The 144,179-nt window shown below is 45.7% G+C and overlaps 1 protein-coding gene and 1 long non-coding RNA gene across 2 annotated transcripts; both read right to left on the bottom strand.

The window, feature by feature from the left end:
• Positions 1 to 67,956: 67,956 nt before the first annotated feature.
• Positions 67,957 to 71,305, bottom strand: LOC147737141 (uncharacterized). The gene is made up of 2 exons (XM_086922948.1): positions 70,171 to 71,305; positions 67,957 to 68,219 (listed from the first exon to the last, which is right to left on the bottom strand). Exons 1-2 carry the CDS (start codon positions 71,303 to 71,305, stop codon positions 67,957 to 67,959), a joined length of 1,398 nt encoding a protein of 465 aa, XP_086779074.1.
• Positions 71,306 to 71,433: 128 nt separating this feature from the next.
• Positions 71,434 to 133,596, bottom strand: LOC147737140 (uncharacterized). Its single transcript, XR_015310138.1, has 4 exons — positions 133,562 to 133,596; positions 123,721 to 123,885; positions 122,252 to 122,371; positions 71,434 to 72,738 (listed from the first exon to the last, which is right to left on the bottom strand). It is a non-coding gene; the product is annotated as an uncharacterized LOC147737140 (long non-coding RNA).
• Between the last annotated feature and the right edge of the window lie 10,583 nt (positions 133,597 to 144,179).

Below are 144,179 nucleotides of genomic sequence, written 5' to 3'. Positions count from 1 at the left end.
TCCCTGTGACTGGGAGAATATTGATTCCTTCTAAATCGTCTTCATAAAGATCAACTTCCCTGACTTTTTTATGCTTGTTGCCCCATCTGCGGCTCTTTGAGACGCGACCTTTTCTCTGGGCAGTCTTTAACCTGTTTACTGCGGCACAAATTTAACCGTGGTGCGGGCATATTAATGATTGGGAGCTGTTCGAACGGCCCCCGGCCATCCTCCGCACATGCTCACTGTGACGTCGGATGGCCGGGGGACGTCCGACGCATGCAATGAGTTAAAGTTGGCCATATGGCCAGAGTTGCCACACTTGAAGCACTTCCCTTGAAAAATGTGTTAAAGGGCTTTGACGTGGTGCTCGATTTGGGTTTAACAAATCTATCCACCAGCACTTTGACATTAATGTTGCCACCTGAATTGTCTTTGCGTATATCAACACACGCTTTTGAATGCTCATGACTTTTGGCTATGGTCAGCACTTCTTGAAGCCATGGAGTGTCTTTTTGGCACAGGGCGTGTCTCGTTTTGTCGAGGGCACATCCCAACATGAACTGATCTCTTAAGCGCTCCTCTAAAGCTGCACCAACATTACACATGGAAGCCAATTTGAGCAAGGTAGTTATGTACTGTTCCACCAACTCATCCTGCCTTTGCATTCTTCTCCCGAATTGATAACGTTCAAGGACAGTACTCACTTTAGGGAGGTAGTGCAAGTCCAACTTTTTGAAGCAGATCTCGTATTCATTAAGAGTGGCAGAGTCACTATAAGAGATTTTAGGAAGATGTTAAAAGAAAGCTTGTCCCTCAGAGCCCAAACAATGCATTAAACATGAGGCTTTCCTCTCTGCACTTAAGGAAGTGACACAGACACGAGCATAATGTGTGTAAACTTTCTTCCACTTCAGCCACGAGAGAGGAGGAACTCCTGGAGATGTCAAAAAGAAGGGAGGAGCAGTGACATTTTTCATTATGTGTGTACTATGGGCCTCATTTATGAGAAGTGACACATTGCTGGTGAAAGCAGCGATGCGTCACTCTTCAGTGCGCCCTCCTTGTGACATGATTGATGTGTCATATTTACTGTATGACGCATCATGTCGCAAGGAGTTACAGATACGTGAGTATTTCTGACGTATCTGTATGGAGCAAAAGTGACGCATTGCTGGAGTGTGTCACAAAAGTAACGCAACTCCAGCAATGTTCCTTTCACATGGGGAAAGCCGCATGTGAAAGGGCCTGCGTCACCCTTACGTCTGCCTCGAGGCAGGCGTAAGGTTTTGACGCATTGGCGCCCTAGAAGTTGCGCACCAAAATCTCTAGGATTTTGCTGCGCCACTCCTACGACCCTTTCTTGCAGGGGTACGCCCACCATGCATACATTACATCTGGCGCAAGTATAATGTAGCGCAGGAGTTTATGACGTGACGCATCTACATAGATGCGTCACTTCGTAAATATGCTGCAACATTGCACATCTTTAACGCCACTGGTGCGTCACAAAAAGTGACGCACCCGTGGCGTAAAAGTGGCGCAGGGGCTCATAAAAGAACCCCTCTGTTTAGACCTAGTTACTACTTAAGGGTGATCTTCAGTGATCTGCTTACAGTACGCAATATCCAGAAATCTTATGAGCTGTGCGTATCAGCGAAACTGCGTGAAACTTCAGCAGTTAAAATTTAGGCCAATGCGCACAGTCCCAGAAACTTTATTTGCTGTGGGCATCAGTGGAACCATCAGCCCATCTTAAGAGTGAAAAAGTGGAATGTTGAAAAGCTGATGAATTACTCAATCCCTTCCAGTGGTGAATCCAGAAAAGTGTGTAACTCAGCAACATGGGCTTTTACTTGTCCACTTATGTCTGTATTAAATAGATGGATGCCAAATTCACTGCTGTAGCCTTTTCCCTGTCGCCTTTAACCTTACAGGCTGTATCCAGTCTGTCTATCTATCTATCGGTCTATCTACGCACACATGCAGATGTTTGTGTGTATGTGCACTCTTACACGTTTGAATTCTTTTATTGAACAACATGTGGTAGTCCAGTTACTATGAAATATGCATTTCATCATATTAATAACAGTCTCCAAACCACTCCGCACAGGTTTACAATTGTCAGGGCCACTAGGTGATCAGATTATCATAATGCAGCATATATTTTTGCTGTGGTATTTTAATCAACTTGAACTAAAACCAACCTGTGCAGCAAATGTCCACAGTCACAGAATCACATAATTTATCACTGTCTATTGTTTTGTCAACAATGTATACATAAAAAGTGAGCAAAATTTTAACATTATGATTTCCATCAGTTGCTATTGTTAGCTGCTTGTTCAAGAGAATATCTTCAGCAATGACTCTCTTCTATAGACAGAATTTTTTTTAAATAAAATAAAGGTTGACTTTTCCTAAAAATCATAAATTAATTACAACATTCGATATTCTTCTCTTGTTTTTACTGCATACAATCAAACAGTCTGGTCCATTATTTCAGTATTTTAAACTAACATTTTCCTCTTTGAAAATACACCTTTTTCATGCCCATTACCTTACAATAAATATGCAGTCTAAAAATAAAATAAAATGATGGATACCACTGTAATATGTTCCCATATTGTCATCGTGGGGTTCTGGAGATATTTGGGTTTCAGCAGTTCTGGTTCTGCCATGCACATCAGGGTTTGTGTGCGTACCCTTGCATGCATTCAGGCCAGTGACCCAATCATCCATGATGACCTACCGCTTAATCTTGACACTGGACTTAATGACTATGTGACCCCATCTGAGCTATGGGCCCATTTACTCTTACTTCTGGGCCCCCACAAGGTATTGTTCTACCACTGCCGATCTGCCAGAACTGTACTGCTTCTTAGCCCCCTGTTACTACCGCCCCCCCAATTCCCTCTATTGGGGACTTGCTTCTTCTATGTTTGACTATGCAACTGTAACTATTGTAACCTTGTTTTTCCCCGACCGTCGAGACCTGAGCAACGTGGCTGATGCCCGGTGGAGCTGCCAGACAGCTATAGAGGAGATCTGCCCTGGCTCACCACCTCGGCCGTCACCTACCCAGCCGGACATTGGGCACTGTTCTCCCGGTCTCGTCGATGAAGGCCGTAACTAATGTAACCTTATTTTTCCTTGAGACCTGAGCAACATAGCTGATGCCCGGTGCAGCTGCTAGACAGCTATAGAGGAGATCTGCCCTGGCTCACCACCTCAGCCGTCACCTCACCAGCCGGACATTGGGCACTGTTCGCCCCGTCTCCCCGCCCTGTCTCCCTCCTCCCCCTCCCTTCGACGAATTACTGTAACATTGTTATTTTGCCTATGTTTTACTATACTCTGGTAACGGATGTAATTTGTAACTTGTAATGCTACGATTTCTCACAGGGCCCACTCTCATGGACTATTCACCAGAATGTAACGTGGCCAAGTAATAACCTCTGGAAAAAAGTAGTTCTGATTTCATCAGAGTCAAACTGTTTAGAAGTAGGCAAATCCTACTCTTTCTGTGCCTCTGTCTACTGATCTGACAATGTATTCACCTCGAAGGAGGCAGGACTGAAGAAATAAACAGCAAAGGCACGTTCACAGCCCAAACCACCAGCATGGATATCATTCACTCGTTCAGAGCTGCTTAACTGCAGGTCTTCGCACTCCATATCAGCATCTCTAAAGGCAAACACTATCGAAGCAAAAGGAGCCCGTATGACCCTCTAGAGCCTAGGCCGCTCAGTAGAAAATGACGATGAAGGACAGGACAGGACAGGACAGGACTCTGATAGGATAAACTCATCCAACTCAAATATGAGGTAAACATAATCGATCAAGGAATCGTACTCATGGAAAGAAGGGTCTCCCAAGATCTTGCTTTTGCCAAAAGGTCGTCCCTGGGTCATATTAGTTCTGCACGTACTCCTGATACTTCTTTATGCATTATCCCTGTGCAGACCCGTGTTGATGCTCCAAATGTCACCAGTATTCAAGCTGGTTCTCGAGACTCATTATCCCTTGACCTCCAGGCTCATAACGGGGACCAGTGTAGAGTCTACCGCGGTAGACTCTCAGGTAGGGACTCCAAACAACCAAAAGAGGGGGAAGCGGGAGGGGGCCATTCCTAAATGTAAGTGTCCCAACATTACCATCCCTGGAGCTAGGAAAGTAAGTGTAGCAATAGCAGGGAACATCAGTACCAATCCTAGTGAGAGGGTCAGTACAGAAGAGTTGAGGGAATCTAGACGGGCAGAAAACGGAGGCGGAAGTAGCTCAACCAGAGATTGTACGATTAACCTTGAGCATCCTTGACGATACCATTTTGGACAACACCCTGGCCGATATCCTTGAAGACAGCCCCATAGCTGACAGGTCTGGAGCTGACAGTTTAGGAGCTACAGATGGGGAGGACGAGCCCATAGGCTGTCTTATAACAAAAATTATCAAAACATTGCTCGCTCCCTTAGAAACAAGGCTTTATGCTATAGAAAAAAAGCTTCAGGATATACACAAGGATATAAGATCTCAGGATATTCTTCAGACCAATAGGGAAACCCATGCAATCGCTCCTGTCCTGTGCAGAAGCGGTCGCTCCTCTCACCCCCTGATCTCCTGGGTATCGTAGTGCTACACCGCTGACTGCTGTTTGTGCTTTTAAAAGTATTCATAGCGCTGTAGTCACTCACTTTGCATTGCTCAATTTACATATTGTTTGTGCTTTGGAAATTTTCATAGCGCTCTGTTGCTCGCATTGGAGTCAGTGCCTGATTTTGTCGGTGCCACTGCCCATTGCGACGTTGCACGTTGTGCCCCAGTCTCACCCTGTTTGGCTTTGTTGTTGTTGCTGACATTTTGTTGTTGTGCCGTCCCAGCCAGGCTCTCCACCCCGCTCCCGCATCCCAGCTGCTCCTCCCTCGCTCCGCCCCCCCACTATCCACTTATGTGAGGAAATATAAATTTTATGGTCAAGATGTGTTCCCTAGCGCGTACCCCACCGTCTCCATGTACGAGTTAAAGTGCATGTAACTTCCCTCCTGTACCAGCTATGAAGACGCAAATGCATTTGCGTCCAACGTTAACATATCCTCTTTCAGACCCACCATGAATGGGTTGAATGGTCCGTTCCTAAGTATGCTATGCCAACGTCTTTTTGTAGTGTACTTCTACGTTTTTCAGCTCTAGCTGAGTAGGCCCCTGAATTTCTGCCACCGAGCCTCTTTTCTGGCTTCTGACTCCAAGGGCCTCTGCCCAGGCTGCCTCTGTACCCGTGAACTCTGACTTACTTTCAGCGCGGCCCCTCGCGCTCAGCTCAGCCTGCTGCCTGCCAAGATCGACTATAACCTTCGAGTTATCTGTTCCGCTCCCCGAAAATACATTCCTGCCTGCTAGTTTCAATAAACATTCCCCTCAGCTGCAGAGCCAAAGTGCCGGCCTGTCTCTGTGCAAGTAATTCAAGTAATTCATAGCCCTTGTTGCCATGCTCCCATGGAAGGCCCATGCCCCCACGCTTCTCATACAGACACTCAGGCGCTTATACACGCACTCACAGCAAGTATAGAATAGCTTCTGCCCTAGAGACCTTTCCGCCCAGATAGCTTCGTTCTTAAACACCAGATATCCGATATGATAGAAGCACAAGTTGATCTGACATGCCAGACTTCTGTCTCTTTCCGTCAGTGTAAATGTCAAGTCCCCTGCACCCTCCAGCTTCACGTCAATCACACGTCATGCAGCTGCGCGCGCATCCAAGCTTCCGATTTCTGCTGACATTGCAACATTTCTGTTAGTGCCACCCCTTTTGTGACACCTACCTGTGACGTTTCTAGCACACACCTCTAGTTCACGCCTCTTGATTACGCACTTGTACCACGTGTATACTGTTATCTTGTCTTCTCTCAGCTGTTACGCCTCCTACACTGTTGCTTATGGCATGAATTAAGTATATAAGCTATGTACTGTTAATAAAATGTAGCGCTCTATCCCTTCTGACACCCCTGTGGTGGTCAGAACATGATATCCTGGTCATGACCATTCCTTTTTAAGGAATAAAACCCCTAAGAACTCTAACACCACGGACTCTGTCTTTTTCTTCCGATCTGAATTATTATTGATTAAGTACTTACCTGCATAGAAATTAAGAGAGTAAATTAATTATTTACGTCATTTGGCGCCCGAATAGGGACCCCTCCCCCACCTCACGCGCCGGTTGGCGCATTGCAAGCTCTGTCCCCTGCCATCAGTTAGATGGAACCTACGCGTACCGGCAGGATTTCCTGCATCTCCCTCTGACCCACGGAGGTGACGAAGACTGCGATCAGTGCCCAGACGAGGCGGTGAGGAGTGCGGAGGATCCCGACCAGAGCCTAGCCGAAAGAAACAAGGTCCGAGGTGTCAAGAGGCCCACCAGGTTTCCGAAATTTTCCGAAGTTTCCCGAAGTTTTCCGAAGTTTCGAGTGGAGTCCAGTCGAGTTTTCCGAGGCCTTCTGTTTCCGTGCTTCCCGGTGAGTACCATTGCTGGGACGTATCTAGACGGGTTTGGGTACACAAGTCCGGTCTGCACTGTTTTTAGGCAGTGTATCTGTACTGTTTAGCAGTATATCTAGTATTCTGAATTTCTGAATTTCTGCACTGTTACAGCAGTGTATCTGTACTGTTTAGCAGTACATCCAGTATAGGGGGTAGTCATCTATGTCTCAAATGTCTTTTCATGTGATTAATGTCGTAGTATGAATGTGAATGTGACCGTTTTTATGTGCATTATTGTGTTTTCTTGTATAACTAGTTTTATTCAGAATTAAGTATCAAGGATCGAGCATTCAGTATTAAGTAAGCAAAATGCCGTTTTTCAACAAGTTAAAGCAGATAGGAACTAGGAAAGGGATACTAGAGGAAGAAATTCCTATCCCCCCTAGGGACACTCCAGGTAACTTTATGTATAACAAGCATGGCATAGATGCCCATATTGTATCTAGAATTATGGGCCGATTATACGAAACATCTAGACGAGAGACACAGGTGGCCAGTTAATGGAACATGGGATGCCGAGTGCATCATGAAGGTAGAAGAGGCATTATGGAAAAAGAAAGCCAGACAATCTCAGAAAGACGCCATAGAATTCTGGCGTAAGGAATCACATAAACGTACTGAAAAAGCACTCCGTAGAGAAGACAGACTTAAAGAATCAGATAAAGCTCAAGAAAACGAATTAGTTACTGAAGGAATCCGAGTAAAAACAGAACAAATAGATCGCATCCGAAATAGCCAAGTAAACGGCATGTATCTTATGGCCGAGGGTACACCTGACGCCATTTCAGAAATACCGAAAAATCTGCCGCCACCATTAGTTCCAACTAAAGTAATGCATAAAACTACTAAAGACATATTCCTAAATTCATATTTAGAGGATGTAGCACCAGCTTACACCAATCTGCCTGTTCGTGCCCTGCCTACTGACAGGGACGGGGGTGGCACCCCGCCCCCAGATCATGTTCTGCCAGTATCACGACAGACCTCCCCCGTTCCGCCAGCCCCGCCGCTTCCCACATCCAAAACAGACCTACCGAAACCACGTCTACCAGATCCTACTAAAAGACAAATTCAAATACAGACTCCACACAGAGATGATGCCCAAGCTTCCGCTTCAGGAGGTGCAACCGCGGGTCTTCGGACCCCGCCCTTAACGCACAGGTTATCCCTAGGGGACTTGCGGAGTCCCACCATGTACAAATCACCCCGCCTTGATATACTCAAAGGACAACTTACAGTTTGCAGATATGATCCAGTACCCGGAAAAGAGGATAGAATGATGATGGCATCATTGCGGTTACGAGCCGCTACTGATTTTCTGTTAATGTTTCCAGGAATGAAAGAGCACCTAGACAGAATCTACCGGTTTATACAGACTGGAAAAGATCCCGAAAGCATTAAAGACGCCTTGGAGCATCAGAAAGTTGACACTCAAGCATATATATTACGTTTCTTCATAAATTGCCTAATAAGAGAACGAGACAGGCCTGAGACAGATCAGGATGAAATAGAGGCACTCCACAAGTGGGGTAAAAATATATCGGAAGGAAAACACGATAGACAGAATTGCATAGCTAGCATGTACAAGAAAATAAGAAAGACAGTAATAGAGATACACGAAAAAGAGAAAGACAAAGCTTCCTCCGAGGAGGAAGAAGAATCTGAAGAACCAGAAAAAGCTGCAGATACTATAGCATATGTAGGTAAGGGAAATTACCTTAGGAAAGGCATCCGTCCAGAAAGCAAGAGAGTTTTCTTCTCTGCCTTGACAAATCCGAATTCTGCTGAGCATCAGTTCCAGGAAACTGATAAAAGGCTTCGAGATCGAGTTGGGTACCACGTACTCAATTCTATGGATGAACAAGAACTAGCCCGATCAGCTGTATCATGGGCCGAGAACGCAGACATATATAATGATGACACGGTAGCGCAGACATTTCTGAACCTCTCCCCCGACGAACAGAAATTAGCAGGTGTATACATGATTCAGCACCTTCTCATCAAATACAGAAAACATTATTCTGATCCAGGTCCCTTACACGAAACACTAGAAGCACTACTCATGGATAGATGGAGAGGCTTAAGTACCAAGTTAATACAAATAATTCTAGAACAACGCCGTAGATATGACACGTTCATCAGCTCCGAATATGTTCCCGCCCCGCCCCCAGAAAGGAAAATGTATCACATGCAACGCCTGAGTGGCGTTGAAAGTCAGAACCCCTTACGAGAAGTACACCCAGTTATGGGTACAGATAATATCTTGAAACGTGTATATGTACACACGCCATTGACCAAGCTAGAACTGTTAGAAATGAAGAAACTAGTCCCGTGTCATGATAAAGACCCTGCAGGTTTTCACAGAGAGCTTAAAGACATGTTACTGATGGGGGATTACACATATGATGACATCATGAAAATGTTAAAAGTACTGTTGCCCACGGGTATCTTCGAGAAATTGAAGGAAAAGGAATGGGAGGTGGGGGACACAAAGATTGCATGGGCAGAAATAGAGGACGAAGAAAGAAAACGGGTCCCAGGGGTAGGCCTTGGGGACAAAACTAAAGCATTACCAGGTTTGATAGTACAGGTCCTGCCAAGATTATTGACGACTAGAAAGGAAGATTGGGACGCCATCTCGTCCTGTAAACAGAAACATGATGAAGATACTAGTGACTTCTATTCAAGATTTGAGAAATGTTTCATTATTAATAGCGGCCTCAAACCAAGCAGCGAGTCATATCCGCATCTTTTTGTATCAAAACTAGTCGAAAATTCCCTGCCATTAGTTAAAAACCGAGTGTACAAGGTTGAAAGTACTTGGCAGGCAAACACGCCATCCCAGATGTTACAAATGCTCCAGTATCATCAGAACAGAATTAGAGAAGAGCAAGATCAGGAACAAAAACGCATGAAAGACACTAAGATGAAAATGTTAGTAGCTCAGACGGTCCCAGCTGATGGTCAGAGAAAAGGTGGGACCCAGACAAGTCACACTACAGCTCCCGTTAAAGGGACATGTAACTATTGTAAGCAGCCAGGTCATTACGTACATGAATGCCCGGTCCTGAAACATAATATAGCGACAGGTAAAACAAAAGAAAGACCGCATCCGCCTAGACAAGACCATAACCAGCATCAGTCTTCACAGAATACACAGAATACACAGCCTATGCATGCTTCTTCAACTCCAGCACAGACAGTAGCGGTACCACAGCCACAGCCCATTGCCGCGTCTCAGCAAGTTTCACAGCAGATGTACCAGTATGCCCAGTCCACGTATCCAGATTATCCCCGATATACATGAAACAGCCTAGAGAGGGAAGGTGGCTTGCCTCTTATTGAGATTCCTGTAGATCAAGAAGGTCCTTATGTACACAGTCAAGTATTGGGAAAAGACAGAAAGTTTTTAATTGACACAGGGGCAAGTCGCACTACGATCAGCCATGATGAAGTCCCAGGGGCACCCCTCTCAGGCTCACAAAATGTTTCCCTTGGTTTTTCAGGACAGCCCATTGTAAATGAGGTATCAGAACCAGTCCCCCTGGCTGTGGGTCCATTATCACGTGTTACAGACTTGTTACTTACAAAATCATGTCCAGAAAATCTGTTAGGAATTAAAACATTAAAAGCTCTAGGAGCTATAATATGCTGTTCCCCGGAGGGAGTTAGACTCTTTCTACGGGATTTCAAGGGTCATTATGTTTTGCGAGAATTCGATGTCAGATTAAAAAATGTACCAGATTACTTGTGGGCAAAAGGCCCAACTGATGTAGGTTGTATGCACATTACACCATACCGCGTTACACTCAAGGCAGGTGTGGTTCTACCACGAATCAGACAATACAAGTTACCACCCGATGCTGTAGTGGCTTTACTGAAAATCATTGAAGAGCTCATTGCCCAAGGAGTGGTCGTAGAGACCGACTCCAATGTCTGTAATTCACCCATCATTCCGATTCTTAAACGTACTGATCCCAATGCACCGCCAGTATATCGGCTGGTGATTGATCTTCGAGAATTAAATAAATGCATTGTACCACAATACCCTGTGGTCCCCGACATCTCTTCCTTATTGACTGCCATTGATTCAGAAGCAACGTTCTTTACTGTAATTGACCTCAAGAACGCCTTCTTCAGCGTGCCTATTGATCCAGAGAGCCAATATCTCTTCGGATTCAGTTTAAATGGACGCAGCTTCAAATTTTCACGCGCACCTCAAGGATTCACAGAAAGCCCCAGCATCTACAGTCAAGCACTGAAAAGACAACTAGATTGTATTCAAATGCCAGTTAACACCGCTTTACTGCAATACGTCGATGATCTACTGATCACCGCACGAAGTGAGCCCGAATGTGAACGAGCATCACTGACAGTTTTACATTTCCTGGCCGACAAGGGACACAAGGTGTCCCCTTCAAAGTTACAATTCTGTGTTCAGCAAGTTGTGTACTTGGGTCACTTGCTGTCCAAAGTGGGGAGACAGCTCACTCCCGATCGCATTCAGTTAATTGTAAATATGCCACAACCCCAGACACAAAAGGAAGTGCGGGCCTTCATAGGCCTCACCTCATACTGCAGACAATGGATTCCTCAATATGCATTTCTAGCTAAACCACTCATCCAGTTAACGACACAGGAGGCAGCGACTTCGACTGCCCTTCCTTGAAATCAGGAACACACACAAGCTTTTGAAGAATTAAAGAAAGCTTTATGCCAAGCACCAGTTTTAGCGACACCATGTTACAGCAAACCGTTTACACTTTTTGTTACAGAACGTGAGGGTACAGCTTTGTCTGTCCTCACCCAAGATCAAGCAGGTTCACATAAGCCTTGCGCTTATTTCTCAAGTACATTGGATTCAGTAGCCCAGGCACTCCCTGCGTGCTTGAAGTCAGTAGCAGCAACAGCATTAGCCATCAGACAAAGTGATTCAATTGTTTTAGGTCATCAGTTAACAGTACAAGTTCCACACTCTGTAGAGGTTCTGTTAAACAGAACCCAGACTCAACACTTGACTATAGCACGACTGACAGGTTATGAATTAACGCTGTTCCAGCCACACATAGAAATCAGACGCTGCAGTATTCTGAACCCCGCAACACTGTTACCTACAATTATGACAGATTCAGCCCCGCATGATTGTATAGAAATCATTAATGCAGTAACAAAGCCACGACGAGACTTAACAGATGTCCCACTGACAAATCCAGACCTGACACTTTATGTGGACGGTTCATGCATGAGAACAAATACAGGAGAATTAGTGGCCGCATATGCAGTGACCACTGAAACCGAAGTTAAAGAAACACATCGTATTGACACACTGTCTGCTCAAGCAGCAGAGCTCATCGCTCTGACCCGAGCTTGTATTCTAGCCAAGAACAGAAATGTTAACATATACACAGATTCCCGTTATGCATTCGGAGTTGTACACGAGTTCGGAGTCCTCTGGCAAGAACGAGGTTTCCTGACCTCCCATGGTGCCAAGATACAACACGGTCCCCTCATTCAAGCACTGTTAGAAGCAATACATTTGCCCTCGGGCATTTCAGTCATGAAGTGTAAAGCACATACTAAGGTCACAGATTCTGTTTCCCAGGGTAACGACCTGGCAGACCAGACAGCAAAACATACAGCACTGACTCACACCCAGACAACTGATGTGACAAAGACAATAGTACCGACAAAGTGTATGGCAGTCAAGGATCCCGCTCTAGATGTAATTGACATTCAGGCACATGCTACCCCAGATGAAATAAAGAAATGGATTGAACTAGGAGGGATCCAGACAGATCAAGGTTGGATGACGAAGGGAAAATCTACATGGTTTCTCCCTGACTCTATGGTTCAAGTCATGATTAATACAGCACATAGCCCAGCACATCTAGGAGAGAAAGCGATGTTAGACAGTTTACAAAATCTCTGGAGCAATAAACACTTACGAGCAGCAGCAAAACAGAAAGTGCGTACTTGCATGATCTGTTGTCAGTTCAATCCAGGTAAAAGCGTTCCTGTAGAGCAAGGTGGATTTCATCCTCCCGATCACCCTTTTGAAGTCCTCCAGATGGATTATATCCAGATGGACCGATGTCGAGGATTCAAGTATGTCCTTGTAGTTGTTTGTGCTTTGTCCCGTTGGACCGAAGCATACCCAGTTCCAGACTACACTGCTCCGACCACTGCCAGGCAGTTGGTTCGTGAATTCTTCCCATGATACGGTTTGCCTCGTGTCGTATACTCAGATAATGGACAACCCTTCTCGTCCGAGTTAATGAAGCAGGTTTCTTTACTGTTAGGTTACCAGTGGAAATTCCATTGTGTCCGACATCCTGAAGCCGCAGGCCTTGTAGAAAGGCATAACCAGACACTAAAAATCCGCCTTGCAAAGATATGTCAGGAGAAAGGGGTCGACTGGATAGTCGCCCTGCCCGTGGCACTATTCTACATGAGGATGGTCGCCCACTCGAGATCAGGGCTATCCCCGTACGAAGTGGTTTTTGGCAGACCACCGAATATGTGGGGGACGCCCATTCCGAAGAAAATCACTGATGTTGATTGTAATATGTTGACAGATTACCTTGCCTCCTTGATGTCTGCACTCCAATCATGTCGTTCACAGGTTGCCGCAGCCTTTCCTGACAACACTGATGTAAAGCCGCACGAGGTCCGTCCTGGGGACCTGGTATTGGTCCGAAATTTCGACAGGAAGAGTCCGCTGGAGCCCCGCTGGAAATCTCCGAAGACCGTCCTTCTCACCACGAGGACCGCCGTCAAGATTGAGGGGAGAAAGGGGTGGGTCCACACGAGTCATGTGAAGAAATTTTGTGGACTGAAACCTGATCGAGACTCGTCCACCCCCACCAAAGACTGTGTTGAGCAAAAAGACTTTACAGTATCCGAACGAGAAAAAACTCCCCAAGAAGAGTACCGTATGAAACTCCGATCTAGCAAGTCAGACAGTTTAATTGTTTAAGTCCTCCCCTAGGTGAATCGGTTAAATAGTTTCTGACATGTATCCCCTAGATCGAGATAGAGAGAGAGAGAGACAAGTCAAAAGAAATACATACTGCAAATCACTGCGTAGTCACTGTATAGTGACATTGTTAATAATGTTTTTTCTAAGTGTTCTAATTATTATTGCCAGTATACTGCTTCCTATATACTGTCCTATCTTCAAGCATGAACAATCTGTCTACAATGTCTCTGCTGAACACACTTTTAGTGAATTACCTGCACACGAACTCTCTTACAGACTTGCGCTGCGCAACAATACATTCATTAGTATGTTACACCACTCCCATCAGACGAACAATGCTACAGACTGCTGGATATGTGGCCGACTCCCTCCCTACCAGAACTACAAGGGAGCTCTGCCCCTCTTTCCGTACCCGTTCACTCACAATGGCTCCTGTGGGGCATGGTTTAAAATAATTAATTCCTTAGACCCTGATATTGCTGTTTTCGATGGGGGCTGGGTTTGGGGAAACTTGAACTTAGTCCTGCTCAATGTCTGTTACCCTGATAAGGAGGGACTCCCTACTCGAATAGGAACTGATCTAGAAAATGAAGTATATGGATTAGGTAACTACACAATTAGCCTCATGATCCTTACTGTTGAATCCGAAGCTGCACCAGTTCTGCCCCATATGCTAGTATTACCAGTCACTGGTGAATTATGTGTCCGAAAGAAAGGTTCAGTACACTTAGGTCATAGTAAATGCACTACTGTGGTCGAATTCAGTGACCATGGTAAATCGTCCTTTAAAGCTATCAATCATTCCTATTTTGTTTGTGGTCATACCGCATACATACGTTTGCCTCTAGATTGGGATGGTACCTGTTATATTGCATTCCTTCTGCCACCTGTTTTTCTAGCTCCCCCTGATTACCATAGAAATACAAATCTAGTAAAGAATAGACCCAGAAGAGATATCCCACTTGTTGACTACACAGAAACGGCATGGGAACAGTACACTGATTTTAATAAGGGATTCTTTTTCTTTCTAGGACCTGTCCAAAACAGTAAATTAATACGTAGATTAACTAGAACACTTGAAGCTGTAGTACATGAAACTGCCTCCGCCTTAGGTAACTTAACAGAGGAGCAATCTGCTATGCGGGTTGTTGTCCTTCAAAATCGTCTTGTTATTGACGTCATCTTGGCAGATAGAGGTGGAGCCTGTAAGGTCATCGGGTCAAGTTGCTGCGTTTTCATCCCACAAAATGCGCCATCTGTTTATCAAGCTATTACCCGTCTGCATAAAATTGCAAATCAGATACATCAGAATCCAGGCACCTGGACTTGGTCCGGTTGGTTCTGGACAACGTTAACTGCCTGGGGATGGAAGATCCTATCCTTCCTAGGTTTCGGCCTTGTCATAGTATTCAGCTGCTGCCTGTGCCTACATTGTGGGCCGGCGATATGTGGACTGTGTGCCACATCGTGCATTGAGCATTCCAGTTTCCTCTCAAATCGTCAAAGAAAGAAAGATGAGCAAATGATGTTGCAAGAACAAACTGATCAATTTATGATGATTAATATATCATGAAGGGTCCGTAGGGAACAAGGAGGGAATGAGGAAATATAAATGTTATGGTCAAGATGTGTTCCCTAGCGCGTACCCCACCGTCTCCATGTACGAGTTAAAGTGCATGTAACTTCCCTCCTGTACCAGCTATGAAGACGCAAATGCATTTGCGTCCAACATTAACATATCCTCTTTCAGACCCACCATGAATGGGTTGAATGGTCCGTTCCTAAGTATGCTATGCCAACGTCTTTTTGTAGTGTACTTCTACGTTTTTCAGCTCTAGCTGAGTAGGCCCCTGAATTTCTGCCACCGAGCCTCTTTTCTGGCTTCTGACTCCAAGGGCCTCTGCCCAGGCTGCCTCTGTACCCGTGAACTCTGACTTACTTTCAGCGCGGCCCCTCGCGCTCAGCTCAGCCTGCTGCCTGCCAAGATCGACTATAACCTTCGAGTTATCTGTTCCGCTCCCCGAAAATACATTCCTGCCTGCTAGTTTCAATAAACATTCCCCTCAGCTGCAGAGCCAAAGGGCCGGCCTGTCTCTGTGCAAGTAATTCAAGTAATTCATAGCCCTTGTTGCCATGCTCCCATGGAAGGCCCATGCCCCCACGCTTCTCATACAGACACTCAGGCGCTTATACACGCACTCACAGCAAGTATAGAATAGCTTCTGCCCTAGAGACCTTTCCGCCCAGATAGCTTCGTTCTTAAACACCAGATATCCGATATGATAGAAGCACAAGTTGATCTGACATGCCAGACTTCTGTCTCTTTCCGTCAGTGTAAATGTCAAGTCCCCTGCACCCTCCAGCTTCACGTCAATCACACGTCATGCAGCTGCGCGCGCATCCAAGCTTCCGATTTCTGCTGACATTGCAACATTTCTGTTAGTGCCACCCCTTTTGTGACACCTACCTGTGACGTTTCTAGCACACACCTCTAGTTCACGCCTCTTGATTACGCACTTGTACCACGTGTATACTGTTATCTTGTCTTCTCTCAGCTGTTACGCCTCCTACACTGTTGCTTATGGCATGAATTAAGTATATAAGCTATGTACTGTTAATAAAATGTAGCGCTCTATCCCTTCTGACACCCCTGTGGTGGTCAGAACATGATATCCTGGTCATGACCATTCCTTTTTAAGGAATAAAACCCCTAAGAACTCTAACACCACGGACTCTGTCTTTTTCTTCCGATCTGAGTTATTATTGATTAAGTACTTACCTGCATAGAAATTAAGAGAGTAAATTAATTATTTACGTCATATGTCAGAACAGTTCACGCGCTGCGGACGCGCCCCATGCGCGCCGAAGGTGCGCCAAAGGTAAGCCCATTTACGCCCGTCCGCACCTGCATCGCGCCCAGCGCCAGACCCCCTGGTCCTCGCAAAATCCACCCCACCCGCATAACATACGATGCCGCAACCCTCTCAGTACTTAACCCCGGCCGACTCCCAGACTGCTACCAAGCCGCCCCAGGACACACCCACGGACCCTTCACCTGCCACTCCTGCAAGTTCGACTGCATCAAGACGCGCACCAAATCCACAAACTCCAAACAGAGCTCCGACACTGACCACCTGAAGTGCATCCTGCTCAACACCCGCTCTGTCCACAGACACGCCATTGACCTTTGGAACCTACTCGACACCACATCGCCGGACGTCGCCTTTCTAACAGAAACCTGGATGAACGCCTCATCAGCACCCGACATCGCCATAGCCATCCCGGACGGCTACAAGATCATCCGAAAGGACCGCATCATCCAGACAGGAAGAGGCATCACCATCGTCCATAAGAACACCATCCGCATCACGACCAGTTCCGACGATAACCTCGCTGCCGCCGAACTCCTTCACTTCCAGATCCACACCGACCCCAAGACCACACTCAGAGGCACCCTCATCTACAGACCACCAGGACCCCGCACACAATTCAGCGAAGACATCACTGACTTCATCAGCCCACACGCCCTCCCCTCCGAGGACTACATTCTACTGGGAGACCTCAACTTCCACCTGGATAAGAACAACGACAGCAACACCACCACCCTTCTTGACAACCTCGCCAATCTCAGACTCAAACAACTTGTTAACACCCCCACCCATTATGCCGTACACACGCTCGACCCAATCTTCACCTCCAGCAAGCACATCTCCTTCAATCACACCACAGCTTTCCATTGGACAGACCACAGCTGCGTCCACTTCAACTACAAAAAGACTACGACCCACAACCACCCTCAACCAATTCCCCGCAGAAACTGGAACAAAATTACCACCGACCAACTCTTCACATCACTTCTCCAAAACCCTCCTGCAAAATCCTCGGACCCAAACCTTGCAGCCACCAAGCTCACACAATGGATCACCCACAGCGCTGAAGATTTAGCACCCTTGAAAAAACATCAAATCAAGCAAGGTATCAAAAAAGCCCCCTGGTTCAAGGATGACCTTAAGAAATCCAAGAAGATCTGTCGCACCCTCGAGAAAGCCTGGCGAAAAAACCCTACCACTGACAACCTGGCCACCTTCAAGAACGCCACCCGCAAACACCACCAACTGATCCGATCCACCAAGAAATCAGCATTCAAGGATCGACTCGACAACAACGCCCACAACAACAAGCAACTATTCAACATCGTCAAAGAATTTACCAACCCCACCGCCGGCACCAACGACATCACTCCCTCCCAAGACCTCTGCAACTCCCTAGCCTCATTCTTCCACAACAAAATCGCTGACATACATAACAGCTTTGAAAACCAGTCCAGAGACCAGTCCACCCCACCCACCTACGAACTAAAACCCCCCTCCAACAACCTTTGCGCCTGGAACCCAATCACCACTGAAGACACCATCCGCCTGATGAACTCCATCCACTTAGGATCGCCAACTGACCCATGTCCCCACCACATTTTCAAAAAAGAAGACTCCATTATCGCACCCCATCTCCGAGACGTCATCAACTGCTCCCTCAACTCCGCTACCTTCCCGGAAAGCTGGAAACATGCCGAACTCAGCGCCCTTCTGAAAAACCCCACAGCTGACCCCACTGAACTTAAGAACTACCGCCCCATCTCGCTCCTCCCATTCCCTGCCAAAGTCATTGAGAAAGCCGTCAACAATCAGCTCGCCACCTTCCTCGATTCCAACAAATCCCTCGACCCTTCACAGTCCGGTTTCCGAGCCAAACACAGCACTGAGACCGCCCTCATCGCAGCAACAGACGATATTCGAACTCTACTGGACAACGGAGAAACAGTTGCCCTCATCCTACTTGACCTCTCTGCAGCCTTCGACACAGTCTGTCATAACACCCTTATACAACGCCTCAGCAACGTCGGAATACAAGGAAAAGCATTGGACTGGATCATCTCGTTCCTCGCCGGAAGAACCCAGAGTGTCCGCCTCCCCCCTTTTAGATCAGAGGCCACCGAAGTCATCTGCGGCGTACCACAAGGATCATCACTCAGTCCCACCCTCTTCAACGTATACATGAGTCCCCTCGCATCCATCGCGCGCCAACACAACCTTAACATCATTTCCTACGCAGACGACACCCAGCTGATCCTCTCCCTCACCAAAGATCCAAACACGGCCAAAACTAACCTACACGAAGGGATGAAAGAAGTAGCCGATTGGATGAAGAACAGCCGTTTAAAACTGAACTCGGACAAAACGGAAGTCCTCATCTTAGGATCATCCCCCTCTGCCTGCGACGACTCATGGTGGCCACCGGCCTTGGGAAACGCACCCATACCAACGGACCACGCACGTAACCTGGGCTTCATCCTGGACTCCTCCCTCTCGATGACCAGACAAGTCAACGCCGTCTCATCATCATGCTTCAACATCCTACATATGCTTAATAAAATCTTCCGTTGGATACCCACCGAAACAAGAAAGACGGTCACCCACCCACTTGTCACAATCTGACTGGACTACGGAAACACCCTTTACGCCGGAACCACAGCCAAACTACAGAAAAAACTCCAACGCATCCAAAACGCCTCAGCCAGACTCATACTAGACATCCCCCGCCAAGCTCACATTTCCGGTCACCTGAAAGACCTCCACTGGCTCCCCGTTAACAAGAGAATAACGTTCCGTCTCCTCACCCACGCACACAAAGCCCTCTACGACCTAGGACCCGAATGCCTCAACACGCGCCTGTCCTTTTACACCCCCACCCGCCAACTACGATCGTCCAATCAAGCCCTCGCCGCAATTCCACGCATCCATAGATCGAACATGGGGGAAGATCCTTCTCCTACTTAGCGGCCAAAACCTGGAATTCTCTCCCCACCTACCTCCGCCTTACACAGAACCACCTCTCCTTCAGAAAACAACTAAAAACTTGGATATTCGAAAAGTAAAGGACCCCCTCCCTCAAGCGCCTTGAGACCCTCTGGGTGAGTAGCGCGCTATACAAATGCCAAACTTGAACTTGAACTACAGCCAGTGAGTAAACGCTCAGCAGTGGTGAAAAATAAGACACCTAAGACCCCGCTGGTGAACCCCCCTAATCCGGAGAGTAATAAAGTGAGTGTCGAACCTCCTATTTTAAATAAGCCCACCGACCAAACCAAACTAAAAGGACCTGCCACCTTTACTCCAAAGCCTGAGTCAGCCCCTCCTGAAAAGATTGAGACACAGCGAAACATTCACTTACCACCAGATGCTTGTCCCTATGTGATTGTTTTGACTGGGGTCACGGAACTAGCCCCTTCAAATTTAGAAACTTTCCAGGCGCTTAAAAATAAGGTATGCCACTGGCTAGCTAATAACCACCCTCTACCCCCAAATATCCATAGCAACATCTTAATTGTTGAGAGAACATCTTGGGTGGGATATAACAGGAAGAAAACGCAGGGGGGACTGCATAGTAGTGACTTTTGAAGATCCCCGAATTGTGGAGCATATTTGTCGGGGGATACCCCGAAATGATGGCACCTCAATTACGGCCAGGCCATTGTCCTATTTTTATATGCCCACAGTGCAACTGGACAATAGATGGAGTTGGTTAAGGGAACCCAATTATCTTAGAGGAGGGAGGAGGCAGGAGGTGCCTAGGGACACAAACTCCTATAGTTGGGGTGGGGGTGGGGAGGAGGGTTGGATCTTAGTACAGAGAAGAGGAGGTAGACACAACCATGGTAATGCACACTGGGTTGATAGTTTTAGGGGCGATGGTAGGTTTATTGGCCACTCAAATAACCGCCCCCAAGCCCTCTATCCACCAGATAACCTTTTTAATATCCCAATAGCAAACCAGTTTGATTGTCTGTCCGTTTTGGGTTGGGTGGATTGACAAATGGAGAGCACAGTGTTAGGCAATACTAAAGAAAATAGTATCATACCCTCTTCACCTGTAAAAGTCGTCCCGGAGATTAGGGTTTCTACTGTGAATACTAGGTTACCTGCTTCAGTTGCTCAGGAGCATGGTGAGGGCAGGGAATCAGTAATTAGTATTAATACTCAACTGGCTGGTAGGGATACCACATTAAGCAATAGAGATATAAAGGTGGTAACCTGGAACATCGCTGGGCTAAGGAATAAAGTCGACGATCCTATCTGGAGGGATTTCATACAGATGCAGACATTATTGGGCTACAGGAGACGTGGGACACAAAGAATATACTCACTTTGGCTGGCTATACCACCTACTTTCGTCCAGCAGTTGCTACTACCCGAGGAAGAGCAAGGGGGGGTTGGTTACCCTGGTGGCAGCTACCATCCTTGGAACACACACGGCGATTGCTACAGGTTCTCCTTACTGTTTGGCAGTTCAGATTGCCTGCAAAGGGGCATATCATGTTTTAATTGTAAATTTTTATAACTCTTTTGATAGAGCCACTTCGACCCGTAACTTGACAATGTTAAATTCCTTTCTTGCTGAATATAAGGAGTTGAATGAGACTCAATGTTTTATTATACTATTGGGGGACTTTAATATTCATGGCTGCTCAGACAAGTGTTTGTCCACTGATCTACTTGCCCCCCCTGAACAAGGTGATATTCATTTTGAGCATACGAACAGGGTACTCTGTTAGAAAACATCTTGGCTGAAAATGGTTTAATGTTACCCACGGGGGACGAGGAGGATATACCCACCTTCAAGGGAAATGGCAGCAGGTCAACTATAGACTTTATTTTTATAAGCCTAACCCTGGGGAGTAACATAGTAGGCTATTCGCCTGTCTGGTCACATTTTAGCGACCATAACCCTGTCTTTGTACGTGTTAGAGACGTGGTTAGCACGACAGAGAGCCCATTGAACAGGGTTGATAAACAAGATATTTGTTTAACAGACCAGGCACGCAGGATCATATGGTGTAAAATTGTTCCTGAAGACTTCCTATGTAACCTCTTTATTATCAGAGGGGAGGAGCTGCATACATGTATGGATGAGAAGGCTGGGGACAAAGAGGTAGTGGAGGCATATCAAAAGGTCTGTCTCCAGGTTATGTCTGATTTGATGCGCTCTGGTAAAGCCAAAGACCCCGGGGCAGCCGGCTGGTTTGATCAGAATTGTTCAGCAGCCAATCGTAAACTGAAGGAGGCTCTGAAATGCAAGCCAGTCGACAGACAATGTGTGGCTTTATTAAGGAAAGCCTAAAAAGCAGCAGTAGAACAGAGGAGACGGGAGATCAGGGAAGATGCCTGGGAGGAACTGACCTCCATAGATGTGCTCAAAAACAGTGCCAAATTCTGGGCTGTGGTCAATCAACCTTATTTTGTTGACTCTCGCAATAATGAGCTAGACTGCGGCATTCAGGAAGACAAGTGGCTCATTCATTTTAAGTCAGTCTACGAACAGGAGACTATAGGGGTTGACGCTTCAACTCCGTTTACTAGTCTCCCTTATACTTTAGCGGTGAATGAGGCTGAGGTGTCCAATGCCATCAGTAAAATGACAAGCAATAAGGCCCCTGGACCTGATGGCATGCCAGCCGATCTTTTTAAATCCAATATAGCAATATGGTCTAAAGTCTTATCTAATGTTTTTAATAGAATCTGTAAATTTGGTATTTCAGCGACCTGGTCGCAATCGGTCATTGTACAGATTTTTAAAAAAGGTAATAGAGATGACCCGGGCAATTACCGCCCAATTTCCCTTATAGATTCTGCGGTAAAGGTCCTAGGCAGAGTGGTTTTGTGCAAATTAACCGATTGGCTTGAGGAAACAAACTCTCTGTCAGTAATACAATATGGGTTGAGAAAGGGGCGCAGTACGATAGATCAAAGCCTCAACCTCCAATTGCTGATTGGGAAATACACCATAGCGAAGCAAGGCTGCTTGTACATAGCATTTATGGACCTGTCCTCGGCCTTCGACCGAGTGAACAGGTCCAAGCTATGGGGTCTGCTTCTAAAGATGGGTATCGATGAAAACATAGTATATTTCTTAGCCGATCTCCATAGGGACCTCACAGCCATAGTGAGATATGATTGTAAGGGGAACTGTACGGGCAAGATAGGTATAACCAACGGGGTCAGACAAGGCTGTATTTTAGTCCCCTTATTATTTACCTTATATATTAATGAGTTGGCTAGTGTTTTAGGAGCAGCTTGTAAGGACTTACCAAGGGCAGGTAAATTCTAAGCATGAGCGGATTTTGCGGATTCACAATCTGCTGATTTTGCGAATTCGCGGATTGCGAATCCGCAAAAATCTGCGGATCCGCGGATTTGCGGATTTTGTGGTGGGGGAGTCTTCTGTGCGAGTTAACGTGCCTCTTATGTGTATAATTGGTCAGAGACCGATCAGAGGAGCAGATTAGGAGAAAGAAGCTCCTGGTCATAGCAACTGCATGGGGATTGCGCTCGTGAAAGTCAAGGATGCAAGTGACTCTGCCCAGCATCACAGCTGATTTTCGAAGGTAGATGTGGGGAGAAAGCAGACCTGTGCCCAGCCTCGACAAAGCTCACTATTGTTTTTGGGCAGATAAATGTGTTACTGAATTTGAGGGGGGGGGGGTCTTCTGTGCCAGTTCACGTGCCTCTTATGTGTATACTGGTCAGAGACCGATCAGAGGAGCAGATTAGGAGAAAGAAGCTCCTGGTCATAGCAACTGCATGGGGATTGCGCTCGTGAAAGTCAAGGATGCAAGTGACTCTGACCAGCATCACAGCTGATTTTCGAAGGTAGATGTGGGGAGAAAGCAGACCTGTGCCCAGCCTTGACAAAGCTCACTATTGTTTTTGGGCAGATAAATGCATTACTGAATTTGAGGGGGGGGGGTCTTCTGTGCCAGTTCACGTGCCTCTTATGTGTATAATGGTCAGAGACCGATCAGAGGAGCAGATTAGGAGAAAGAAGCTCCTGGTCATAGCAACTGCATGGGGATTGCGCTCGTGAAAGGCAAGGATGCAAGTGACTCTGTCCAGCATCACAGCTGATTTTCGAAAGTAGATGAGGGGAGAAAGCAGACCTGTGCCCAGCCTCGATAAAGCTCACTATTGTTTTTGGGCAGATAAATGCGTTACTGAATTTGATACTCAACTCGAGTTCAGTGAAGTACCTGCTTTGTCTCCAGTGACCATGTGTGTGCAGGCAGGGGTCAAAAAGTTGAAGCCCCAGTCATTTAACTATTTTACAATGGCGCCAGCAAGCTGCCAGCGCCATTGTAAAATAGTTAAAGTTAGCTTGCACAGGAAGCACTTAGATAAAATAAAGCAGGTGCTCGAGCACCTGCTTCATTTTATCTAATAGTGGTTCCTGTGCAAGCTAACTTTGTAACTATTTTACCATGGCGCTGGCAGCTTGCTGGCGCCATTGTAAAATAGTTACAAGCATGTGGGTTCAACTATTGAACCCAATCTGTCGCACTCGCGGATTTTGCGGATTTCGCGGGAAATCCGCAAAATTCGCGGATCGCGGATTTCGCAAAAATCCGCAAAATCCGCGAGCGTAACGGATTTTCTGCCCATGCTTAGTAAATTCCCTATTCCCGCATTATTATATGCAGACGATGCCGCTCTTTTAGCGCGCACGTCGGTAGGGCTACAATGTCTTTTAAATTCATTTTATGAGTTTATGTCCTCTTTGGACCTTAGCGTTAATTATACCAAATCCCATGTTATGGCGGTGGGCACTAAGGGCAGGCAAAAGAAGAAGATGATGGCACTCCACTGTAATGGGAATAAGTTATCGCGGGTTACCAGATTCCCATATTTGGGGGTGGTTTTTGACGAAAGTTCCACCTGGCTTCCCCAATTGTCTGAGAAGAGAAATGCTTTTGTCCGGTCTATTTTTGCAGTAAATTGGGGGTAAAACCATTACAGGCAGTGTTAAAGGTTTATGCCGCCAAATGTGTTTCCATAGCCATGTAGATCTTTGGGGCTTTTAGAACGTGAAGATGTTACAGGTGGCAGAGGACAAGTTTTTGAAATCCATTTTATCAGTACCACAATCGACCTCAGGTTTTATAGTGCATCAAGAATGTGGGGTGGAATATCTAGAACACCGGATTGCCATTGCACCCCTATTAAAATGGATTGCGGTTTGGTTAAACCCGGAATTGGAGGTGAACCATGAGGTCCTGAGGGACTGTCTTACATTAGAACATTGGGACTCCATTCCATGGCTGAAATATGTTAAAAAACTTGCGGCCTCACTAGGTCGCCCAAAACTATTTGATGAGCCGGCCAAATTGGTTAAGAGTGACTTGAAATGGGTCAAGACCGCATTTAAGCTGCACAAAGGGATGGATAGAGAGGGCTATGAGCTGACTTAGTCAACCGTGAGAGCCCATCAGTTAGTCGTAATATCAGGGTATGAGCTAGAACTATATCTGAAGGTTGTTAACAACGCTAACCATAGATATTTACTAACCAAGTTCAGGTTGAATAAACTCCATCTCCTTCTCTCTGGGCGTCCATGTTGGACCAAGGCAACAGAATTAGAATTGTGTACCTGTGATGGACTTTCTATAATGGACACCGCACACTTTATGTTCTTCTGTGGCTATTTTAAGGATATCCGGAAACAATTCATTGTACCCCTACCAAAAGACAAAGGGTTTAGACAAGTGAAACCGGTCCTAATGTATCTCCAATTATTGTCCAATACGTGGGAAATTTTTAATGTCGCGACATTTTTAACTATAGCCATGAGATTAAGGAAAAAACGAAGTGGTTTTGGATAAAGGTTCTGCATGGTCTATTTTAAGAGTTTGTAAATAATGATTTTTTAGTAAATTTGATGACCTGTGTATGCTTCTTAAATTTGCATATGAATTCTGTATATATTCTGTACAGTTTTTATTCTTTTTATATTTCTTGTTGTTAACCATATTGTAATTTGGTATCTCTGCCTTATATAGTGGAATTTGTATACTTTTGTGGTTTTTGATATGAACCGAATAAAGTATTTCTGACTGACTGACTGACCTGGTGGGCAAGATTATTATCAATGTATAACCTGGAAATGGCTATTTATAAGACCAAGGGCAGGAGAAAAAGGGCAATGGGAGTTAAAATCTGGAGACCCATTATGGATGTTTTTAAAAGATATCTTTGTTTTATTACAGTTGTCTCTTTCCTTGCTTTTTCTTCAATCATTGTATTTGTGGCTTTGTCCTTTTTTATATTTAGGTTTCTGCTTTCTTTCTGATGTATATAACTGTATATAACTGTTGTTCTTGATTTTATTCTTGTATAGTTTTCTCTGTCAAGGAACTCTATTTTTATTTGTTCATATCTGATTGTTGATGTATTTATTCCTTGCAAAAAAAGGAAAAATTACCAATAATAATTTTTTTTTTAAAGGAATCTTGGGAATTACTATACAGAATTTGATGCGGGTGTGGGGATTAAGAAGTGTTCTTAGCGGAACAAACTGTGAGAGTGCTTTATGTGGATCACTCATATGCCAGGACATATTGCTGCACGGGGCTTGTTATGGTTCTGTAGCGAACCTGTCCTGCCATCTGAAGGGTTCCCCGGCTGCAGAGATTACTCCAGTATTCGGTCTACTTTCAAATGGGAGTTACCTGATGCTGAACGATCAAGGCTGCTGTGGAATGCTACCAGGCATTGCATATCTGGTAACCGTCGGCTCCAGGGTTACTTGTTGTATACAAGTATTGTTTCCACTGATACATACAGTCAGGGAGGCGCCGTTATGGCCTTCACTGAATGTTTCCTTCATACAATTTGATGCTCTTAGCAGAATGAAAGCCATGCTTATACGGCAAAATGTGCCCTTAACCTACACCAGAGAAACATTTGATCCTCAAATAGCAAGAACCTCAGTTGAGATACAGGCACTCATATGTACAAACTGCCCCATTCATCTTGCAGAAATTATGGGTCGTATCTTTAATATGTCTGATACGAGTGGTATTGTACACCTATTTAAGACAGTAGGGTCAGGACTGTTAAGCACCTTTCAGAGAGTCCTCTGAGTTATCCAATATTTTATACACTCAGTCTTTGGAAGCAATTCGGAGGTCTTCTGCTTATCCTGGCATTAATTGCAGGAATCCTGATTGTCCCATTACTGCTATGCAATGGACGGCCCAATCACCAAAGAGATGACGAAAGCGCTCCTGGAGCGGAAATACCGTGAACGCTTGGTGCAACATCTGGGCATACCTCGCCTGCGGGAACTGAGCGCCTCTTGGTTCGTGTTATTTAGACCAGTCTGGATGGACTGCATCTTACATGTTCTTTGATGCCTGTTCTGAGGAGAAGAATGTGTGTGGGATCTCTGACACTTTCATCAGCTACGCCTTCGGACATGGATGCTATGCTGGACCCCATAAAAGCCCATGCTCTGCGTTTTCCCCAGCGTATTCCTATACTGATGGCTGCATTCCTCGAGAACCCACAGGTGCCGTTTGCTCCTGCTGGGTTAGGTGTTGCCTCCTCCACAGGCACTCTGGTATCAACTACCGCACAAGCTGCCCTAGCACCGGCTGTTGGCAGTACGGAATATCATCTATGTGCGATTTACATACTCTGCAAGGTATTAGACTTGTCATCTGCAGTAGCAAACACCGATACTGTTGCATCTCCCAGCCAGGACACTTAATCTAAAATTGGCATCTTTTGCTGGGAAAGAATTTGGCTTCTTCTTTTTCTCATAAATAAACAAACAACATTTGGAACATTTCCTACATTGACACTTTCACTGAAAAAGACATGGCCTTCTTCTGCTTCTAGTAAAGCAACTTCTATGAATGGACAAATTGGACTTTTTGCCCGAGTGGCAATTCAAACATCAACCTTTTACATTTTTTAAAGACTAATTTAAAATTATTTAAATACTTTTTTTTATACATCATTTTATTAAACATACATCGGTTTCAATAAACAATACAGAGGTATCAATCAAATTATACATTGTAGAGAGGCACAGGAGGAGAATTTTCATATCATTGCATTGTATAAGAGGGGAATGCTACGGCATTAGGGAGTCATCTTGTTCAGCACATCGGGCGGCACACACATCTCTCCACGGTATGTATTCTAGGGACTCCATATACAGGACCACTTTTTGGGGCATCCCCTGGCCGAGTACAGTGTGTTCTCTCTATACATACACAAATCAAGATCTCTCTCCCAGGCTTCAAGTGTGGGCGATTGGGCTGCTCCCCATAATTGTGCGATGTTTTAGACGTCGGCTACCAGTTTGCTGCCGCCCGGCCGAATAAACAGAACCCCCTGATCGGATGGAGACATCGGTCGATGTTGAAGGACACACCGCCCGCACGCTACCTTTCCTGCTACCAATAATCGGCTCCTGAAACCCCAAATTGGATGGCGCTTCTTACCCGTCTTTAAGAGCTCCTACTGACACAAAAGCTTCCACCGGCACGTGTAAAGTGGACGCATCTGATCCAATCACAGAATACCTCTATTGGACAGCATCACGACCTATTTAGAAGCATAGCCACAGCGTTTTTAAATCACCCTAGTATCCAAGGGCATCGCGACTAACCAGAATCCTACTATCAGATCGCACTATTACTTCTAAAATGCAGGTATCCATGGCTTCCTGATGAAGGCTCACTGCCGAAACGCGCGTAGTTCCACCTATTAGATCAGCCATGCCGATAGATATGTATAATTATATGTAATTGTTTTTCTAATCTCAATGATGCTTTAAAATTTTGTAACATGTCCAATTATATATGTACATGATCTCTTCTTTTTTTAAATTTATCAATTTTGTACTTTAAAGCGAAAAAGTCATTTGATATCATTGGATCTATTCAGACCAATCTGTCTAAACAAAAATATCAATCCAAAAGTTTTCAGAATATTAACTTTAATAAAATATATCTAATAACTGAATGTCTGACAAAATATCGAAATCAAAAATATCGAAATACAAAAATATCGGAACAAAAATATCGAAGTCAAAAATATAGGAATCCTATCCCTAACAAGGTAAGTACAAAAATATTGAAAAAATAATATCGTAGTACAAAAATATCGAAATTAAAAATATCCTTTTTTTAAATGTATCAATAATAATGTAAAAATAATTATAAAATACATATAATGTTACAAATATTAAATAAAAATATTAAAACATAATTAAAAAATTAAAACTAATACATATACATTTAAAATAAATTAAAAACTTAATAATTTAATGTAATTTTATATTTTTTGATTTCATTTAATTGATTTAATTTAAATTTATTTTATTTTTACCCTGTACGACTGTACCCCAAAAACCCAAAACTGACCCTGAACCCTAAAAATACCCCTTTACCCAAAAACCCAAAACTGACCCTGAACCCTAAAAATATCCCTGTACCCCAAAAACCCAAAACTGACCCTAAACCCTAAAAATACCCCTTTACCCAAAAACTGAAAACTGACCCTGAACCCTAAAAATACCCCTTTACCCAAAAACTGAAAACTGACCCTAAACCCTAAAAATACCCCTTTACCCAAAAACTGAAAACTGACCCTGAACCCTAAAAATACCCCTTTACCCATGAACTGAAAACTGACCCTGAACCCTAAAAATACCCCTTTACCCAAAAACTGAAAACTGACCCTGAACCCTAAAAATACCCCTTTACCCATGAACTGAAAACTGACCCTGAACCCTAAAAATACCCCTGTACCCATGAACTGAAAACTGACCCTGAACCCTAAAAATACCCCTGTACCCAAAATTAATTAATATTATTTAATTACAATTAATTATTAATTAACAATAACAATAAAGTAAATATATTAGCACATTTGCTGTAATTAATTTAATTTAATAATTAATATTATTTTGCCCAATTAATTAATTAAGAATAACAATAAATTATATATAAAAAAATTACTATAATTAATGTAATAAAATAATTAATAATAATTAATTACCAACTAATTAATAATTATAAATATGTAAAAAAAATTATAATAATTAATTAACTAATTAATAGACATTAATTACCAATTAATTATTAATTAAAATATGTACAAACATATATCAATTAATTAATTATTATTAAATTACTTCCCACCCTATTCCCCTATAAACCCATAACCCGCTACAGAACATATTTATCAATTAATCAATTAATTAAAAATAATTAAAAATTAATTCTCAATTAATTAATTAATAATTCCTACTAATTAATAATTAATTTAACATAATTAAATTACTTCCCACCCTATTCCCCTATAAACCCACAACCCGCTACAGTAGTAAAAGACAATATTTAATTAAATTACATTAAAAATAAACAATAAAACATAATAAATACAATATAATATGCACTAAATTTATTTAAAAATTGATATTAGTAACATCAAAGTTATTAATTTCGATATTGTTAATATCGATATTTACAACTTCGATATTACTGATATCATACCAATATCGATATTTAGACTGTCGATATTACTTACCTTCGATATGTTTGTATATCGATATTTAAACTTCGATATTTTGGTATATCGATATTTAAAACTCGATATTTTGTCTGTGTACCCTAATAACTATCTGTTGTTTGGTAATATATGATACATTAAAGTCTTTCCAATGATAATCATCTTTTACACACCTTTTGTGTCAATGTGGTCCTAATATTTGTATAATTGTATATTTGAATTGCTGTTCCTAAATTACCCCCCTTACCCACACACATTGGTTTAGTGTCCCAATTTAGGAACTCTAGTGGGGGATACCCCTCTTTTCTAACATACAATGTTTCTTTTAGCAATCATGAACCCTAGTGTAACCCACTGAGTGTTCAGGTCCGTGGGTTTCCATATATTCAAGAGGCACCTACGCACCTCTGGGCGAAGTTGGACCTGTAGCCCCGCGTTGATTGTGTCATGGACCTAGCTCCAGTAGGAGCTGATATAGTTACACTCCCAGATGATATGCATGAATGTCCCCATATGGCCACAGCGCCACTTACATTCTCCTTTATCGGATCTTCCCATAAGCACCAATCGGGGCCCAGTGATATATAGTCTATGGAAGATTTTAAGCTGCACCAACCTGAAGCGCCCTGGAATGGCAACCACTCTAGGGGAGGACACAGCCTCTTGCCATTCCTCGTCATCTATTTCAACCCCATCTCGCCTCCACTTCTCCCCCAGTGATTGGAGGGGATCTGCCATTTATTAATTAGTTTCTTGTATATTAAGGAGATAGTTTTTTCAGGCAGGTGAGCATCTAAAATTCTGTAGTCTAAGGGTGAGGCTTTGGGAAGTGAGGTCCGCTTAAGAAGATGAGTCAGGAGTGAATGCTAGATCTGTGTATATCGGAAACATTTGGTGCCTGCCAGCTTGTATTCAGTCTGTAGTGTGTGGAAGGATTTGACCCCTCCCTCTCCCCAAATGTCTTTAATATGGGAAATGCCAATAAGGTCCTGTGAGAAGTTGGCCTGATATATGATGTCACTAGTTCTAGTGGCACCTTGTATCAGTCCAAGCAATCCCTTATGGTGATGGTTGTAAAGGCAACCTTATAGACCAGCTATCCTAGTGGTAGAATGGACAAAGCAGTCTAAAGGCTAAAACTTCAGAGGGCATGTGAAGCCAGCTGTTTTACCAAGTACAACCCCTTGAATACCAAATAAAAGACACCACACAAAGCATATATAAAAATTAGAATGTATTTATTCTAACACATACCCTCTGCACTCTTTATGAGGTCAGAGGTCTAAGCACAATACAAAAAACTTAAAGAGCATACGTTAAGTTGCACAAAATACAGTTATGGCCTAGGGGCCACGAAAACCAAATACTAAAATAGTGGTATAAGCACCACGTCACGAACAAGGAGTAGGCCTAGGACCTATGGAATCGCTGGGGCTACACTAGACTACCAGTAGTTAGGAAGTAGGAGGCCCATGGGAGGGGCGTGCAGTGTCTTTTCCACGTACGCGCGTTACCATAGAAGTTAATCGGAACTTAGAAATCAGAAGTAAGAAGATTTAGGACACTTCCGGAGAAGCTAGGAGGAAGCAACTAAAAACAGGGACACTTGGATAGTCAATACCCACAGGAGCACCGGAGTACTCGCGTTACCTCACCCACGGGATACGGGTGCATAGGTGTCAAGATGTGTCGCGTTTCGTAGCCGGATCCTATTGATACCTGGAGAAAGAGGCTGCAGGCGACTAGGAGGATGATGTCCGGGTGGATCCAAGGGTGGATCGAGGATGAAGAGTACCTGAAAGCAGAGGGGACAGAGTCTGGGTCACTAGCCAGTGACCGCGTGGAACCAGGAAGGAACCAGGCGATGTCGAGGAGCAATCAGGTGATGTCTTGAAGCTTGTCTCTGCAGCCACGTGGACCAGGAGGCGTCGAAGACAACCAGGAGCTGGATACGGACTGTCCCACGAAGGATCTCGCTGATGGAGGAGTCGACTTCCGGATTGGAGTCAAAAAGCCTTGGCAAAGGCAACCCACGCAGGAATTGAAGATGGCTTCTGATGCAGACCATCAAGGTCTGAGGGGCTTCTCTTTCACAGGGAAGCAGGGGTTGGTTGTCACAGAGGCTACTAGCCAGCGGGCCAGTAGCCAGACAACACGTCGAGCAGGCAAAATGCAGAAGGGCCCCACGCCGATCTTGTGGAGGGTGGAGGGCTGATCTTCAGTGCAGATGGTGCTCGGAGTTGGGGCTTCTCCATCCCCAATGCACAACTTCGAGGGTGCCTCAGAAGCTGCACATGTAGCAATTTGCAGGCTTTTCAAGAGGTCCGGTCCCACGTCTCTTGTCGCCCCCACGGGTCTCAGCTTTGCTGTGGTCGAGGATCAGGGTCGAAGAAGTCTGGAAGTCTGGGTCTTGTCAGGCTCTGTGCCAGGGTTCCGGTGGGAACATCGACAAAGCAAGCTGTTGATTGCTGATGGTGCCTGTTTGCACAGGGTGGTCACTCCTTGGCCACAAGGGAGATTCTTTAGTCTTCTATCTTCAAGTAGAACGTCGAAGGTCCAGAGTTTCGTTTCAGGTTTCAGTCAGGATTAATCTAAAGTCTCAGGACTCAGCTTCCACCTATATACTAATCTAGGGAGCTGGATTACCTGCTAGGTCCCTCCTATGGGTGAGACCAGGAAGGGGGGTAGTTACACCCCCTTTCCTTTGTCCAGTTTTGCGCCAGAGCTGGGGCTGGAGTGCCCCAGCAACTGCTTTGAACCGGGCTATGCATGGGACACCTTGTGTGCCCCAGGCAGTGTCTCTTTTTTTCAGTCCTCCCTGTCCCAATACACTAAGTCCTGTCTGGGGTGGTGCTAGCACCTCCAAAGGCAGGAAACCTATTGTCCAAGCCTATGTCGCTGGAAGGACTCCCAGCCGCAGGAGGTCGGACATGTGTCGGTGGCAGCAGCGTCCATTTTGTGAAGCTGGGGCTCTGGTTAACTTTAACCGGGTATCGTAAGTTTAACATGTCTTCTCCCTCTAGAAGGGTGGAATGCTACCCCCGTTGCCAGAAATGTCTAAGAACCTTCTTTCCCTCCCGTAATGGCAGTCGAGGGAAACATAATTAACCTCGAGGAGGATCCAACAACAGTGGATACAACGGTAAGCCCTGTTCTGTTATCACCTCTCTGTATGGGGGGGGAGGGGGGGGGGGGGGGGAGTTCCACCTTTTCGCGCACAAATGGGCAGAGATAACGGTGGATCAGTGGGTACTGAAGACCATCCAAGGGTACCACACAGAATTCTACGGAACCCGGTCACAAACAGAGAGACCCCACTTTCTGGCCTCTTCCACCCAGGAGATGTTCCTAATAGATCAAGAGGTACAGGACCTTCTGGCCAAGAGTGTGATATGCTTCTCCCACCTTCATCCCAGTGGCTTCCTCAGCAACTTGTTCCTGGTAGAGAAGAGGGACAGGGGGTTCCGCCCATTGATCAAACTCAGGTCTTTCAGCGAGTGGCTGGTTTATCGCCTCTTCAAGATGGAGGGTATTCACCTCCTCAGGGACTTGCTGCTTCAAGATAACTGTTTGATCTAAAAGACGCCTACCTGACGGTTCCCATCTTCCCACCTCACTGCAGATATCTCCAATTTGAACAGAGGGCAAATATTTGAGTTCCGGACTTTCCTGTTCGGCCTATCTTCGGCACACTGGTGCTTCACTAAGCTCCTTAAGCCAGTAGTTAAGTACCTCCGGACTCTGGACATCAGATTAATCATCTACCTGGACGACATTCTGCTGATGGAAAAATCACGGAACCACCTAATAGCCCACCCAAACACCACCATACATTTCCTGGAAGAACTGGGATTTGACATAAACCAATAGAAGTCGGATCTGACGCTTCAAAAGACCATGACCTTTCTAGGATTCTGTATAGACTCCAGGGTGGCGACCCTGAGCTTACCCAGCCAGAAGATAACCAAGATCAAAAAAGAACTGAGGAAGGTACTCCGGAGGGACAGGATTTCGCGGCATCAACTGGTGAGGATTGTTGGCTTATTATCATCCTCGATACAAGCTATCTTCCCGGGCCCATTACTTTACTGGGCTCTCCAGAGGCTGAAGGCAGCTCACCTTGGGAGGGGCCTTACCTACTCAGAGATGGTGACTTTGACGATGGAAGTCATTACGGAAATGCAGTGGTGGATAGACCACATGGAAGCCTGGAACAGGCAGGCAATCTTGGGATCATTTTCGGACCTGCTGAAAGAGTCGGACGCCCGTCGTCTGGGTTGGGGAACCAAATGCGGCTCGATCTCCATGGGAGGCAGATGAACGGAGGAGGAACTCAGCCTCCACAACAATTGCTTCGAGCTTCTTGCAGGCTCGTTTGGTATACAATACCTCACGAGGGACAGGATATCCTGCTGCGTACTGTTGAGGATGACAAATGTGAGGGAGGACTCCTTTACAAATCCTATAGGGACAAGGAGTAAGATAAGTACTTGAAGTTAGGGGGGTCCCTGATTTCCTCAAAGGAGGAGAGAGTTTTAAGGATACTGCGGTTGGTGAGACGGATACGCACTAGTGCCAAGCCCTATACAATCATTGATCTAGTGCACATAAGCAATACCAAAATAAATTGAAATTAGGAGCGGGGGTGACCATACAATTTTTAAAAAAAAGAAGAGTTTAGCAAATTATTCAAGTTATCATGAACGCAATTTATTACATATCCATGTCACAACATGTAAATACACAACATTAAATTAAAATACACCTATGATTTAGATAAAAACTGTGTTGGCGCACAGTGACATTATACAATTACAATATAAGAAGACAATATAAAAAGAACTAAGGTCGACGCAGCGTTTCGGTGAAGTTTCTTGGCCACCTTCTTCAGCCCAAGCCAGGCGTCAATGGGCCTCTCTGGTGCTGAACACTCTGATTTGGCGTGCACCAGCATGGTTCCCTTCCCTTCTGGAGCTTGCATGGGCCGCACCGGTACGTCTTCCAACCATTGCCAAGATCTTGACAAATCACCTGGTCCAGCCACACCCACTGGTCCTCGAGGTCCATCTTCATCTCATGGCATGGCGGATTTCAGGCGACACTGGCAGGACTTTGCAAATCAACAGGAGAGAGTAAGGGTTTTTCAACCAATAGGTGAGGTGGGAACTCCCCGTCCCCTGAACTCCCGGTCCCCTGCTTAAGTTTTCTACAACAAATGGAGGAGTACCCAGGTCAGTCACACTGGTCCTGAAGAAAACCAACAATCGCTAAATAGTTGAAACATGTAGACCAAACTTCTTTTTAAAAATCACATAGCACACTTTGCTATTTTTAAACACTACACGTCGTAGACACCGCAGCCTACCTAATTAGGCATAGGTGTCACATTCCTTTTTATGGGGGTTCAATCACTCGAGAATAAAGTCTTGTGGTGAGTAGTATTGGCCCCTTTTTAAATTACATATCACCTTAGAATTTCTGCACATATACAAAAAGAAAAACAAATACCCACTCCACTGTAGTCAGGTGTCGCAGCACACCCTGTTGGCACTCGGCCTTCGGGGTGGGACCCCGATGATGAAGCATGTCACCAACTAGGTTGGTGAGTGAGAGGTCTTCTAAAAGGACATGCTTTGTCCTGTGTAAGGTTGGGGCACGTTGTGCTTCACTGAGCTATACGCTCTAGGCACAGAGGTTTTCTCTGTGACACTATCAGGGGACACTGGCAGGACGTCAGACTTTCGCAAGGGGCTGAATTTCTCATCCAGCAGGCGTGGGCCCCAGGAACTACCAGGAGGTACTAAGTGGCTTGGAGATGATGGGTTCGTTGGTGTGTGGAGAAACACCTGGATCCCGTGGGCACCAGCGTTACCTGTGAACTTACTGGCAGAACTCTTGTAGTGCGGATACGGTTCGGCTTGCACACATTGCTATGTTAGCATAAGTGAGTTTGTTGCTCAAACGCCATTTTGCTGATTTTGCACACAGCACTAAATGTCTCAGTTTTTATAGACAAACTGCTTGCTTTCATTCACATGAGAACAGTCTGTTTTTCACATCTCTAGACTCACACTGCGACCTCAAGTCTGTACACTGCGTGCAGAAGTCTTCAAGGTCATAATAACAATGTATGCTGTTGATCCAGGTTGATCGGCCCACGCTCTAGACACAACACGCACACAGATGCAAATATCTGAAACTCAAGTGCCTTTAATATTACATTGCAGGCATGTTTTCAGGCACTTGGAAGAAACCCTTCCATCGACAAAGAGCTGTGCTGATCTGGAATGTGATTCACTTCACCTGATTTTGGAGGTATGGGGTTCCCTGTTTTAACCTAGAGATCTTCTATTATTAAAATACATAGCTCCTAGCCAAGGGATAGTGGTACACAATGCACTGTAGACCTGGTTCCACTATCATTATAATATGATTTTTCCCTTTGTATTTTATGGAATTGTAACAATGCTGATTGTATTGATTTTATGCATCTTTTTACTTATGTTGGGGAAGATACTGCTTCTTAGAGCACTTAGTTGAAATAAACATTTTAAACTATACCGTGTCTCTGATTACTCAAGTTGTGTACTTTTATGAGAATAAACACTGAAAGTTTTCTTGATTCCCACAATCCTGAGAGGTTCCTAAGTCGCTTGTTCTGGGTTGTCTAATCATTGGTAGCTTTGCTGTAGTACGGAGAACGAATAAGACACGGATGCAAGTCGGATTAGGGTTCTGGGCACTGAGGTGGGTTCTTGGAACACCATAATACACTGAGGTCCTGGTTTCCTGCGCATACTTCAGTGCACGAGCAGAATCCCAGCAACATGGCACACCTAACGTTTGGTCTTATATTCGAGACAATTGATTAGTGCTTGTATCTGTCCACAATACCCTCACTTCTGTTTCCGGTTAACAGGAGTGACGGATTAACCGACATATACGAATGTGTTATAGGTTCATTCAAGCTTCAGATTTATAAAAAGGTTCACGTTTTGAATTACTACCCTTTTTGTGCTCCAATTTATATAAATTGTTTTCCTTCTCGGTGATCTTATGGGAGACATTGATATAGCTCAGCATAGTCACGCAGCGCTCCGGCGTCATTTGACGCAGTTTAGTGTGCCTGACGATGATATGTCTGTCATCTCTGTGGTGAGTGCCGATGCAGCGTTCCCTTCTGACCTTTTCTACTCTTGGGTTATGTTTCCTACAGTAAATGCGGATGATCATACATTCCATACATACTCTCACACTGCGATACCTGTGAACTATACTCCATATAGGACATAAGAGATTCTGATTTAGGCATGGCAGCATCGTGTTTGGTTGAATGGAGCCCTCCCCCACACCGTAACTCCGGTTTGGTTAGGTCCCTTGTCAACTCCTGGGGCCACTTGGCCAGTCTTCCGGGTTCACACCACATCCACGTTATCTAAATGTCCAGATTGACGACTTGCGTCAACTTTATACCTCTTTGATTGGGGTACATAGGGCTTTAGTTCAATAAGTTTCTCGCAATGTCCAGGTGGGGGCACCTGGGGTTGCAGCGCAACCAGTTGGACCGGGCTGTCAATTAGTCCTGTCATGGTTAATTCGGTAAAGGGCAAGCGCCCCCAAACTAAGAACGATATGCCTTATTGGCTTGCTGAGAAACTTGACCAACTGGAAGCAATATTTCCTAATACCACTCCTGTGGAAAAACACAGGATCCTCACAATTAGTTTGCAGAAAGACTTAGTGCCAGAGGTAACAGATTGTGAGAATTGGGGTAAAGTATTTGCAGCAGTACATGCGAAGTGCTTCGGCACACCGTCTATGACTGTCCTCCCTCCGTGATCAAACGTGTTCAAGATGAGCACGGTCTGGAGGCGGGTGTCGTGTTGGGAATGAGGCTTGTTGGAGTGTTTGACGTAGTTGCTGATCTCATCCTTTCGAATGTAAAGGGAGCTGCGGTTAACTTTGAGGTGTCAAATGCTTTGCACCTTGTCCCAGACGTGGACAAACCCTGAGCGTTACCGAAAATTATTGTGGAGGCTTATAAGACCATTGGCCACAATAGTTTGGGTGTTTTACTAAATCAGCAGCACAACCGCAAACTCAGACGGCAAAGTCTACTAAAGACGACCGTCCAAATTTTCCAAAACAGAATTGGAAGAATAAAAAACAGGGGAAGCAGCAACAGAAACAAGGGTCACGTCCTGCGTCACCTATACCAGTGTCTACTGAGCACACTTATGATTTGCGCAACTGCGCGAGAATTAGGTCTGCTGATAGATTTCGGGTTCCTGATCAACGTTCTCCTCGTTCTTCACAGGAAACATCGGGCATGTAAGCCGGTGGAGGAGAACGCAGAAGAAGTTGGGGCGCCCAACAAGGACGTGAGCAGCCCCGCCCGACTGATGGTAAAGGCAAGCAGGACGACTTTCCATGTCAACGCCCTCAGTTTCAGAAAAAGAAAGTTGCTACGTTAACTGCAAGGTATGCCACAGATAGTGAGAACACAGCTTCGGAACCTGACATGGGCATTAAAAGACTATATGACATTGTTCTTTTGATAGAAGGTGACATACAACATGTAATAAAAGGGATTTTTTGGGAACATTTTACCTCTGCATATGACATTCTGTTAGCTGAGGCAGACTGGCACCCGCCTTTCATTTTGGCCCCTCCGAGAGGGGAGGAGTTGATCCTCCATAGTTTTTCGCACACAGCGCCCAAGGAACAGGTGCAGAACTTTGCAGCAGAGTGGGCTCTGGTGCTTGCACCAGCGTTGTATTGTACTCAATTTAATTAAAAAGAAACACTGGGAGTGCTAAAAGTCTTCTTGTAGCTCTTATTTAATTTCACAAATTAACATACAAAGACCCAAATTTGCTTCCAAACAAATAAACTTTACAACAATATACAAGATTAATTTTCTCCTTGTCCTTTTCTCTTCTGTTACAGCCAGTTGCCGACACGTTTCGTCCTATAGGAAGGACTTCATCAGGGCTGTAAATTTTGAAAACAAACAAAACAATATATATATTCTTAATATACAATCTTGTCCTCAACTTACAATTCAGTATCAAATGACAATTTTGTCCTCAGACAACAATACTGGTACCCAGGTAACTAGTGTCCACTGTGCACTTCGTTCTGTGTTTATTCACCACACGGCTGTACCTCTTAAAAAACATTCTCAAATCACACTTATAAAAGTTCCCAATTAACATAAGTACATTTGTTACTTGAACTATCAACCTTAGATATGCTGGGTTCAGTGAAGGGCAACGATGTTGGAAAGATATAAGTGATCTCAATAGAGTAGGTTCACTGGATATGTCACTAGATATGTCTGGTAAGTTCCCAAATATGTAATTACAGTAATAAGTCCGATATGCTCACCTAACTTCTTCCAAAGATATCTGGTCTTTGCTTCGCAGATTTATGACAAACTCTCTCTATCTTCTCCTTCTCGTGAACGAACTGAGTTCAAAGAGAAGAGCAATGATTAATGCTCCATACATTGTATTGTGATAGAAAGAGTGTCTATATCGTCATAACCTTTATTGAAGTGTTACCTTAAATTGCAACAAAATATCCCCGGCTGGTGATATCCCACCTGTCACCCCCGAACAGACTTCTTCCAATACTCTTTTAATGTTCTACGCTAGGTTGAATCTGCAAAGAGATTAAGAGACCTTATCTATCATAAAAACAAATGTATCCAAGTTCTTCACTGATCTCTATAAAACTTGTTCCTAACTTGGTAGCGTTAAATGACTTACCCTCAAATTTAAAACATTAGCATTTGTCTTCTTTAAGTCACAGTTTCTTACACAACCTGTGGATATTCAAACAGCGCACCTAGTCAGTAAGTTAGGTCCCTAATCCTTCCAGAGTACTATCTTAACCAATAGCAACTATTTCAAGGGTTTACCTCAGAAAATGTGGTTCACTTGGAAATCCTGGTCAGTAACAGGTAGTATCGCCCACTTATATCTTCAAAAAAAGGCCATTCAATCACAAATCAATCTAAAGGCAATGATAAAATCACACCAATTGTTACTTAGGCCCACTTATCCCGTCCTTAACTTAGAACCTACAGCTACTGATATTGTCAAAAATAAAAACTCACCCCAATAATCTTGTTCCTTCGTCTACCTTTCTTTTCTCATGGAGGACCTCCTATGTATAATGGAGCCTACAATGAGAACTTAATATAAATAAATATGGCCCAATAGTCAATCCTCTAATTCCTATTTCAAGTTAGCACATTCTACTCACCATGAGCAAAATCTCGTGATCGTCTCCTGTGTCCGGGTGCGATAAATCCCGCCACAAGGCAGACTTCTATGCTAGTCGTTTTTAAGTCGAACGCTAGCCAATAAGCGCTCAACAAACGACGCGGCACTCCAACTTGAACTGCATCACCTGCGCGATGCAGTTCTCTTTCACGTCCTCCTCGCATAGCCGGTTTTAGTTGGTTCTTTCTTAATACTCGTACGCATACTTCTCAAAATGTAAACAAAGTTCACCGCTCGACCGCATTGGTCTGACTAAGTATATCCGGTTACATGGTTGAATTTGCACTCCCCCATTGGCCGAACTAAGTCTTTCCGGCCCTGTCATCATACGACTGTATCTGCGGCAAGAAAAATGCCTGAGTTTGTGTCTTCGAAATATAAATATTACCTTTAATTTCCTATTGCGCAACTTTGAATAGCTCGTCAGTGAGACGCATTACTACAGGGATTGGAATGTTTGATCAATAAAAGCTATAGTCAAAAAACGTGTTTTGTGACCAAGTACAACCGATCACGTGGTTATATGTGCCACTTCTTAAGATGTAAACAAAGTTCACCGCTCGACCACATTGGTCTGACCAAGTATATCCGGTCACATGGTTTAATTCGCACTCCCCCATTGGCCGAACAAAGTATTTCCGGTCCTCTCATCATACAACTGTTTATATGGCAAGAAAAATGCCTAAATTCGTGTCTTCAAAATATTTCATTAGATATTATGTTGCGCAAATTTGAATAGCCATAGTTGAGACTTATTATTACAGGGATTGACACATTAGATCAGTACAACCAATAGTCAAAAAACGCGTATTGTGGTCAAGTACTACCAATCACGTGGTTATATATGCCATCCCTGCATTGGATTGTTGTTATGTCATTTAGTACACCCGTTATGTTTGTTGTTTGTATGGCAAGTAAAAAGGCATTTAATCATAACGTGAGTTACATCAAGATTTATACTTAAGATTAAAGGTAATATTTCAAAGACACGAACTCAGGCATTTTTCTTGCCGCAGATACAGTCGTATGATGACAGGACCGGAAAGACTTAGTTTGGCCAATGGGGGAGTGAAAATTCAACCATGTGACCGGATATACTTAGTCAGACCAATGCGGTCGAGCGGTGAACTTTGTTTACATTTTGAGAAGTATGCGTACGAGTATTAAGAAAGAACCAACTAAAACAGGCTATGCGAGGAGGACGTGAAAGAGAACTGCATCGCGCAGGTGATGCAGTTCAAGTTGGAGTGCCGCGTCGTTTGTTGAGCGCTTATTGGCTAGTGCTCGACTTAAAAACGACTAGCATAGAAGTCTGCCTTGTGGCGGGATTTATCGCACCCGGACACAGGAGACGATCACGAGATTTTGCTCATGGTGAGTAGAATGTGCTAACTTGAAATAGAAATTAGAGGATTGACTATTGGGCCATATTTATTTATATTAAGTTCTCATTGTAGGCTCCATTATACATAGGAGGTCCTCCATGAGAAAAGAAAGGTAGACGAAGGAACAAGATTATTGGGGGTGAGTTTTTTTTTGGGACAATATCAGTAGCTGTAGGTTCTAAATTAAGGACGGGATAAGTGGTCCTAAGTAACAATTGGTGTGATTTTATCATTGCCTTTAGATTGATTTGTGATTGAATGGCCTTTTTTTGAAGATATAAGTGGGCGATACTACCTGTTACTGACCAGGATTTCCAAGTGAACCACATTTTCTGAGGTAAACCCTTGAAATAATTGCTATTGGTTAAGATAGTATTCTGGAAGGATTAGGGACCTAACTTACTGACTAGGTGCGCTGTTTTTATATCCACAGGTTGTGTAAGAAACTGTGACTTAAAGAAGACAAATGCTAATGTTTTAAATTTGAGGGTAAGTCATTTAACGCTACCAAGTTAGGAACAAGTTTTATAGAGATCAGTGAAGAACTTGGATACTTTTGTTTTTATGATAGATAAGGTCTCCTAATCTCTTTTCAGATTCAACCTAGCGTAGAACATTAAAAGAGTATTGGAAGAAGTCTGTTCGGGTGTGACAGGTGGGATATCACCAGCCGGGGATATTTTGTTGCAATTTAAGGTAACACTGCAATAAAGGTTATGACGATATAGACACTCTTTCTATCACAATACAATGTATGGAGCATTATTCATTGCTCTTCTCTTTGAACTCAGTTCGTTCACGAGAAGGAGAAGATAGAGAGAGTTTGTCATAAATCTGCGAAGCAAAGACCAGATATCTTTGGAAGAAGTTAGGTGAGCATATCGGACTTATTACTGTAATTACATATTTGGGAACTTACCAGACATATCTAGTGACATATCCAGTGAACCTACTCTATTGAGCTCACTTATATCTTTCCAACATTGTTGCCCTTCGCTGAACCCAGCATATCTAAGGTTGATAGTTCAAGTAACAAATGTACTTATGTTAATTGGGAACTTTTATAAGTGTGATTTGATAATGTTTTTTAAGAGGTACAGCCTTGTGGTGAATAAACACAGAACGAAGTGCACAGTGGACACTAGTTACCTGGGTACCAGTATTGTTGTCTGAGGACAAAATTGTCATTTGATACTGAATTGTAAGTTGAGGACAAGATTGTATATTAAGAATATATATATTGTTTTGTTTGTTTTCAAAATTTACAGCCCTGACGAAGTCCTTCCTATAGGACGAAACGCGTCGGCAACTGGCTGTAACAGAAGAGAAAAGGACAAGGAGAAAATTAATCTTGTATATTGTTGTAAAGTTTATTTGTTTGGAAGCAAATTTGGGTCTTTGTATGTTAATTTGTGAAATTAAATAAGAGCTACAAGAAGACTTTTAGCACTCCCAGTGTTTCTTTTTGATGAAATTTTGGCCAGCATAGGTGTAGGACGATACCCTATTACTGGTGGAGTGCGATCCTTGATAACCGTATAGGTTCAGTAATTTTCCCTCTTGAGCGCCATCTGTTTGTGCCCTATATCGTCCCAATTTGTGAAAATTGTATTGTACTCAGGTCGGGTGGGATAAACTTTCTCCCAGCCACGAGATTCCATTGCGGTCTATGCCACAACCACAACCCGAATATCCCATGCGGGCGAGAGGCTAAAGCTCCCGTTGCAGAAATCCTTGAACAATTAGAATACCAACGTGTGATAGTCACACATGAATAATCCTCTTTTCACTGTTACTAAACCTGATGGGTCAAAACGCCTGGTTTTGGATTATTGACATTTAGATTCACAGTGTCGTACATGTGCGGTACAGAACACCCACAGTTCAGCTCTCGTTGACAGTCTGGTGCCAAAAAGATTTAAGACCACACTAGACATTTCCAACTGCCTTTTTAGTAATAACCTGTCCTCTGTTAGTAGTCAATGGACAGCGTTCACTTGTGGCGGCAAACACAAACAATTTAAAAGATTGGCCATGGGCTATAAAAACAGCCCAGGCATCTTTGCTGTGTGTGTCTTCTGTATGTTAGATCTTAACAACAAAACTACTGGGTTCGGGCTCCCAACAGCACTGCTTGCCACAAGCAATTTAAACAACAACTGAGATTGCATGTGCTGCCAATCCTTTCACTCACTTGTTTAAAGTTGGAACACCTGACCCTTAAACAAATGTTCCTGAGACCAAAAGATGTCTTTTTACTTCTATTTTATTTTGAAAAAAAGGCGATATTTTATTATTAGAATATCCACGAGATTTTTTAAGAATTTTCAAGAAGAAATTTTTGACCTTATGTACAATTGACAACTCATCATTATATAAACACAACAAAACTTTTTCAATAGAAATCTTTTTTAGACTTTATAAACAACATATAATACAACACACTCAGTCATACTACTCACAAACCACACTATTTACATATCAACACACAATACAAAAAAGAAACATATAAATTGTATCTGCAATGTAATCACTTGATTTACAAATGAAGCCTAGAACCTAATTATATATTTACAAAGCTATTTACAAGTAAATATCATCCATTTCTTGGTTTGTTAAAGGCTTGAAAAGTCTACGCGTTTCGAACTCATATGAGTGAAAGAGTTCTCATCAGGACCAAGGTCTGTGAAAATAGTGTGGTTTGTGAGTAGTATGACTGAGTGTTTTGTATTATATGTTGTTTATAAAGTCTAAAAAAGATTTCTATTGAAAAAGTTTTGTTGTGTTTATATAATGATGAGTTGTCAATTGTACATAAGGTCAAAAATTTCTTCTTGAAAATTCTTAAAAAATCTCGTGGATATTCTAATAATAAAATATCGCCTTTTTTTCAAAATAAAATAGAAGTAAAAAGACATCTTTTGGTCCCAGGAACATTTGTTTAAGGGTCAGGTGTTCCAACTTTAAACAAGTGAGTGAAAGGATTGGCAGCACATGCAATCTCAGTTATTCTGTATGTTAGATGGCATTGACCCTGATACATACTCATATGTTGATGATATTTATCTCACGGATGACGAATTATGGCCGCATCTGTGTCGTGTAGACCGCATCATAGTTATGTTCGCGGACTTCGGTTATAAATTTAACTTTGCAAAAATCACATATTGCAGAGTACACAGTGTTGTTCCTGGGCTATGAGCTCAACAATGAAGGTAGGGGTCTTGCACCTCACTTCCTGGAGAAATGTGCACGTTTGCAATCTCCTACAACACTGAAAAAGCTACAATCCTTGCTGGGATTTTTGAATTTGGGGGCGTACTTACATTCCCGATTATGCCCAGCGTATCAAGTCGCTAAAAGCTTTGATAAAAACAACATTTACCAAGTCATGCTGGCTTCATGAACATTCAGCTATTCTGCAATCTTTTCAGTCTGATCTTCAATCTAAGTACTTATTGACTTGTGATAACGACACTAACATGGTAATGGGAATTGTGCCAGGTGCTATGGGTTTCACGTACTTGACGTTTAATGAAGGAGACACAGTGTCTTTCGCATACAAGTCGCACTTGTACACCGGCTGAAATGCGATTTTCTTTTGTTGAAAAAGTCTTGACGGCTGTGAAGATGGCGATTCTAAAAGAGAGAGCGCTGTCACAAGGAAAACGCATGTTGGTTGTTACACCTTTCCTGCACTTGAAGCAGTCAGTGTACCAAATTCTAAAGCTTTACATACTCGTTGGATACAATGTGCCACCGCGCTGACATTTCGGGATATCACATTTATCTTAGACCCCTCAATGCAGACTCAGGAGTTCTTACAGTATGAGTTTGTTCATTCTGCTTCCTCTGCCCATGCGCCCGCTTGATGATTACCATTGTATCTTTCACACTGACGGTTCTTCGTAATCGGCGATAGCCTCTAAGCATTCTTATTCAGCGGCCTGCACAATAGTGGCTGGTACCATAGTGAATGGTGAATTAAAGTCCGATGTCGTGCACATGCAGACATTAGGTGACTGAACCGCCCAGTTGGCAGAGCTACGTGCTGTAGTGCTTGCACTGGAATTTGCTGACCATCCTGTGACTACTTTAATTGTGAGTGACTTCTACTACTGTGTTCAGTCTTTCAATGAAGATGTATTCTTTTGGACGGCACGCTGCCCTCGTGATGACATAGACTCTGCTGGGACCCTGTGCTGGTCATGGGATGAACAGCGCAAACGAGCGGGGATCCCGTTGCTATTTGCCCCTTTCATCCCATTATCTCAGAACCCAATGATGCTTTGCGTAAGGGACAGTAGAAGTAAGGCTTTAGCTCAGAAAACGATTCTTCAGACATTCGAAGACCTATAACCTGGAGATGAATTCTGACCTCCCCTGTGGCACCCGAGGGTCAACTGGTCCCGTTTACTGAGATCTTTTTGTATCATAGAATACGCACGGCATGTAGTGCCCTCTGTGAGGAATTCCTGAGGGTGCCGCCGACCCTGCCTGCATTAGAAAATCTGCTAAAATTCCCGTCTCCCCATACACTTATTACACACTCTATGTCCGCATGCAAGACACTGCTCCGATAGTAACGCCAAACTCTTTTAAGCATTGGAACGACGAACTAGAAACGCCACTGACTGAAGCCCATTGGGACTATTGCTGTGGCAGCTGTCTGAGCTTTCCCCGAATTATGAATTGAGGCTGATCCACTTTAAATATTTGCATAGATACTGCAGGATCCCAGTGGGCATTCACCAGATGGGCATTCGCGATGAGGATACCTGTTGGAGATGTGGCTGTGCTTCAGCTACGTTCTTACATGTTGCATGGCAATGTTCCAAGATAGCCGACTTCTGGGTGCAGATTTTTGAGTCGGTGAACAGCATATTGGGGGTGTCGCTGGCCCGTCTCCCATCCTTAGCCTATTAGGGTACATAAAGGACACTCCGCCAAAGTTGCGTTAACTGCACGCACTCCTCCTACTGTTTACTAAGAGACAGGTTGTAGTTAATTGGGACAGACAGCGAGTGCCTTCCCTTAAAGATTGGGTTAGAAACGTCACATATGGGCAAGTACAATTGAGCACATTTTGGGAATTGATGCCACCCTCATCCAGACCCCGCAATATATGGGAGCCGTTCTTAACGTGGAATGCTGGCTTACAAATAACGACTGAAGTGACAGACGCGGAGGGCACGCAAACTGCTCCCCAGACGTGATATATCCACACCCAATTTCAATGCTAGAGCACATGAAGAGATAGCTCCGGCCAGAGGTCACAATGTACAACTCTAGCAAAGGCCGTATCTGGGAAGATATATGTAACATCATTACATTTGTGTTAATAATTGTTGAAATGTGTGCAATATTCCTAGCTTGATTATTATCATGCCTGAGATTTGTTGTAGGTGGGTACGATGTGAGCTAATACTAGCATTTTGTACTGAAAAGTCAGACTGTAGACGCTCCTTTTCAATCCATTTCGTACTGGCTTGTTGGAATGTAACAGAATTGTTTTGTTGGAAATGGCAATAAATAAAATAAATTAAAAACTGTGTTAATAGGTCCAAGCTGTGGCAGTTGATGTCCTCCATTGGCATTGACAGTAACATCATTTTATTTCTGAGGGATCTTCACCGTGATTCAACTGCGGTTGTCCGCTATTCAAAGGACCTGAAAGTGTCCAGTCAGCTTGACATCAAGAGAGGGGTGCATTTTAGCACAATTTCTTTTGAACCTATATATTAATTCCTTAGAGAAGGCCCTTTTGGCCACAAATGCGGATTGTCCCCAGGTAGGCAAGCTTAGCCTGCCAGTCCTCCTATACACAGACAACGCAGTCCTCTTGGCGAAGACAGCTAGGGGCCTACAACTTCCTCTGAATTATTTTGCCCTTTTTATGGAGGACTTGGACCTTTTGTTTCATTATGCCAAGTCGTTCATTATGCAGGTGGGACCCCGTAAAGTTAAGCAGTTCACTTTTAAACTCTGACTTTCATCAATACCGAAGACCAATGTTTTCTACTATTTGGGAGTTGTTTTTGACGATTTCTTGAGTTGGTGCCCTTTGCTTACTTGGAAGAAAGGGGATCTAGTGAAAGCTTTTGCAGCTGTTTTTAACTTTGCCAGCAGAGTGGGAGGGAAGCCAATAGGGTCTCTTTTGAAGACATATGAAGACAAATATACCTCAAAGGTTAGTTATGGGCGTGAGATGTTGGGCCACATTGGGGTAGGAGCAGTGCAAAGTGCTGAAAACTCTTTCCTCCGAAGGGCTCTTTCTGTCCCACAAAGTATTTTGTTTTATGTCATGCACGAAGAGTTCGGAATGCCTTTCCTCTCAGATGTACTAGCTTTCCGTCCCCTGGCTTTGTGGCTTAATATTTGGGCTAAGCAAGAAAATACACTCAGCAAAGACATCCTACGGGAATGCCTTTCACTTGACCGTGTCTTACGCATCCGATGGCTCCAGTATATAAGAGTTGGCCTCTCCAGGGTAAGTAGGAACTATTCGCTAACCCTGAGTGCAGATGTAAGAGGGACCTTTCTCTGGTCAAAGAGTGTTTTTTAAGAATGAGCCACTGTGATAGAGGGAAATGAGCGGTGTAAGCCTAGTGTGCGTAAGTACACTGTGTTAAAAACTGTACCAACCAGCAAACCTTATCTTCTAGGGCTTAAAAGCAGCCAGTCATTTTCTATTGACCAGGTTTCGGCTCAACCTCATCCATTACCTAATGGCACACCCTCGCGGCTTCCACAGAGGCCAGTGCCTCCTGCCCTGTGGCTGCAACAGCGAGTCTCCTCAGGACATGATGCACTTTATAATGTTTTTATAGTTTTTATGCTGTCCCTAGAACGTTATTTATTATTCCCATTCTCAAACAAGCATTTACAATGCAATGGTCTCGGCATTGTTAAAGTTAGAGCTATTGACATTGCTTGTGACATTAGTTGTATTTATGTTTTTGTTTTTAAAACATAAATAAATGGCATTGTCATTTACAATGCCAATAGCTTAATCGCGCGCAAATGCAAGACCTATTGCTTTTGCACCCACACACAAAAAAGCCACCCACACACACATACAGAGCCACCCACACAGTCATTCACATAGAGCCACCCACACACACACACAGAGCCACCCACACACACAGAGCCACCCACACACACAGAGCCACCCACACACACACAGAACCACCCACACACAAAGAGCCACCCACACATAGAGCCACCTACAAAAAAAGCTAGCCACACAGACAGAGCCCAACACAGACAGAGCCACACACACACAGACAGAGCCCCACACACACAGACAGAGCCACATACACACAGAGCCACACACACAAGGCAAGAAACACGGCACAATCAGGGGCAGAAGGCAAGAAAAACGGCACAATCAGGGGAACATAGGCAAGAAAAGCGGCACAATCAGGGGGCAGAAGGCAAGAAAAACGGCACAATCAGGGGAACAGAGTCAAGAAAAACGGCACAATCAGGGGGCAGAAGGCAAGAAAAGCAGCACAATCAGGGGGCAGAAGGCAAGAAAAGCGGCACAATCAGGGGGCAGAAGGCAAGAAAAGCAGCACAATCAGGGGGCAGAAGGCAAGAAAAGCGGCACAATCAGGGGGCGGAAGGCAAGAAAAGCGGCACAATCAGGGGGCAGAAGGCAAGAAAAAAACGGCACAATCAGGGGGGCAGATGTGAGGAACAGCCTCAAAAATGAGTTTCACTTTACACCCTCATCAACATTAATTTATTTTTTCATTCAGTAAACAGCACTACTTTTCTTCTTTTCTGTGGTGTGTTAAATACATGGTCACTCGTACATTAATGATAATCTCTTCCGAATAATCATTGCAGTACATCAATCATGCTCTACAAAAAGAGTACAGACACCTATACTTGTTAAGGATTTAAAAGAAGGAGATATAAATGAAAAAAATAGTGAAAATGATCAAATAAGAAAGTAGAAGTGCACAAATGGCAAGTAATCACACTGCCTTAATAATGAAGACCCTGAGCCAGCCATAGCAAGCTTAAGGTTATCCTCATCATCTCACATTAGAATCACAAAAGGCTACAAAGTCATCAAAAAGCGGGCTCTCATTCCCTGTCGCCAAACCACTTCCCTGAAATATCTTCCCCATCACTTCTTAAAGGGTTCGTCACATGTCTACAGTAACAATACTGAAAAAGCCAGCACTTTTAACTTGGCTTCCAGCTAAATCCGAAAATTCGTAGAGACGTAAGAGTGAAATTGACTAATGAGAAAGCTCAGAGGGGACTCCACAGAAAAGCTCTCACCCAAAAGGAGTGAAGTGGCAATAGGTAAAGTTGAATGATAAAAACCCAAAGCAATGAATTCAAGCTGAACGGAATGAAGACCACAGGGAAAACAGAAAAGAAACAAATTTAAGATTCATCTTCTTCCGCCACTCTTTATCTTTTAATTCCATAAAAAGGTGCAATTTCCTCAACTGTGTGCTTTTCCTGCATTTGCATCTTTTACTTCACTATGCCTCACCTAACTGCCAGGTGCCACAGTATGCTCACTGAGATAACATTATGTTTGAAGAAAACAGGAGAAGGAAAGGAAAGTCCATGAATGAAACTAATTAGACAAACTCTGAGTCAATGTATTCATTTAGCAAGGAGGCATTACTGCAAAGAAAGAATGTGGCAAAATGAAAGCTCCACTAAATAGAGCTCCTCTTTTGTGGCTCCTTTTTTGAGCGGACGTTTAAGAAAAACTGGAGGCAAAAGAAACAAGGGGGCAGTCTGGACTCACCGGGGGCAGGTGCAGGGTGGGTGCCGCACGCCGGGCTGGGGGGCAGCTGCAGGAGACAGACAGCTGCGGGTCAAATCCAAAATCCAGCGGTGAGGGGGCCCAGGCAGAGACACCACCAGCAGCACACGGGGCGATCCCGGCAGCGCTCAGGGTGCAGATCCGGGGGGCGAGAAGGCAGGTCCCGGGGTAAAATGGCAGATTCTGGTTTAGCGCGTGTGCTGGAACAAACGGACAGTTTAAAGGGCCAGGCCAGATGATGGGGCAGTGGTAAGAGCGCTGAGGTAAAAGGGCAGAGGAGCAGCGCCGGGCTGGGTTTCTTCAGACGGAATGAAGCGGTTCCAATAAATCCACAAGTATAAAGTCGGAGAGGAGGAATAACAGGACCGAACCTGAACATCGGAGCTGTTCCTCACAAAAAAAAACAAGCATGACGAACGTGGGGGGGGGGGGGGCAGGACAGCAAGCACGAACAAGGGGGGGGGGCAGGACAGCAAGCACGAACAACGAGGGGGGGGGCAGGACAGCAAGCACTCACCTGAGGACGATTTCTTCCGGCGGCGGTCGGGGGAAATGGCAAAACAAAAGCGCCGCCAAAAAAAACAAACAAGTAAACGCCCACCTCTGAATGACGAAAAAAAGGGGCGAGCTTAAAAAAAAGCAAGAAACGCCGACGAATCTGCTCAAGCCGGGGACAGAACTAAGTGAAACACATCTCTTCCAATGGCTAGCCTTCATTTATGAAGAGAAGGCGGGTTCAAGCCCCAGTACTAGGGAAACAAGATCTCGGCTGTGCGACACTGCTGCGCAGTGTACGCTAGGCCGAGCCCTAAAAAGCGGGTTTTAGGCATGTGAGACGAGCTCTTATCTTTTTACAACTCCTCTCTTATGACACTGTTTTGCATATGCTATACTTTTTACGGGTCGCTGTTAGACTCAGGTCAAGCTGCGATTAACTTCTGTACTGTAATTCATGAATTTGTATTTTATGTTTTGATTAACTTGGACATATTATATTTGTCAATCTGCAACTTGGAAGATGTTTTATCATTTTATACATGACTTTTATGGTTTTCCTTTATAAAACCGAATAACGTTTGTTGATAATAATCACTAGGGGATTCATTTACAGGGTAGCATAGTATCCCTCACAATAACTTCAGGAGTCACAGTTCACACAATGTACATGCTTTGTTCCCCCTACTTCCAACCTTACATATACCCCTAATCACCTGCCCAAACCTCCCCCTGATGATGCCAATGTGGTCCTACGACAACCCACAGACCATATGTTTGGCCCCTTTGAAACTGCCCATACAATAAAAATGCTGCAGTTGTAAATACATATCAACTACCATTTGTTGTGTTTGAAACATTTTATTGAATAATAAAACCTAATAAACATAATCTGATTATTAAAGCAAAACAGAACATCAGTTGCCATACACATAAGAGACAAACATTGTACATAAAAATCAGCATACTGTAACACTGCAAAGTTATGTAGAGCACAATTCCTAATTTCGGGCAATCTTTAAAGTTCAACTATAGAAACGTTCATAAAGAACAGGAAAGAAAGGTGGTAGGATACAGAAATGTCATTAATGTAATGCTTTTACATATAGAAAAACAAAATTAATTATTGTGTAATTTGAATTCAATTTGAATATTTTAACCTCCTCAGCTTTATTTGACTCATGATTACAACCTGAATGCTTTCTGGAAAAGAACCGCCTCATGGGGTTCAAAAGCACATCTTTTCCAACAATAGGATTACAATGATAAACTTGAATTTCAATTCAATTAATTGATTTAGGCCTTTTTGGAGATCAGCAATTTTAAATATATACAAAATCCATACACTTTTGTAAAATTGTCACCTAAACTTGAATTCAATCCACCTTTTGATTAAACACTTCCCATTCCAGCAACCATCACAGGACCACTTGTTGTTATCTTCCCAATTAGTGATAATGTTTCAGATGGCAACAACAATAAATATGTTTAGAATTTTACCTCCGAAAGGAAAAACATGCCATTTCTGAATCATGGTGCACAATAAAATGTAGGAACAGAAGGGCGTCTTTAGGTATATCATTCATTAAGGTTTGACCAGGCTTGAAACTAGAGTTCATGAACTTTTGGACATTTAAATGTCATTTTAAAAGAGCTCAAACAGACCCAGCACGAGCTCCACGAAAAACTGAAGATGAGTGAATTGTACTTAGAGAAAATGTGCTGATTAGTAATCTATTGATGTAAAATGCAGTGGTCAGGCAATGCTTGTGGATCTAATCTATTCAGATTTTAACTCCATAGTTTGTTCAATAAATTGACTAGGCATAATACTTGAAAGTCCATCTCTCAGATCAGTTCTATTACAGTTTTATTTGCGATAACACTAAAAGAGATCAATGATAAATAGATTTTAAAAGCCATGGATAGAATTGATCCTTGGTCTAAATCTAGATTATTGTCGGCAATAGACACCAGTATACACAGATCAAATCTAAAATGATTGAATATGTTTATTATAGTGGTTTAGAGTAAACCCAGAAGACACACTTTGGTCCTAAAACTCAGAAAATGTATCTAAAGATTATGATTACATCCAATTTATGTCCAGAGACCGCTTTACATGCTTTCCTGTTTAAGTAACAACATTTGCAAATATACTTAGCAAAACATTAAAGCTGGATGTCAGAAATTCTGTCTTTAAGTATTGTGTAAGAGTTTTGTGTGATGATTATTATTTGATCTGAAGCAACACTATCACTAAATAGGCATGTGCACAGGTTATCATTCAACTAACATTATTAGCAAACTTAATTTGGAGAGAATTGAGAAGAATTGCCTCATGTACCAAGGGTTTTATTGTTCAAAAATCCACTGGTTCAGTAATTCACAAAGTTTGCAAATGCTAAACCCCTTTTTGAAATGTACTAAGCCCATTTAACAATCCATAATTTGGAAGGGGAATGTTAATAGTGTCCTTTCTGAATATGTTATACATCCTTAAGGTATGTATTAAGCTTTGAAACCGTATGTGGGCTGAAAAAGAGTAACAGGAGGTAGTAACCCAAGGGGACATTTGTGAATCTGAAAGTAAAATGGGGTGCATTAAAAATGCCTTTATTCAAAAGCAATCACAGACACAGTAGTGTGCTGACTCCACAAACAACCACTTTTACCAAATGGATTATTAATACGTGAACCTCAGTATTTCCTATATTGCTGAAATTTAGTCTCTAATATTTTTGTCATGTGGTGTAAATATTTGTTTGTGTTATTTTATTTCCCATTTCAATATTGTCATGAAATGTACCTATTTTTTTGTCAAACATATTGAAATATCTTTATCACAATTTTTGGGGCATTCTAAAAAATGTTTTCACTCTAACTTAAAGCTTCCTATGAAAAATACTGACGCGCAGTCCTAGTTTCTCCTGGATCACTTAGCTTTCTCACTAAACCAAGCACAATATTGATTTGAGAGCGGTGGTTATTGTAGTCATACGCACTGGGGTTCATTTTAAAAAGACACATATAGGCCTTCCTTTATCTTTAGAAATAATTCTTGCAAACATTTGTTAAATAATTTCAGATCATTTACTGATAAAGATATCAGATAAAGATCCCGTAATTTCTTATACCTTGTGGTATCAAAAATCTGCTAGAATTAACAGACTTCTCTTCTAGATAAATCCAGGTATGAGAAGGTATTAACTGCGATTATCAACTTTCCGTTATTTTAACAAATTTTCTCAGTGCACAGAGTATTTTTCCTACAATGATCACAACATTTCAAGCAATGGTATGTGCTTAAACGTACAATGAAGGGGTAAAAATGTATTTGTACCACAATCAAGAAACTCTTGGGTCTATGAGGATTACTGTTGCAAATTAAGACCTAACTAAAATGAAATATCCTTTTAAAAGGAAGATTTCCCTCACCCACCATAGTTGGCATGCTTCCTCATTCGGAAGCTCCTCGCTCAGTTATACCTAGTCACGGTACGGGGTACAACCCCCTCACTGAGAGGAAGGAGTTCAGGCATGTTTTGTTATAGAGAAAGGTATACTAAATACCACAATAATGAGCTCAGGGTAGTGGAGGCAGCAGAATGAAAGTTAAAACTAGGTAAAGGGTATATGGTTTCCATTATTTGTACTCCCTTGGGCCACGATTAAAAACAGGGCACTGTGGTAGAAAAATATATGCACTGTTAGTGTTAATAGGAGGTCAACATGTTTCAGCCTATTAACCCTTCAAAGAAGTGTTTGCGGCTTTCTTCAGGACCTAATCAAAAGTGCTGCTGCTCATTGTACTCAATCAATAACAAGCATTGGCATAGCCAATAGGTCTCGCCTTTGGGACCTTATAAGTGTTTAGCAATGCAGATCGAGTAACAATGTGAAATAATTTCTATTAAAAAAAGAAGACTTTATAACTGGTTAATCAAACGTTTCTGGAGGTTTAGTATATAACAACTCCTTTTTAGGTCTCGCCTGCCAATGCGCTTGCGCATTGCTGGCGAGAGATATAGGGGCTAAACCAGGGCTAAACCATCGGTGGATATCGTACAGTGCCTGTGGAGCAGTCAAGCAGAAAGCGCGTCCACATCAAAGGCATCTGAAGCTTCCCCCCAGCGTGCGCTCGGCCTCAGGCATTTCTCCTCCCCTAATTATTCACTGCCCATGGCCGGCCAGCAGTATTTTCACTTTCACGGCCGCCAGGCTGCGTCTCACATTTCTCCTCCCCCCTCAGCAATGCCAAGAGCTTGTTTTAATTTTTTTTATTATTGCAAACATAAGGCTGACACTTTAGCAGGCACTGCGTTTTCTTTTCTTCTTTTTTATTCAGTGGAATATGATTTCAAAATATAAAATAAATAAATATCGCACCAGCTTTCCAAGGACCGATTTATTATTTTTACCAATGCTCGATTCTTTTTTAGTCAGAGGAGGATGGTTTAATGTCAAGCAGTTACGCTATCTGTGGGAGTCTCATGGAGTCCTTACTCTATTCGCGTTATTTTGAGTACCGTATTTTCCGGCGTATAAGACGACTTTTTAACCCCTTAAAATTTTCTGGAAAGTCGGGGGTCGTCTTATACGCCGGGTACAAAATGTTATGGTATGTTTTCATGCGCTTTTTCATAGCGAGGACTTCACTCGAAGGTGTCAGACCGCTTCACAATAGGAAATAACAAGAAACAACACACCTTATGTTAAAAAATACAGCCACCGGCACTGGCAACGTCCACACCCAGCCCCCGCGCCATGAATTGTGCAAGTATCGAAAGCGAGCGTTTTTTTTTCATAGCGAGGACTTCACTCGAAGGTGTCAGACCGCTTCACAATAGGAAATACCGTATGTAACAAGAAACAACACACCTTATGTTAAAAAATACAGCCACCGGCCCTGGCAACGTCCACACCCAGGCCCCGCGCCATGAAGTATCGAAAGCGAGCGTTTTTTTCATAGCAAGGACTTCACTCGAAGGTGTCAAACCGCTTCACAAGCGAGCAAATGGCGCCATGAGTCTTACCTCGACTGCCGCTGCCGCTGTACACGCGCCTCCAACCGCTTGCACATCCCCAGGCAGACGAGGCAGCAGGACGAGGCAGCAGGACGTCCGAAATACGGTATATGGTAACGGGCAGCCAGCGCCGAAGATGGCAGCGCCCGGTGTGTTGACACGTTTGGCACGTTTGGCACGTTTTGGCACGCGCCCCTCTCTCCTTGACATGGGCGTGGGCATAGAAAGGGGACTGTAGAATGTTCCCGAATGTTACCGAAGGCAGTAGAGCACTTGCCGTGATTGGCTGGTTGTTGCGAAGAGGAAAGGCAGTCTGGTGAGCAGATACCGTATTTGCCGTACCGTACGTGTGGTGTTGAAGACAGTCTCTGCACCTGTTCATACTGTACAGCACTAGTACATCCAGTGCAAATGGCTGACAGTCAAGAACCCGGCAAGGCTCCAGCAGCACATCCAGTGCAAATGGCAGACAGTGAAGAACCCGGCAAGGCTCCAGCAGCGCATCCAGTGCAAATGGCTGGCAGTCAAGAACCCAGCAAGGCTCCAGGAGTGGCAAGAAGAAGGAAATATGAAGCCAGTTACAAACTTAAAGTTGTGGATTTTGCCACGGAACATAATAACTGTGCTGCTGCAAGACAATATGGAGTGACAGAAAAGATGGTTCGGGCCTGGAGAGCAAATGAGAAAGCATTACGGAGTATGCCAAGGGGCAAGTGTGCATTAAGAAGAGGCACCCCACATTGGCCAGAACTGGAAAAGCATGTAGCAGACATGGTGGCCGAGCATCGGCAAAGCGGTTATGTCGTGACCCGAAATAAAACCCGATTGGTTGCACTTCAGTGGGCCAAATCTAATCCAGATCTCAGCCACAGATTTAAGGCCACTGTATCCTGGTGTACCAGATTCATGGGAAGGCATAATCTGGTATTGCGGCAAAAGACAAAAATTGCCCAGAAATTACCTGCGGATCTTGATGCCAAAATGCATAGCTTCCATCGCTACGTTATTAGGCTGCGCAATGAACATGGCTATGCGCTAAGTAGCATCGGAAATATGGATGAAACTCCAATGAATTTCGATATGATTGCCAACAAAACTGTCCATCAAAAAGGCGAAAAGACAATTTTAATAAAAACAACAGGACATGAGAAGTCCAGTTTCACAGTGGTACTAGCATGCACAGCTGATGGCGCAAAGCTGAGACCAATGGTTATTTTCAAAAGAAAAACAATGCCGAAACTCAAGTTCCCTGTTGGTTGTTTTGTGCATGTGAATGAGAAAGGATGGATGGATGAAGAAGGGGTAAAGCTATGGCTTGATAATGTATGGAGCAGGCGACCAGGTGGACTTCTACAAAGACGTAGTCTACTGGTGTGGGATATGTTCAGGGCTCATTTAACTCCAAGCACCAAGTAAAGGCTGGCAAGAATAAAAACAGATGCTGCAGTTATACCTGGAGGATTGACATCGTCGGTGCAGCCACTGGATGTGTGCCTAAACAAGCCATTTAAAGATCGCATCCGAGAACAGTGGAATGAGTGGATGGTTAGCGGTGAAAAAACATTCACAAAAGGAGGAAACATGCGTGCTCCACAGTTGGATGTTTTGTGCACCTTTGTTATAAAGGCCTGGAACGACATTGATGCAGAAACTGTAATAAAGTCTTTCAAGAAGTGTGGCATATCAAATTCATTAGATGGTATGGAGGACGACTATTTGTGGGAAGGTGAAGAGGATGCCGAAGAAGAGACCACATCATCTGATACGGAATTGGTACCAGATCCATACGATGACTGCCTTACAGATGTACCACAAGATCTCATTGACTTACTTATGAGATCAGATGACGAAGAGGAGGATTTTGAAGGCTTTTAAAGGGAACGTTGTAAATCCTGTAGAAATCCCTTGGATTTATGGAAAGTTATGGGAAGTTTAATCCACTTGCACTGTTTCATGCACTAATTTATGTTTACCGTACCGTACCGGTATATTCAGAAGTGACAGTTTTTCATATGGTTCTAAATAAAAATATTGCGAGTAAAGCAAGATTGTTTATACAACCAATTTGTTTGAGTTCAGTCTTTGAGTTTGTAAAATAAACGCTTAGGTAACACTGTCCACTGATAAAGCCTTACTGCTCACCCACAGGGAGGAGGACTAGACTAATACAGTAAGTTCAAAATACCGGTACATTCTCGGAATGGCTATGCAGGTCTGCGTTGGACTGCGCTGGAAGTGGGGGTCGTCTTATACGGCGAGTATAGCACAAAACCTAAAAATTTTCAGGCAAAGTAGGGGGTCGTCTTATACGCCGGGTCGTCTTATACGCCGGAAAATACGGTAACACTTATCTGACAAGACCTTTTAATTGGACAGGATTAGTAGGAGAATAGCTCCGTAGCCTAGCCTTTGTGCCCGTAAGAATCAACACATTTCTCAATAGACAGACTGTTAAAAAGCTCTCTGATGCATTTTGAAGTAGGAACCGGAGGAAAAACAAATGACCAGCAGATGGTGGTGCTGAATCACATTTGTAAACCCCAGACGACCTTTCTTTACCGCTAACTCGCAGGACGTTCCTTACTGGCCATCCAGGCCTTTTTGGCAGCAAAATGGACCGGAATCCTGGTGAACTGTGCACATTTATTTTCCCAGTCAGCTTCTCTCCGATACTTTGTGCAAAAACGTTTTGACAAGAACTGGGAGTGACGGTAAGATTTTGCTGCCCTGAGCAAAGTGACAATTTGTCGTAACATTCACTCCTCACTTCAGTTCCTGAGCAGACGCCTAGTAACGTATATAGACAGCATAGGTGAGGCACAAGCTTTGATTCTGCCTGTTTATTAGAAGAGTAAAGTGTGAACAGGTCCGCCCCTCTGTTTGTGTTACATTTCACGTTTAACAGGCCAGTCTGGGAGTGAGTTTAATTAGCACATGAGGGAAAGTGGACTTTAAAGCCATGAAAATGAATCTGTGTCACCTGCAGGTCATGTGTTTAAATGCTGAATAGGTCAATTTAGATTTTCATCCTTACGAGGTTGATATATTGAATACTTTTAAGTTGGTTAACATTAGCATCACCATCTTAAAAAAGGAAAACTTTGATATCAAGTGCTATATTAAAGAACCAGTTATTATTTTAAATAAAGCCACCGGTCATATAGGGGTGTTCATGGGCTTGCTTGCAATGAATATTCAGAAATTACGTACTTTGCAGGCAGGGAAATCCACCACTTTGGAGTTGAGTGCTATGCTTAAAGTTGGGCTAATCGTCATGTTTCCACTGATGGAGCCTCTGTTTTCTTTACCGGTGGAAATCTTTGATTTTGACCAAGAAGCTTTCAGGGACCTTATGATGAAGGTCAAATCTGGCTCCCCTGAAGATTGCTGCCCCCGAGGATCCTAAAGGAAGCCTTTACGGCTTGCCCAGATCCACCCATGGCCTTATTAAACCTCTCACTATCTCAAGACTATGTTCCCAACACTTTAGAAGAGGCGTCAGTCATCCCTCTCCTGAAAAAACCAGGAGCAGACCCTGGGTCTCTCACAAATTACCGTCCCATCTCTTTGATCCCTTACATGGCCAAACTACTTGAAGCTCATGTAGCCAAAAACTTGTCGGCCTTTTTGGAGCAGTCAGACTACCTGGACACTCACCAAGCAGGGTTCCGCCTTGCACACTCTACAGAAGCAGTTATATTATCAGTCTTGGACCAATTACTAGCAAAAGCGGATGGAGGATCCCCCCAAGCACTTGTGCTTCTGGATCTCTCCGCCGCGTTTGACACGGTTGACCACAACACCTTGGTCGATCGGGTCATGGGCTGGAATCCAAGGACTAGCCCTCAAATGGATAAGCTCCTTCCTATACAACCGCTACCAAGCGGTCCGTCTGGGAAACTTCACAATCTCCAAGATTAAAAATACATGCAATGTCCCCAGGGCTCCTCCCTATCACCCCACTTATTCAATCTTTCCCACTCATCCATGCACTTAAGGAAGGAAAAATTCAAACCTTTAACTACGCGGATGATTTTCAGTTAATCTTCCCAATCAATAACTCCCCCACTACTGTCCACGAATTCCAGACAACAATGCTATTCATCCGTGACTGGATGAACAGCAATCACCTTAAGCTTGAATCCAATAACTCCCCCAGTACTGTCCACGAATTCCAGACAACAATGCTGTTCATCCGTGACTGGATGAACAGCAATCACCTTAAGCTTGAATCCAATAACTCCCCCACTACTGTCCACGAATTCCAGACAACAATGCTGTTCATCCGTGACTGGATGAACAGCAATCACCTTAAGCTTGAATCCGGACAAAACGGAAGTCATCCTCATAGGTAGCCTAACGAACCCCTAGAGCCCCCTTTTTTGGCCTAAAGATCAGGGACAATCCCCCACCCCCTCTACCTCTGCTAAAACCCTGGGGGTAATAATCAACAGCGATCTTACCATGAACAAACAAATTGGAGCTGTGGTCTCTACTTGCTGTTTCCAGCTAAGAAAAATAAGATAAAATAGTAGATTCCTTAGCCAGGAAGCATAGATTCAGGCAGTCCTTGCGATGGTAATATCCCACATCGACTACACCAACTCCCTTTATTTCGGCATCCCGACCTACCTCATCAACCGCCTTCAAATGGTTCAAAATCAGGCGGCCAGGCTGGTCCTTCAAGCAAATAGGAGCCAACACACCACCCCACTGCTAAAGAAGCTACACTGGCTCCCTATAACCCAGAGATGCGCCTTCAAAGTGGGATGTATCATTTTCAAATCCTTGAATAATAAAAATCCTAAATTCATCGATAATTTGATCAACAGATACATTCCCACTCGCAACCTGCGATCTGCCCATCTGCACCTTCTGGCCATACCCCCCTTCAGGCTAAAACGCGCTGGAGGGTCAAGATTCGCCACCCTAGGCCCAAAATTGTGGAACTCCTTAACTCTGGAAGCTAGAGCGTGCACACACCTCATGAGATTCCGGAAACTACTAAAAGAACAAGTTACTTACCTTCGGTAACACTTTTTCTGGTAGATACAGTATCTGCCTGTGGATTCCTCACCTTGTGAATATCCCTTTGCGTCAGCAACATCCGGAAACACTTTTTGTAGCTTCGCGCCGACGTGGACGACGTTACAGAGGCACGGCATCTCGCGTGACTCCGCTGACGTCACCGACACCATAATAGGCCCACGCCGGCGTGATGACATCAGTTCCACCCTTTTTCCGTGCTTTCGAGGCACACGGACGGAGCGATGACAGTAGATATATACACAGAATACACAGTACACAAATGTCAAGATAACACAAACAGTGTGAAGCCAATGCAGGAAAGCAATTGAAATAAAACATTTCCTTTGACAATAAAAAATATTTACATTACAGTAACTCAGGTATAGAAGAGTGGACAACGGGGAGGCGGGTGGGTCAGTGAGGAATCCACAGGCAGAAACTGTATCTACCAGAAAAAGCGTTACCGAAGGTAAGTAACTTGTTCTTCTGATAGATACATCTGCCAGTGGATTCCTCACCTTGTGAATAGAGTCCCACACCAGTCCCCACTCCCGGAGGAGGGTGTCCACTCTCTTATACCAGAAAATCCTGCAGGACAGAGTGAGCAAAGTGGCCGTCCCTCCTCACCTCAGCATCCAAGCAGTAATGCTTCGTAAAAGTGTGGAGGGAGGTCCAAGTTGCCGCCCTACTAATGTCCTCAACAGGTACACCTCTAGACAAAGCAGATGTTGATCACTTTGCTCTAGTAGAGTGAGCTCTTATGCCTTCTGGAGGTTCCTTACCAGCAAGAGCGTAGCATATCTTAATGCACAGGATAATCCATCTTGATGGCGTGCCCTTCCTTTCTTGCAGCCAGCAAAACCAACAAAGAGCTGGTCATCCACACGATAGTCTTTAGTCCTATCGAGATAAAAGCTCACCACCCTCTTAGGGTCCAGACGGTGTAGTCTCTCCTCCTCCTTGGAAGGGTGAGGGGGAGGATAGAAGGTAGGAAGGGTAATGGACTGTCCTAGATGGAAGGGAGTTACCACCTTAGGCAGAAAAGCAGCCCTGGTCCTGAGTACCATTCGTTCAGCGTGAATAGTCAAGAATGGGGGCTTAGAACTAAGAGCTTGAAGCTCACTTACCCTCCTTGCAGAGGTGATTGCTACAAGAAAAACAGTCTTAAAAGACAGAAGCCTCATGGGACACCTGTGTAATGGTTCAAAAGGTGAACCCATCAAATAGGTCAAAACAAGATTCAAGTCCCATTGAGGCACAATAAATGGAGTAGGAGGGAATTTGTTAGTCAGAACTTTTATAAAACGTAACACAATAGGTGATTTAAATAAAGACGGCTGGTCCGGCAAACAAAGGAATGCCGACAAGGCCGATAAATAAACTTTTACAGTTGAAACAGCAAAGCCCTGCTGGGCCAAATAAAGAGCAAACTGAAGTATGTTGGACAAAACGAGCCCTCAAGGGGTCAATAGATCTCTCTCCACACCAGGAAACAAATTTTGACCACCTATAAGAGTAGATAGACTTGTTGGAGTTACGCCTGGCTGATAAGATGACATCCACCACATTAGGTGGGAGAGAAAAGGAATTCAGGTTGCCCCATTCAATCTCCAGGCATGAATGTGTAAGGTCTGGAGGTGGGGGTGTAGAACCTGCCCCTCCATCTGAGAGAGGAGATCTGCCCTGAGAGGGAGACGGAGCGGCGAGCAAGAGGAGAGGCGGAGAAGATTTGTGTACCACACCCTTCTTGGCCAATCCAGGGCGACCAATATGACTTGGGCCTGGTCTTGGCGAATCTTCCTCAGAACCCGAGGAATCAAGGGTATGGGAGGAAACGCGTAAAGTAGTTTTGAGTCCCAACTCAACTGAAACGCGTCCCCCAAGGCTCCCTGTATCAGAAACTGGAGACTGCAGAATGATGGGCAGTGAGCATTCTCGAGAGTAGCGAACAGGTCCACCTGAGGAGTCCCCCACATATATTGATATTTTAATATTGTCCATTCGTATATAGATGGTTTTTATATTGCGCACTGAATATTTTTAAACACAGTTAGTATCGCCGTTTTAATAAGCTATTCCTCACGTTGCTGGGACTATTGTGGTATTAAATTACACTCACACACTAGGAAGTCTGTTCTCGATGGTGTAGCTTGACAGGAAAGAGACAGGCATTGACTCCACTTCCGCTAACACGAAGCGGGTGGCGGTCTAGTGTTACACAAGGAGGGGCTATTTAGCCCTCTCGTCGCTCGGAGCGCGCAGCGGTCGCGCGCAGGCGAGCGCCTGAGGACGCGCCTGAGACAAGCCAGAGAGAAGCCCATCTGCGCCCGTCCGCGACCGGACGAGGCCAGGGGCCATGGCGCCAACATCCACAGGAGGAAGTATGCCCTCTAAGGTTAGGGTGAGTTATTCTTCCCAGGCATTGATGCATTTAAGGGTAATACCACAGATTACTTGTGGGACAGAAGAGCGACCCCCTCCCGAGGGGCCGTCCTCATGTAGGCGCTGTCATTTCCAGACAGTAAGCGATCCCTCTTACAGGAATATGGATTACTCCCAAAATTACACCAAATGTACAGTCATCGAAACAACTTAGGGAGGGAGAAACCTGTTATGTAACATAAGGTCTATGCCCAAACATTACACTGAGGTGTGGGATCTTATTTCTATGCACAAACCTGATCTGTGTTTCCTTACTGAGACAAGGCTCAAACCCCATTCGGTCCCTGTTATCACCTATGGGATCCCAGAAGGGTATAAGATTATTAGATTGGATTGGCCTATTAAAGCAGGAGGGGGCATAGCGATTGTTCATAAATTCAGCATACCTGTCTCTATTCTAGATCAATGTTGTACCTCTGCTTTTGAAATGATGATTTTTAAAATTGGTACGTCTGCTAAATATTACAGGAAGGGAGCTTTAGTCTATCGCCCTCCAGGCCCTATGAAAAAAGTCTCCAGCTCTTTGGTGGAAGCACTGGCTCCCTATGTTAACACGGATAAAGACTTCTTACTGCTTGGAGACTTTAATATCCACAGTGAGCTAAAAGATAATATGGATGCCCAGTCATTCCTGAATGATGTTTCTCTGTTAGGGCTAAAGCAATGCAATAGTGGGCCTACCCATCGGGCGGGGCATACTTTAGACTTGATCTTTTCCAATTTTCCTGACATTGAGTGTTTTGCACCAAAACAGACTAACTGGATAGATCATTTTATTTTGGAGTTTTCAATGCCTAAAATTGATGTACCTCTCAGCCGCTCTTTACAGATTCCGGTACAGCGAAGACAATGGCATAAAATATCTCACGAAACTTTTAAGGAGATATATATTGCGCCAAAATTTCCACCCACGGAAAATATTGATTCCGCTTTACTTAAATATGAACTTGCGATACACACAGCAGTGGAACAGATTTCCCCACTTAAAACTTTAAAAAACCGTCCTGCCAAAAAACAGGAAGTCTGGTTTTCTGAAGAACTGCGGGTCCTTAAACGAACCGCTAGGAAACTAGAAAATGCTCCTAAAGTGCTATATCAAATTTTAAACACCTTCCTAAAACCAGTGGCGTGTGAAAGTACGGAAATGTCGTGTCAGCAATTATGCAACAACATTTCTGGTTTTTTCACTGATAAGATTGACATTATCTACCGAAAAATCAGGGCATCTATCTTATCCACAAGTGATCACATAACTTTTATACAGGCGAGAGTGGATGTCAATCCTGACCCATTACTCAAATTTTCTAATATCACCCTGTTAGAAGTAGAGGGGCTGATCGACAACATAAAAAGTGGGAGTCCTTCAGATCAGTTACCTGCGAGAACAATGGGAGTCGTGGGCAGGGTACTTGCTCCCGAAATCCAGAACCTTGTGAACCTCTCGCTTAATACGGGTTGTGTTCCACAAGATTGGAAAAAGGCTCTTGTAAGACCTATTTGGAAGAATACCTCTGTTCCATGGACCCGTATGTCCAACCTTAGACCTATCTCCCTGCTGCCATTCATGGGCAAAATCATCGAAAAGCATGTTAATAAGCATTTGTCTAACTTCCTGGAACAATCAGCCAGCCTAGATCCCTCTCAGTCCGGTGTTAGGCCGAAATATAGTACTGAAACGGCCTTGCTGTCGATAACTGATGACCTCCGCATGTACCAGGACAAAGGTATTTCAGCTGTCCTGGTACTGCTGGATTTATCAGCAGCGTTCGATACTATTTCCCATAAGATCCTGATCGAACGACTGGCTGAGAGTGGCTGGAGGGCATGGCACTGGCCTGGCTAAAGAGCTTTCTCTCCAACCGGACTAAATGTGTCACCAAGGGTGAGTTTTGGTCGGATGAGGTTAAGATCACCAAGGGGGTGCCACAGGGCTCTTGTTTGAGCCCTACTCTTTTCAACATCTACGTGGCCCCCTGGCAAACATTATGAGAGCCTTTGGTTTTTGTCCAGTGTCCTATGCTGACAATACCCAGCTGCTTTTTCCATTTAAATCTTTAACCCCGGACGTTAAACAATCTTTCTCCGAGGGGATGAAAGCAGTATCCCAGTGGATGTCTTACAACTGTCTTCAGTGTAACGTTGGTAAGACTGAGGTTATGCTTTTCGGTGAGGCCAAGATATTATGGGCCCCTGATTGGTGGCCATTAGATCTGGGGCCAGTTCCCGAACCAAAGCAAGTAATTAAGAACCTTGGGGTCCGCTTAGAACAGGAGTTGACTTTGAAACAGCATGGAAATACAGTGGGGTCCTGTTTTCATATGATAGGACTCCTCCGTAAGGTGATTCCGCTCCTTCCGGACTCCATCAGAAAGACTTTGGTTCAGGCTTTAGTGATCAGCCGACTTGATTACTGTAATGGCCTCCTGGCATCTGCTAATGAAGAGGTATTGGACCGACTTCAAGTGATACAGAATACCGCGGCCAGGTTGGTCCTCAACGCTCCCCCCAGATCTCCATCAAAACCTCTGCTAGAAAAACTTCATTGGCTATCTATTCGCCAAAGAGTGAAATTTAAGACATGCTGTATAGTACACAAGGGACTGCATGACCTAGGACCCTATTATCTGGCAAAGAAGTTTGTTCCTTACGTTCCCACACGTGCCCTTAGGTCAAGTGATCAGCTGCTTCTGAGGGTGCCTAAGATTAAAAGGGCCAGACAGGGTGGCAAGGCTCTGTCAGTGGTGGGCCCAATTTGTGGAATAGTCTTCCACTCCAACTTAGGCATTGTTCGGATCACTTGGTTTTTAGGAAAAAATGTAAAACTTTTTTATTTCAGGTTTGAATTAGCTTGGTCATGATTTAGTCATATATGATTCTTTGTTCTGGACTATCGCCCTTTGGTTGGCTACTGTCGTCTCTGGAGAGCGGAGATACTCCTTCAGGAGTTTATTCAAGCGTGTTACAAACCCGCTAATAATAATAATAATAATAATAATAATAATATCTCCACTACAAGGTCGGTGCATGATTTATACCCTGGCATTTGTTGTAGATGATCTAATTACTAGCTATCATTTACACACTCAAAGATGTAGTTGTTCTAAACCTCATCGGAAATTACCACTCCTAAGGCTGGGAGAGGCAGGAAATCAACTAATGGTGGGTCAATAGTGGGTACCCTGGACCAGTTTCTCGCGAGGGCATCTTCCGTTCTGGCCCACGAAATAGAGCTGACAGAAAGAAGATTGTCACTTGACCCTGCTTTCAACAAACGGGCATCAATGGGAAGTTTGGCCCAGGCATCTTCGCCAAACCCCCTACAAAATATTGATCTTACAAGTCCAGAAGGCAATGACGTGCGAAAGGGCAACCAACAATTGCAAATGGCTGGAGGCTTGCCTTGCAAACCAGTATGTGAAGCCGCCATGCTAAATACTAGAAATGCCCTTAACCATCACACTGTGCATCCTGGATCTCCAACATTAAGTGTCAAAAGAAAAGCTAAAATTCAGAAATCTGATAAAGTAGGGGGAAGTACAATACCACTGACTGACTGAACTGACTGAAAGTTTTTTTAAGCGCTCGAATGCTGCGGCGTCTTGGCGCTGTAGAATAGAAGACAAGAATGAGACAGATCAGGGCAGAGAGAACAGCCACGTTTTCAATGATTTTCTGAAACTTAAATTAGAAGGTTGTGACCGGAACACAGAGGGTAGTGTATTCCAAAGTTTGGAGGCCTGATTGGAAAAGGATTTTCCGCCCCAGCGCGCTCTCCAAATTCTAGGCACACAGATCAGGTCTTGATTGGCAGATCTTAGGGTTCGGTTAGGCACATAGCGTGGGAGGAGTTTGGCCAGGTCATCTGAACCTTTGCCATGAATGGACTTGTGGACCAGGCAGAGGGCTTTGAACTGTACTCTGCGTCTGATTGGGAGCCAGTATAACTCTCGTATGGCTTTAGAGGTGGGGTGGCGCCTTGGCAGGTTCAGCAGAGCTCTAGCAGCCGATTCTGGATAGCCTGCAGTTTGGTCATTTGTTTTTCTCCCGTACCCAGGTAGAGAGAATTACAATAGTCGACCTGAGACATTACTAGGGCAGCTCCGACGGTCTTCTTTAAGGTGGAGGGAATGTAAGGTAAGATTTTCTTGAGTACCTTCATAGTGTGGAAGCATGCTGAGGTGACCTGATTAACTTGTGCCGTGCAGGAGAGGTTTTTGTCCAGCAGAAAACCGAGATTTCTGACCTTCTCAGCTGGAGTCGGGCAAGAGCCAGCTTCCGTGGGCCACCATAAGTGACTCCAGATCGAAGGCTTCTGACCGAATTCTATAACTTCGGTCTTCTCTGTATTTAGTTTGAGAAAATTTTGACTCATCCAATTTTTCACGTCGAGAAGGCAGTCTCTGAAACGCCCTGCAGTAGCTTCAATAGATTCAGAGACAGACACAATAATTTGCGTGTCGTCGGCGTAAGACACTAATTTTAAACCATGGGATTTTATTAGGTCGGCCAAAGGTGTTACATACAGATTAAATAGAGTTGGTGATAATGCCGACCCTTGCGGGACACCTCCAGGGAGAGTAAATTCCTCAGATGAGTCCATCCCAATGTACTTGTTGGATTCTGCCAGTTAGAAATGATGCTAGTAGGGCCAAAGCGGCATCTGAAATGCCCAGTTTTTCCAATCGACTCAATAAGACCGAATGGTTGACGGTGTCGAACGCCGTGGTTAAGTCGAGTAGTATAAGGGCCGTTCTTCCACCGTCATCCATCGTCTTCCTAATGTCCTCCGTTGCCATAATGAGTGCTGACTCAGTTGAATGGCACGCTCGAAAGCCATGTTGTGTAGAATCTAGAAGGTTGTTATGCGTTAAAAAAGTTATTAATTCTAGATTCATAGCTTTCTGGAGGATTTTAGCTGGTAGAGGTAGGCAGGATATGGGCCGATAGTGTTTGGATTCTGTGGGATTAAGCGTTTCTTTCTTGAGAATCGGGCGGATGCAGGCTTTTTTCCAAGTTGAAGGAAATTTGCCCAGGCTGATAGCCTTATTTAATAAGGAGGTCAGAACTCCAGTTATCGCTTTTGGGATTGAGTGTAATATGTGAGGGGGACATGGATATAGAGGAGATCCTGACTTCATCTGTAGGAGAAGATCAGCGACCTGCGGCTCCTTTAGGGCGGGAAAGCTGGAGTAGGCAGGGAGGGTGAGTGAGGGTCCTTCCCTAGTGTCCGTGATCAGGGGCTGGGTTGGGATTGCGAGGGTGTTAGGGCCAGTGTTGAAATACGTGGCCACGATGTTGAGACCATCATATACTGCCTACCACCAACTCCGCATAGTCCTGCTACATGCCAGCCCATCACGGAAGAGCCCACATCGATATTGAGTCCTGGTGTTGTGTTTCCCGCTGAGTTGGGATTGGACTTTTGGACCAAACTTGAACACATTTTTAACACCTTCAATGCTGCAGCATTTCATCCCGGATGCTGCACTTGCAGATTCCCCATTGTTCATGACGAGCTCAGCTCGTCATGAGCATGGAAGGGGTTAAAAAGACATGTCTCCCCATTTATGACAGACTTAACTTGATAGAAAACAGGCTTGCAAGTCTCTAATTATCGTTTGCTTCGGCTCAGGCACGGGGTGGGAACCGGGATAAAGGGATAACAGAAAAACAAAAGAGATTATCTAAGCAAACTAATGAATCTGAAATTCCCTCTACCTCTCTGCCTACGAGTAATGCAGCTGATATCAGTGCCCCTGTTCTAATCCTACTTCATCTCATCTAATGATATTGCAGTGACTAACCAAATTGTGTTGAGTGGAAGGGCATTGATAGAAGATGGGAGCAGGGCTATAATTGAACAACGCCAAGCGAACAATAATATTTCTCATGTTCCATCAACAAATGGGTTACCACGTATAGATCTTCCCCTGGTATCCACACCGTATGTGTGGTTCTTGCGGGGGTCCCACCATTGAGCCAGGGTAGAAGGGAGGAGTATATGGAGCTTAAGAACAAATGTATCCATTGCCTTAATTACAACAGGCCTCTTCCCCCTATGGTATCTACTGAAATTTTATTTGCAAGGCGCGTGGAATGGATTGGGCCACAGAAAAAGTCTATCGAGGGAGACTGTATAATTATTAATTTTAGGGACAGAAGGGTTGCCTACTGGCATCAGGAGTCGACTCGACTCGAAAAAGATAGACAAAAATGTCCAAAATGTTAGTAAAAAAATGACAAAAGGTACGTGCTCTTCCCGGATCTGCTCTAGCTGGCGCGGAAAAAAGAAGAACTGACGTCAATACGCGAGGGTGGCGTCTAAGTACTCCAGCGACATCATTCCGGCGATCACGACGCCGACGACGGACACGGAGCCGCAGACGAGGCTTCCGGATCCAGTCTGACACCTGGGGGTAATTCTAAGGTGAGGAATCTAACACTAACGTGTTTCTTTCAGATTCTGTCTTTCAGATACAAGCTTTTCTGGCCTAAAGATTATCTCCAGTGTGGAGTTTCTCATGGTGAGATAGCATTTTTCTCTGCAGCTTTTCTGGCATTCAGAACACTCATAAGGTTTTTCATCAGTATGGAGAATCGCTTATGGTTAGTGAAGCTGTGCTTATCAAATAGGAATTTCTGGTATTCACAGCATTGGTAATGTTTTTTTCCCTGTGTGCGTCTGCTCATGTAAGATTGTGTTTTAAATTGATGCGTTTCTGGCATTCAGAGCACTAAAATATTTTGGTGTGTTTTCTTATGGCGCTTGAAATTATCTCTTCCGCTGAATCTTTTCTGACATTTAGAGCACTGATAATTTTCTTCCCCAGTGTGGATTCTCATATGTTTAGTGAGAGTACATTTAAGGCTGAAACATATCTGGCATTCAGAGCACCTATAAGGTTTTTCCCCAGTGTGGGTTCTTATATGGTGAGTGAGGCGGATTTTTTCACTGAAACATTTGTGGCATTCAGAGCACCGATAAGGATTTTCCCCAGTGTGGGTTCTTATGTGATTATCGAGACTGTTTTTTTGGCAGAAACATTTTTGGCATTCAGAGCACTGATAAGGTTTTTCCCCAGTGTGGGTTCTTATATGCTGAGTGAGATGGCTTTTTTGACTGAAACATTTGTCGCATTCAGAGCACTGATAAGGTTTTTCCCCAGTGTGGGTTCTTATATGCTGAGTGAGACTGAGTTTGTATATGAAACATTTTTGGCATTCAGAGCACTGATAAGGTTTTTCCCCAGTGTGGGTTCTTATATGCTGAGTGAGATGGCTTTTTTCAATGAAACATTTGTCGCATTCAGAGCACTGATAAGGTTTTTCCCCAGTGTGGGTTCTTATATGCTGAGTGAGACTGAGTTTGTCTCTGAAACATTTCTGACATTCAGAGCACTGATAAGGTTTTTCCCCAGTGTGGGTTATTGCATGTTGAGAAAGACTTCTTTTGTCAATGAAACATTTCTGGCATTCAGAGCACTGATAAGGTTTTTCCCCAGTGTGGATCTTTGTATGCCGTGTGAGAGTATGTTTTAAACTGAAACATTTCTGGCATTCAGAGCACTGATAAGGTTTTTCCCCAGTGTGGAATCTCACATGTGCAGTTAGAAGTGATTTAATTTTGAAATGTTTTGGGCATTCAGAGCATTGAAAAGGTTTCTCCCCAGTGTGGGTTCTTACATGAAGAGTGAGACTGTTTTTGTCAATGAAACATTTCTGGCATTCAGAGCACTGAAAAGGTTTCTCCCCAGTGTGGGTTCTTATATGAAGAGTGAGACTTCTTTTCTCAATGAAACATTTCTGGCAATCCGTGCACTGATAAGGTTTATCCCCAGTGTGGGTTCTTATATGCCGAGTGAGACTGTTTTGGTCACTGAGACATTTCTGGCATTCAGGGCACTGGTAAGGTTTTTCCCCAGAGTGGATTCTCATATGTTCAGTGAGATAAGATTTACTTCTGAAACTTTTTTGGCATACTGAGCACTGAGAGAGGTTTTTCCCAGTGTGCATTCTCTCAAATTCAGTGAGATGAGATTGATGGCTGAATTTTTTTTGGTACAGGTAACTTATTTCCCTAACTTGGGTTATTTTGCTTTGATTGAGGCGGGTTTGAACACTGAATTTGTTCTCACAGCCTGTGTTTTTATAAGGTGTATTTCTAGAGTTACATTTAGTTTTCTCTTGCTTATATGACACCGTAAGATTGAACTAGATTTTAGAGTCTGGCTTGTTTAGATAATGTTCAGTATTTATCTCTAAAAGAAATTGTGTGTAATCTGCTTAACATTTGAATTAAGCAAAATATGTCTCGAAGCAGCCCTGTAAAACCTGTTGAAATGTTTCTAGCAGATAAAAGTCTTTTGGTTATAGCCTCTCCGGCAGCAACTTATTTTGTGACTGAAGTTTTTCTCAAATCTATTTGTATAGGTTCTTAGCAATGCAGTGATAAGGTGTTAGTCTGATATTTAATGATTAAACTGAGAAGTACCTTTTTGCACTGACGTAATGGCAGTAACTGAGAACATTAGAACATGCACAGTACTATTGTGGCTCACCAGTCGCAGAACATCAGTTAATTTTACCCTTTCTATGTTTGGTGTAAGGTGTAGTTCTGAAGACGAGGATTTATTTACATTAGCTATAGCGCAACGGTGCTCATTTAATCCATTTTTATATTTAACAGTTTTACATATCACTCCTGCACAACAGAATGTTGAGGCGATTTACATAGAATTACAGAACAGTACACATTAAAAAGGAAACAATCTGAGATGGTCATTAAAACAATAAAGTTGTGAATTTTTAAGGTTTTCGCCAGAGTGAGCAGAGTGGGTCGAGGTGTTACATCCAGAGGCAGATAGTCTCAAATTTGTGTAACTGGTTAAAAACGGTTGTTGAACAAAGGTGATTTTCCAATCTTTTGGTTGTTAACGTGTCAGCTTCTGGGTCTTCTTGGAGCGTCTTTTCTTTGATGGTATGCAGAAGAAACCTTTTGTTGTAACTTTCTTTAATGCAGTGTGTTCTTCCTCTCTAGAATTACATGATGCTTTAGATGAACGTTATTCTGTCATGCTGAGGCAATTTGTCTTTCTGATAATATTTCAGATGAGGATGCTGAAGTGGTCTTTCTACATTATTTCTGATGCTGTGTGCACAGATATGGCTTTGCTCTGGATTAATGAAATGCAAAATTAGAGACTTCACTTACAGGTAGAGTACTTTCCTCGCCACACTTAGATTTTTGGAAATTATTTAAACGTAGAATGCTGGATGTCCTTCAGTTTTTCAAAATAATCCTTCTTATGGCACTGACATTTAGTGGCTTAGTGCTAAATCTTGCTTTCTTCGTCCGTAATTTCAATCACCTACAGTATTAAAATTAAATAGTTAATACATGTACATTTCCAAAAATAATAATTCACAAGCCACATCAATGCAGGATTTTTAAAATGTTGAGCTGTTTTTCAGACAGAGCAGAGTGTAGAATGGTAGCCTGAGAGTACTTGGATGTAGGAGTGAGGATTTGTAGAATTTTCAGCATTTTATTAAGCTCACAAAGGATACCCTATGGAGTTGTAACATAGAATCCCAAAGGCAGGTATTAAAGTCATATGGACTGGCACCAAACTGATATTAAAATAATATACACTATTAATTAATTTGTAATGCAGATTTCTGGGACGGGAAGGACTCCGCCACGGACAACAGGCATTCTCCCCTGCCCTGAGTTACCGCCTACTTGTATCTGGTATCCTGACTTTTGAGTTTTGGCCTCTGCCTCAAACAAATCTATTATGTGCTGCGAGGACTATGCCTAGACCTATCCCTCGACTATGGTCCAGAGTATGAATCAAGGGCAATAAAATGAAGGCGTACTTTCATGTGTTCATTTTATTCCACCTGATTATCAGTTGTTAGGTTTTTCTGCGCCTGGAATTACTGGGTGCAGAAAATCAGGACACAATTATTTTCCAGACAGAAAAATTAGACTGAAAAGACGCATAAGACTCTGGGGGTGCAGCAGAAGCAGCCAAGACTTATGTTGTTTTCTTTACTAACTGGGGGAAAACCACAATTCTTCCCTCTGTTGGTGTTCACAGTCGTTGTCGGCCTATGATTCGGCATTGAGTGCAGAGCGTATCGAGTAGAGCCGAGGGGCGGAGCCGAGGAGGAGTTAACGAGCAAGAGGAGCGGAGCCTGGGACGACTGCCCGGGTTTGTTTTGTGACCAGTTCCCGCTCCCAAAGGTTTCTCCTGCTTCACCCGCGTCCTGTTATATGGGCGCTTTAAGTTCGACGGATCTGTTTTGGGGGCAGGAACGGCCACTGCCGGCACCGCAGTGCTAAGGCACTGCTGGTGCTGCTGGTGCTGCTCGTGCGGCGGACGCTGCAGGGGTCAAAGGAGCCTTGGCCTGCGGTGCTGCTGGTGCGGCGGCTGTGACGAGGGACATGATTTTCAAGGACCACAAAAAGAGGAGTATAAGGACCTATCATTCATAAATGGGCAACACCATAGCCCAGGTACTCAGGTACCTGGAAGTGGGAACGCGGGAGCAATTTGGGATTTATTCTTCAAACCTCGCAATTAAATCTGGACGCTTTAACATATCAGTCCAACAAAATGGAGGTCCAAATAGATCTCTTGACGGCTATGGCATCCTCTGTTGCCAGAATTGAGCAGAAGATAACAACGCCAAATAATTTAATAGTAAGGGCACAATCTCAGCCAATATCTACGTATGCAGAGTGTAGTTGTGCCCCGCTAATTAACAAACTTGCTACCATTCCGGATATTTTAAAAACGATAATTGACAATGTAAAAGGGAATTTTCCTAATGTGGGATTTCAACCCATCAAGACCGACTGCCCCTCTAAAGATACAATAAAATGTAAAGACAATACTGTTGTTGTTAAAGAAAAAATAGATGATAAAACAAAAGATCAAGAAGTGATACACCTATGCTGGACACAATCAACATTGACAAACGCAGCTCCAGAAGTTCATCTATCAAAAAGACAGAGGAAAAAACAACAGAAAGCAAGAAATAAAGCTTCTAAAAGTATAAAAAATACAAATTCATCAGATATAGTGAGATTGAACACTGGAAACAACCATGACCAAATATCATATTGTGAAGGTGAGGGTAAACAAATGTTACCAACAAAACCCTTTTACCCTCTATTTAATAAGGATATATTGGAGGTAAAAGCAGTTATGAAAAATAAATGCTTAACACCTTGGCTGCTAGGTGTTTTCCCCTCCTGTGCTGCACCTGCTTGAATACTATGGTTTCATGACAAGCTCAGCTCGTCATCAGCACAGCTCAACTGTGCCTCATGATGAGCTGAGCTCGTCATGAGCATCGAAGGGGTTAAACAAGCAAGCTGATAGTATGGAAATAGTAGAGAATGGAAAATTCAGTCCTTAGAAATGCTGCAAGTGGAGGAGAGTAATAAGCAGGTGGAGAATAAGCCATCACAATTGGAAACAAATAGAGCAAAGAGTGAGAGTATTAGAGAAGATGAAACAAATAGAGATTTGTTAAAAACCTGGAAGGATATTAAATTACCACAAGATCTGGGAACCAAAACGAAGCAGTTACATAAACATCGACACTCATGGTCTCAAACTGTTAGTAATCATAATGGAAGGTTAATTGAGCATGCTCAAGGTGAAAATAGCCTGCAACAAGTTAAATTAAATAACCCAGATAAAAAAAGGAGTGGTGCAGGTAATTTTTACGCCAGAATATCAATCTAGGGGTAATAATGATATCTTGACTCGTGGGAACATATTAAAATTGTGTAATGCAGTACCCTCATTAAAGAAAATTAAATGTACCTGCATAGAATCAATTGAATTAGACACATCAAGAATAATAATCGTGAATCAACATTAGTAATTTGGACATCTTCTACTGCCGCCAGCCATATTATGCAAGAACATAATCTCTTTCAGAACTGGGGATTAAAAATAACTCCCCTGCAAACTTCCTATCCTAGCCCTTTTGTTTCAACAAAATTACAAAATCATAACCAAATGAGAACCGAGAATAATAAGAAATACTCCATATTAAAAAACCCCATAGGTATGACCAACAGGCATCTTTTAAAATAATTAGAGGGAAAAAATAGGAGAATTATTATTTGACACTGTCAAATTAGGTTGGCTAACAGCAGCCCTCCATAATGTCAGGCAGGATTGACATCCACAATCTGAAGTTTCTTTAAGGGGGCCAACAATTATGAATGAAAGGGTCCGATTATGTTCGTGGCATATAAATGGCGTTCAAGCAAAGATTCAGAATAACCAATTAGCTACTTTGTGCTGTTTTCAAATCATTTGTTTACAAGACACTTGGGCTTTAGTTCCTTTTAGATTGGAAGGGTATAGGGTTATTACTCATTAGCTAAGAGAACAAGTAACTATGGCAGACCTTGTGGGGGTTTGGCTATTTTTTATATCAACTGAGCTAAAAATGGTAAGTGAAATGGACGTCCCAAGTCAAAAGGATGATCTAATTGTCAAAATACGATACAAGGAGCAAAATATAATTAAATCTAGTGTAGTAATCAACGTATATAATCACGAAGAACAATGGCGACCAATTTGATAATTATGATAACGCAGCAACTGGACAATGACACCCAAACTGAGATTATTATTACCGGGAAATATAACATGAACATGCTATGGTCTTACGATAGAGATGTTGAAATACAATGGCAAAATTACTTATGGTCAATTCCAAGATTATCATCAACAATGGGTATGAGGGAACAAAAGAATGAAAAAATCGGCAAGACTCGTGTAAAAGAATTATACATCATAGGTCTAAGGGTGCTAAATGAGCAATTTCCCCAAGATTCGCCATCAGCATGGACTTTTCAAGAAGGGAATCATAGGTCTAGAATAGATTATACCATAGCATTGTTGCATCTATTTCATACATTTCTGTCTTATCAGATAGTGGGAATAGATATAAGCGACCACGATCAACAAATAATGGAGTTAAACCTAAATGGCCTAAGATTTGAAAACTATATGACACTTCCGGGAGAAATAACGACAGTAAATTATAAGAAACTTTATTGGTCAGATAACACCAAAGATTCTATTACAAACACTGCGCAGGCAATTGTTGATTTTCACTTCGAAGGAGATTATTCGAATGCTGTCGAAAAATGGTCTTTCTGCACACAGCAATTAATTACCAGTCAATCTCAATAATATGCTAATAAAGGTTAGTGGAGGAAAAAAACAGCATGTTCATTGGTGAAAATTTAGTTTGAAAGCCATCAATTAAAAAAAATACGTAACAGAATCCTGAGATTGGTAAAAAAGTTCCCAGTTAATTTAATTTACAGAGTAAAACTTAAAAAGATAAATACAGTAGTAAGGAAAATGGTCTGGAAGGACAAAATGCAAGAAAAGCAATTGTTGTGGGCAAAAGCTCTATATGCTTGCAAAAGGAGTAATTCAAGAGCCTTCTGGATTCTAGTAAACAAACTGAGTAGATCTAGTAGGAAATCTACTTCATCAACATTAACTGAATCTGAATGGGTATCATTCATAGACATGCATTTGAATCCTACTCCTAAAATGGCTGCGAATTCTACTGATTGGGCTATGAATTGGAGGAGAAAAGAAAGATAACTCAAAACCAAGTATGTATATTAACAAAGAATCAGAGATCCAATGGCGCCCCAGGCCCAAGTGGGATTCCCGCTGTGTTGTATAAGGAGAAAGCATCATATTAGTCGAGCTATCTAACACCAGTATTTAATCATGCTCTCCAATCAAGAACAGTCCCCGAGGCATGGAAGGGATCTATAATTTCTCCTATATATAAAAGTGGGCATTGGTCCCTCCCGTCCAATTACAGATTAATTACGCTCCAAGATACTGAAGCTAAATTAGTTGCATCAGTTCTACTTAAGGAGTTAATTGATTGGGCTAATGAAAACCATTTAATTCCACCGAACCAATCGGGTTTGTACACGGTCAAGGTACAACAACAAATGTGTTAACACTGGGAATTTTAATGGAAAAATATCAAACAAAAAAATAGCCATTATATTTAGTCTAGTCTAGTCTGGATATTTGTATTGCGCAAACATATCACATCCCGTGAGGGAGTCTCATGGCGCATGCGGACAGTCCCAGAAAAAGGATGGTGAATGATCCTAAAGATGAAGGCCTAGCTAAAAAGCCATGTTTTCAACAACTTTCGGAAACTCATGTGTTCGATAGTTGTACGGATGTTTAGAGGAAGTTTGTTCCATAGGAGTGGTGCCATATAGGAAAAAGCGCGTCCACCATTTCTAGCTGTTTGAACTCTAGATGGCGTGAGTTGGAACTTAGAGCTAGATCTCAGTTCTCGACCAGGCTGGTACCATGTCAATTTTCGGTTCCAGTATTTTGGTCCTGTGCCGTACATATGTTTATGAACCAGACATATGGTTTTAAAAATTGCTCTTTTTTTTACAGGGAGCTAGTGTAGACTTTTTAGGCATGGCAGGGAGGGGGATCGTTTTGGTAGTCCCAGAATCAGACGAGCAGAAGTGTTTTGAACAACTTGTAATTTCTTGATATGGCACTCATTTATGGCAAGCAAAAGGGAGTTACCATAATCTAACCTATTTATTATGAGGCCCTGAACTAGGACTCTGCGTGCTTCTTTTGGTATCCATTTAAAAGCTCTGCGTAGGCTTCGCATGATTCCAAAACAGGTCCCAACAGTGTGGTCTACATGATCCTTCATGGATAATTTATTATCCATGTGGATTCCAAGGTTGCGGACGGATTCTTTTGGGACAGGGCATTCCCCCATTTCCGGGGGCCACCAATCCTGGGTCCAGTGTACACTGGCTTGGCCAAATGTCATTATTTCAGATTTAGCACCATTCAGTTGTAGGTGATTCAGACTCATCCAATTTTTTACCTCTACCAGGCATTTTTTGAAGCGCTTTTTGGTATAATTTATATCATGGCCAAGGGTGACTAGTATTTGCGTGTCATCAGCATATGATAACACGTCAAATCCATATGCCCTAATGAGGTTGGCCAACGGGGCCATATAAACATTAAAAAGCGAGGGGCTGAGGATAGAGCCCTGAGGCACACCCCTTGTAACTGGCCGTGTGCTGGCTAAGGTTTCATCTGTTTGCAGTGTGGTTGTTCGATCTGACAGATAGCTGATAAACCACCTTAAAACCTGCCCTTTGACACCACACTCCCATAGCCTTCTGACCAAGATGTGATGGAAGATGGTGTCAAAGGCAGCCGATAGGTCTAAAAGTACCAGAATGCACGATTGACGTTTGTCAAGGGCAAATCTGATATTATCAGTGACCTCGATCAGGGCTGTCTCCGTGCTGTGGGCAGCACGGAAACCTGACTGAGAGGAGTCGAGTAGATTGTTCCTCTCGAGATAGCCTATCAGCTGCTCATTAACAAATGCCTCCAATACTTTCCCTGAGAAGGGTAGCAAGGAAATGGGCCGGTAGTTTGAGAAAGTGTTTACATCAGCACCGGGCTTTTTTAATAGTGGTTTTACTCTAGCCGCTTTCCAGATTTTAGGGAATTCCGCTTCTGTCAGGGATGTGTTTAGAAGGCAGGAGAGAGGATGAACCAACACTGGAGCAAGAGTGGAAAATAGTTTAGAGGTTAGGTGATCGCAAGGAGAGCCTGATTTAATTTTCCGTCCTAGACGCATGGTTTTTTCGTTGTCCAACAACTCGAAAGTGGACCAGTTAGAGGAAGAGACATTTCTGTGTATGTCTTGATTCATGTGTAACTCCTGTTCCAGGTGTTGGAGAGATATATTTTCTATTTTAAAAGATTGACATATTTTTTTAATTTTCTCGTCTAAGAACATAGAAAGGTCTTCCGTCCATTCATTTGTTTTTGGGGTTTCTTGCAAACTTTTAAAGGAATTAAGTTCTTTCAGAATGTGATGGAGCTCTTTGGACGAGTTTTCAGCTTTATTTATTCGTTCAGCTATATGAGTTCTTTTTGCTGCTTTGATTTCCCTCATATATTTGGTGTGTAGGGTTTGGTAGATTTTACGATCGTTGGGGGTCTTTAGTTTTTCGCCAGGTTTTTTCGGCATTTCTTGTTTGGGTTTTAAGATGTTTTAGTTGGTCAGTAAAACATGGTGAGGTTTTTTCCCTACAGTACACCTTTCGAATAGGGGCTATCTTGTCCAGTGTCTTATGGATAGCAGACTCCAGGTGTATAGCTCCAAGATGTACATTTTCCCTAAGGTTTATATGGTCTGTCGTGAAGTTCTGAAAAAAGGAGGCCAAAGTAATTTTTTTCATGTTTCTGCATGCTTTTTGTTTTTTATTTATTATGGTTTTAGATCTATGGCTGCTTATAGAGAATTTCACAAGAAAATGGTCAGTCCATAATAATGGAATGGGAGTCATTAGCATGACATTCGGCAAATTTGTAAATAAAAGATCAAGCGTGTGACCTGCTTGATGGGTGGGGCCGGTAACCTTTTGTATCAGGTTCAGGGTGTTCATTGCAGAGATCAATTTTCCTGTGTCAATATTGGACTGATCGTCCACGTGGTAGTTAAAATCACCTAATAATAGATTTTTTGTTGATTATAAAGCTGCCTTTGACTGTGTAAATAGGCAGATTTTATGGAGGAAACAGGATTGTTATGGCATTAGCTTCAGCCTTGTAAATGCAATACAATTGTTATATACCAATACTTGGACAAGAGTCCGGCTAGGGAATGGCTCAAAACTTTCGAGGAAAATTAAAAAAACTTTAGGCTTAAAGCAAGGGTGTGTTTTAGCTCCATATTTATTTAATCTATCTTTATCAGACTTTACCCTTGCAATAAACAATAAGTTAGCAGACTCACCAAAGCTGGCTGAGAAACAAATATCAAACTTATTATACGCTGATGATGTCGTCCTGCTAAGCCAAACAAGGATAGGACTGCAGCAATTAATAAACAAAACATCAATGTATTCAATTGAGAACAAAATGACAATAAACAAAACAAAAACAAAAGTAATGGAAGTCAGTACCAAGAAACGGAAGGGCAGTCAATTCAAGTGGTACCACCAAAAGAGGTAGCTAGATACAAAGTTAAATGTATTAAATATCTTGGGATACTGTTTGACGAGAAAGGATCTTTTTCATGCCATAAAATGGAGATGAAGAAAAGAGCCAAAAGTCTACAAGGGGCTTTTCACCTACTTTATAGCTCCTTGGGAGGCCCAACTTATACCCCATTAATAAAAGTAATAAAAGCAAAATTGCTCCCGAGCCTTATATGGAAGTGAAATACTCTGTGTTTTGGATTCGGCATTATTAAATAATGCTATCACAAATACATTTAAACATCTGATTCGGCATCCACTTAATGTATCACCTGCTCAGATAAGGCTAGAATTTGGCTTTTGTAATCAACAATATGCAAGAATGGGTCAGTATGTTAAGACCTGGAGACAAATCGAAACTAATATCAATAACCCAATGTGCACATTTTTGTGGAAAGGAATCAACAAAATGAAAAAAATTGTCCTTTAAATATCTGAAAAAAGCTCTTGAAGAATTGTCAATTGCTGAGATCTGGGAAATGTCTTTAACAGTACATAGTTTAAGAAAATAATTAACAAATCAGTTAAATATTTGTCACTTTTAAAAGACAAAGAACTGTTTATTAAGAGATCCCACGCAGTCTTAAGGTCCAAGTATATTTATAAATACCATGGTCTCTACAAACCAAAAACACCTTTATGAAAGCACGATTCCGCAACTTACCTGGCTTAAAACATGTAGTGCCCTGGTTGAGACCATCTAAGCTGACTATGGGCAGACTATGCAACCTATGGGACTAAAGTATTTTGCATTTTGTTTGTATATGTGCAGTAATGATGGCAGAAAGAAAACGATATTTGAAACACTGCTTCATTGACAGAGGTGTTCGTACCTGCAGACATGTCATGGTAGTTTGTTTTAGACCAACGGTTATTAAGATGAACGCCAATTTTACAACATTTTTAATACTTGTTAAAAAGAAGTGGGATACTTGTGAGGTGCCCACAGGAAATCTGGAAGTCTAAGATAATTAAGGACAACATTTAGGACAATTTTTATGATATCACACATAAATTACGAAATATTAATTGACACTATTTATATTAAGTCCTGGAAAGATGACGGTCTGATGTAATGTCTATAAATTGTGTTTATGTTAATCAAACTAATTTGGATTTTTTGAAATGTTAAAATTATTGTTCTGTATTTTAAAGTGGTGTGTTTTCTTTAAGAATGTAAATGTAAATGTGTGTAAATGTGTTGTATTTGTATAGCGCTAACAGTCACCCGTAAGTATCCCGGCGCTTGTACTCCTACCACAAGGGAACCCCTCCTGGCTTTTCCTTGTGGGGTGTCCACTCCTGGGCATCCCATGGTGAAACCAGGCATCCCTTGTGCATCGGGGGCCGTTGTGGAGACTAAGCAAGCTATTGCCCAGAGTTGCAGCGTGGGGCCCATGCTTAGATTCGGCACTGAGGCGAGAATATCCGGTCAGAGGAATTTAAGCCTGATCCCGCCGATGCGGGAATCGAACCCTGGTCCCTGGCCAGCGTTCTGCATCAAGGTCTGCCGCTCTAACCATTGAGCCACACTTCTCCACTGTAGAATGTAGTAATTGTAAGATTTTTGTTAATCATGTAAATACAATTTACCTTACTCCCTCTGTTAGAAAATGCTTTCCCCTTCCCTCCCCTGCTTCACCTATCTCCCCCCAACCAACCACATGCATATATCTACCACCTGCTTAAAACAAGTGGTAAATAAAAGCAGAAAAACACTATGAAATAGTGAATGGCATGTGGTTTGACAGGCAGAAGAATCTGTTCCTCGTGGCAACTCTTCAGTCCATTGCGTCAAACTTGCAACTGGACGTTACTGGGGTAAATTTACCACAAAGTTAAAAAAAACAATTACATGAGATCTTTCTGCCACTCCAGTACTGTGCAACTTCTAACAAGGGGCTATGAGAGGTCTAGGACGGGTCCTGTGACCTGGAGGGTCACACCAAGTGTGCCCTTATTTAAGGCAGAGGACTGTCATGGGTTTAACAGATAGAGCGGTGGTGGCAATGCACCCTGTTGTAAGGATCAATAGCCTGATGAGATCTTTGCATCATGGTCATTGGAGTGGCGTCCTACTGACACACCCATGTAATGCTCAATTTCTATGCCTGTGCCCAGACTTTGCGCCAACATCAAGTGCATGTTTAGGGTGTTGGTGTGCGTAGGATAAATGCAATGTGTGAGTGCGACAGAGTAAACCGCTAGTCTGAGGGACACCCCCACCCCCAAGACGCTCACAACAGTTCAAGGCAGAATCTAATACTCTACAACAACGTGATTGTTGAGGCCCAGTTGGACGATTGTGTGCTGCCAACCGGCCCGTTCAAGGTTGCATTTGCCAAATTCCTAACACAACTGGGTCTGAATCTATTGGCTTACTGGAAAGCCTGTGTTGGGATTTTAGCGGCTGAATTCCTGACTACTCTGTGTCAGAGGCCCATGAGGGACTACAACTACCCCAGTGTTGAGCACCCTGTCTGAGCCGGCCACAGTGTGGGCTCAATTGCTGACAGTCAGGCCTCCATAGGGGCTGCACTTACCGACAGGCCAGGTGTGACTGCTACTTTGGGACTGCTGATCTTCAGGCAACCGCAAAGAAAAGACAGAGTGAGTGCCCTACTGAATGCAGCCCTACATCCAGGACAAAAGTGCTCCACAAAAGCCTGCTGGTGGGTCTCTGCTCTCTCGAGTGTTCGGGCGTGCCATTCAAGTGCCGGGAAACAGGAAAGAGACCCAAGCAAGACTGACTCATCCTGTGAAAGAGTAAGACATTTACGACAGAGCATACACACATTAGGGCGTCTGGAGTGACAGAACTGCACCTATACTATATTCATGATACTCCTAAATACCCCTAGAAGGGAAGAGGGGATCAGAACCGGACGCACCTGCCTGCAGCACATGGTAGTCTGGTGTGCCTGCACTATCTTTTCACCCAGACTGTCCATAAAGTTGATTTTAGTGCCGCTACACACATAGCAGGGGGAATCTCAGACCATTCGCTGGTGGAGGTGCTACTCGATGGTCCGGTTGTAGACTTCATGCTACCCCCAAGGGTTGATCTGTGATATTTATAAGACAAGATGTTCAAAGCTCGTATGAGAGATGGAGCAGACTTCTATTTTATGGAGACCGGGCGGCCTGTTGAATCGTCTTGCGTGCTATAGGATGAATTCAAGGCAGTAATTCAAGCCAAGCAACAAACCTTGATTGGGGGAATGCCGAAGGAACGTAAATTGAAGTGTGAGGCTCAGGACAGGGAAGGTGCTTTCCTGGAGGCACGCTTTGTAAGTGGGGAATGAGATTCTTTCCCATTACACCATTAACTGAAGCAGCACACATTAAGAGCACTAATGGAAAATAGTGTGCACTCATGCGCTGGCTACCCAGAATGGTCTCTATGATGTTGGTGATAAAGCCAATGAGTTGCTTGCATGGTTAGAGAGACAAGACAAAGGACGGAACTGGATCCTTGAGGACACTGACAACAATGGGACGGTAATACTGGGAGAGACTTCCTGAAAGACCTGACCTGCCAATGCTAACGAATGAGGACTGAGACGCACTAGACCAAGACCTGCCAGTAGACTAAATAAATAAGACAATAGGAACCTTGCAAACAGGGCAAGCGACAGGGCCTGATGAGCTCCCCTTACAAATATATAAAAGCAGAGAGTGCCTCCAGAGGAGGTTTAAGACTGCCTGAAAATAAGGGTGTCTCCCAGAGGAACAAAGAACGTCTGAGGTGGTGGTCATCCCAGAAAAGGTCGAACCAGCAACTGAGTGTGGGTCTTATAGACCTATCTACCTGCTTAATTTTGAGGCTAAGGTCCTTGCGTACACCCTGGCGATCTGCGTCCGGACAGTAATTGCAACAGTGGTTCATCCTGATCAATCGGGCTTTATGCCACACCAGGGAACGTGCTTAAATCTCCAACACCTTAATGGAGTACCATATGCAACAGGGGATTCCTTTGCTAAAACCAGTGGCGTTGCTGTCAAGCTCTTGTAATGTGGCCCCTCTAGTGCGCATGAGCGTCAATAATACAGTCTCCCGAGTCTTTTCCCTCCGAAAGGGATGTTCCTTGTCTTCTATGCTTTTCTCAGGTGCGTGGGTTAGCCAGGACCTCTCAGATGGGGTATTCCAGTTTATCAGGAGTGGGATGAGAGAATCTCCCTCTACACTGATGTTTTGCTATATGACACACAACCAGCTTTCTCGAGTGAACAAATCTTACAAATTTTTCACATATTTGGAGATCATTTAGGATGGAGGATCAATTGGAAGATGTTCTTAATATTCCTGCTGGAGGCAATGGACCATGCGGCTACACTCTAGGTGCACAGTTCGGGTGGCACTACATGGCTTTAAATATTTGGGCGTAATCTGTCTTTCCTACTACCTTTTCTCTTTCCGACACTTTTCTGTCCACTCATAACTGCTCACTTCTTATGGGCTTCTTGCCTGTGTTCTTAGTGCTGTTGTTTTTAAAGGGTCCTGCGACTTCCCACAATAGACCAATATTGCTATACATAATGTGGCACAAAGGTTGTAGGCGACATGCTGTGTTCAAGCTACTTTGCTACTGCTTCTCTATACTCTTGGAGACTCTCTCACAGTACGCTGCCGGCCCTAAATAGGGTTGTGAGCTTAACGCTGTGTATATCTGGACCTGTGTTCTATTCTTTACCTACCAAATAAAAATGTATTTCAAACAAAATATTTGGGTGTGTTCATTACAAGAGAGCCACAGGCAGGAATATACTCCCGAAATTAGACCGGTGTCGCAGGGATACCCCAAACTGGCACGCTGTACATCGTGCAAAAAACGTCCTTTAAGATCCCACCAGGCATTTTCTTTCAAAAGGTAGTCTGAGAACTTCGGCTCCTGTTGTGGGATGGTGGCACTTCGCGCTGAGTAAGTTACAGAGGGGAGTTTAAGGTGGACCGGCGGTCCGGAGCATTCTCAAGTATTACTGGGCCACGCAGCTGGTCGCAGTCAACAACTGGATTTTTGCGGACCGTGAAGAACCTGTTACCGGGTAGATGGATAGGCCATGGGCAAGAGAGGTTACCCCACCCCGGTGCTATATCGAAGAAAGTATGAGTGCACCCTACCTACTCATACACAAACATTGGTAAGGGTGTGGAGAGAGGCTACCAAGCATTTAGGCTGGGAAGGTAAGCTGACTGAAATTACTCCACTGTATGGTGGTGATCTCGTAAGTGCAGCGGGAGGATTGCAGGGCTTCACAAAATGGGGATTGTTAGCTTAGAGCGGCCGGGCGATGTGTGGAGGGGACAGGCACTTGTGTCCTTCACAAACCTACCACAAAAGTATAAATTAGGTGACTAAAAACGGTTCTGACATTTGCAGGTGGGTCACGCTCTGCAAGGTCACATTAGGGAAGGGGAGCAGTTGCCTGAAGCAACCCACCTGGAGGACCAGCTGCTAACCAATCCCCTGACCGAAAAAGCAATCTCAACCACCTATAGGAAGTTGATCTACAATTCCCTGGATCCCTTGGGGACGCGGAGGGATGTGTGGGAGAGGGATCTAGGCACTCTTGTCTACGGCGATTGGGTTGAGGCAATTCAGGGTGCCAGGGAGGTGGCAATTAGAACTCGTTTTGGTCTAATTTAACTACAGATCCTACATAGGACCTACTACTCCAGAACTTTGTTGCACCGAATAGGGAGGGCGGCCACCTCTCTTCGTAAGGGAATGTGGGGGGGGGGGGCTTGTTGTAATGTGGGGTGGAGTTGACCGGTAATTCAATGCTACTGGGTAGAGCTCATGCGAATAAAGTCCCAGGTCATGGGACTAGCGATCCCCATGGGGGCCAAATGGCACCTCATGGATATCACGAGTGAGGTGACATGGCATAGTTTTCGCAGAATATGACTGGCCCTGGCTTCAGCGGTTGGCAAGCGTAATATTGCACGGGGTTGGGGAGACAGCTCTCCCCCAGAGTGGAGGATTGGGAAGCAGATCTCGATTGGTGTCAACGGGTGGACACAGGGTGTATCTCAGCAGGGGCTGCCCTTGTAAATGGGAAAAGATATGGGAGGGCTGGTAGAGCTACCGGGCCATGTGATGCGCCATGAAGTAGTGAAAGTTAAATATGTACCATCCTTGCGAACTAGTTTTATGTAATGGGATTTGGCCAGGGAGTATCAGGACAAGCCAAGCTATGTTACTCACTCCATATTTGCAGACTTTTTGGTCTAATCACTCTCACTAATGTGCACCGCATTTTCGTTGTCAACACCATCGATTCAGCACTAGTTCAATAAAAAGAGTTTTTAAAAGTACCTGTGTCTTGGCAAGATAATCAGTGTGCTGGTCATTTATTAAATCGAGTCTGTTGATCTATTGGTGAGCTCTGAGTTCTGAGTTCAAGCTGGTCGACATTACAAAGCTGTGAATATTGTGACTGCTCGCCCTCGCTAACTTGAGAGTCAAGTACAAAAAAGGGTTTACTTGGTCAGTTTGCGCAGCATTACTAGGACAGGTCACATGACATCAAAGGAAGGTGACCTCAACCCAGTAGCCGCTGCCTATCCCATGGCCCCAGAAATGGACGAAGGTGCGGCCGGTCATCGGGCCTCGCACCGAAACGCGCGTTGGCGTTACTACATCTTGTCCTGAGTTTCCAGTTCTGGGTCCCCTGCCGATGGCTGAGAGGACCTACTCAGGATGTTCTCAGAGCACTATTGATTAAAGCTGTGTTGTGTGTTATGAGGAATAGTGAATGCGAATGTGTGAGGTTTGCTGCGGAATGGGATGCATGAATGTATGAACTAGAGGGGAAGTGTGCTATTTATAATTTCTTTGTCGAATCTGATTAACCAATGTACTGTTTTACAAATAATATATGGAAAAAACTACAATAAAAATAAAAAGTATATTTTTGGAATGAATGAATTCTCTGATTAATTAATGTGGCACTAAAAAGGTAGAGAGCTCAAAGTTGTGACTGATTGTAAATGCTGGACTCCTGATGAGCCGCTAGTTGATGAAATACAGGGTATGTCCCTCCCTTGCTTAGAATCTTGACTTTTCCCCTGCTGACCTGCCCTACATCCTCCCCAGGGGACCCCTTTGACCTATTAGAGGCCCCAGAAGTGGACTAACATAGAGACAGGACTGAAACTCCCTTTCTTTGTCAAGCTGAAGCATTTGGTCCTTGTATGTTTTCTAGACCGCAATCCAGCATGACATAATTTAACATAACCAGTACATGGTATTCATCGACTTGCCCGCAGCATTCGACTGCGTTGTGCATACGAGGCTGTGGACAACCCTACTAGAAATGGGAATTGACCCCCCCTATTGTCAATTTATTACGGGAACTGTATTCTGGGGCTACCGGGAGAGTCAGATTTGGAACCAAGGGGCAACTGACGGATAGTTTTGTGGTGGAGATGGGGGTCAGGCAAGGGTGCGTCCTGGCCCCCTTCCTATTTACCCTATACACCAACAGCCTAGAGGCCGCCCTTCTTGAGGGCGCAGTTGATCTCCCTGTCATTGGTCGTCGGCAGATACCAGCATTATTATATGCCGACGACGTGGTTATCCTGGCCCGAACCCCAGTCCAGCTACAACGGGTTCTGAACAAGTACTGCTCGTTTATGAATAGTCTGAATCTAAAAGTAAATATAAAGAAAACTTTTGTGATGCACGTTGGCCCAAAGACTAGAAACCTCAGGAAAATCTTCGTGAACACGGCCCTTCTCGAATGCACAGCTACATATCCCTATTTGGGAATCTTATTCGATGAGGCACTCAAATGGAAGGAAGCCATCAAATCACGCAAACTAGTCTTCCTAAGGGCGTTTGCCGCATTGAAATCTTTTGCCCAAAAACTGGGGAAAAGACCCCCTGCAGAAATGCTCACAATATATAGGGCAAAGTGTGTCAGTGCTGCAACTTATGGGGCAGGGATTTGGGGTGGGGCGAACGTAGACCAGCTCAAGCTAATTGAAAACTCTTTCCTTAGGTATTTTCTGGCAGTCCCGAAAAGTTCGACAACATATGGGTGCCACATTGAACTGGGAGTGGATTATCTAACAGACATTATAAAAATCCAACCAGTTATGTTGTGGAGACGAATTTGGGTCACGGACCAGTGTCATCTAACGAGGTCAATTGTGAAGGATTGTATGAAGTTAGACAATACTGGAAAAATAGGATGGCTAGCATATGTAAAGTCATTCTTAACAGACATAGGTCTTGCAAGGTTTTATTTGGATATTACAAGGAAGGAGTTAAAAATGGTTTGTTTGTCACACTTGAATGTACTCCGGCTGTTGAGTGAGATAGGGAAACCTTCTGTCCAGCATTGTCTGTTAATGCAAACAGCCCCTACTATTCAGCCATACCTGAACTACAACATAAACCAATATGGTAAATTTCTGTTGACCCGTTTCAGATTCAATGTATTTCATTGTCTGATTTCTTTCCCTTCCCAGAATGATTGGACCTCAAATCTATCCCCCTGTCCCTGTGATCTAAGTTCGTCACAATCTACCATACATGTTTTGTTTTTCTGCAAATTGTATTCAATTCCACGGAGGCGATGGATTGTTCCCATTTTAAAGGCATGGAACTTGAGGCAGTGTCGCCCAGCCTTTTTGGCCTTCCAATGCCTGGAAAACGAACTTATAGCCAAACCTGTAGCCTACTTTCTTAAATTTTGTATTAGGCACCGTGCAAATCTGTGAAAAATGTACAGCTAGTGTGAATGGAGCTGACTCGCTCCAGATTGGCCAACATGTGATACAAGTCGGTACCATTAATTTTAACTGCTTTCGTTTTGTACAATAAGCATCCCTAAAGCAAGCTTTTAATTAACTGTACATTTATGTGTATTTTGTCTTAATCCTCGGACAATCTAAATAGTCCCGTTCTAATGTTTTTAAATAATCATGTAAACAATGTATTTTATGAACTTTTATGGTGTATCAATGATTGTCGAAACCCGAATAAAGACAATTTGATTTGAACATAACCAGTAACTTGTTCAGCTGACATTGCAGAGATAAACCCAGACACATAGATAGCAGGTTTTTAAAAAAAGGCTGCGTTAAGGTAAGGAACACCGCAGCGTCTTGTCATTTACTTATTCACATAAAAGAAATAACATATAGGCAGCATTCTAATTAACTCTCTCTTTTCTCCACTCCTCTATTTGTCAATTATCAAGACTATGGGTCTGATTTTAAGTTCAATGGGTAACCCGACTTGTTAGCGATCTCTGCTGGCCCTGTGGCGCTCTCTGGCCCTTCAGAGGAGCAGCAGCCACGGTGGCTCCTCTGAAGGCACTGCAGGGGTGGTGAGCGGCTGCCATGTTTCAGGCGCCCATTCACCAATATTTGTGTTTATCAAAAACAAACTTCCAAAGCTGGAGTTTGTTTTTAATAACAAATAACTAATCACTCTCACACCCATGGAACTTTCTCCCTGATTAATTTTCTCCCAGGAAGTGGGGTTCATTTAAAAAGAAATTCTCATCACGACTGCCAGGTATTCCCTGGTGGTCCTGAATAAGAGAAAAATACATCAGACAGCCTGAACTAGAGAGGAAGGGCCATCCGATGTATTCACACTGATGCCACTCAAGCAAGGCTGGACACATGACAATCCTGCTGACTTGCACTAGATCAGGCAGACCATTCGTTAGTTGGACAGGGTACTCAACCACATTTGTGGTGGAGTACCCTGCTCACCAAACTCTAAATCAAGACCTTTATATTTTCTTTGTTATGCATATATCTCTAGGTCTGCTTCATTATGTCCATCAGTCTTTCTATGATGTACCTATTGTACGAGTTACTTACCTTCGGTAACGATGTATCTGGTAGAGACGATTCTAGCCGCAGATTCCTTAACGTAGAATTATCCCCAGGCGTGAGACTGGATCCGGAAAACTTTTTGCCACAGCATCCCTGCGCACCGGGGGGACAGCATTACGCGACTCCGCCCAGGCGTCGTCTGCGTACGTGACGTCAGCGAGGTTCCATAAGTCCCACCCCGGCGCGCCTACGTCAGTTTTGTTAGGAGAACTTTTCCGCACCACAACACAGAGCCAGCAGAGAAGCTGTGGGAGCATGGGAACAGTGTGCGAAACAGCAGAAAAATGGAAAAGAAGGAATGGTGTCGAAGAACACCATAAGGACCAGTGCCAACACTGCAGTACCCAAAACAGGGAAAGAAGAAAGAACAGAGCACAGCCCTGAGCAGCCACCCTGCCAGTATGAAAATAGTACCCCCTTAAGACAAGGAACATATGCAAAATGTCAATGACAACATGCAGCAGGACTACAACCCCCGACCAAGACCCATCAAGGGGAGCCAGTTCCAAGACAAACAGGGAACGACAGACCTCCAAGACAACCCCCCCAAGGAAGCCAGGGCACAGCCAAATGACCCAAACCCAGAGGGTAGCAGAGGGGCCAGGACCCTCAGGAACAAGAGGGATGAAAGAACACCAGCCTCAATCCTGGAGCAACCAGAGTAGAGGGGCACAGGAGTACCTATAGACCCAGCCTCTACATTGCCACGGAAGAGGAAGGAACAAAGCAAGACAACATCTTGGCGAGAGAGCGAAAGAATGCACTCACTCATCATAGTCATCCGCCGGCGAGTGCAGAAGGGAAAGCCAAAGGGTCCTCGCAGAACGGGGAGGAAGGGCGGGCCGTGAAGGAATCTGCGGCTAGAATCGTCTCTAAAAGATACATTGTTACCGAAGGGAAGTAACTCGTACATCTGATAGAGACTACTAGCCGCAGATTCCTTAACGTAGCATAGATACCCTAGCCATACCCATGGGGAAGGAGGGTCTGCGGAAGGACCCCACCAGCCTGGACATGGCAGAGGGTCCCACAGGAGACTAGTCCAATGGACAGGGTGAAGAGCCCCGCCCTCCCAGGCATGAGGGGGAACCCCCACAAGCAGAAAAACACCAACCCCAAGAAGGGTGTGGGAAGAAGAAGAAAGCCCGTTCACTCTCAACAGAGGAACCAAGGGAAAGGCCAGGGAGGCTGAAGCACCCCATGCCCCTAAAAGGCAACAGAGCTTCTATCCAATGTCAGGGCAAGGAAGAGGTAGAAGAAAAGCCTAGAGGGCCCAAGGAAACGAGGAAAAAGAAGGCGAGCCCACCATACACTCGAGGCAACAGACGAGACAGAGCGGCGCCGGCAGTAATGAGCCACCGAAAGCAGGAAGAACAGCTCGGGCCCCAGGAAGACCGGGCAGGCTATGCCTGACGAAGGGAGAAACACAGAACCAACCCAGCCTCCAGGACAGGAGCATGAAGGCGAGGAAATGCCCAGACACACTACTACGAGGGGTCCGCGCACACGACAAAAAGAAGCATCAGCAACATACATAAACGCCATGGAGAGCAGAGACCCAAAGGCGACCAGAACTCCCTAGCAGAGCGCAAGCTGTATAACAGCTACGACTACCCCACATAGTGTACGTTAAGTCCCAAGACAAGGGAACCCTCTTTGGAAGAAACTTCCGCAGCAGAGGAAAAAACAAAAGAGCCACGGGGGAAAAACCCACAGAAGACTTGTTAAGCAGCCCAAAACAAAAACAGAAGGCCTAATCTCAGGGCCATTTATGTGCAGATAACTCAAGCAAACACACACACAGTCAACAAAGGGCCGTCCAGCAGCCAACAATGCCACAGTCTCAGCAAGGAGGACTCGAGTGGCCATAAAACACACCTCACAGCCAGGGCAGCCTGCCCAAAAGAAGGTCCAAGAACCAGATAAACTCAGCAGTAACTGAGGGGGAGAAGGTGGAGGAGGAGAAAGAGGAGGAGGACTGAGCCCTGCCAAGAACCTCTGGATGGCGGAATCTGCTGGGGCATGGAATAACAGAGTGCTATTGAATGGAAGATCAACCAGCCACTTCTGAACATTTTCAGGGAACACACCATCTCGAAGCTAAGCATGCCGACCAAGGGTGACCGAGGAAGCCATGGCATGGCCCAGCACCTCCGAGATGTCCAGAGCGGAGCGGAGAATAAACGCCGCTAGCTCCCGGCCATCCAACGCATGATGGCGTAAGTTGACCTGAACAGTCTCCTGTGAAGCAGTGGATCCCATGGACTCAGCAGAGTCCCACAGAGAAGAGGCGGCCCTAGCCAACACTCATAAGGTGTTAAGGGCCCGCAAAGCGTCGCTGGTCGAGGCAAACATGTTGTGCCCTCAAGTCCAGCCAGCGTACCTACCGGGACGGCGGAGACAACAGTGGTGGCAGGGAGGGAAAAACAGCCCGCAAAAGTGGACTGGAGGCAGAGGGGTGGAGGGAAAGACACGCCGAGTCACTTGGCGTTGGAAGGTGCCATTGCAGGAGGTGTTGGGGCACCGGATCGCCTGTGGCGGGACGCCCCCAGGTCCCCATCAGGGAAGAAAGGAGCGAACCCTCAAAGGGTAGCAATAGCTTCCTCCCACCAGAGCCCTGGGGGAGAACCTCCAAAAGGTGGTCTGCCGGGAAATGAGCAAGCGGGTCACCAATGCGCAGAATACCCACAGCCGTGGACACTGCGTGAGCGAAGGCCGCACCCGCCTTCTTAGGGCCCTGCAGTGGAGAAGCAGCTCCTCCGTGGGATACGGCTGTAAACTAAGACGCCTGTCCCCGAAGCCAAGCGGGGAGGGGCGGGCAAAGACCAGACCTGGAAGTTCGAAGGAGGAACCGAAGAGTGGGGGACCTGTTGCACCCCCGGAAAACGCAGCGGCATTAGTAATGGTGGGGAGCTGCCCATTGATGACGCCGGTGAAAAAGCCACCATGCGGCGGCCTGCCTCCGGTGAGGATGACGCCAGCAGGCACCCAACCTCCGGAGAAGAGGGAGCACCCTGAGACCTACTTTGGTGATTTGCGCGCTTAATAAGAATGTCTGACTATGACTATGACTATCCGAAGCCGAATCCGCAACTCAATGTCTGTCCGGTGTCGTAGAGTCTGCAGCCCGAGGCAGGACGTCATCACCATCCGGCGCCGAAGGAGACGTCGGACAGGGCTCCTCCAAATCACGCAGCGCCGGAGACCGGAGCCGAAGTGGCCAAGGGGCGGCGCCGGATCGGCACCGACTCGACCTCTGACGAGGCAGCCGCCTGCGTGGAGGGATGAGAGGGACCAGGGGAGTGACAAGAAGCCCTCTGCCAGCCTCGGCCCAGAATGTGACGTAGGTGGTCCGCCGACGCATGCAGCGCCGCCAGGGCCGATTCAATCTCCGACTCGACCTCCGATGAGGCAGCTTCCTGCGTGGCGGGACGAGAGGGGCCCGGAGGGGGACAAAGGGCCCCGTCCAGCCACGACCCAGAGCAGGATGAGCGGGTCTACCGACCCCTGTGGCGCCGCCAGGTCAGCAGTAGCGGCGTCAGCTCAGCCGTGGTAAAGGTTGTCGCCTGTCTAGAGGGCGGAGTGGGGCTGTGCGACCCGAGCCCCGGTGACCTCCCGCGTCACCACAGGGACTTGCGCAGGAGTTTGCGTGATCCGAAGGAGGGACCCCCGAAGGTCCGCACCCCAACAGCATCACATCCTCCAATCCTGGAGCCGAGCCAGTCGGTGCCAGAGCCGCCGGCGACGCCGCAGAGGGCCCGGGCAATGCAAGGGATCCGCCGACGTCCCAGCATGGGAAGGAGCAGGAGACACCAGCGAGGCCTGCAAAATCGCCACATATGTCTCCATCTGGGCTCTCAACGCCCCCTCACTGGGAAACCGTAGATAGGAGGACGACACGCATGGCCGCATCACCTGCGGAGAGCTCACACCCCCGGCAGGCTGAACACCAGCACCCGGGGACAAGCTGCAACACTTACTCACTGGGGAGCGGCGCTCGTGCGACATCGGAGAGGGATGAGGACGCCGACGAGTACGGCCGTTTCTGAAACAGTCTGCCAAGGCTGATCGAGGGGAAGAAGCCGATCTTGAGCGACGTGCCGAGAGTAGTTTCTTCCGGCGCTCCCGTCTTGACTTCGGCTTCAACTGTTGGCACGCCTCACAATCAGTGGTGCCGTGATCTTCCCCTAACACCACATGCAAATGAGGTGAGGGTCCATTGCCGACATAAGGCGCACACACGATGTGCAAGTCTTAAAGCCCGAAGGCATTCACACACTGTTCCACCAAAAAATATCACAATGATGAAAGAAAAAGGGCCCAAACAGGGACCGGATCCAAAGAAAAAACTGACATAGGCGCACCGGGGTGGGACTTATGTGAACTCGCTTACACGGACAACGCCTGGGCGGAGTCGCGTGATGCCGTCTCCCTGGCGCACAGGGATGCTGTGGCAAAACGTTTTCCGGATCCAGTCCCACGCCTGGGGATAATTCTACGTTAAGGAATCTGCTGCTAGTAGTCTCTGTCAGATACTGAGGCTTGTGTGTTTAGTACAGGTTTAATCTTATGGTGTGTGTGTGGGTTTATTTGAACCCTGTGGTTTACTCTGCACTTGTTGTTTATGTGGTGTTGTCACACCCTTGTAATTATAAAAGGTATGTTACAGGTGACCAGGTGTCTCTTGCTCGCGACTTCTGAAGAAGTAATAGTGCACAGTTAACAGCAGCAACATGCAAAGTGTCAAGAGCCTGATTTAGAGTTCGCTGGCCTTGGTTACTCAGACACAAACGTGACAGATATCCTGGCCGTCGTGTTACAAGCACTACTGAATATGATATAGGGGAGCCTTGTTTCTTTCTTTCATACTTTCTATTTCTCTTGTTTTCATTATCTTTATTACTCTTTTTTTTCTCTTTCTTATTGCTTTGTCTGTTTCTCTCTATTCCTGGTTTATATTTCTTTCATTTCTTAATTTAAGAGTGCTCAGCCTGGGGGTGCGGCTTGGCGTGAGGCAAGATGGCAGCGCTGTAGTGCTGCTCCACAGGCCACCGTGCAATATCCTGAAATATCCTGCCCTATCGGAGACAGATGCTTGCCTGTTTGGAACGGAGCAGACTGTGTTCATAAACTGCTACCAAGCGTGGGGTCTACGGAGACTGAGGTGAGCCGCGGTGCTTAGTTAAGTGGCACCGGACATCGCCCCCGGCTCCGGGCACAGTACGGAGTGTGGCTGCAGTGAGGCCCATCGGACGCTGCTGGGGAACACTACAGGTCCACGCAACCACCGAAACAGCGGAGGAGACTGTGCCCAGTGTACAGGACGCGAAGGACCGCCGCGAGCGGACCTCGAGATTCATGCAGCCGGGGTGAGTGAACCACTGCGGGGAGGCGGCCGGCTCCCATAGTAGGCCACTGTGAAGCTGCTTACTCCACCTCCCGACTCCCGGCATGGACGATTAGTTGCCAGTTAGAGTCCGCAATTGAAGTGACTGTTGCCCCTGTGTTGTACCGTCCCCCCTTTTAGATCACAGTGGCGGAACATCTAAGAACTGCTGTGGGCGGCCCTCGAGTTTCGCGCTGGTGAGCGGGGCTCCAGAGAGCCGGGCACCATCACCAGGTCAGCGCCCTGCTCTTGAGGGTGCACTAGGCCGCGGATAGGCCGCGACCCTCGAGGCTGGGACTTTGGTATTGACCGATTGGGCAACAGTGGAAGGGTCATTAGCCATCACTGGGACCTCACCCCTGCCCGTATGGACATGTGTGTGGAGCCACTCCGTTGGGATCCACCGGATGGGAGATTGTGAGTGTCCTTATACACTGTGGTCTCCGTCGATACTCCCATGACCGGAGGACGCCACTGGGCTCGTGGAGTGCCTGTGCCTTTTACTGAGGTTTTGTGAAGCCTGGCGGTGATTACACAAGAGGTGGGAAGGAGGTGCGCCTAACCGACGACCGCCCCTACCGCAACACTTATTCAAGTCTCCCGGGGTGAGGTTGGTCGCCATTGACGTTGTGCAGGGGAGCCGCCCCAGGTTAGCGTGCAGGGTGAGGTGCGAAGAGTGTAAGGAGGCGGTGACAGTACCCCTAAAAAAAACGTCGGTGAGTGACGGGGACAGTAAGGTCTGAAGGGCGCCAACTACGTGGTTGTGCCGAGTGACCAGCCAGCTCGAGACTGCAACATGAGCAAGCCAGACAGGGCCCAACCGAAGCTCACATTCGAACTCAGAAAAAATGGCAAACCACCACAATCTGAAACGTTGGACCCAGACATGGAGACCGCGTCTCAGGGTGCCCCCAGTCTGCTGAAAGCGCTGGCAGCCATCCAACATAGCCTCCAGGCCATAGATGGGAAGATTGAAGCCCTCAATGGTCGCATGGATCTGTTCTCCGCCAAACTCGACAAGCAAGCGGCGCGCATTGGCGAGGCGGAACAAAGGATCTCCGACGCAGAGGATGGACTCCTCCAACAAGTGGCGGAAAAAACGTCAGACCTCACCAAGCTGCTTGCGGTCATACAAGCGAAGAACGAGGACATCGAAGCCCGCTCGAGGCGCAACAATATTCGCGTGCTGGGGCTGCCGGAGTCGACGAATGTGGGCCGGATGGAGGACTATATGGAGACCATGCTACGAGAGGTGTGCGGCCTGGAGGAACTGTCCCCCATGTTTGTGGTGGAGAGGGCACATCGGTCTTTGGCGGTGCGTCCACCCCCGGGTACCCCGCCAAGGCCTATCATTGTTCGCCTGCTCAACTACCGGGACAGAGACACTGTTCTGCGTATTACTAGGCGGAAGGGCAAAGTAGTATACCAGAACACTCCGTTATCATTCTACCCGGACTTTACGGCTCAAGTACAGGCAGCGCGGAAAGAATTCCAGAATGTGAAAAAACTGCTCCTGCAAGAAAACATCCCCTATGCCATGCTGTATCCTGCGCGACGGCGGATCGGCGAGTATGAAGGAGGGAAAATCTTTGCGACGCCGAAACAGGCCATGGCATATGCTAAATCCTTGCAGAAAAAGCGCAAATCTGATGGCTCCACTTCTGAGGTTGATGACTGAGAATGACAATGCTTGAGATATGTATCTTTGTTTTCTGAATGCCAGTATTGTGTTCCTTCCTTTGTTTTTTCAATACTGCTGGAACTTTGGGGATGATGAGTGGGACGGGCGGTTGCACAAGCGGTGTTTCTCCTCGAATGGCGGAAATGTTGTTGGCTTTAACAATGTAATGTACTTACAGACTATCCTAGAGACGGGAGGGATTATTGACAGTTCCCAATGTCCGTATGGTATATGGAATGCTGATTGCTCCTACGTAGTCACTTATGTCACTAATGTCAGCGGTCTCTGAGGTGTGGGTAAAGTAGACTGCGGTGGCCCACTTCCACCTAGCGCCGGGAGTGTATGTCGCCACCACGGCCCTCAATGGGAATGCCCCAAAAAGTATATTGGCTCTTGTTGGGTATGTTGGGGCAAGGGGGGTGGGTGTATTGTGTCTTTGGCGGGTTGGGGGTGCCAAAGTGGGTGGTAGGGGGGGGGGGTCTGAGTCTGCTCACTGCTTAGTTACTGTACTGGTGATATTTGCATAAACTGAGGCGTGTTATTTCTCGTTGTGGGGAGATGCTGGCTCGAGATTGGCTACAAGGGGGAAGTCTGAAGGGTGAGAAGTACGGGTGTATTACTTGGAATGTACGTGGGCTGAATACGCCTAAGAAGACCAGGCAGCGGCTCGCGCACTTGGATAGGCATGGCGTCAGAATAGCCGTATTACAGGAAACCCATCTAACTAAACATACGGAGGGGTCTATAGCAAGGCGTTGGGCCACCTTTCGTTTGGCCTCTTCATACTCTAGCTATGCCAGAGGTGCCTTAATCCTTGTGAAGAAGGGGACCCCGTTTCAGCCACTGGATACCAGGGTAGATGGAGAGGGGAGATGGGCTGTGGTGCGGGGTAAATTGGGGAAGGTGTTGGTGACAATAGCCAATATTTACGGCCCGGTGGTTGATGAGCCAGCATCTTTTCTATCTCTATTTCAGGTACTGCGCGAGTGGCCGGAATCGGCCTTGTTGCTGGGGGGGCGATTTAAACACCTGTTTAGATCCACACATGGACAAGTCTCCCTCATCTAGTCAACGTATGATCAAGGTTGTCCAATGTGTGTGGGATTTCATGGAGGAGAGGGGGTTATCGGACATCTGGCGCTCCCGACATGCTGGAGCTAGAGAGGGCACGCATATCACACCTGCTTACAATACATGGTCACGGCTAGATTACTGGCTGTTGGGTGGTGAGGCGAATGGCTGGGTCACTGAGGTTAGCGCCCTCCCGAGGATCCTTTCGGATCACAATCCGGTTATATTACAACTCCTAGTGCCACAGAACATACACAGGCCATTTACTTGGCGGTTTCGGGCAGACTCTCTCCTAAACCCTGTATATGAGGATACCATTAGGAAAGCCATAGTACAGTATTTTGATCTGAATGTGGGCTCGGTTGATAGCGCGGCCACCCTGTGGAAGGCCTTCAAGGTCACAATAAGGGGAGTATGCATAGGTACGCCGGCAGTCATATTGCAGGACTTAAGGGGGCAATTGCGGCGCACCAAGGATCAATTGCGAGAATTGGAATCCTCTGATGACGCAACGCCCTCGCCTGAGACACTTACACTCATTTGAGAATACATTGACGAATACAACACATTAGCTGCCTCTGAGGTGAAGTACTTGTCTAAGAGGTTTGTGGCAAGAGCGTATGGGGAGGGTGGCCGGCCGGGCCGAGTGCTGGCTAACCGTCTTCGTGACCGTATGGATGCCCCCCAGATAGAGCGCATTGTGGATGACGGGGGGGGGGCGAACACTTCACCCCTGGGGACATCCTAGGTCAATTTTGTAGCTTCTATGAGACACTTTATACCTCTCGAGGTGACCTACCAGGAATCCGCCTTAACAGACTACCTTTCGGATACAGCTTGCGCATCGTTATCTGATGTACATAGAAAATTCTTAAGCTTGCCCATCGATGTGCAAGACGTCAAGGACGCTATACTATCAATGTCCAACAAGAAGGCTCCTGGGCCCGATAGGCTGTCAGCAGAATTTTATAAGCAATATGTCGACTTGCTTGCGCCTCACCTCTTGGCAGTGTATGCGGAGGGGCATGAGGTTGGCCATCTCCCTCCATCCCTCCGGCAGGCACTTATTATTACCCTGATGAAGAAAGATAAAGACGCATCACGGTGCGAATCGTATCGCCCCTTATCCTTGATTAACATTGACGCCAAAGTCCTCGCTAAAATATACATCCTTTAATGCCCCTACTGGTTTTACCAGACCAGTCTGGCTTCATACCGGACCGCTCCACGTCTTGGAATCTCAGGACGATTTTTGCCATGTTCCATGTGCTGAACCCCGAGTTGCCTGTTGTGGCTGTGCTACTGGATGCAGCCAAGGCGTTCGACTCCATCGAATGGAAATACATGCTTTCCATGTTGTACAGGATGGGATTCCCCCCTGTGTTTGTCCGGTGGGTTAAAATCTTGTATACAGTCTCCTTGGCAAGGGTGCGAGTGGGTGGCTTTACATCTGCTCTGTTCACTATACAAGGGGGCACTTGACAGGGGTGCCCCTTATCCCCTTTCCTTTTTGCCATCGTGCTAGAAACCCTTGCCTGTAGAATTCGCCAAACACACAGGGCGGTGGCTTTGAACTTTAATAATAGGCCAGTGGGCATATCTGCGTTTGCAGACGACATGGTTCTATACATTTGTGAACCATAGCTATATCTATCGCAGGTCATCCGTGAATATGTCCGTTATGGGCTGTACTCTGGTCTCACCATTAATTGGGAGAAATCTGTCAAGGTTCCCCTCACACCTGCCACTAAATCGCCCCAGGTTGACTATCCCTTGCTGTGGTCAGAGGATCCTGTGAAATATCTGGGCATCTGGATCCATAGTGACCCCGTGACGGTTGTCCGCGAAAATTATGGGAGGGCTTACACTGACCTGGTACACCTAATTGATAGATGGGTGGGGTTACCTTTATCACTAGCGGACCGCATAGCTGTCATCAAAATGGTGATACTGCCTAAATTACTGTATCTGTTCAGTAATATTCCTATCCGCTTAAACAAGCAATTTTTTTAAACGGTGCAAACACAATTGCTCCGCTTGGCGTGGGGTGCGAAGCCACCCAGAATTGGCTGGTCCACACTTACATTGCCTTTTGATACAGAGGGGTTCTGTGCTCCTGACTTCTTTGTATACTACCTACGCGGACTGGCCCAATACGCATATTTTTGGTTTCGGCCGCATGATTTTATTCCTCATGTGCCGGTTGAGGAGGGGGATGCCGGCGAGATACCTTTGCATGGCATTATTACACAAGTGCATAGATTGACGCCCAAATCGGAAATAAATACCATTGATGCCACGGTCTCTGCATGGCAAGCTATAGGCCGGAGGACACATAAATTCCCGCTGTATGCTCCTAACATGCCTATTGAGGGGCATAGTGCCCTATCGGTTGCGCGAGAGCGCGGGGCGCTTCGTGCACTCAAAGAGGCAGGCATTTCGATGATGGGTGATCTTTATAGAGATGGGACATATATTACTGGGGAAGATTTGAGCTTTATATCCAATCCTACACCGTTGTTTACTTATACCTGCTATCGTCTGCGCAGAGCTGTCAGGGATTACTATACTACATTTCCAAGTAGCTGCAATTGGTTGTGACGGCAGCCTCCAGGAAACATCTACTCACTAAACTTTATCGGGTGGTGCAGGAAGAATTGGTGCTCCCGGAAGACAAGAGTCTGGCAAGATGGAACAGGGTTTTAGATACACAGGTCACGTTGGAAATGTGGGGACAGATTTGTGGTCTGACGGGAAAGCTGTCAGCTAATAGTAATTTACGCATTATACACCTTAAATTCCTCCATCAAACATACCACACACCCGCACGCTTACACAAAATAGGACTTAGAGATACTAGTTGTTGCAGACGATACTAGTTGTTGCAGACGATGTGGACAGGAGGAGGCAGATTTCGTTCATTTAGCATGGCACTGCCAGGGTGTGCACAGATACCGGATAGAGGTGCTGGAGATGGTTTACACGATGACTGGTCAAGTGCTGGACTGCACCCCACTGCTCTGCTTATTGGGATATGTACCTTCAGTGCAGGATGTGATGGGACGCTTTGTGAGAATTGCTATATTGCTGGCAAAGAGAAGGGTTCTGTTCACGTGGGATGGGAAGCGAGGCCCGGCAGCTGCCAAATGGTTAACTGATATGGTGTATTGTCTGGCGCAATTGTCCCTCTATGAAGAAGAACTTCCAATGAGATCACGACCTAAAGACATCTGGGCCCCGTTACGAGAATACTTGTTGACCCGTAGTGAGCAGACTGAAGATGCGGTCAATGCTCCTTCAGACTGACGGGAGAACTGTTTCAGTCAAAGACTGTAGCCACTGAACTGCAAGCCCACAGGGCAAGGATGTGCTCTAGTCCTGATATACGTATCCATCAGCGAGATGTATGTGTATGTATGTATGTGTGGTTTCTTATATAGCGCACTTATCACCTTACAGGTATCAAGGCGCTTGCTTTGGGAACCCGTCCTGGATTTTCCCTGTGAGATAGCCCCTACTGGGCACCCCCAAGGCATCCCGCTGCGGGGGCCGTTGTGGAGATTGAGCAAACTATTGCCCAGAGTTGCAGAGTGTGAACCCCTGATTTGAGTAGGCACCGAAGCGAGAATTATCGAGTCTGTGGACATTTGAGCTCAAGACCCTGCCGCGTCGGGAATTGAACCCTGGTCCCGGGTCTGACCTCTGCTTCGGGGTCTGCCTCCTCTAACCCGTGAGCCACACTTCTCCACCCAGATGGGTCAAATCATGCTAATGTGTGGTCAACAATGCAGAACTAGGCCCGGGCTGGGGGTGGGAATTGGGGGATGCTATTCAGTTGTTGGTTTCTGTATTGATTATGACTATGTATGCCGACTGTAATTCTCAGGTACGTATCTGACATGTCAGTTTTTTTTTCTTTTTGTTTTTGCATTAAAATCAATTAAAAAAAAGTCTAAATAAATAAATTCATAAAAGAGTGCTCAGCCTCCTAAAGCATTTTATTCATTGATTTGTATTTCTTCTTTCCTGTCATGGGGATGACTGCTCAGATATCCTTACAAGTAGGATCTTTTGAATTCTGCATGAACCTATTTACTAATGGTCCTAATTGAAGGTGTCATTTAGAAGTTAAATATATGTTTCTTATGTGAGGTAGGGTGGGTATGTGTGAGAGAGATAGAGAGAGAGAGACAGAGAGAGTGTCTGTGTCTGTCTGTCTATGTCTGAGTGTGTGCGAGTACTTGAGCGTGGGGAGCCGGCTCAAAAAGAGGTATAGCGTGCAGAGAGTCCAGCGGATCCCCAGAGGTAAACAGAGGCTAAAGTAGATAATACTAATGCTCTTTGTGGTAGTGTGGGGGAGCAGTTAGACGTATACGAGGGATTGTTTTAAGCATTTGTTGTACACACAGTGGCAATAAATGACACACACTGTTGTACACACAGTGGTAATAAATGACACACACTCAATGAATACATCTGAGACCAATTTATAAAATGACACTTGGTTAGATTTATTTTGCGGAACCACAGAATTTCATCTTCGGCAAATACGTTTTGCAATAGAAATTCTGTTCAATATAAAAAGTGGACAATTAGTGCATTTTCCAGACTTTGTAATGTTAACCTATGGGGTGAAGAAAACATTCATCATACGTATAGGCAACATCTCCTTACAAGACCATTCTTCGGAAGTTAAAGTTAGTATTGGACAAGGTTCAGCTCAGAACCAACAGTGCACCACCAGCGGCACGTGGGCGCCCGGGTGCAGGTGCAAGTTCAAGGTTGGAAATCCAATCCAAATTAAGGGGGACTAGGGCAATCGGACAGAGGCTGCTTACAGGTAAGTAACAGCGGCTTGGGGGAACTAGTCTCTGGGGGTTGAGGCCAACACTGGACATGGCCCAAGGCAGCACCATGACTACACCACACCACCAGCGGCACAGGGTGCAAGATGCCAACACAGCATCAAAGACCGGCCAAGTTGGAAAAGGTCTGCAGGCTCAGGGCAGGAGGCCGGTCGAAGGAAACCAAAAGCTGTAATGGTAAGTTTCGATTCTCGGGAACGTAGCAACACCTTTGTCCTCTTCACCAAAGCCCAGGACGGATGGTTGCAAGGGTGCCTTTTGGTGTCAGAAAAGGCATACCAGAGCAGGTCACGGTTGAGGGGGTCTCCTTGCAGAGGCTGCAGGTAACGTCGAGGAGTCCAGACGAGGTCAGCTCATGGTGGACTCTCGCTCTAGACTGCTTGGGATCGATCCTCTAGAAAGGAGCTAATCTAACTAAGGGCTGAGCCCTGAATGCCAGCCTCCTTGACACGGTCCACGGTACCATGGTCGGCCGTGTCAAAGGCAACCGAGAGATCCAACAGCACCAGGGCCTGAGGTGTCCCTCTGTCAGCCCTCTCTCAAGTCCAATACCGCCAGTATTACGGTCTCCATTGAGTGGGCAGGCCGAAAACCAGCTTGGTGTGAGTCGATATAGTTGGACTGTTCAATAAAATTGGACAGGCACTTCACCACAGGAACAGGAGCAAAGAGATTGGGCGGTAATTCAACAGGATCTGGGGGTCTGCCCCTGATTTCTTTAGAAGGGGAGCCACAATTGCATCTTTAAAGGCCTTAGGGACACAACTCTAGAATGGGGACTCATTCAGAAGAGAGAGGGCTGGTCCTGGGAGACCGGTGAAGGCTTCTTTTAGGATGTGTGGTGGGCAGCAGTCCGTAGGGGATACAGATTTTACTTTAGACAAAAGGTCCTGGAACACCTGTGTACAGTAGTTCTCTGCAATCTTCTCTGCTGGTGCACATCGGTAGTGCCGGCTCTTCTTAGTTCATCAGGAACTGAAGTTCAGAGTCTGGGGATGCCACCTGAAAACTAGATTTAAGGGTGTTACAAGGGAGTGACAGGTAGTGTCCAATGGGCCCTTTGCCTGGCGGGTCTACGCCCTCTAACATGCCCACCTTCTGTGAGAGGAGGACACAGTCCTAGCCCTAACTGGATAAGTCCCATCATCTTCAAGATGGTGGGCACTGAAAAGTGAACTTGACCTAGCCTCCATCACCCGAGGGGTATAGTTGGCAGAGGGGGGCACATCTCCTCTTCTATCAAAGGTTTCCCACCTGTCCTGCTGCCAAAAAGGGGGTGAGGACAGGATGGAGACCAGCTCCTTCAAACAGGAGAGGCTGGGGTTGCCTTACAAAGGCGGCAAGACCTTTGAGGCTCCCCACCACGGATGTCTCTTCCTGTGCAGGGGGAGACGTGAACACCTCCACCCAGGAAAGGCATTGTTCTCAGTCTCAGAGTGCGCAGGCACTCTCCCCTGAGGTCAGAACACACTCTGGTGGTAGCAGGCAGGCTCAGGCCAGTCAATTACCACACTAAGGATTGGTAGGTTTCAGGGGACCACGCTAACGGGCCCTATGTGTGTAATTTTTAATAAAAATTTACACTGGAATCGGTGCAAGTTTATTATGTTGAGATGCTTGGGGCCAAACATCACATATTTCAGTGAAGCCATCATGGAGCTGCGAACTCATAATGACGAGTGTCCAGCCTATGTACTTGCTATGGGGAGAGGATGTGGTGCAGCAGCCAGAGCTGCCGACTTGGGCACCCATCAATGACGAGGCAACCTTCGACGAGGCATCTGTCGACGAAGCAGGTAGAGCCTTGAGAGCCATCGACCGTCTAGTCGGCGAGGAGGCATCCAACGACGACCGACCGGAGACAGTACTATTTTTCATTGACCACGAAGTGAGGGAGGTGGCAGACAAGCGAGGCTTCACCGACACCATGACAAACATCGACGGAGAGGACGCGAATTAAATAATCATTGTAGGTTGAGGAGAAGAGAAGGTGGAAGTCGTCGTTGTAGCAGTGGCGACGGAAGTCTTCGTCAACGAGGAACACATTTTTTAGGCAAATTTGACTCAGGAAGAGACTTAGAAGCCTGAGACTTAGTGGCAAATCTCGGAGGCGTAGAGGTCATAAGTAGTCCCTTAGAAGGAGCAGGAGCCCTTTTTGGGGAAGAAGTCTGGCCTTCATGAGTAGAGGTATGGTCTTTCTTGAGCACCTTAGCCTTAGCTCCCAGGACACCCCCGCACCGCACGGCCACCAGCTGCTGTGTGTGCCCCTCCTTCCCGCTGCTGCACTCAGCCTCGCTGAGCCTGCAGCCACGACCCCGCCCCCTTCTGCCCTAGCGGGATCGCATTGTCTACCTTGTGCTTAACTTGTTTTTCCTCCCGTGTAACACTGTTTTTTGTATCCCCCTGAGCTTCTGACTTTGTGCTATTTTCCTCCGTGCTGTTATTTGCCCTTGTGCCCCTGTGATTTTGTACTTTTCCTAGGTGTTGTTGTCTCCCCTTGTGCCCCTGTGCCCCCCCGCCCCGCTCCCCGCTTCCCGCCGCCGTGCTCGCGGCCACGCCCCCTTTTCTTCTGTACCCTCCCCACTCCCGCCTCCCAGCTCCTCCCTTCCTCCCACTTGGCCATAAATGGCGACCGTGCGGCGCAGGTGAGTGTGACCTGCTCCCAGGACACCCCCGCACCGCACGACCACCAGCTGCTATGTGTGCCCCTCCTTCCCGCTGCTGCACTCAGCCTCGCTGAGCCTGCAGCCACGACCCCGCCCCCCGCTGCCCCAGCGGGATCGCATTGTCTACCTTGTGCTTAACTTGTTTTTCCTCCCATGTAACACTGTTTCTTGTATCCCCCTGAGCTTCTGACTTTGTGCTATTTTCCTCCGTGCTGTTATTTGCCCTTGTGCCCCTGTGATTTTGTACTTTTCCTCCGTGTTGTTGTCTCCACTTGTGCCCCCCGCCCCGCTCCCCGCTTCCCGCCGCCGTGCTCGCGGCCACGCCCCCTTTTCTTCTGTACCCTCCCTGCTCCCGCCTCCCAGCTCCTCCCTCCCTCCCACTTCGCCATAAATGGCGACCGGGCGGTCGCACGTCTGCGCCCGTCCGCGCCTGGACCGCGCCCAGCGCCAGGTCCCCTGTCCCCCGCAGACCCCAGCCCACCCGCCGGACGTACGACGCCGCCACCCTCAACGCACACAACACCGGCCGAATCCCGGGATGCCACCGAGCCACCCCGAGACGCGCCCACGGACCCTTCAGCTGTCACTCCTGCAAGTTCACCTGCATCCGGACCTGCACTACACCAGCACCCACCAAACCGAACACCAGCAGCAACCACCTGAAGTGCATCCTGCTCAACAACCGCTCCGTCCACAGACACGCCATCGAACTCTGGAACCTCCTCGACACCACATCGCCAGACGTTGCCTTCCTCACGGAAACCTGGATGAACGCCTCCTCAGCGCCTGACATCGCCATCGCCATCCCGGAGGGCTACAAGATCACCCGGAGAGACCGCGCCAACCAGACGGGAGGAGGTATCGCCATCATCCACAGGAACACCATCCGCATCACGACCAACACCGACGACACCCTGACAACCGCCGAACACCTGCACTTCCAGATCCACACCGACCCCAAGACCATTCTCAGAGGCACCCTCATCTACAGACCCCCCGGACCATGCACACAATTCAGCGATGACATAGCCGACTTCATCAGCCCGCACGCCCTCCCCTCCGCTGACTACATCCTCCTCGGGGACCTCAACTTCCACCTGGAGAACAACAACAACCGCAACACCACCACCCTGCTCGACAACCTCGGACTCAAGCAGCTGGTGACCACCCCCACCCACTGCGCCGGACACACACTCGACGCCGTCTTCTCATCCAGCAAGGATATCGCCTTCAGCCACGCCACCGGACTCCACTGGACGGACCACAGCTGCGAGCACTTCAGCTTCAGAAGAACCACGATCCACCACCACCAGCAACAGGTTGCACGAAGAAGCTGGAACAAGATCACGGCCGACCAACTCGACGCATCCCTGAGCCAGCATCCTCCCGCCAGCTCAGCGAACCCCAGCCAGGCCGCCGACAGCCTAACGAAGTGGATCAGCATCTGCGCAGACGACCTCGCCCCACTGAGGACTCCGCCCAGCAGACCCGGCAGCAAGAAGGCCCCATGGTTCACCGACGAACTCAAGAGCTCCAGGAAGATCTGCCGAGCCCTCGAGAGAGCCTGGAGAAGAGACCCAACACCGGACAACATGACCACCCTCAAGCTCGCCACCCGAAAGCACCATCAACTGATCCACGCCACCAAGAAAACAGCATTCAAGGAGCGGCTGGACAACAACGCACACAACAGCAAGGAACTCTTCAACATCGTGAAAGAGCTCTCCAACCCCAACGCCGGAAACAACGACATCACACCATCGTAGGACCTCTGCAACTCCCTCGCCTCCTACTTCCACAACAAGATCGCTGCCATACACAACAGCTTCAGCACACAAACAACGCTCCCCACGACCGCACCAACGCCCCCGACCACCACCCTCAGCGCCTGGACCCCGATCAGCACCGAAGACACCATCCGCACGATGAACTCCATCCACTCTGGATCCCCCACCGACCCCTGCCCTCACCACGTCTTCAACAAGGCCGACGCCGTCATCGCACCCCACCTGCGGGACATCATCAACACCTCCTTCGACACCGCCACCTTCCCTGAGAGCTGGAAGCACGCCGAACTCAGCACTCTACTAAAGAAACCAACAGCGGACCCCACCGAACTCAAAAACTACCGTCCAATCTCGCTCCTCCCGTTTCCAGCCAAAGTCATCGAGAAGACCGTCAACAAGCAACTGGCCGCCTTCCTCGAGACAAATGGATCCCTCGACCCCTCACAGTCGGGCTTCAGGGCCAACCACAGCACCGAGACCGCCCTCATCGCTGCCACCGATGACATCCGAGCCCTGCTCGACAACGGAGAAACAGCGGCCCTCATCCTCCTAGACCTCTCCGCAGCATTCAACACTGTCTGTCACCGCACCCTAGTGCAGCGCCTCAGCAACGTCGGAATCCAGGAGAAGGCACTAGAATGGATCATCTCCTTCCTCGCCGGAAGGACACAGAGAGTCCGCCTACCCCCGTTGAGGTCAGAGGCCACCGAAGTCATCTGCGGCGTTCCTCAGGGCTCCTCGCTCAGCCCCACCCTCTTCAATATCTACATGAGCCCCCTTGCGGCCATCGCACGCCAACACAACCTCAACATCATCTCCTACGCCGACGACACACAGCTGATCCTCTCCCTCACCAACGACCCCACCACCGCCACAACCAACCTTCACGAAGGGATGCAAGACGTAGCCGAGTGGCCCGAGATACCTCAACAACCGCCTCAACTTCTACACTCCCACACGCCAGCTCCGATCGACCAGCCACGCCCTGGCCGCCGTCCCCCGCATCCAAAGAGCCACAATAGGAGGAAGGTCCTTCTCCTACCTGGCCGCCAAGACCTGGAACTCCCTCCCGACCCCCCTCCGCCTGACCCAAGACCACATCACCTTCAGGAAGCTGCTCAAGACCTGGCTGTTCGAGCAGTAGCGGACCCCCCCTCCCCAAGCGCCTTGAGACCCTCCGGGTGAGTAGTGCGCGATATAAATGTCTTTGATTAATTGATTGATTAGCAGATACCAAACCCCCACTCACTAGCCCTTTCTTCGAGATGACAGTCCTGAGAGAGGAATCACTCTCAACATCTGATAAGGGATTATCCGTGGTCTTGAGTTTCTGTAACCACAGAAGTAGACTTCCCTCTCTGTCTCTTAAAGTCTTTTGAAGAAAAGTCCAGCAGATTTTACAATCTCTCGCCTGATGTTCAGGGTGGAGGCAGTAGATACATTTTTTGTGGGGGTCTTTGGAATGAAGCCGGAGTTTCCCACAAGACTCACAGTGTCTGATGAGTGACCTCTTTCTATAGACAAAGCAGTGAAGACGGGTTTCTGAAGAGAAAAGGTAGAGGGACTGAGCAGCGCTCAGGGAGACTCCCTTCACAAGACGTGCGGTAGAACATCTGAGAGCCTGAGCCTCTGAGGAGAAGGTTCCAGAGGGTGCGGTCGCCTGATTGGCTGGAGTTTGTACCATATCTAAGGACTTGGACAAGTTAGTAAAGTGACACGTTTTTTTCCTATTACCGTCCATGTTACAATACTTCCTATTGCTCTTTTAGCTGTGCTTTAGCTATGCTGTTGCTATACTGCTATTCTATGTACCGTGGGGATCTCACTTCGATGACGGGGAATGATTCAAGCATGTGAATCTATGAAAGTTACCCCATTACTGGAGAACAACAGATTTCTCACTACTGAAGCTCTTACCCAAGTTGCTTTAGCCTTAGTTATCTCTCACATTGACTACACTAACTCTTTACTTTGGCATTCCGGCATATCAATCGAAAAGACTGCAACTAGTGCCAAACCAGGCTGCTAGAGTAATCTATCGCCAGCCAAGAATGCAGTATGTCACCCCTCTTATGAAAAAGTTACATTGGCTTCTGGTAGTTGAACGCAGTGCATTCAAGTTGGAATGCCTCCTCTTTAAAGCGCTCCATGGCAACTGCCCATTGTCTGTATCTACTCGGGTCCAGAAATATATCTACATTCAGGATCTTAGGTCTTCCCATTTGAATCCCCTAGCTACTCCGTCCTTTAAACGCTAGAAATCGCGGGGAATAAGATTTGCGGTCCTGGCCCCTCAATTTTGGAATTCTCTCCCTCGGGACATTAGATCGATGATATCATATCCTCAATTTTGGAAACTATTAAAGACCTGGTTTTTTTCGCCAGGCTTATGAATGAAATACTTAGCGGCAGGACTCCCTTGTCCGCAGCACCATGAAACCTTGTGGTGTGCGCGCGCTTTATAAGTCTTTATTAGACAGCTCACAGTCCAGTTCACTATTTGTGGCATTCTTTTGGAAGTCAGTCTGTGAGGGGTGCCACAATGGTGCCATAATCCCTCACAAACATCCTACAGTACCAGGGAAGCCAAGGAAGGCTCTCACTTGACTCTGGGTAGTTGGAGCCACCCAGTCCAGAATCGTCTAGATCTTGGGGTGTAAGGGTTGAACCTGGCCTCCACTAACAAGGTGACCCAAGTATGCAAACTTTCCCTGCCCTATCTGATTGATAACGAGGCCTGCACTTCTCAGAGCCCACAGTACTTTCCTAAGGTGGTTCAGGTGATCCTGCCAGGTGGAGCTAAAGACAGCAATAGTGTGTAGAAATGCTGCATTCAAGGATTCCAACCCAGCAAGGGCTTAGTTCACCAACCTTTGAAAAGTGGCAGATGCATTTTTCAAACCAAAGGGCATTACAGTGAACTGATAATACCCATCTGGGGTTGAAAATGCAGATATTTATTTTGCTCCTGGAGTCGTCAGACCTATATGCCAGTACTCTGATGTGAGATCAAACATACTCAGATACTTGGCTGCTCCCAACCTGTCAATAAGTTAATCTGCCCATGGAATTTGGCATGCATCAGTTTTGATCACAGCATTCACGCCCCAATAGTCCACACAAAGCCTCATTTCTTTCTTACCATCCTGGCTATGAAGCTTGGGGATTAAGACAACTGGGCAGGTCCAGGGGCTCTCAGAAGGCTATAGAACTCCCAATTCCAGCATCATGCTTACTTCAGCTTTGATGCTCTCTTTCACATGTTCGGTCGGCCTGTATGTTTTATTCTCGAAAGGTAGCCTTTCATCAGCGTCTACAGCATGGATACACCAGCTAGTCTGGCGACAGGTCAAAAAGAAGAGCTCAGCAAACTGATTTAGGACTTGCCTGCAATCAGTCTCCTGATGGGCAGGTAGGGTGTCTGACAAGACCACACCTTCCACTGACCCATCTTTTGATTGCTGGACAGGTCAGGGACAGGTTCACTCTTTGCTTCCCGATCCTCATCTGTAACCATGAGCATGGTCAGATCTGCCATGTCATAGTAGGGTGGGAGGCAGTTGACATGTATGACCCTCTTATGACTCCTGTCAGAGCCAGGGTCTACCAGGTAGGTGACCGCCCCTTTTCTTTCTAGGATAGGGTAGGGTCCACTTTACTTACCTTGCAGAGCCCTAGGAGCCAAAGGCCCCAAACCCCACACCATCTGCCCTGGCTGGAACTCAACCATAGCAGCCTTTTGGTCTTACCAGAGCTTCTGGAGCTCTAGGCTGGCCTCAACGTTTTTGCTTGCTTTTTCCACGTACTCATACATCCTGGAGCAAAAGCCAAACACATAGTCCACTATATCTGCTAAGGTTCAACAAGAGGTTTCTCCAATCCCTCTTTCGCAAGGCACAGTGGTACCGACAGGAAACCCAAACAGAAGTTAAGATAAGGAGGACCCTACTCCTTTCTGTGGCCCTTCCCAATAGGCAAAAAGCAGACAGGGAAGTAAGACATCCCTTCTTCTTTTGAGTTTTTCAGGAAGTCCACCGATCATGCCCTTCATTGTCTTGTTAAATCTTTCAACAAGGCCATTACACATAGCAGAGTGGCTTAGGCCACACTGACCAGGACGTATGCAGCGGGGGATTTGGACCCCTAATATTATGCCGTTCATTTTCAACACGCAGCTCGATGGCTCAACACAGTCCCTAGTTGGGAAATTCGGCTCTCGGCGGGAATGGTGGATGCTGGTTGTCTTCCGGAGCTGTTAATGGAAGAATCGGGAACACCAAGAGATAATCCATATATTGTGCGACAAACGGCCAGAGTATGGCATTGGTTTGTAGTGAGAGTACTTAAGCGCGCACCATTCCATAGGGAGCTCCTAATCTAGATATTAAAACCAATCAGGCAGATGGCACTCAGTATGTCCTTCAAGGCATGGAGTGAGGGGGATGCGAGCAATAAGGTGAATTGTACCCAGATGAGACTTATCCCCTTTAAACATGCCCGCAAAGAGTTTGGTCTAAGCCAGGGGCAATTTTTACAACATGCGTGCTTGGCAGACACAACTAAGCACAACTGGCCATGCTGTCCGACAGCTCCGCCGCATACTCCAACCCTTGAGATACTGCTAACCTATGGTGCGTGTAGACACCTAATTATGCATCTTTACAGAACAATGCGATCAGATACAGTAGGCACTACACACGGGCCCGAGAGGCCTGGGATTTAGACTTTGACATTCCAATGGAAGATCAAGACTGGCAGCAGGCCTGTGAACTAATACGCATGGTTTCTAGTAATGCCCATTTTCGACTGATACATTATAATTTTCTGCGAAGAACCTACTAAACGGCACAAGACCTTCATCGAATGGTCGGGTCTTGGCCAGATATATGCTTGCGCTGCAACATTGTGGGGGCTGATTTCGTACATTAACCATGGTCCTGCGATGCAATACACTCCTTCTAGCAACAAGCTGTCGAAGAAATGGTGCATGCCACAAAACTAAGTATTGAGCTGACACCCAAATGCTGTTTATTAGGCCTGTTTAGATGTCAGAAGGGCGCAAGATAACCTATACATTTGGTCTGTCGCCTATGGTACTGGCATGACGTAGAATTGCAATCACATGACTGCCCCAGCATGGCCGAGCGATTGTGCTCTGGCATCGAGATGAGCTTCTTCTCATGCTGAACGCTTTGATGCTGCCTCTCTTGTCATCGAAAGAAACAACAGGAGAGAAAGGGTATTGTTGGGACCCCTCTTTTACCCCTTCCGAAATAAATGTATTGTAATCAACATAAGAGTGTCAAACAAACTCAAACAACTAGTAAAGGATGAAACACAAAACCAGTTAGCGAAAGTAGACAGGGTAGAAAATTGTACCGGCTAAGAGTTCTGAAATTTAGAAAACAGGTAGGGTGCACGTGCTTAGTGTAGAAAAAGGACCCTCAGGCACCAACTGTAAAAGTCGGTAGCCAGTTGTCTTCATTGGGTCCCCAAGAGTAGAAAAAGGTAGCTCTAACTCTAGTAAAAACAGTGAAAAAACAATGGACTAGTGATTGGTTGGGTTAGCTTGAACCAATAAGTCCTCACAAAGGTGACAAATAAACAAAGATGATCAACATGTTTCTGCTAAGGAGCCCAAGGTCAGCTCAGCTTTTTTTTCTTCTACAAGCCACCATTTGCTTTCTGTTTTTCTACTGCTTCTAATTTAACAGAAACGCATAAAAATGCAATTGATCAATTGTTGGGGTTAGGTTGAAAAAGCGCCTAATTGTTTTGCCATCCTAAATTAAAATTATTACTCCCTGGATGTGTCCTGACTTCCCTATATTCCGTGATCATATTAGTGTAATATGCCATCTTTATAAACATAGTGTCAATGATACATAGCATTTTTCCAAAATGATGGGATCTCTTGGTTTTGCTATGCCGATAATTTGGGAACACGGCACAACGAACTAAGAAACAGCGAGGTCCCTTTAAGTGATATGAGTAGTCATAGGAACACGTGACCGCTGACAACGCGAGCCGCGCCCTTCCCGAACTTCCGCGTTTTCCAACAAAAACAAATCCGCGACCGCATTGCCCCTCGGTTGTTGCGGTAGTTACAATGGCAATGGTCAGAGTCTATTGATTCATTAGAACAATAAATGTAAAACAAGCAATTGATCAAGTATGGAACAAAACAATGTTATATCCAGAGTGTGCTTATACTATTTATTCATTAATTCAGCACAATATTACTCAGGTACCTGTATCAATTCAATGGGTACCTAGACACAAGAGGTATCATTGTATGCAGACATAAGAAATACATTATCCAATTACGTCATTGAATCATATATACGCCAGTGGGCATTAGTCTCATATGAATATACCACTTAAGAGCTTCACATAGAGGAACAAGACAAAACATTTTACGCCAATTATTTACATGAACATCGCGCTCAAAGTGATAGAAATAGGGAAGCAGTTAGGTGGGATAGGTGTGGTGGGGAACACGTGAGGACTGGGTAAAGGTGGTTGTGACTAGGAACAATCACAGTGGGATAAAATAAACCCTTTACAGTCTGTAATTAGATCTGAAGTTCCAATATACACATATACATAGGATTCGTGTTACTCCGTTGATTGATCCTATGATTGGAAATTGGTTGTGATCTGGTCTACGTTTCGACCCCCTGGTTAAAGGGTAGGTTTGATCCTCATATCGGGGTCTTCATCAGGACAGGAAAGAACAGGAGCGCCTATGAATAATAATTCTGAATGAGTTTATCATGTTTTAAAATGGCTGAGGAGCACACTAGGGGAACATATCAAAGTAAGAAATGGCTTACTTTAGCAGAGGCCCTTACGTGGCCATTGGGGTGGGACCATCAAGGGTTCCTTTCCTTAGGAGTGGTTATCCCGCCTTTATCTGAAAGGGGAATATTAATTACTAGCAGGGATAATTATAGGCGTAAACTACGCATTAATTATCTAAAGATCCTAAGGGGGTACTTACTGGGATTAAAAGCCTTCCATCCAAAGGGTTGTTTCTCTTTTCAAGATTCACAGCTAAGTCAGCGTTTGTGCGGTCATTATTCGCGCATCTCACGCAGTTCTGGAGGGGGAGGAATGCAAATTAGCCAAGTATTAATGGCAAATACCTAAATATATGGGGTGCACATTTTACTGAAAAAATGTTTTAAAAAAAGGCCGTTATTAAGTGTCCATCTATAGTCTATTACAAAAAATGGGGGACCTCACCATGAAAAATTAGCGCTAATATACAGCGCTGGTCATGGAACTAAATTAACCAATAGTCAGGTTGCTGGCATACAGCATTTATCGTGAGAGTAATATATCCAAAAAATGAGAGCGCTACTGTGTAGCGCGCGTCTGGTCTCCCTGGTCGCTGGGAGCCGCGGCCAGGATTGTTTGATTAGCCCAGGACTGGGAATAGCTCACCGTTGACTTTGACAGCAGCCGCTGTCTCCAAGATGCTTCGTGTTAGCTTGCCGGTCGTGTCTGAGCCGCGAGGTGCAGCCGCCGGATACTTCCTAGGGGCTCGACCGCTCATGGCCAATCAGAGCGCAGTCTCGCTAGGGAGCGTGTGTAAAGTCCAGCTGATGAATGATCAGGCTAGGGACTGTACGCAGGTTTGATTATATCGGACTCTGATGGAAAGAACAGCGCATGGGGTGAATGTTATCTGGGGAATGGAATCTATATATCTAATTTAAACCACGGTCTTGTAAAGGTTATAAGGAGATCGGGTAGGGACAAGACAAGGCTTGATACATTTCAGTGTTGTTGCAAAATACTGGTCATGGAACTAAATTAACCAATAGTCAGGTTGCTGGCATACAACATTTATCGTGAGAGTAATATATCCAAAAAATGAGAGCGCTACTGTGTAGCGCGCGTCTGGTCTCCCTGGTCGCTGGGAGCCGCGGCCAGGATTGTTTGATTAGCCCAGGACTGGGAATAGCTCACCGTTGACTTTGACAGCAGCCGCTGTCTCCAAGATGCTTCGTGTTAGCTTGCCGGTCGTGTCTGAGCCGCGAGGTGCAGCCGCCGGATACTTCCTAGGGGCTTGACCGCTCATGGCCAATCAGAGCGCAGTCTCGCTAGGGAGCGTGTGTAAAGTCCAGCTAATGAATGATCAGGCTAGGGACTGTACGCAGGTTTGATTATATCGGACTCTGATGGAAAGAACAGCGCATGGGGTGAATGTTATCTGGGGAATGGAATCTATATATCTAATTTAAACCACGGTCTTGTAGAGGTTATAAGGAGATCGGGTAGGGACAAGACAAGGCTTGATACATTTCAGTGTTGTTGCAAAATACTTATGAGAGTATCACATATTATGTACAATAGCATCTTCTAATTGGATGTATACACATAGATGCTTATGGAGTAAATGTAGTCACATATGTAACGTTAGAACAATCCTAAGCAATATATGACAGGTGACATTATGCGGCTAATCTCTATGAACAGAGAACTAGGATGTAATTTCAGCTCATAAACATAGGGAAATCAGGCATCCTAACAAGTAGCTAGAGTCCACATCTATACATATATTTAGGCTATTAGCTGAGTAGTGCCATTTGGGAAAAAGTTGCATCCTGTTCATTAAGGCCATTTTGGACAGAGTCAAACGACTGCATCCACTTACATTCACGTAAACTCATGATTGAGTCTAGGTTCCCACCCCGGGCACCAAGTGTGATCTTCTCAATGACCACCCACTGGAGAGATTCAGGTGTATGAGCCATTGTCATGAAATGTTCAACTAGGGGTGCTCCTGTGGTTTGACACCTTATCCTGCTGCAGTGTTGCAGTATTCGGTTTTTAACCCTTTGTTTAGTCTGACCTATGTAGATGTGCCCACATGGGCAAAAAATGGCATAAATCACTCCCTGGCTGTTGCAGTTGGTTAGTGTCTTCAGATGGATAGTCAGATTATTATGTGTGATTGCCTTCGTTTCTATACACATTGCGCAGGCTTTGCATTTGGTGCATTTGTAATTACCCACTACGGTAGGTAGATTCCACATAGTTTGTATACTTGGTGCTGGAGGGGTGTGAAGTAATGAACGGACAACATAGTCTCTGATGCTTTTAGCTCTTTTGAATGCATGCATCGGGGGATTGGGTGTTTTTATTGTCTCTGCTACGATGTGCCAATGTTTGTTGATTGCCTTACAAATCTCATTACTCTTGCTGCAGTATGTGGTTACACAGATCATCTTGTCATCAGGCAGTATGCGTTCTTTAGGTGTTAGTAGGGTTGCTCTGTCACTGAACCAATCTCTCTCACGAGCTCTCTTTACCAATCTCTTGGGATATCCTCTATCAATTAGTCGAGAAATAAGTTCATCAGACTCAGTAAAGTAGTCGTCTTTCATGGTGCAGTTCCTCCGGATGCGGAGGAACTGCCCGAAGGGAAGGTTGTCCCTTAGGGCCCTGGTATGGTGGCTTGAGTATCGTAGTAATGTGTTGCGTTCAGACTGCTTCCTATAGAGTGTAGTATACAGTAGTCCTTCATGTTCCTTGATGCTAATGTCCAAGAAATCAATAGAGTGGTTGCTGCTACTGCAGGTAAATTGGATATCTTGTGATTGGGTATTCAGCCATCTGATAAATTCCTCAAGATCTTCCTCCTGTCCATTCCAGATCATCAGGATGTCGTCGATGTATCTGCGGTATTCCATGATTTTGTTGGCAAACAGATTATGAGTTGAGAGGATATAGTTCTGCTCAAATTCACTCATATATATAATGGCTAGGTCCGGGGCGAATGCTGCCCCCATAGCCACTCCCTTACATTGTATGTAATATTTATCCTGGAATATAAAAAAAAATTTCGTCATCGCGATCTCCAAAAGATCGATCAAAAATTCTGTTGGTACCTCCGCTGGTTGGGGCCTAGTGGACAATGCTCTTTGTATAGTAGTCAAAGCTGGTAACTGAGGGATACTCGTGTAGAGTGACACGATGTCCATTGTTACAAGAAGTTGGGTGTTCTTATCAAAGGGTTGTTGATCCATAAGGTTGATGACCTGCATGGTATCCCTCAAATAGGTGGGGGTTGCCTCTGCCAAGGGTTTCAAGAAAATGTCAACGTATTTACAGAGTGGTTCCAGGAGGGATCCACACCCTGAATAATCGGTCTACCAGGTGGTTTGGTGGGGTTCTTGTGAACCTTTGGTAGCACGTAGATGGTAGGGGTACGGGGTTGGTCCACGTTTAGAAAAGCATATTCTTTTTCAGTCAGGAAGCCAACATCCTTGGCTTTTTCAGTGAGGAGTTGGATTTGGCGCCGAATCTCCGTTGTTGGATTAATGGCTACCGGCCGGTAGCTTGCCCTATCGCATAGTTGGGAGTTAATCTCTTGTCTGTAGTCATCGACATCCATGATGACTACCGCTCCCCCCTTGTCGGCTGGCTTGATGACCAATGTGGTATTCTCTCTAAGTTCTTCCAGGGCTGCTCGGTTGTTGCGGGCGGCGGTTGTGGTCTGAACAGGTCTACCGGCGGGGAGTCACATCGGAGCAAGTAGGTCTTAGGTTTACACTCCATTCACCGCATAAAAAAACCCCCGTAACTCTAAAAACACACGCCAGCAGAACCGGCTTTTAATACCATTATGTTATGCTGACAGATTGACCGAGCGTGAAGGTTTCCCCCCTCCGCCAGCCCATGATGTTCGACAGCGGACTTTTGAAAGTGAGTTTTACCTCCCTGTCTCGATATGACTTCTGGTTGCGCTTTATTTAAAGGGCGTTTTTGCAATTTCACAATCCCGACCTTTGGTCGTTTTTGACGAGCACTTTCATTAATAAAGTATCTACCCTTAAAACATGCATATATAATATTATTTGCGTGTTTTCTCTGATATTGGTTAAATAACGAGTAAATACTTGTCTGGGAACTCATAACATGAGATGGCCTTCTCTCGGGCACTGTACCCTGTATTTTCTACAGTACAATTTTCTGTGGTAATTTTATTAACTGGTAAATCTTGTGCACGTTGGCTTAGATAAACTGAACTCTATTAAGTCTAGTACAATTAGTAGCAAAACAGATTTGTTTGTTTCTTTTATTTTTCAGAATTTTAGTCTCCCTTAATGAGGCGAGACCCCATGGAGATTCATCCATCTTAGGAACCCTTACAGTCACCAGGTTGTATTAGTTTCTCCTTTTCTACACCTTAGGTTTGGACACCTTAGTGAGTGCCCACCAAGGGGTATGAATGAGTGTTTTGGTCCTGACGAATGCTGAGCCGACCCTGGGCTCCTTAGCAGAAACATGTTGACCATCTTTGTTTATTTGTCACCTTTGTGAGGACTTATGGCTCAAGCTAACCCAACCACTCACTAGTCCATTGTTTTTTAACAGTTTTTACTAGAGTTAAAGCTACCTTCTCAATAAAATTATTGTCTGATTTGTAGCCCACACTCTTTTTAAATCACGATTCTAATCACCATCTGAGTTTCTTTCTCTTGTCATCGAGCCTGATGATCGGGTAGAGTTCTCTTGGACCAAAACGACTTACAAGGGTCGCAGTCTTCCTTTTTGTGCTCCGGAGAGAGGAACAAGTTACAAACTTGATGTACGTCGGAGGAGGGAACTTGGTGTGGCACTCAGGACAGAAATAGAATGGAGTCCGTTCCATTTGCAGATGGCTGGCCCTACGCAGCAAGGCCCGACGGTTGCCCACAAGGTTTTCTATCAAAAATGGAGAGTTTTCCAAACTATTTGAAACGAGGAGAACAGGGAAATGTGTACTGAAACAATACAGTTGAGGGTAGAGTGGACTGCGCACTGAGGGGAACCCGAAGAGCGGTTTCGGAGTGCAGCAATATGCACCCGAACCCGTTTGGGGTAAAAAACAATCTAACAATGGAGTCAATGCCCATGTGCACTATCACCGAAAGATGGTCACCTTACCTCGTGACTGGAAAGACTTCTTCAAAGATAAACAACTTGCAAACATCCGGACCCAACACAAGATGGCAGGAGTATGCAAAGCATGTGCATCTACAACATACATGCCTAGAACTGAGGATTAATGGCCCCAAATCCCTGCTGTGGTATCGTCATGTTGTGGCTGAGTGTGCCATGAAATGTGGCAGGCTATAGTGCTTGGTGTGATTTGGTCATTTTTGACAAGGTGGAGTACTGAAGGCTTAGGCGTTTTTTTATTTTCTTTGTTTTTGGGATCGTGTGATATAGTGCGGTACCTACTGTATGATGTAAGTAAATAATTGCTATTATACAGTAAGGATGTGGGGTGAGTGTATTTAGGTCTGAAGACATGCTGATTATATGCAGAATAACAGGTCCGGGAAGTCACTGCTGACTAGAGCAGGTTAGCAGCTGCACAGGCCTTGGGCATTGATCCTATTGAGGATAATATGTGACGGGCCAATGGTGACTGAAGCTGGCTAGCAACAACGCTGGCTTCTGTTATTCATTACAAGCAGGGTAACAATGCATGTCAATATTGACTGGAACTGGTTGGCAGTAGAGTTGACCTCTGGTTTTGTAGATTAGCAGGATGTAAGGTACAGGGGTCACTACTGACTGGAGTTACTTAGCAGGATACTAGGTCTCAGGGAGCCAATACTGACTGAAGCTGGTTAGCAACAATGCTGGCCTCTGGTATTCATGACAAGCAGGCTAACAATGCATGTCAATATTGACTGGAACTGGTTGGCAGTAGAGTTGACCTCTGGTTTTGTAGATTAGCAGGATGTAAGGTACAGGGGTCACTACTGACTGGAGTTACTTAGCAGGATACTAGGTCTCAGGGAGCCAATACTGACTGAAGCTGGTTAGTATGATCACTAGTCCCAAGGTGCTTCTAATGACTCAAGTTGGCTAGAATGATAACAGGTCCCAGGGGGCAGTACTAACAGGAGCTGGCTAGTAGGCTTACATACAGGTCCAAGGGGCCACTACTGACTGGAGCTGGCTAAAAGAATAACAGGCCCAAGGGTGGTGGGGGTGCGAGTAGCACCAGTGACCGGAGTTGGCTAGAAGCATTGACGACCTTTGGTATTGATTAAATGCAGGATTCCAGGTCACAGGTGGCACTGCTGAATACAGCTGGCTAGCAGCAGTGGTGGCCTCTCGGAAGAAGGAATTGAGAAAGCATACCTGGATATACTGGTTTCTTTAACACCGATAATTGGTTACACATGAATGCCACAACGTGCATTGATATATTACATTACCAAATTACAATATTCTTATATTAATTTGATGTGACTGTTCGCCTTAATATGCCTGCAAAGTTACATGATTCTATTAGGCCCAGAACCGTTTTATTTAGTGATGTCCATCTCCACACTTTCCTGCACCTTGTCGTAAATTGAATATTGACAAAGCCAGTTTGTCCTGAATTTTAGGAGGGTTACCGTAACTAGTGCACTCTGTTAGAGAGTGCTCACCTGTGGTAGTAAGATGTTACTAGGCACCTTATCACCTATGCATGGTGCAGGGCTTTGAGTTACAGAGCTCCTCACGCTGTGGAGAAGATTAGGTCCCATTTACCAATTTTCCCATATTTGGTCCTGATGAAATGCCAACAGATTGCTCCATGACTACACAAGCCAGTTTGTCCTGAATTTTAGGAGGGTTACCGTAACTAGTGCACTCTGTTAGAGAGTGCTCACCTGTGGTAGTAAGATGTTACTAGGCACCTTATCACCTATGCATGGTGCAGGGCTTTGAGTTACAGAGCTCCTCACGCTGTGGAGAAGATTAGGTCCCATTTACCAATTTTCCCATATTTGGTCCCGATGAAATGCCAACAGATTGCTCCATGACTACACAAGGCATGAACAAAGTTGACCTGAAGTATAGACCCCAGCTTACCCGCAGGTCCATAGGTGATCGACACTTTCACACAGTGATAGGCGCCCTTAGTTCCTCAATTTCTCTGCCACTGTTTTTAATCTCAACATGGACCAGGAAGATCACATTAAGTATATTGCGGCAACTGGTCGATAGTTGATCTTATATTCAGACTTCACCAATCTCACATCTTATGACACAACATCCTCTGTCCTACTATGCTCATCCAACGTACTTATTAAAAGATCTCCGACAGAGTGCCCTCTAGGGGTGCCCACCAGGCATTGTAGCACCGGCCTGGTGAGGAGTATAGCCCAATGATGAAACATGTCACCTTCAGGTGAGTAAACACAACTTGTCTTAAAAGCACATGCTTTAGGGTGTCTGCATTCAGTTACAGAAAATGTCTCTGGGACGAACCTCTGGAACAGTATACTGTGATTTGACTGTTTTATTTTAACAAATGTACATAGCAGATATTGGCCCTTCCTTGTTTCACAAAAATGACCGGATTCCTGCCTCAGAGCGCACTTCTTACAGACGAGTATGGGGTTATCATGTTGCTGCTACAAGCTCCTTACCTGTGCGAGTTATCGGGAACGATGCAGGGGGCAGACCCAAATCAGCCACAAGTGGAGATCAATGACAAATACTGAAGAATGAACAGAGCTTCCAAGCTGGTGACCATTACTTAATTGACCCTGAAAATAAAAGACACGTTTTTAGTATTCTGGTGACTCATGACCATAAAAAACAAAGGTTATAAATTCAATATTGTGTCAAATACTTAAACAAGCATTTGCAATGCAATAGGTCTCGCATTAGGAAAGTTTGAGCTATTGGTATTGTAAATGACAATTTTTTTATTTATGTGTTGGTTTTGAAAATAGCAAAATTAATAGCTTTGTCATTTACAATGCCAATAGTTATAACTTTCGCAAATGTGACACCTATAGCATTTGTAATGCAATATGTGTTGTATTTACGAGACTAGTAATAAAAACAAGTCCCTATTTTTCCAAAAATGAAAAGGAATGCAAAATGCGACCACTCATAACTCACAGACCCATTAATGCCATAACCACATTTCTAATAAAACACAAAAATAGAAAAATAAGATCAAAACAATTTTGAGAAAATATTAAGAAAATTGTACAATTTATTCGATATAAAACAATACTTTTGTACACAAATACAGTGCCATTTAATACAATTAAAAATGTGTCAATTCACATGAAGAATAATAAAATACAGGTTGTCATTATTCTTCATGTGAATTGACACATTTTTAATTGTATTAAATGGCACAGTATTTGTGTACAAAACACGTCCACCACTACCACGCCCACCACCACCACACCTACCACCACCACGTCCACTACCACCATGTCCACCACATCCACCGCCACCATGTCCACCACCATCACCACGTCCATAACCACCACATCCATCACCATGCCTGAGTTAAACCTAGTCCGGCAGATAGAGCATGACATCTTCCACCCTATCAAGCTTGTTGGCGCTAGAATCATCTCACAATGGGCTCTACCCGAGTATCTAAATGAGAGTAATAATGCTCTATCATATGTGATGAGCTTACCGTTTTCTGGGACGAATCCGGCATGGTTCCTCGCCCTCGACCATGTCCGGACGCAGGCGGGCTAGCCTTAGGCGCGCCAGCAGCGTGCCGCTGCGCGTCCATGCTGGGGGCACCATAAGTAGGCTTATGCTTAACTACTAGAGCGCTGACCTGTCCCTCGCTCCCTACGAGGGCGAGTCCTCCAGCTGTGGTCACTGGTCCTGCCCAGCCCAGCTCCCGTTCTACTGTTCGACGTAAGTCAGGCTTACCCACAGTGAGTAAGCATTCAATGCAATTTCAGTTTAAAAAACATTTGGTTCAAAAAGCTTTAAATTTAAAATGCGATTGTCTTAGAAGCATCCAGAGTAATTTTAAAAGCGATACATTCAATCATTCAAAATACTCTGGCTTAAAGAGACTGTGCAAACAAGCAAGTTCTCAGTTAGTACTCTCTGGTACCGTGTGTCTGACCTGTGTCAGTTTCTCTGATTCTTCCTGTTTCTCTTGTTAAGCCATGGCAGCTTCTTGAGCTGTGCAGGGTGTGAGCATCTGGAAGGGCAGCCCCAGCCCTCCAGGTCTTTACATGCGGGCCCCTCGGCAGCAGCAGCACTGGGCTGCTGTTTACTTGACTCAGAACTAACATGAAAAAGAAACGTACATATACAGCAAACACTTATTTAAAGGTTAATTGCAGTTAGAACAAGCATTTACAATGCAATAAGTCTCGCAGCATTAAAGTTAGAGTTACTGGCATTGTAAATGACAATGCTTTGCATTAATTTTTTTTTTTTATTTGCAATTGGTATATAAACATTGTTTGTGAATGGTTAGCTGTTGCTTATGCTAAGCAAAGTTGGCAGTAATAAAGAGTGCTAGTCTTGCTTGTTATAAGCATGCTGATTTAAAGCGCTCTGATACCTGCACTGACGGCAGGTGGTGTGTGTTCCTGGTGGAAGCGTGCACTGATGGCTGGTGGTGTGTGTGTGCCTGGTGGAAGTGTGCACTGACGGCTGGTGGTGTGTGTGTGCCTGGTGAAAGCATGCACTGACGGCTGGTGGTGTGAGTGTGCCTGGTGAAAGCGTGCACCGACGGCTGGTGGTGTGTGTGTGTGCCTGGTGAAAGCGTGCTCTGATGGCTGGTGGTGTGTGTGTGCCTGGTGAAAGCGTGCCTGGAGGAGCAGTGGTGACGCAGGGCTCCTATGCCCGAGGGAGAGCCCCGCGTAGGCTGCAGATGTCCAGAGTGCCGGTAAGTGGGCCTTACTTGTAGGGGGGGCGGCAGGGGGGTGTCGGTAAGCTCGTGTATGTGTGCGCGCGTGTGTGTATGTGTGCGACGTTGGGGGGGGGGTGTTTCTATATGTGTACATGCGTGTATGTGCGCTCATGTGTGTGTCTCTGTGTGCGACGGGGGAGTAGGGTGTACCTGTATGTGTGCGTGCGTGTATGTGCGCTTGCGTGTGTGCCTCTGTGTGTGCACATGCGTGTGTGGTGGAGCTTTCCAGGAGACAGGAGCTGGCCACAGCGAGCGCGTTCTTGTGCGCGTGGCCCGCTCAAATCGCCTTCCAGCAGAGGAGATGCACGCGGCCAGGTCCTGTCTCCTGGAAAGCTGCGTCGCTAACAATAGGTCTCTGGCGAGACAGCGCTCGCGCTGTTAACGCCACGAGACATAAAAAGGAGGTAACTAGGCCCTTAACTTTAGGAACACCTTCATTCTTAAAGGCAGCCACTAGATATACATGCTTTGTTTCCCCTACCCAGAGTTAACACCCCCGCTGGCATCAGTACGGCCCTCGGTCCCACCATAGACCAAACTTTGCGGGCCCCAGGAAAATGTTTGTGAGTACCTGTGACCTAGATCAACAAAAGATGGAAGTAGTTAGACAGGAGGATGAAACAGAAGCTTGCATCTCTGAAAGGCACAAACAGGAACCAATGAAAACAAGCATTGGTATAGCCAATAGGTTGCGCCGTTAGTCAAGTCAAGTCATAAAATTTGTATAGCGCACTACATACCCAGAGGGTTCCAAGGCGCTAAGGAAGGGAAGGAGGATTACTTGTCAAATATCCACGTTTTAAGTTGTTTTCTGAATGCTAGGTGGTTCTGGGTAAGGCGAAGGTAAGCGGGGAGTGAGTTCCATGTTTTAGCAGCCAGGTATGAAAAGGATCTACCTCCCATGGTGGTCTTGTTGATGCGAGGTACAGTGGCGAGGGCTTGGCTGGAAGAACGTAGTTGGCGGGAGGGGGTGTAGAAGGATAGTCGTGAGTTGAGGCAATCTGGTCCGATGTCGTAGAGTGATTTGTGTGCGTGGGTAAGCAGTCGGAAAGTGATTCTCTTATTAACGGGTAGCCAGTGGAGGTCTTTCAGGTGACCAGAGATGTGTTCGTTGCGCGGGATGTCTAATATGATCCTGGCTGAGGCATTTTGGATTCGTTGGAGTTTCTTCTGGAGTTTTGCGGTAGTACCTGCGTAGAGGGTGTTTCCGTAGTCCAGTCGGCTCGTGACCAGAGCGTGGGTGACTGTTTTCCTTGTTTCGGCGGGGATCCAGCGAAATGTTTTTCTGAGCATGCGAAGAATGTTGAAGCAGGAAGAGGATACGGCGCTGACTTGTCTGTTCATTGAGAGTGAAGAATCCAGGATGACGCCTAGGTTCCGTGCGTGGTCTGTCGGGATGGGTGCTTTTCCGAGGGCTTCCGGCCACCAGGAGTCGTCCCATGCAGAGGGGGAAGTACCTAAGATGAGGACTTCTGTTTTGTCTGAGTTCAGTTTCAGACGGCTTTGTTTCATCCATTCGGCAACTTCTTTCATTCCTTCGTGTAGGTTAGTTTTGGCGGTGCTGGGGTCATTGGTGAGAGAAAGGATCAGTTGAGTGTCGTCCGCGTAAGAGATGATGTTGAGGTTGTGTTGGCGTGCGATGGCCGCGAGGGGGCTCATGTATATGTTGAAGAGGGTGGGACTGAGTGAGGATCCTTGTGGTACGCCGCAGATGACTTCAGAGGCCTCTGATTTGAATGGTGGGAGGCGGACTCTCTGGGTTCTTCCGGTGAGGAACGAGGTGATCCATTCAAGTGCTTTTCCTTGGATTCCGATGTTATTGAGGCGTTGTAAAAGGGTGCTGTGGCAGACTGTGTCGAATGCTGCAGAGAGGTCAAGGAGGATGAGGGCGACTGTGTCTCCATTGTCCAGTAGAGTTCTAATGTCGTCTGTTGCTGCGATGAGGGCGGTCTCCGTGCTGTGTTTTGCTCGGAATCCAGATTGTGAGGGGTCGAGGGATTTGTTGGCTTCGAGGAAGGCGGCGAGCTGGTTGTTGACAGCTTTCTCTATGACTTTGGCCGGGAATGGAAGAAGCGAGATGGGGCGGTAATTTTTGAGTTCGGTGGGGTCCGCTGTTGGTTTTTTCAGAAGGGCGGTGAGTTCAGCGTGTTTCCAGTCTTCCGGGAAGGTGGCGGAGTTGAAGGAGCTGTTGATGACGTCTCGGAGGTGCGGTGCTATGACGGAGTCTGCTTTGTTGAAGATGTGGTGGGGACATGGGTCTGTGGGGGATCCTGAGTGGATGGAATTCATCAGGCGGATGGTGTCCTCAGTGGAGATTGGGTTCCAGTCGTTAAGGGTGTTCACGGGGGGAAGATGATCAGCAAATGGTAGGGTGGGTTGGATTCCGGGTTGGTTGTCGAAGCTGTTGTGGATGTCTGCAATCTTGTTGTGGAAAAATGAGGCTAGGGAGTCGCAAAGGGTTTGAGAGGGGGTGATGTCGTTGGAGTTGGCTGAGGGATTGGAAAATTCTTTGACGATGTTGAAAAGTTCCTTGCTGTTGTGGGCGTTGTTGTCAAGTCGATCCTTGAATGCTGTTTTCTTGGCTTTTCGGATCAGTTGGTGGTGTATGCGGGTGGCGTTTTTGAAGGCGTCCTTGGTGCTAGTGGTGGGGGCTTTTTTCCAAGCTTTTTCAAGGGAGCGGCAGAGTTTCTTGGACTTCTTGAGATCATCGTTGAACCATGATGCCTTCTTGCTGCCAGGTTTGCTTTGACGTTTTTTCAGTGGTGCTAATGTGTCGGCGGTGTTTGATAACCATAGGGTGAGGTTGGCGGCGGCTTCGTTAGCGTTAGAAGAGAGGGCTGGGGAGTTTCGGAGGAGCGATGCGGAGATTTGGTCCGTGGTGATTTTGTTCCAGTTTCTTTGCAGGGTAGGTTGGAGGTGGATGTTGGGTTTTGGTTTGTTGTAGGTGAAGTGAACGCAGCTGTGGTCAGTCCAGAGGAGATCCGTAGTGTGGCTGAAGGAGACATGATTGCTGGATGTGAAGATGGGGTCGAGTGTGTGACCTGCGATGTGGGTGGGGGAAGTGACTAGTTGTTTAAGTCCGAGGTTGGCGAGGTTGTCCATGAGGGTGGCGGTGTTGCGGTCGTTGATCTTTTCAAGGTGAAAGTTGAGGTCTCCCAGAAGGATGTAGTCTTTGGAGGGGAGCGCGTGTGGAGTGATGAAGTCCGTGATGTCTTCACTGAATTTTCCGCGGGGTCCTGGTGGTCTGTAGAGGAGAGTGCCTCTTAGTGTGTTTTTGGGGTCGATGTGGATCTGGAAGTGAAGGTGTTCGGAGTTGGCGAGGTTGGCGTCAGAGCTGGTTGAGATGCGGATTGATTTCTTATGGACGATAGCGATTCCTCCTCCTGTGTGGCTGGTGCGGTCTTTGCGAGTGATCTTATAGTCTTCAGGGATGGCAATGGTGATGTCTGGGGCGGAGGAAGCGTTCATCCATGTTTCCGTTAGGAAGGCGACGTCTGGCGAGATGGTGTCTAGTAGATTCCATAGGTCAATGGCGTGCCTGTGAACCGATCGGGTGTTGAGAAGGATGCATTGTAGGTGGTTGGGGTTGGGAGTCAGTGGTGTGGTCGTAGCGGTGATGATGTCGGTGGCGCTGAATTTGCACGAGAAGCAGGAGAAAGGTCCATGGGTGCGTCCAGGAGCGGCTTGGACGCAGTTGGGGGCGCGACCGGGGTTAAGGGCTAGGAGGGTGGTGGCATCGTAGGTAACGCGGGGGGGCTGGGCAACGCGAGGGGCAGGGGGTCTGGCGCTGGGCGCGGTCCAGGCGCGGACGGGCGTAGACGGGCTTACCTTTGGCGCACCTTCGGCGTGGACGCTGCGCGTGGGGGCATTGGCCATAAATGGAGAGTGGAGGGGGCGGAGCGTGGGAGGTGCAGCTGGGAGGCGGGATCAGGGAGGAGCCACGGGCTGCCGAGGGTAAACAGAGCTACAATGGAGCCCGGACCCTGAATCGAAACTGGGTTAGAGCCGGAGTGGGCAACACGTTTGTAAAGCACTTTAAATGCACTCCACGCAAGCGTCTCTATCCTGATTAGTTGTCGCTAGTGCGCAGCAGGAGAACAATGTAATGCACCAAGCGGCAAGAACAATGATGGGATGCAAATAATTAAATAACTAATTAAACTTGAAAACGATACCGAGCGCTGAGTGCGCTTAACCAGCAGGCAGGCAGGCAGGATCAAATACAGCCAAATGTGAATGCAGCGTCTGGGGGGGGCAGAGGGCGAGGGGAGCAACCGCACAGGAGAGTGTCCACTCGGTCACAAATGGTGGGAGGCCGTGACGCGTTAGCTATGCTTGTGGGTGGGAGGTGCAGCTGGGAGGCGGGATCAGGGAGGAGCCACGGGCTGCCGAGGGTAAACAGAGCTACAATGGAGCCCGGACCCTGAATCGAAACTGGGTTAGAGCCGGAGTGGGCAACACGTTTGTAAAGCACTTTAAATGCACTCCACGCAAGCGTCTCTATCCTGATTAGTTGTCGCTAGTGCGCAGCAGGAGAACAATGTAATGCACCAAGCGGCAAGAACAATGATGGGATGCAAATAATTAAATAACTAATTAAACTTGAAAACGATACCGAGCGCTGAGTGCGCTTAACCAGCAGGCAGGCAGGCAGGATCAAATACAGCCAAATGTGAATGCAGCGTCTGGGGGGGGCAGAGGGCGAGGGGAGCATAAGTGTTTAGCCATGCAACAGTTGATGTTGTTGCCCCAAGGATATTGTGCTGGATAACTAAACATGTATAAGGTCCCAGAGGCGAGACCTACTAGCTATGCCCATGCTTGTTTACCTGATGGGCATTGGCTGACCGCTACCTGGTTACTGAGGCCCTAGTGAGGTTGAGACATATTTTTCTTTATCCACATCAGATGTGCAGGCCCAGGACTATGTAGCAATGAGGCGCAGTTGGTGGTGCTGACTGTGAGTGTGATCTTTCACTTTCAATTGACGGGGCTGCCCCCCTTTACTCTGGTGAAAGCCAAAAACGGAATTCGAGTCGATCTTCTCATCACACTGAGTTTTCAGGCTGAAAAAATGTCAAGATTTGCTGAGGCCTTCAAAAGAGTGACCCAACTCAGCAGACACAAGGAGACCCAGTATAGCTGCTGTGCAGTACAGACCTTAAGGTACCCAGACCCAGCGGGAAAAAAAAGAGTGACCCAACTCCACCAATTTATTTATGCGATTTTCTATAGCGCGAACTTTACCCAAAGGTGTCAGAGCGCTTTACATAAGCACCAGTTGAGAAACATAAGGACTTAGGATTACATGCGTTACAAAAGAAGGATACACACGGAAAAAATTGCAAATGTACAAGATGTAAAGTCACACAAGGAGGCGATACACGTGGATATACTCTAAGATAGTAAAAAGGTCTCCTGCATTTACTAGTGATTGGAGTTATCTCTATATACATGGGGAAGGGATAGACATGGATATACTCTAAGAGTCACATAGAAATGGAATAGAGCACAACGGTCTACTGCATAAACTAGTGATTAGAGTTATCTCTATATACATAGGGAAGTGCTACGAATGGATATAATCTAAGAGTCACATAGGAATGTAAGAGAGTACAAACATCTACTGCATATAATAGTGATTAGAGTTATCTCTATATACATAGGGAAGGGATACGAATGGATATACTCTAAGAGTCACATATAATAGGTCTACTGCATATACTAGTGTTTAGAGTTATCTCTATATACATAGGGAAGGGATATGGATGGATATACTCTAAGAGTCACGTAGGAATGGAAGAGAGCACAACGGTCTGCTGCATATACTAGTGATTGGAGTTATCTCTATATACATGGGGAAGGGATAGACATGGATATACTCTAAGAGTCACATAGAAATGGAATAGAGCACAACGGTCTACTGCATATAGTAGCGATTAGAGTTATCTCTATATACATAGGGAAGGGATACGGATGGATATACTCTAAGAGTCACATAGGAATGGAAGAGAGTACAGGTCTACTACATATACTAGTGATTAGAGTTATCTCTATATACATAGGGAAGGGATATGACTGGATATACTCTAAGAGTCACATAGGAATAGTAGATGGTACAAAGGTCTACTGCATATACTAGTGATTAGAGTTATCTCTATATACGTAGGGAAGGGATACGAATGGATATACTCTAAGAGTCACATAGGAATGGTAGAGAGTACAAAGGTCAACTGCATATACTAGTGATTAGAGTTATCTCTATATACATAGGGAAGGGATACGAATGGATATACTCTAAGAGTCACATAGGAATAGTAGATGGTACAAAGGTCTACTGCATATACTAGTGATTAGAGTTATCTCTATATACATAGGGAAGGGATACGAACGGATATACTCTAAGGGTCACATAGGAATGGTAGAGAGTACAGGTCTACTACATATACTAGTGATTAGAGTTATCTCTATATACATAGGGAAGGGATATGACTGGATATACTCTAAGAGTCACATAGGAATAGTAGATGGTACAAAGGTCTACTGCATATACTAGTGATTAGAGTTATCTCTATATACATAGGGAAGGGATACGGATGGATATACTCTAAGAGTCACATAGGAATGGCAGAGAGTACAAAGGTCTACTGCATATACTAGTGATTAGAGTTATCTCTATATACATAGGGAAGGGATACGGATGGATATACTCTAAGAGTCACATAGGAATGGTAGAGAGTACAAAGGTCTACTGCATATAGTAGCGATTAGAGTTATCTCTATATACATAGGGAAGGGATACGAATGGATATACTCTAAGAGTCACATAGGAATGGTAGAGAGTACAAAGGTCTACTGCATATAGTAACGATTAGAGTTATCTCTATATACATAGGGAAGGGATACGAATGGATATACTCTAAGAGTCACATAGGAATGGCAGAGAGTAAATAGGTCTACTGCATATACTAGTGATTAGAGTTATCTCTATATACATAGGGAAGGGATACGGATGGATATACTCTAAGAGTCACATAGGAATGGTAGAGAGTACAAAGGTCTACTGCATATAGTAGCGATTAGAGTTATCTCTATATACATAGGGAAGGGATACGAATGGATATACTCTAAGAGTCACATAGGAATGGCAGGGAATACAAAGGTCTACTGCATATAGTAGCGATTAGAGTTATCTCTATATACATAGGGAAGGGATATGACTGGATATACTCAAGGGTCACATAGGAATGGAAGAGAGTACAAAGGTCTACTGCATATAGTAGCGATTAGAGTTATCTCTATATACATAGGGAAGGGATACGAATGGATATACTCAAGGGTCACATAGGAATGGCAGAGAGTACAAAGGTCTACTGCATATACTAGTGATTAGAGTTATCTCTATATACATAGGGAAGGGATACGGATGGATATACTCTAAGAGTCACATAGGAATGGTAGAGAGTACAAAGGTCTACCGCATATACTAGTGATTAGAGTTATCTCTATATACATAGGGAAGGGATATGACTGGATATACTCTAAGAGTCACATAGGAATGGCAGAGAGTACAAAGGTCTACTACATATACTAGTGATTAGAGTTATCTCTATATACATAGGGAAGGGATATGACTGGATATACTCTAAGAGTCACATAGGAATAGTAGATGGTACAAAGGTCTACTGCATATACTAGTGATTAGAGTTATCTCTATATACATAGGGAAGGGATATGACTGGATATACTCTAAGAGTCACATAGGAATGGTAGAGAGTACAAAGGTCTACTGCATATAGTAACGATTAGAGTTATCTCTATATACATAGGGAAGGGATACGAACGGATATACTCTAAGAGTCACATAGGAATGGCAGAGAGTACATAGGTCTACTGCATATACTAGTGATTAGAGTTATCTCTATATACATAGGGAAGGGATACGGATGGATATACTCTAAGAGTCACATAGGAATGGTAGAGAGTACAAAGGTCTACTGCATATAGTAGCGATTAGAGTTATCTCTATATACATAGGGAAGGGATACGGATGGATATACTCTAAGGGTCACATAGGAATGGTAGAGAGTACACAGGTCTACTGCATATACTAGTGATTAGAGTTATCCCTATATACATAGGGAAGGGATACACATGGATATACTCTAAGAGTCACATAGGAATGGTAGAGAGTACAAAGGTCTACTGCATATAGTAACGATTAGAGTTATCTCTATATACACAGGGAAGGGATACATATGGATTTACTCTAAGAGTCACATAGGAATGGTAGAGAGTACAAAGGTCTACTGCATATACTAGTGATTAGAGTTATCCCTATATACATAGGGAAGGGATACACATGGATATACTCTAAGAGTCACATAGGAATGGTAGAGAGTACAAAGGTCAACTGCATATAGTAACGATTAGAGTTATCTCTATATACACAGGGAAGGGATACGAAGGGATATACTCTAAGAGTCACATAGGAATGGTAGAGAGTACAAAGGTCTACTGCATATACTAGTGATTAGAGTTATCCCTATATACATAGGGAAGGGATACACATGGATATACTCTAAGAGTCACATAGGAATGGTAGAGAGTACAAAGGTCTACTGCATATACTAGTGATTAGAGTTATCCCTATATACATAGGGAAGGGATACACATGGATATACTCTAGGAGTCACATAGGAATGGAAGAGAGTACAAAGGTCTACTGCATATACTCGTGATTAGAGTTATCTCTATATACATAGGGAAGGGATACGAAGGGATATACTCTAAGAGTCACATAGGAATGGAAGAGAGTACAAAGGTCTACTGCATATACTAGTGATTAGAGTTATCTCTATATACATAGGGAAGGGATATTACTGGATATACTCAAGGGTCACATAGAAATGGGTGACCAATGAGGGTCAATGAGTATTTTTGATACAAATAATCATCGATCGATGCAGACAACAACAAAATGATTCCCGGACCGCAGGCTCGAGACCCCGCCAGCACCAATCTTTGTGCCTCTTGACCTCACCTGGGGTTTCATGTGGGTCCTGTGGGCCCTGCTGGGGTCGGGTTAAAAGAGGGCCTTAGATGAACAACTGCGCATGCGCTGGTGATAGATAGTACTTCCCACAGCGCGGGGTAAAGAGGCCTCAGACTAACTGCGCATGCGCTGAGGGCAACATAGATTAACTGCGCATGCGCTGAGGACAACACACCGCACATGTTGAGATATATTTAAGCGCCTCGGGTTGGCTCCTCTATGCGGGGGAAGTGTCTTTCCTCTGCGCAGGTTGAGTGAGATCTGTCCAGGACTAGGTCCTAACTCGGCGATTTCAGTCCTATCTTCGCTCCGCACATGCGCAGCTGTGACGCGCGGTCCTGCGCTTGCGCACCTGTGACGCGTGGTCCTGCTCGTGCGCACCTGTGACATAGTGTGTAGGTCAGGCCAGTTGCGGTTTGACTAACCAGCAGAGTTATCTCTTTTTGTCAAGAGCCCCTGGAAGCTGCGGGTTCAATGCAGTTGACGAAACATGGGGGTGCGCTCGTTGCTAAAATGGAGATAGTGAAATTTGAAAATGAGGCCCCCACAGACCAAATGGACTATTCTCTGTTGGTGCATGTGGCATGTCATGAAACATTACAGTGAACTGCATATACCATAATGCACTTGGGAGTTCTGGGGCTAACATTCTGGTAGTTTTATTAAGTTGTCTTTTTCTGCTGGTGAAAGGCGAAATGGACTTTCCTCTTCCGGGTCAGTGATGGCAGGTTCATTCATTCATTCATTCAGCTGCATTCCTGTAGATGTATTCATACCCGTCGTAGCTGCTCTTAAGGAAGTGGTGTTCCGCTGCCTTCTACTTAAATGAATCTTATAAATAGTACCAATGTAATGACTTCGTCAGGCGTGAGCACATTTGTGTTATCGTTGCAGGTTTTTCTGTGGGGGTTTCCACACTGATACCGTCCGTCCTCGGTGAGCAAAGGGCCCCCAAGGTCGTCTGCTGGGAGTCCTGGTGATGATCCGACCTCCTCCTCAAAGCCTCTGCGGTTCGGGCGCAATAAAACTGCATTGCAAGGCTAGTTGGGAGAAATAATAAATAGTTTAACTGTATCAACAGGAACATTGCCCTCCAGCGTAGATGGTGTCAGCCCTGAATCAGCTGCGCTTAACTCCGAATAACCACCAACAGCCTGTGCGTCGCTGCTGAAGAGAAACTGAAGTAAATGATATCCGAGGAGGCAATCCGGGAGGAAGGAAAGGTTTGATTCCAAATCAGAGAGCGCTCGGTGACACCTGCACAATATAAACGAGGCCGCAAGGAGCCTCTGGCAGGGAGGGTTATTAGGCCAGTGGTTTACCGTGTGGCAGCAGCTCATAGGGTTGCAGCATTTGTGGTTTATTAGCAGGTAAACATGGGTGCTTTCTACAGAGGAATTGTATTTGTATCTGTTCACAGGCTTCTTTCATATTGTCATACGCAGGGCTTTAAGATGGACGGGTCTCTATCTAGCAGGACCACCCTTCACTATGTGTGTCAATTCAAAGAGACTCCTGATAGTTCTTTCACAGTCTCATCATTTCAGAAGTGATGCTTTGTGTTTATTAGCAGGTAAACATGCGTACTTTCTACAGAGGAATTGTATTTGTATCTGTTCACAGGCTTCTTTCATATTGTCATACGCATGCTGCAAAAAAGCATCCTATCTATGACTTTTATGGTTTTTTCCATTTATAAAACCGAATAAAGTTTGTTGAATCCCCTAGTATTTAGAAGAAACATAGATTAGACGGTACTGGACCTTAAAGTAAGCCTTTTCTGTCTGCTATTGCTGCATTTGGTGAGCCAAGTCTACACAGGAAGTAACTCGATTGGTATGAAATAAAATCTTAGGCATCGCTATCTCCTTATTATACCTTTAGGGCCCGATGTAGGTAATCTCAATTTACTGATTCTTAAATAACAAATTTTACCGATTCGGTATTTAAGAATCAGTAAATATGATGTAGGTAAAAAATAGGTAAAATTTACCTATTTGGTAATATTCCTTATTACCGAATCAGTAATACCGATTTGGTAATGAGGAATACCTTCCCATTTATCCCTATGGCCCTGGAATGAATAGGTAGCCATTTACTATTATCGATTCAGTAAATACCGAATAGGTAATAGCGGGAGCATATTCAAGGGTGGCAGGGTGTCACATTGACACCCTGTTACACCCCTGAATCGTGCATGTGTGCCCATGTGGCGCACATGCATGCCCTAAGGGCATGTATGTCTGCCACATGGCACTTTGAAAAAAGCAAATAATTGCTTTTTAAAGGTATTCGGTATTTACCACCAACTTGTAGTTGGTGGTAAATAGAGAATCCTTAAAGCAAAAATGCACTCACTTAAGTGCTACCTACATAGGTTTTAAGGATTCGGTAATTTACTGATTCCTTAAAATAAGGAATCAGTATTTTACTGATTCCTTAAAATAACGAAGCGGTAAATTACCGAATCCTTATTTACAACCTCCTACATTGGAAAGGGCTAAATACCGTTCTGTAACGGGAAATTCACCAATTTTTGGCCAATACCGACCGGTATTTAGCTACCTACATCTGGCCCTTAGTCTCTTATCGGTAAACACTTTGAGTGCTTGGAAACTGGCTCTGTTAAAGTAGCGAGTGCTTTAAAAAAATCCTTGTGAATCTCCCCGCCCCCCCCCCCAACAAGGTGTTCACTGATTTGGGCAGCCACAAACCTCACTCATTTATTTGTGGCTTCACCTCTTTGCCAAATATTGTGATTGAGAACTCTCTATTCAAGGTCTGGGCAGCTCGCACTCAGTGGCATTTCAATGATAAGAACGGTCCCGGTCTCACCATCACAGACAGTGACATCCACTAAAAACAAGATGGCATCTATAAAACCAGGAGATTTGTTGTTTTTCTTTATTCTCAGCCTACCCTTGTGACAAATTCTGTTCTCAAGATCAATCTCTTCATTTTGAACAGTTACAGGAATAACTTAAATCAAACAAAACATTTGAAGTAAGTTTGTGATAGAAAAACAGGACTGTAACCTTGGGTAGTCTTAGATGCATACTTCGTATAATCCCACTTGTACCATACAGCAAGCGGCAGCTAAACCGCCACTCAACTGATCGGCCATCTTACACGAGGCCTTTGAACACTGCATGCACACGCTGCGGCTGCCAGCTGCATCCCGTTTATGTTTTCTGCTGTGTTTCGTTAACCAGAAGCGCGGAGAGAACCCACAAAGATTTATTCGTTCTTCAGAAATCGAACGTGGAGCATTTACATTTCAAATGAATATATGAATCTTTTACTTATACTTTAAGTTCTTTGACTCTAAGTTCCCTGACTGATTGTAACAAAATGTAAATTTGAGCTAGGACAAGTGGATACTGTCCTTATAGAATCCCTTTGGGATCGTAAAGAAGTGCCAACTTCCTGCAAATTCGTTTTTCTACTGCCCTGTTGAGATGAATGCATCTAAGGTAGTTGGCGGGCCGGATGCTGGTGAAGCTGCAGTTCCGGCAGGAGAAGGGTCCTTGGGTGCGTTTCGGGGCAGCAAGACAGCAGGTGCATGATTGTCCGGCGTTGAGTGCGTGGAGGGAGCTGAAGTTGTAGCGGAGACAGGTGTCGTGGCGTTCGCGGGGGCCCGGTGTTCTGGCTCTGGGCGCGGTCCAGCCGCGGACATCATAAGAAGGGGCGGTGGAGGGGAGGAGCAGCTGGGTGGTGGGGGCAGACGAATGGGTGAGCGGGAGGGCAAGGGCGCAGCGGCTGGAAAACGGGGGAGAAACGGCGGGAGTACAGAAGGCAGAAAGGGCACAGAAATGGCACATGAGGAAAAGGAGGAATGGGAAGGAAAACAACTAACAATCCAACAAAATGCAATACAAAATACACTAAGGCGAAGTGTAGCAAGTGGAGGGGCGGGGCCGGAGGGGACGCAGCGACGGAGAAACCATGGGAGGAACGGCGAGAAGGCAGAAGGGCACAGGGCACAGAAGTAGCGCAAGAGGCAACCGGGGTAATGAAACAAACAAAATAAACAATACAAGCAATACAATTACACATAGCAACCTACTACTGACCACCAGGGATGAGGCACAGATGGTAGCCTGCAGGTGGAGGAGGGCCTTGAACTCGCGTCCAAGGCAGCTGCAGCGAGCTGGGAGACACGGGCAGACAGGTGGTGCTGTTGCGACGTGGGGAGCCACCTGCCTGTGAAAGGGTCAAGGGTCGTTCTCCTCACCGTGCAGCAGCCGCCATAAGAAGGGAAGTTGGGAGGGAGGAGCATCTGGGAGGTGGGGGCGCATGAATGGGTGAGCGGGGGTTGGGTCCGCAGGGGGCGCAGCGCCAGGAAAAATGGGAACGGCGAGGGTACAGAAGGCAAAAGGGCACAGAAATGGCACAAGAGGAAAAGGAGGAATGGAAAGGTAAACAACTAACAATCCAACAAAATGCAATACAAATACAATATACACTAAGGCGAAGTGTAGCGAGAGGGGGGCAGGGCCGCAGGGGACGCAGCGGCGGGGAAACCACAGGAGGAACGGCGAGAAGGCAGAAGGGCACAGGGCATAGAAGTAACGCAAGAGGCAACAGGGGGAATGAAGCAAACAAAATAAACAATACAACAAGCAATACAATTACACAAAGCAACCTACCACTGGCCACTAGGGATGAGGCACAGGTGGTTGTCTGCGGGTGGAGGAGGGCCTTGAACTCGTGTCCGAGGCAACAGCAGCGAGCTGGGAGACACGGGCAGGCAGGTGGTGCTGTTGCAGTGTGGGGAGCGACCTCCCTGTGACAGGAAACCTATTGTCCTTCCTTCCCCTGCTCGGCCATGGCCCAGCAGCAGGAAGGCAGAATTGTGCCTGGCATCGGCCTAGGTTGCGGTTAGGCTCTGTAACGTCGGTCCCGGGAGCAGGGAGCTCTCCTGTGATTGGAATCATACCTTCAACACCGGATATGGTGTTGGGGTATGATTCCAGAAGGTTTGATACCAAACATGCCCAGGTTCGTTCCAGTCAGTTTTGAGATGGTCATCGCGTGATGACTCTTGGCCTCTCTATTTCAGGATGGCTGTTCCACTTACAAAGCCTGGAGAATGGACTCCAGGGTTTGTAGGGGTGTCCCACTCATGTAGGGGCACCCTCACACTTAAAACCAAGCACCCTGCCTATGGGGCTGAAAAGGCCTGCCAGAGGGGTGACTTATAGGGTCTAAGTGCAGTGGAGAGAGATATAAGGAGCTTATATCTCCGGTGAGAGGTGCAAGCACCAACTCACACAGTCTGCAATGGCTGGCCTGTAGTCAGGATTTAGAGGGACACTCATGGGTGGCATAATACATGCTTCAGCCCAGGGAGGAACCCTGGCGCACCTATGCCCCAGGTACTTCAGTACCATATACAAGGGGCTTACAAGGGTGCACCAGTAGCCAAACATGAATGTACCAAGGTACTTGCCATAGCCAATTTATGGAAGAAAGAACAGAGGCTAGGGTACTGGTTAGCAGGATCCCAACCAGACTAGTCAGAAACAGTATAACACCGGGCAAAAAGGGAAGGGAGCCATACAAGCAGATCCTACTTTGCTACACCGCTGCAGACAGCCTTTTTTCGAGTGTCACCATCCACAATTTATGGTGTTTGTTGGAGCAGAGGCTGTGCCTCTCACTCTCTGAGGAGGACTCCCATGAACTTTGGAAAGACCATGGCAGTTCCCTCCAAGAGGCCAGGTTGAATGATTGAATGAATACGCACTTGTATAGCACATGGCTACCCAAGGGCATCCCAGCGCTTCTTGTGACACCTTATCAGTCACCACTACTCAAGGAAAGAGAAACGTCTTCAACTGCTTCCTGAACCTAAGATAGTTATGTTCAAGACGAATATGGTCCGGAAGCTGGTTGACCTCCCGTCCGTGACTGTTTAATCCTAGGGACTGCAAGAAGTTGTTTATTGTTAGATCTAAGAGTCCGATTGGTATGATATAATTGCACCAAAGACTGAATCAAAAAGGTTGAAATTCAGTTATTTCAAGGTCCTACACCACTGGCATTGGACGCTGGAGTGGGTCTATAAAGCACATATGGCAGAGGATTCCAAGTCCTGGAGGTGCTGAAGGTGTGGTTCCTGGCCTGTGACATTTTGCATTTCCTGTGGGACTGTATAGTACTTTTGTGCTACTAGGGCTCAGTTTGGGATACCTTGATGACCAACCTAGGGGCGACACCACAATTAACGACCCGTCTGACCTTGCATCACAAAATGTCAATATTCCCAGATTTAACCCACCATGGTAAGAGTTGGCTGGCCACGGCCTTCGTAGAGGCAAAGGTGAAATTTTATGCCATTGGTTTTCCACCACGCTACCGTCTCATGGTACATGGCTCTTTGACATGCACAGCATGGCCACTTACAAAAGACCTATGTGTAAGCTCAAAGTCCAACTGCAAAAGTTTGGGGACCATTCCTACATCGGTAGCAGTATACGCTGACACCAATCGGCCTGGTTCCGTCCTCTGTGCCTGCCCCTTGATTATTTTGGGGGTGGGAGTTGGCTTCTTAAGGGGCTGCCAAGTGGCCTGGCTCCCTGACTTTTCACTCCTGTTCCCATGTCCCTTCCCCTCATGTTCCCCCTCGTCCTCCTTCCCTAATCATCTGCGGGATCTTCTGGGCCGTATCACCTCTATCTCGAAGGGTTATGCTATTTGTTTTTCCTGTTCTCCATGCATTCTCACAAGTTCCAATTTACACAGTATCCTGGACTATTCTTCATAGATGATCTTTCATACCTCTTGGGCCGTATCGCCTCTATCTCGAAGGGTTATGCTATTTGTTTTTCCGCCCGGACTCGCTCCTGACCGGTTGCTCCTTCCTTGCTCCTCTCCCTGTATTGCTGCTATCTTGCTGGAGATCGCACTGCTGGATTCAACCTCACGGTATCGCCTGCATTATTTATTTCAGTGGCATTAGACTAAACAGCGCCGTGTTTAAAATCGGCTCGCCTGCTTTTCTCAAAGTTGCGCAGTGTTTTTGTTTAATCTCATTGCCCTCAGCGCTTGTGACTGTAGCGCCGCCCGCCCTGCACTGCATTTCACTGTATTGGCCCACCTGGCAGCAACGTGCATTATTGGATTTATTTTCTTCGCTCCTACTGCCCCTGCCTCGCCTCCCCTCTGACCTCCATCTTGCTTGCTGTTGTTGTTTTCCCTGCCCCTCCTCCCCGCTACCGCCTCCCAGCTGCTGACCCTCCCACCCACGTTCTCAGAGCCTACCTCGTCCTCTCAGCCCCTGTGACCGCCCGGACTCGCTCCTGACCGGTTGCTCCTTCCTTGCTCCTCTCCCTGTATTGCTGCTATCTTGCTGGAGATCGCACTGCTGGATTCAACCTCACGGTATCGCCTGCATTATTTATTTCAGTGGCATTAGACTAAACAGCGCCGTGTTTAAAATCGGCTCGCCTGCTTTTCTCAAAGTTGCGCAGTGTTTTTGTTTAATCTCATTGCCCTCAGCGCTTGTGACTGTAGCGCCGCCCGCCCTGCACTGCATTTCACTGTATTGGCCCACCTGGCAGCAACGTGCATTATTGGATTTATTTTCTTCGCTCCTACTGCCCCTGCCTCGCCTACCCTCTGACCTCCATCTTGCTTGCTGTTGTTGTTTTCCCTGCCCCTCCTCCCCGCTACCGCCTCCCAGCTGCTGACCCTCCCACGCTCCGCCCCCTCCACCCTCCATTTATGGCCAATGCCTCCACGCGCAGCGTCCACGCGCTTCGGACACGCCGAAGGTGCGCCAAAGGTAAGCCCGTCTACGCCCGTCCGCGCCTGGACCGCGCCCAGCGCCAGACCCCCTGCCCCTCGCGCTCCACAGCCCTCCTGCATTACCTATGATGCCGCCACCCTCCTAGCCCTTGACCCCGGTCGCGCCCCCAACTGCGTCCAAGCCGCTCCTGGACGCACCCATGGACCGTTCTCCTGCTTCTCCTGCAAATTTAGCGGCACCGACAACTTCTCCGCTACGACCACACCACAGATTCCCGACCCCAACCACCTAGAATGCATCCTTCTCAACACCCGATCAGTCCACAGGCACGCCATTGACCTTTGGAACCTACTTGACACCATCTCTCCTGACGTCGCCTTCCTAACGGAAACATGGATGAACGCTTCCTCCGCCCCTGACATCGCCATCGCTATCCCTGATGACTATAAGATCACACGCAAGGACCGCACCGACCATACAGGAGGTGGAATCGCTATCGTCCATAAGAAAACAATCCGCATCTCAACCAGCTCTGACGTCAACCTCGCCAACTCTGAACACCTTCACTTCCAGATCCACATCGACCCCAAGACCACACTCAGAGGCACCCTCCTCTACAGACCACCTGGACCCAGCGCAAAATTCAGTGAAGACATCACGGACTTCATCACTCCACACGCGCTCCCCTCCAAAGACTACATCCTTCTGGGAGACCTCAACTTCCACCTTGAAAAGATCAACGACCGCAACACCGCCACCCTCTTGGACAACCTCGCCAACCTCGGACTTAAACAACTGGTCACTTCCCCCACCCACATCGCAGGTCACACTCTCGACCCCATCTTCACCTCCAGCAACCATGTCTCCTTCAGCCACACTACGGATCTCCTCTGGACTGACCACAGCTGCGTTCACTTCATCTACAACAAGCCGAAACCCATCAACCACCCCCAACCAACTCTGCAAAGAAACTGGAACAAAATCACCACAGAGCAGATCTCCACATCACTCCTTCAATCCTCCCCAGCCCTCTCTTCTAACGCCAACGAAGCCGCCTCCAACCTCACCGTTTGGTTATCCAACACCGCCGACACCTTAGCACCACTGAAAAAACGTCAACACAAACTTGGCTTCAAGAAGGCCTCATGGTTCAACGACGACCTCAAGAAATCCAAGAAACTGTGCCGCTCCCTTGAAAAGGCCTGGAAAAAAGACCCATCCACCAGCAACAAGGACGCCTTCAAAAGCGCCATCCGTACTCACCACCAACTGATCCGAAAAGCCAAGAAAACAGCATTCAAAGATCGACTTGACAACAACGCCCATAACAGCAAGGAACTTTTCAACATCGTCAAGGAATTTTCCAACCCCTCGGCCAACTCCAACGACATCACCCCCTCTCAAACCCTCTGCGATTCCCTAGCCTCTTTTTTCCACAACAAGATTGCTGACATCCACAACAGCTTTGACAACCAACCCGGAAGGCAACCCACCCTACCATCAGCTGACCATCCTCCCCCCGTTAACACCCTTAACGCCTGGAACCCAATCTCCACTGAGGACACCATCCGCCTGATGAATTCCATCCACTCTGGATCCCCCACAGACCCATGCCCCCACCACATCTTCAACAAAGCAGACTCCGTCATAGCTCCGCACCTCCGAGACGTCATCAACTGCTCCTTCAACTCCGCTACCTTCCCAGAAGACTGGAAACACGCTGAACTCACCGCCCTTCTGAAAAAACCAACAGCAGACCCCACCGAACTCAAAAACTACCGCCCCATCTCGCTTCTTCCATTCCCGGCCAAAGTCATCGAGAAAGCTGTCAACAACCAGCTCTCCACCTTCCTCGAAGCCAACAAATCACTCGACCCCTCACAATCTGGCTTCCGAGCCAAACACAGCACTGAGACCGCCCTCATCGCAGCAAGAGACGACATTCGAACTCTACTGGACAATGGAGACACAGTCGCCCTCATCCTCCTCGACCTCTCTGCAGCCTTCGACACAGTCTGCCACAGCACCCTCTTACAACGCCTCAGAAACATCGGAATCCAAGGAAAGGCACTGGAATGGATCACCTCGTTCCTCACCGGAAGAACCCAGAGAGTCCGCCTCCCACCATTCAAGTCCGAGGCCTCTGAAATCATCTGCGGCGTACCACAAGGATCCTCACTCAGTCCCACCCTCTTCAACGTATACATGAGCCCCCTCGCGGCCATCGCCCGCCAACACAACCTCAACATCATCTCTTACGCGGATGACACTCAACTGATCCTATCTCTCACCAAGGACCCCAGCACCGCCAAAACTAACCTACACGAAGGAATGAAAGAAGTCGCCGAATGGATGAAACAAAGCCGTCTGAAACTGAACTCAGACAAAACAGAAGTCCTCATCTTAGGTAAATCCCCCTCTGCATGGGACGACTCCTGGTGGCCGGAAGCCCTCGGAAATGCACCCATCCCGACAGACCACGCACGGAACCCTGGCGTCATCCTGGATTCTTCACTCTCAATGAACAGACAAGTCAGCGCCGTATCCTCTTCCTGCTTTAACATTCTTCGCATGCTCAGAAAAACATTTCGCTGGATCCCCTCCGAAACAAGGAAAACAGTCACCCACGCTCTAGTCACGAGCCGACTGGATTACGGAAACACCCTCTACGCAGGTACCACCGCTAAACTCCAGAAGAAACTACAACGAATCCAAAACGCTTCAGCCAGGCTCATATTAGACATCCCACGCAACGAACACATCTCTGGTCACCTTAAAGACCTCCACTGGCTACCCGTCAATAAGAGGATTACTTTCCGACTGCTTACCCACGCACACAAATCACTCTATGAC

Source organism: Lissotriton vulgaris, chromosome 1_1 (assembly GCF_964263255.1).
Source record: "Lissotriton vulgaris chromosome 1_1, aLisVul1.2, whole genome shotgun sequence".
In the NCBI taxonomy this organism is placed as follows: Eukaryota; Metazoa; Chordata; class Amphibia; order Caudata; family Salamandridae; genus Lissotriton; species Lissotriton vulgaris.
The sequence above is the reverse complement of the archived record's forward strand: the minus strand, read 5'-3'. Positions and strand labels throughout refer to the sequence as shown.

Bases quoted from the DNA above. Each gene is read 5' to 3' on its own strand.
- LOC147737141 (XM_086922948.1), bottom strand. From the start codon at position 71,305: ATGAGAATCCACTCTGGGGAAAAACCTTACCAGTGCCCTGAATGCCAG. The intron at 68,220-70,170 runs GTCAGAAAAGAT...ACAACCTTCTAG, and splicing joins AAATTATCAGTGCTCTAAAT to ATTCTACACAACATGGCTTT.